The sequence below is a fragment of the Numida meleagris genome, chromosome 2 (assembly GCF_002078875.1).
Source record: "Numida meleagris isolate 19003 breed g44 Domestic line chromosome 2, NumMel1.0, whole genome shotgun sequence".
Classification (NCBI taxonomy): Eukaryota; Metazoa; Chordata; class Aves; order Galliformes; family Numididae; genus Numida; species Numida meleagris.
The window spans coordinates 133,856,139-133,980,979 of NC_034410.1; the positions used below are offsets into that span (position 1 = coordinate 133,856,139).

General features: G+C 42.0%; 1 protein-coding gene and 1 long non-coding RNA gene across 3 annotated transcripts; one reads left to right on the forward strand and one right to left on the reverse strand.

Annotated features, from left to right (window-relative positions):
• RAD21 (RAD21 cohesin complex component) lies at positions 22,341-45,812 on the reverse strand. Of its 2 annotated transcripts, XM_021387172.1 has the most exons (14): positions 45,660-45,812; positions 38,783-38,956; positions 36,873-37,002; positions 35,388-35,487; positions 34,687-34,793; positions 32,776-32,979; positions 32,054-32,179; positions 31,726-31,848; positions 30,231-30,454; positions 29,734-29,899; positions 29,220-29,371; positions 27,858-28,007; positions 26,707-26,790; positions 23,965-24,156 (listed from the first exon to the last, which is right to left on the reverse strand). In XM_021387172.1, the coding sequence occupies exons 2-14, from the start codon at positions 38,924-38,926 to the stop codon at positions 23,965-23,967; spliced, it is 1,902 nt and encodes a 633-aa protein (XP_021242847.1). In that variant the 5' UTR covers positions 38,927-38,956; positions 45,660-45,812. The 2 variants fall into 2 exon arrangements, with proteins under 2 accessions (XP_021242848.1, XP_021242847.1); XM_021387173.1 differs by lacking the exon at positions 45,660-45,812 and having other exon boundaries at positions 22,341-24,156; positions 38,783-38,926.
• LOC110393830 lies at positions 45,937-83,600 on the forward strand. Its single transcript, XR_002435223.1, has 4 exons — positions 45,937-46,078; positions 58,007-58,123; positions 81,064-81,192; positions 81,719-83,600. It is a non-coding gene; the product is annotated as an uncharacterized LOC110393830 (long non-coding RNA).

Here is a 124,841-nt window from a genome sequence, read left to right on the forward strand (position 1 = left end):
TACCTCTGCGTGGGCGTAATATCTCTCACAGGGAGCAGCCAGAGATACGGGGAATGAACAAACAAGAGCCCCTGCAGGTGTTATCATTTACAATTTCAGAGAGAAAGATTGCAGTGCATGGAGAGAGAATGACAGAAAGCGAGGTTTTTGCACCTGGAAAGCCAGGAATGGCAGAGACTATGCCTGATGATGAGGGGTGGACTAACTGGGGTGGAGGGGTGATGCATTTCCTGTAATTATTATGTCTGTGCACTCTAAGTCCCAAATTTGTCTCGGAGAACTCAGCTGTCGGCCCAGGGAGTCTGTCGTTTTGCAGAAGTTGCTTCAGCTTGTTAAGAAGGAGACAGGCTGGGCTCTCCAGGGGCCGCACTGCCGGATTTCTTCCTCTGCAGCTGAGAGGGGGAGCGTGCAGCTGTGCTCTGTGCGTGGCACGGGGAAACAACCAGGCTGCTAACGAGGGCCAGGCTAACAACCCAGAGCCAGGAGACGGGAGAAGAAGAGACAGCAGATTACTCACTGGGGTTTAAAAGAAACTGAGGAAGAGAGGAAAATTTACATGAGGGTTTCTAGGTACGAAGTTGTGGAAAGGATTGGTCGCTAGTGAAAGGTGAACTAGAAATGGCTTAGCTGTCATTGTGAGTAGGGAACAGAGAAATAAACCAGAAACAAATTATAAATTATTTTTAATTCCCTCAGGAAAATGCCATTGCCCTTTCTGACTCAGCTTTTGCTCCTTTAAAACAGGGAGCTGGGCTGACTAGCAGTGCCACAGGTCCTGCATCGATGCAGTTCCCACAGAACATACATCTTCCCATGCCAAACATGCCTGGCCTTTATGGTTTTTCACAGTTACTCTCTGCAGCACTGGCAGGTTTGCAGCTAAATCCTTCTGTAGAGGCAGCCTGAGGCTGCCTGTGGCTCACTGCCCAGCAGCAGATCCTATGGCCAGAACTAACCTTAGCTGTGCCACCTCTGCTCCCAGGCGTACTCACAGCGGGGGCCTGGGATACACTGAGGCTCCAAAAGTGTGGTATGTATTAATTCTAATCTTCCAGAAACTCCATGGGGGATTTTGAAGTTTTTTGTTGCAGTCTTGACTTCTGGTTAATCCACAATGATCTTTTTGCCGTGTTCATAGCATGGAGACCAAAGATGATACTAGTTTGACTCTGCAGGGTAGTTTCTCTTTCTGGCTTTCAAGAAGAAATGTTGTGGAAGTATTTTACTTTGTGAATTGGAACCCATTTTCTTCAGTAAAGAGTTGTACAACTTGAATGTGTTTTGTTAGAAATACATTTTCTTGTCTGTTCTGAAAGCCCATATAATGGATGAATCATAACACAGTCATTCCTTACTCACCCTTCCCATGCCACTCGTGACTGCATAGAGCTCTGATTTTTCCTTTCTTTCATCTTTTTCCCACTTTGAAGGATCTTCTGCAACCTGGTGTGAAGCCTGCAGCTTATGAGGGGAGAAGAGGCTGAGAAGAGGAGCTCTGCATTCAGCTCTTAGTTTGTCACAATCTCCTAGGGTGCCTGAGCTCTGTTCCCATGAATGTCCATTGCCTGTGGACATGTCTTGGCTCCTTGCCTGTGCAGTGGTGGTGTAAATATTTCCCTGAGATCCTGGGCTCTGCAGAGGTTGTGGTCACTAGCACACACAAATCAACTGACTACTGAACTAACACTATGGTAAGAGACTAGTCTTCATTCAACAGTTGTTAAATCTTAGTATTTAGATGATCATCTGAATAGAATCTTTCTTCCAAGTCTTGTGACTGTACTTCTGTCCTACTAAAGGACCTCATTTCTCAGTGTCCACAATGAATTTTCAGTACGGTTTGTTTACTTGAGGTATTCTTTATTAATAAACGTGGATATTGAAGAATGGTGAGAAGTTTCAGCATCATCAGTAGAATACTTAAAAAACTGCAATATTTCCTTTTTGTGTTATGTAGAAAAGAAGGCAGATCTCTTGCTGTCCTAAACAAGAACAATACCACTGATGTCAAGTTTACGCCAGAGAGAAGTTTGCACACTAAATCCAAAATCAGTGACTAGGATGCAAGCAGAGCCCAAGCAGGCCTGCCAAGCTTCTGCGCTGAAGAGAGTAAAACTAAAATGGGGATATGGCATTTGTACAAATCACCACTTAGAGCTGATCAGCAGACTTGTTCCTGTCTGGCTTTTTGTGATACTGGAGAACTTGATTTCAAGTCTGTACTTATCTCTTAATGCTAATGTGAACTAGAACATTGTTATTACGTATGCTTGACCATATCAAAATGTCACATAATTAGCTTCAGTAATGTAGGATATCTGAGGGATGTTTAATTAATTAGATTTTTAATTGGTCTGTATGTGTAATAGGATAGGAAAAGGTAAGAAATGCGGCTGTGTAATTCATCTGAAAAAATCTTGTTTCCTCCCCTCACTCCTTTTTCAACGGTTGAGATTTCTTTTTGTCATTATTTATAACTTATTTAATTATCTGCTTCGGAATAATTTTTAGTGGATACTTGCCAGTTTACAAATATTCACTGCCCACTACCTGATGGTGTCAAAAACACACCATCTGTTCACTTGTGCTTTCCAAAAGCCTCTGAAGTAGCTAGCTGACTCAAGCTGCAGGTGGTAGGATTGCTCAAAATGCATCATCACCAGACTTCCTAATAACAAAACTCTTCTTTCATGTTATGCTTTTTAAAACTACACTCCTGACTTGATTATGGCTTTCTCAGCTACTCTCCTACAGTACACAAACTTACCTCCACCCCAAACAAATCTGGCACCACTATACTGAAGAAGATTAGAGCCTTAATTTTACACTTTCACATTTATGTTTTTTTAAATCACGTTTTTTGCTGTGTTTTGTTTTGCTGTGTTTTGTTTTCCCCTGTAAGGACTTCTCAGCATTTTTACAGTGATTGGGCCAAAATTCTGTGTTCAGTCCCTGGTCACATTTCTCTTGACAATCTACTCACCTGCCTAGCAGTAACCAACACCGGTTTGGTATTTTTTAGTGATATGAGCACTGCTCCTCTTCAGCTGGACCTCTACACCAACATCTCTGCATCAAAGCCAGTTCCCCACAGGCTTTGCATCTTCATTCCCCTGAGCGCTGGGCAGAGCTGACACTTAGCAGATGGAGCATGTAGGTTTGCATAGTGCGCTGGGTACCTTCACGCGTATGGGTAGATTGGGCCCAGGAAAGAAGGTCTAACCTAACAAATTAATGATAACAATAATAGTTACTAAGTTTAAGGAAGTTTATCTAGTTGCTAAGTTTACTATAAATAAAAGCTTGAGACGGTGGAATTTCAGTAGGGTAGCTGGGAACAGAACAAACAGATGAAAAATGTATAGCATACCTGTGAAAACACATACTGTTCACCAGTGCCCTTGGCTTTCTCACTGTCCTCATGTGGCTGGCTGGCTGGTAAACTTGTGCAGAAGTGGGTTTGGGATCAGCACCTCTTTGCAGAATCACGAGTTTCCCAGCCACTCCAGGAGATAACCTGTCACCTCTTCTTGGATGAGCTCCCCAGTGGTGCTGGGCAACTAACTCACCCTTGGTTCATCCTGCTGCCAGATTGGGTTTGGGAGAGCGGATCTGAAAGCTGGGAATCCGCTCAGCCTGCTGCTCATGCAGGAAAATCACAAATTCAATAGCTCCTGTTAAAATATCTCAAAATAAGAAATATCAGTAGGTTAAAAAGATAATAATATAGCAAAACACATCTTTTAAAAGGTAAAATAAGTTAGTGTTTCTGGTGGGGGAGTGGATATCTCTATAGGCTTTTACTTAGACTCTTTGAAACGTACGGTGTTATTTCTGCCGCTGAAGATTAATTTCAGTGCCATTATCAAATGTAATCCTTGAGGAATTAATTGTGTTTCTATCTCATATCAAGGTCCTATTTATATAACCAAGTAATCTGGAACAGATAAGCTCCTTCTTGGGAAACCTCTGCTGCTCAACAACATTTGACTTTGCCTCAGACAGGTTATGGCCCTTTGGGACCTGAGGAGCTCACTAAAACACCATTTGTAATGCAGTGTGACAAATCCCGGAGCCACGGTGATAATCTCCGAGAACTCTGTGCAAACACTCCCTCTGTCTCAGCAAAAGTGATTAATGGGCTCTGCAGAATCAGCATATGGCCCTCTGTATTAATTACTGCAGAGGTCTGCTAAATGCAAACCCCAAAACCTTGTATGGAGCCTTGAATTTGCCTGTGCTAGTGTGGTAAGTTGGACCAGACTGACTTGTCCAAGGTGGGCATGCGGGCACTGACCTTCTACCCAAATGCGGGGTTGCTGCTCTGTTCCTGTGGGGACTTTATGTCCCCAAACCAGAAGGGACAGGCAGGCGAGTGGATGGGAAAACATCAGAGGAGCCTGGTTTTCAGCTGAGGATAGGGACACCGTTCAGTTGGGGACCAGGAGATGAAAGGGGTGTGCTGGTCCAGAAGGGAGCATGGATTGCAATATTCGCTCTGTCTCTGCCATAACTGATGTGATTTAATATGCATAGGGCCTCCATAAATCATTGCAGCTCGACTGCAGTGAGTGAAACTGTGCCAATTTATCTCCAGGGAAGATCTAAGCCTAAATGTTTTACAGAGGAGGAAAGGAGATGGGGAGAGAAGAGTGCATTTATCTTACTAGTACGTTCCCTGGGCCTCATCCAAGGGGAAAACGTCTAGGTTTTGTCTCAGGACCTTTAAATCCTGGCTGTGGGACGTCAGTTAGAAGGCCCATGGAGAAGTCTGAATGAATTTATCATGGATTTATTTTTGATTCGTTAAAATTATGTTGAATTCAGTACAACACACCAGACTTTCTTCATATTTTTCACTTGTCCTGTAGAAGTCCATGGCAGAGAGATCATTGCCTGCCTGAGGAGTTACCCAGTCGTGGCAAAGCCCTGACTGGGCTGCCAGATAGGATGTATTTATGCTCTGCAGGCTTCACTCCCAGTCATCGCACAATAAAAATGATTTCAGCTGGAATAAATCATTTGGCCATTTCAACAGTTCTGCGTGGTCTGGTGACCACAAGAACTTTTCTGCAGTAGGACAGGGATTACTGATGGATTACTGTTGATGGTGCTGCATCAGGTGTGGAGGCACCTGGATTAAAAGGGGTTTGGCCCCCTCTCCCATGTAATGCCATATGCCTTTGAAGATGGACCACAGCAAAGAGGGGCATAATTCTCTACCCTATGTCATGCACAAAGAAATAAAAGTAGAGAGAACTTTCCCATGACAGAAAATAATATTACATCTTGAGCTTATTATAATGTCCTCAAAAATTCCTAAGACCACGTTTGACTGTTGGTCACCATCTAGACTGAAACAGTACATCAAAATGGAGAAACGTAGAGAAAGATGCCCTATGTTTATCTGGTACTTTGCAGAGTAAGCTGCTTAATACTGGATATTTTTTAAGCATTGGGAAGTCCATAGAACAATCTTTCATTTAGTCATTGCACCTCCTTATTAGGCATTAAACTTTCTGAGGGCACAGATCTGAGCGAAAGTTAGAAACTGAAAAGTTCACAAATCAACCATAAAAAACAGTACTAAATGTCCTAGGAGTCATCTGCCAATATTTTCAAGCATCAAAGCATCTTTTAAGAGTTTGGTTCTCAGAACTTCACTGGTGAAGCCTGAACTGAATCTGCACAGATAAAAGCTCACTTGTTTTCCTTGCACTCTGAGAAGCAAATGCATGAAGTGTTTGGAAAATAGCACCGTGCTTAGCTTTACAGCGTACGTTCCCCTGAAACTGCATGGATAAAGGCAGTGCAGCCAGAAAGCTGCATCCATACCGAGGAGGCTGCAGTCTCTCTTCTGAGAAATAGGATAGCTTGAATTTTAAATGGACTTTAAATAAAATGAGCAGTAACTCAAAATAATTATTCAAAACCCTTCTGAATTCTTTTCAGCCACTAAGCTGGCTGTTTAGTGGTTATGGGGGGAAGTCTGAGCAGGGGCACAGGGTCCATAAGCTCTGGAGGGAGGATGCTCGGCGACGTCCAGGCAAGGGGCTTGCTGTGTGCTAGCAGCAGTCTGCTGGACATTTTGTGCTGAGTAATGAACTCAAACTCGTTCATATTGAGTTGTGGATGTGTTCAACGAAAACTGTCTTTGATCTCCAACAACGTTCCCATGATGAAGCAACCTAACTGGAGCAATTCCTGCAGGATGCGTTTTCTTCTGCGCTGGAGGAGCCGGCCAGGCAGGCAGGTTGGGCAGTGCCTGGCCTTCTGCTGGTGGGAACAGCTGCCTGGGGAGTGGGCACAGCTGCGGTCCCGGCAGCGGGCTCTTCTCTGCGTCACGGCCTCTGAGCTCATGGAAGGAGTCTTGGTTCTTTTCTGAGAAGTTGCTGGCTGTCATAGCATTCAGAGACAATAGTTAACCCGTGACTGCTAGCAGCAGCCAAGCACAAAGAGGAACTGCTGAGAACTCTCTAAATTGTATTTCCTTAAAGTGAAGCAGGATGGGATTACCATGTCTCCTTGGTATGGGCCTCAAACCAAGATGACTCCTCACTGGATAAACGATTTCATGCGCTTGTTGGACTGCAGCCTGCAGCTGTATGAAGCTGCTCTTCCTTGAATTTTGTCACTTGCTCTCAACAGAGCTCAAAACAGGGCTAGCTCAAGGCAATTCCTTACATTGCCGACCCTGTATTCCAGTCTGACTACCTGCTGCGTCAGCTTAGCCATGTCATGCTTTGAACCCATTGGCTTATTGATTTAGCCCTAATTGGAACCCTGATGTAATCACTATGTTGTTCCATTCTTAATTAACTCAGCAAAATTGAGGTGGTCTAAACCTTGCTGCCTTATGAGTAAACTCTCTTGCTTATTCTTTTTGAGAAAATCCATTTAAATGAAATCCACCACTAGAGTTTATTCTGTCAGACTGCAGACTGCAGTGGGTCAGAAGCCCAAGGGCACGTGTAATTTAAGACAAGGTATTTCCAGGCCTCTTGGTTCTTCTCTCCGATTAGTATGAATCCCTCACATAATACTTGGAGAGCAAACACGGCACAGAAATGAGCACATAAAACAAAGCAGAACGGGCAGAAAGGACAGTTTTCTCATAATGCTTATTTTTCCAGAAATACACTGTTGAATCAGGTAATCATTTCTAACTTAAACCCTTACAGATTGAAAATGTTCAGGAATATGATGCAGGCAGGGATAAAATGACTGTTCTTACTGGTAGACAGAGTGCCATGTGTCAGCCCGTTCAGTAGAGTGGCTTTCAGTAATGGTTATGGTTCACATGCAGACAGCACCTTACATCAGCTTTGCCTTCTGTCATGTTTGGTAAGGAAATAGCCCACTTAGTGTACAGAAATTTCAACAGAAAGCCTCTGGTGGAGAGAGTAATCATATTTTTGAGGCCATTTTCCATTCCAGGTATCTGATTCAGTTGCTATTACTGAACTTTGCAGTTAGTTCCAATTGCATCTTTTTTGCAGCATGATCATAGTTTTCATATCTTTCCCGGCATGCTTTCTGTTAGCTGTTGTTCATGGACATCTCCAGTACTGGGTACAAAGCCAGGCTGCACAGGGCAAGCCCTCTGCTTCTATTGTCCCTGCATTTTATACGGAGAGCTCCTACCCTTGCCAACTGCATCCTTCTGGCACTCTCAGAAATGTGTTGTTCCCCTTCCATTTCTCTGGCCCTACAGTTATTGTATTTACATCTCTTACTTTTCTTGAATGAACCAGAGCCAAAAAAAAACCACCGCAGGCTGAATACATGAACTAACAGATTAAAGACCCTATCAGCTGGTTCACAAGTTTGACTGTCTGATTCTAATAATGCATTGAAAGAAGGGAGAGAATGACTGTCTTGCTTGCCTAGGAAAAGTAGGGTGTTTGTGAATGAGAAGATGGGTAAGAAACAACTAGAATGTACTAGAATGCTGGTGCAGCTCAGTTTCAGTATTCAGAACTACAGGCAAGAAAATGGCTGCATCTCAGCAACTTGTAAAAGAAACTGGGCAATTGAGTGCAATGAGCTTGAAGCTGCTCTAATGGAATCGTTCCATCAGATGGGTGCAAACAGCTGGAAAGGGAAAACAGCTGGTAGAAATACTGGAGATCCCAGACCCTGGGATAAATTGCTCACAAACGTAATAGAAACTGCAGCAAAATGTCAAATTTGTTCGAGCTTCAAGGAGGAAAGACAGCTGCTGACTGCACTGGTGCAGAGGACAGAGTGGCTGCCAAAAAAAAAGTAGAGGTTACGAGCCATGAAACATTGACAGCATCAGCAAAACAGATCCCCTCCTCTCAGCGGCCCTCGCTGGAATTGTGCCATTTCTGGGATCCCTCCGGACGCGGGGCCGCCGGTGGCTGGGGCTTTATCCGCGCTGGTCCCACACAGCTGTGCGGGAGGGAGCGGCACCGCCAGCATGGCTGCTGCAGCACGGTCCCACTGGTGGCACTGGGTGTGCTGGGGCCTGGGACACAGGGTGGTGGGAAGGACGGTGCCTTTGCTCTCACCGCTGTGTGGTTGGCCAGGAGCTGGTGTGGAACGCTTTTGTTTTCCCGCGTTGGACGTGCTATTGTAATACTGTCAATATTTGAGCTAATTTTTGATGCAAAACAAGTCCATCTGCTCTCTGCTAACGGGAGTATTTCATTCATCGTCACGCTTTTTTCCAGTTTTCAAATGTATGCTGCCAAGAGAGCTCAAAGGTAATCCCGTGCATCTTGTTAGTGGATAGAGCAAACAGAAAGGCCACCGCTCTGCTGGCTCACCCGCTCATCCCCTCGTAAGTCTGTGCTTTCCTGATAAAGTGCTTTACAAACTAATGTTCCTCACCTAAAAGATTAAGCTTTTCAGATGAAGGAAGCAGCTGGGTTGCAGCGTGGTGTGCAGAGCGTGAGTGGTAGCTGCAAAAAAAGCCTGTGTAATATCAAATACAATGGGATCTTTGCAGCACCTTGTAGGATACAGCTGGTTATTTTCAGCCTTATACAGCGGACCTTCCTTCCTCCAGTCGCACACACAGGTACACCAGATACTTAATCCTCTGAGGAGAAGGAGGATGGATCAACTCAGCCATGAGAAATGTGATTCCAGAGAGTCCCTGCAACTTCAATTCAAAGCTCGGATCAATAAAGGTAACCCTGTGCCTTAGAATAAAGACTTGTAAATATGTGCTTGCCACCTGACTCTCTTTGTAATATGGCCAGGGGGTACATCTCAACAAGTGATAATTGGAAAACAAGCACATGTGAGAAATCACCTTCCTTCAGCAAGGAGACAGCCAAAAATAGAACCGAACAGATCGCAGCCCAAGGCGCTCCAGGATCTTTCCACATGAATGAGAGTGAGTGGAAATGAAACGGCAAGAACAGAGCTGATGACAGCCTGCCTGCCTGCGAGATGTGACCTGCAAATGGATTTTACAACATTCCTGACTACTATCACAATTTGAGCTGCATATCCCTGTAACCAGCACACATTATAGAGGGAAAAGGGTGTTGTTTTTTTTTCTGGTTATGACTCGGTAGGTGTGAGGTATCCCCATTACTCTTTGGCTTGATCTGTGATATCTGCTATGCATCTCTCTGTGCCGAGCACTCCTCTCCCAAGTCCAGCAAACAATTTTGGGAATAATGGAAGAACTGAGGTAGCCCTAGCTTGGTGCTGGGAGTAGGACTCAAGGTGTGGGCTGGGGATGGGGGTCTCCAGAAGGCAGCAGAGTACTGGAGAGCAGTAGACCCATCCCTGCCCCATTCGCCCCCAGAGCCTGCTCCCAAATACAGGGAGGGCTGGGCCCTGCACAAGGGTAGCATCAGCCTAGCTTGTTCTTCCCCAGAGACTGCCACATCCCCTACTCCTTTCCTGAGGGAGCTGCTGTCTGTTTCTAACACCTGGGAGCTTTCTTCCAGGAGCATCTCCAGTCACTATACTACACACAAAGCTCAAGTGTCTGTATATCAGGATGGCACACTGCAGCACCAAAAGCATTTTCTCTTTGCTTCAAACAAGTCAAACGGAGATACATCCAGAGGAAGTCAGAGACCCCACTACACTGAAAATGCTGTCACATCTGGGTGGAAGAGCTGCCCAAGGGAGATACCAGTTTGCCTGAGGTTATTTTAAGGAAGGATCAATTATCTCATCTGCCAGGTTGCAGGGGGCCCTGGGCACCTGATCTGGTAGGTGGCAGCCCTGCCCATGGCAGGGGGTTGGAGCTGGATGATCTTTAAACTCCCAACCCAAGACAATCTATGATTCTATGATTCTGTATTCTTGCTCTTTAAGAGCAGCTGCATGCATTTACCACAGGAGCTTTTCTCCCAGGTACTCGGAGAAAAAAAGAGCAGAGCAACCTGACCAAAAGAAATCTGGAGTGCAGGGTTCAAGGACAGGCTTCTGTTATGTGCCCTCCTTAACACGTCAAATGTCTTGAGAGGAGAATAGCCCTGAATCTGTTACCGTGCGTGGAAACAACCAGCAGATAGCAGCTGGAATAGGACAACAAAACAGAAGAGAACCCTTGAGAAAGCAAACACATTGTGATCCGTGCTGAGCTGTGATCCTGGAACTGATCTCTCAGTTCTCTCCCCTTGATCAACAAGCTTTTTACCTTTCTTTAACATAGAAAGAACTCACCTCTTCCATCTACCTTGTTCAATCAGCAAAAAATAAAGAGTTTATCTTCCTCCTCTGGACTGCTGTTTTTGTATCTCCCTCCAGTCACTTTTGGTGTTTGGTAGATTTCTATTTCAGAGGAAGGAGGAATTCCTTGGTGCTCCTCTTCCCATGGCATGGGCCACGTGTCAGATGAGGAGGCCCAGTCTGGGCTCCCCCAACCCTTGCCAGCTAAAGCAAAAGGGCAGCACATGGGTTAACTGACCCAGCTGGCACATGGCCTTGTAATGATGACGTCTGGAAGTTAGCCGTGTTTCCTCAGCATAAGAAATATCCCCTGGTGCTCTTAATCCTGACAAAACAGCTTTTTATTTTCTGATAGTGTCACTTGTTAGTCTTGTTTTAAACCATGATGTTTATGATAATCCTTTGAAGAGGATCATTGGCTGCTATCTTGGATGGGTAACAGCGTTCGATTATTAAACCTTCTCTGGCACAGTGAAGCATAAAGAGAGCATGAAACCCCAAATACGTGGGCAGCCACTACACCGTTTCTGTCCCTCCCAGCACAAGAGAGCAGTGACACACAGCCAGCCCTATGGGATGTGGTCTCCAATGTTCCTGGCTGGGACCACTGAGTGTCCCCCAGGTAGCCCAGAATGGAAGCACTGAGACCCCAGGGGAAGATAACACTCCCTTCAATACGGCTTCCGTTTCAGCCAGTTTTTGTTTCATGTGACAAGCTATCACACTTCTACTGTTGTCCTACAGTCTGAGTTTAATAATGGAAAATTAAAAAGAAATAAAGAATCATAAGATCGTTGAATCATAGAATCATTAAGGTTGGAAAAGACCACTAAGATCATCTTGTTCAACCACCCACCCGTCACCACCATAAAGGAAGACAGCAACAGCTGAGGAGGCTCGGTGACCTGAAATGAGAAACTCCCAACGTGATGGAGTATTACAAAGACAATAGGTAAAAGATGCACAATTAATTTATTACCAAGCTCAGTTATTTTGTATGTAGTCTTGTCGTCCATCACAGGGGTGTTTTATCTTAATGACTGAAGTACATGGCAAGCTGTCATATATGCACATGGAGGAGTAAAACACTTTGTCTTAATTTTTGCAAGAACTTTCTGAGTATCCTAAGAATACAAAAGCCTTTTTCTGTAAGGGCACTTTTGTCCTGTTTCATAATAACCCTGCTGTGACGGTGTGACATCAGCTGGATTCATTGTACTTCATTTATCAGGTTCGCAGTGATACACAGAAGACATCCCTCCAGGGATAGGAAATTCTGATACTCACAGAAATAAAATTTAATAACTACTTTGCTGGTGTAATGGAAAATTTTATTACTTTCAGAGATATATTTCAAGCTGGGAGACAAAGGTTTTAGGCAGATCTTTCGGAGAAAACTGTGTTTTATTGAAAAGTGGATATAAAAGTAGATTAAGTCTCTTCCCATACATTAGAGCAACATTCTTCGGTCTGCTTGAAGAAGACTGGCCAGCTGATGAAAAATCTGAGCTTGTGTAACTGACAGCCAAGTTTATGAGGGCACATCCTAAGGCGAGCCCAGTGAGTGTTTACATTAAAGCATCCTGAACACTGGGAAGCATCTGTAAAACTAGACAAAAGAAAACAAGATGATACAACTAGAAAATCCCTAGTAACAGAAAAAACTCATATGACAAGCATCTGGGCAAACATTTTAAATGCTGTAAAATGATACAGCAGCTCCAACTTCAGTGAATGAACTGGAGCTGATGTCTTGGATTCATAATCACAGTCTTGTCCTCCACTCTTGTGGCAATGCCTATATAGTCACTTAAGATTTGATACCATTGCCTGAAAGATAGCTGATGTCTCAGAGCAAAATGCTATTTAGTGGTGCTAATGCTCTTCTCACTCAAAGTGGACTTGTAAAGGAGAGGGCAGGACATCACCAGTGACCTCCAGCTGTAGTGAGATGTGCTTAGATGGGACTCTCAGCACCAGGAGTGTTTGAGATATCCATTTCAGTACTGCCTACCAATATGAATTCTTCTTCTACTCAGAGGAAATTCTTCACTCCGAGGATGGTGAGGCACTGGCACAGGCTGCCCAGAGAAGCTGTGGGTGCCCCATCCATGGAGATGGTCAAGGCCAGGCTGGATGGGGCCCTGGGCAGCCTGAGCTGGTGGGTGGCAGCCCTGCCCATGGCAGGGGTTTGGAAATAGGTGGTCTTTAAGGTCCATTCCAACACAACCCATTCTATGTTTCTATGTTTCTGCACAATTTCACCAAACTCCAGCATGTGTCAACGGCACTGATCTTGTTTCCACCCTTCAGGTGCATTTCCTGCTGGATGCATTGACAGCACAAATGGCTCCCTGCCCATGTCTCCTAACATAGCTGTCTTGGGGTGAGCTTCTCCTAGGACCAAACGCATTGGGTTCTTCCACACGTCCTGGAGCACAAGACACTGGATAGGTTCTTGTACCAGGGAACATGCCCTGCATGCACCTAGATGAGACAACAACACCCGTGTACACCTTCAACTTGATGGACAGCCCAAGAGGATTCTGAAAAACTGGGACATACTTTGAACATTATTTCCATTGTATCATTGTGTCATTGTGTTCGAGTGGGGAAAATGAAAGAGGGAGCTCCCTTATGCTATTGGAGGTGGATTTGTGATATTTCAGTAAGCTAAGAGTTGCTGTTGATAGCAGATCTCTGCCAGAAATGCCCCCAAACAGGAATTTATGACAGTGGAGTGAGAGCAGTTGAAATAAAGTGTGGAAAAATAGTCTTCTGAGGATTCTGTTGTGGAGAACTGTCCCTGTTCTTTCTGGAGAATAGCTAATGGGATTTAAAATTCTCTGCCTAGAATAGTAGCTTTTATGGGTTGCTTTTATCAGTTGAGGAGGTTGGGTGATTCTCTTTGCTGGCTGTCATTATCTCTGGGGCAGCTGGCTTGGCCTTTCCCAAGGGACTGTGCTCCAGTGCTGATCTTCTAGCTGCCCAGAGCCTCCTAAATCCTTCTGAGTCCTCTTCTTGCTTAGCAGCAGTGCTTCCCCAGTACACCTGGCAGTAAATAAGAAGCACAGCTCCTTCAGTAATCTGGTTGCTTTTAACACCAAAAGCTGCCACCACTTTTTTAGTGTGTGGATGATCTTGGCCTTTGGGACTTCAAATGAGGGCTCCAAAAAAGTTGGTTAACCAAGGTGGACCAAGTAGAAAAGGGGCAGTTCCTTTCAAAGTGTTGCCACAGATCCAAATTATGATGTGGACCCTTCTATCGAGCAGGGTGGAAGAAGCCCTTCTGCTGAGAAGAACTCTCAGATTTGAGGGGAGGGGAAGAAGGGAATAGAAAGAATTTCAAAATCTGTTTGCTATACAACTGAACTTCTCCATGGCAAAGAAAGCATATGGTATGAATGCAGAAACTCATTAGCGCAGACCTTTGGGAGACACCATGATTAAGCAAAACAGAGCCAGATGAACATTTGAAAGAAACAACAAACTGCCAGTGCCGGAGAAAAACAACTGAGTGCCAAGTGACTACAGTTGCAGACTCATGAAGAGAATATTCAGGAATGTGACTTCTGGGAAAAGTTTCTGACTATGAGAGCAGGTACAGAAGGAATAGGTTAGGTGCCTCCACGGCAATGTGGACAGAAATTTTTCTATGGGCAGTTTCCATCTCATAATTTTTAAAATATTTCAAGAATTAAATCTCCTTATCTGGATCACTTTGATTCTTAGTTCTTTTACACTGAGGTCCTCCCAGATTAAAATATCAGTTCAGAAGCGCCATGGAGACAAATTCCCTTCCCCTTCCAGAGGAAATACAGGGTTGTGATGGAAGATAAATACATGTGACCTCATACACAACCTTCAGTCAGCAGGAAATTAACTCCTTTAAATCTTAATTTCTTGGTCTTTTGCCCACCATTACATGGCTTTCATCAAGAACTCATACCTACCAGACTTTATGGTGCTTCTTAAGCGTAAGCCTAAAAAAAATCTAATTTAGCTGACTGGAGTTAAAAATACATAGAAATTGTAGTTTTCAAAGGATTGGTTTAAGTGCTAGCTACTTCTACTGCATTTAACTGGGACCTAGAATCTATTAATAGGAGTACATTTTAAACATGTGGAGACGATGTACTGTACTGATGACTTGTCAAATTATGAGTTAATTAGTTGTGCAATCAAACTTCATATGCGTAACACCTCATTGCTGCACCTTTCAGTAAAATTGGATTTCTCTACCCTATGTTCAGAGTAGAATGACTTTAGACAGCATTAATTAGAAGCTGGAGTTTTCAAATAATACTCTTTGTGACGAGCTGGTCCAATGATCTTAAAACATTATTTTTGCTTTAAATGTCGGTACCAAATTTACCGTAACAGCTTAAGCTACCCCTCTGCATCTAAAGCCAGTCACTGTTCATCGTAGCAGCTGGAAGACAGCCATGGGCGAGCATTCCCTAATCCCATCTGTATGAGTGTGACGTGCAGATGAAACCAGCTAGAATTCTCTTAAAAGTGCATTGTTTTCACATTCCAACTACAAAGCATAAAGGCTTTTTTTCCTCCATCTCGATGAGCCTTGTCCTCGTACTCCAGTCCAAGTCTTAGCCAAGTGACACGGCCCCTAAGCCTTAATTGGTGACAAGAGTGCTCTCTCCACCTTACTCCTCTCCATTCCCTCCAGCAGGTGAAGCAGAGAATAGCTTTGGCTACTTTCTTCAGCTGTAACATACCTGAGCCTACAAGATACAGGGGTGAGATGGCAGGGTATGTGCCTTCATCACTTCAATGGTGCTCTTCACACAAGCCGCACCCAGGTTAGCTATGGCCAAGCTTTCTCATAGGGCAGGCTGGGAAAATCTTCTGCTGGAGAGGAAGAACAATGGTTAATTCATATGACAGGATGAGGGGGAATGGCCTCAAGTTGCACCAGGGGAGTGCTGGAATGGGCTGCCCAGGGAGGTGGTGGAGTCACCGTCCCTGGAGGTGTTCAAGAAACATTTAGATATAGCGTTGAGAGACATGGTTTAGTGGGGTTATTGGTGGTAGTGGATGGTTGGACTGGATGATCTTGTAGGTCTTATCTAACCTAGCTAATTCTATGATTCTATGATTCTATGATACTGCAGGCAACTTGCCCACTGCAGCTCATGTGGGAACCTTTCCACATATTTATGCATCTTGTGGAAAATATTGGTTCCTGCAGAGTGGAAAAACCACAGATGCATGGCTGTCAGGGAGCTCAGCAGCTGGCAGCTACGTACTGAACTTGAGGCTGTAGTATCAGAGTGTACATTTTCCCTTTTGACAGAAGAACACTCAGGCCAAGTTTTATCTGTGTATTCAGAAACGATGTGTGAGCCACAGTCATCACACCACAGGAATCTAACAGCTCTGATGCACTTCTCAAACAGTACTGTCTCCTTCAACCAGACACAGACATTGATACCATGTGCCCATTTTCTTTGCAGATGACAGTCACACATATCGCACTGCCATGTGTCCAAGCATATTGTAACAAATCTCATCTTCCCGTGAGGAAAAACTGATGAGTTAAAAAAAATTACTGTTGTTTAGTTGTTAAATAAAACCAGACATTAATATACAAAAATGGAAGTGCCACGCTTAGGATGCAGGAGCATGTAATCACTAAAATCTATTACAGAGTTGTCTCTACTTCCTGTCCACTATGCATGTTTTGATTATGCACTTGGCCTTGGTGAGGCCACATCCTGAGTGCTGTGTTCAGTTTTGGGCCCCTCACTACAAGAAAGACATTGAGGCCCTGGAGTGTGTCCAGAGAAGGGCAGTGAAGCTGTGAAGGGTCTGGAGCACAAGTCTTATGAGGAGTGGCTGAGGGAACCGGGATTGTTCAGTCTGGAGGAGGCTCAGGGGAGACCTCATTACTCTATAACTGCCAGAAAGGAGGTTGTGGCAGAGTGGGAGTTGGCCTGTTCTCTCAAGTAACAGTGATAGGACAGGAGGGAATGGCCTTAAGTTGTGCCAGGGGAAGTTCAGATTGGATATTAGAAAAACTTTCTTCTCAGAAGCAGTGTTGAAGTGCTGGAACAGGCTGCCCAGAGAGGTGGTGGAATCATCATCCCTGGAGGTGTTTAGGAAATGTGTAGATGTGGCACTGAGGGACATGGCTTAGTGGGCACAGGGTAGTGGGTTGACGGTTGGACTAAATGATCTTAGCTGTCTTTTACAACTTTTTACAACCTTAACAATTCCATGATTCTATGCTTGTAAGGTAACGGTGTGCTTTGCTTTCCAATGCAGAACGATTTTCTCGGGAGTAAGCACAGGGAGCCTTGGCTCCAGAAACCTGGTCCTTCGAGAGAAAAAATCTTGGACATAAAATTGAGCAAGAAACTGAGTTACAGCAGAAAAACTGGATCTCAGGGACCACAGAAATAGAGGGTGGCTTTGAGGAAAGAACACAGAGATGATGCACATTCACAGTTGCACCTGCGAGCCTCCGAACAGGCAGGTGACTTCATCACATCCCCGCCCTCGCTCCTGGAAACAATGTTCAGATGGGTGTCACGGCCGGAGAAGCAGCCAAACTGCAGCCCTGGCTTTCCCCCTGCTGCGTTCCCCTCACAGATGGTGGCCCTTCTGCCTCCTCCTTCCGTGGGATGCAAACTCACAGTCCTCTCACTGTCAGCCCAGCCCGAGGGCCTCAGAAGCCTACAGTTCCACTGCCCGTATGCCCAGCACATCTGGCTGCGTGCGGTGGTGGCTGCATTTCCCTGGGGAAGTCAGTGATCTGCACGTCACACCAAACCAGAACGGCCTTTCACAACATACTGAGTCATGAGAACAAAGCGTGCCATAAATGCAAAGTAATTTAGGTAAGTATACATGCAAACCTATCCAGCCAGATCTAAAGTTCTGAGGTAGGCCCAGCCTTCTTGCCCAGCTCTGCACACTGGGAGCAATCCGCCTCTCCCCTGAGGGAATGGCTCCAGGTGGTCAGATGGAGCACGCTGGCTCCCAGGATGGGCCGCATCAAAAACATCCATCGCAGTTGTGCACCAGAGCTGGAGCTGTTCTCTCAGTTGTGTCTCATCAAAAGAAACTCATTGGTAATCAGTAAAAACTGTCTGACATCTGCTGTGCTCTGCTGATTGTGTCACCGCTGCCAGAGAAACGACAGAATCAGAACAGGGGGGTGAGGGTCGCTCCAGCATAGAGCAGCCAGGAACAGGTTAAGTGTTCCATGCACGTTCCTCCTGTATGCAGCAGGTGCGCTGTTTTGGGGTTTGATTTTAACCTTTTCAACAGCAGAACTACCTCTTCAGCCCTGTGCATAGCTGCTGTGTAATTCCACAGACTCAGCGCAAAGGCGACAGAGATCCCAGCCCCGATCCACGCTGCAGGGAGCAGGCTGCCACAATAAACCAACTGGAACTACTTCTGACAGATGCGAAGATGAAACTAAGCACTGGAAGCACCCGGTGTCTTCCGCACTTATTTCAGTCTCGAGAAATGATTGAGAAAAGCTGCAGCTTGTGTTGCTAAGGAGCCGCCACCACAGCACATCTTTTTGTGCCTTTTCTGGCTCATTGCTGCCTCCCTCAGCTTCATCGGGACTGGCTGCAAGTTTGCATTCACACAATTACAAAGCTCAAGATCGTCCATTTTGCTTACTTTCAGAGTTTCCCATCCGTTCTCTGACCTATCAGGGAAACGTTCCTACGCTGAGCATCAAATTCGGCTTTTGTATCCAAACGCTGATCTGCTTCTCCTATTTTTTCTCACCACACTGACTCTGGTTTCTTATTCCTTAAACATCAGCATTTCTTTTGTTTAGGAGATCGGTCCTGTAGGCAAGGAATATGAGAAGCAGTTTCATTTGTACAACAGATTTTGCTGAACTGTTCTGTCAGAACGCTCAGCAGTGGAATGGTTGAAGGTATCCCCCTCCCCCGGCTGCAGTCATCAATCCGCCGTGCTGTGCAGCGCGCTCTGATGAGCCACGCACGTTGACTCCCATTCTGCCTTACTCTGAATTAATGTGGGGACTATACATGAAACGAATAGGAAGTGCAGACACATTCTCTGGCACAGGTTGGGCTTGAGTTCTGTCGTAAAATATCCAGGTTTCAACTTTTGCCTCAAAAATGCGGAATATTAATAGCGCTCCATGAGTTGATGGTAGACATGCCAATACGCCAGTTGTGGCCAGCGCTGGGACTCCTGAATTCAAACAGCATTACGCTGAATACTTTTCTTAGGCTAATTTAACACACATGTAAAGTTGGCACAGTCATCTAAAAACGCAGCGCTCACCCCTTCCCTCCTCTCCTCTCCCGCCTGGTGCTCCTCGCGTTATGCTGGCACGGGATTTTGTGCGGCTGCCCAGTGAGCAGGATGGAGGAACTGATCCAGCTGAAAAGGGAAAAAAAAAAAAAAAAAAAAAAAAAGCAAAAACCCACACCTCTCTTTTGTTGGGTTTTACCCTCACTCATTTCTACCATCCCCAAATCTAAATAATGAGTACGACTAATTGCCAGCAGTACCTAGGCACTGCAGGACAGGGATCTACTCCAAGAAGGCAGCAGAACAGCTTAATTTAGAGAAGAGTCCTTTACATAAAGAACACCACTAGCTTCCAGCCCCCATCTGCTCCAGATGAATGTTAAGCGTCAGGAGCAAATTCAGTATTTCTCACTGCGTGCATTCTTGATCAATGTCAAACAACGTTTATAAACAGCCATGATTAAAGGTCAACCGCACAGTCCTCAATTACTCAGCATTAGATTCAGGCTGCGTTCTAACGTTCAATATTTTTATTGAAAACAAAAGTTGGGCAAACAAGAAAAGGGGGAGAGCAGGGGAAGAACATGCAGAGAGCCGGCTCACGGCAGCCAAACGACTGCTTGTTTCCTTCCTGGCTGCTGGGAAATAGCTGGGGCCAGATGCAACTGGAGGGCGTGTTCTCCCAGAAAGTTTCTGGCACTTGACTTATAACACAACATTAACATTAGCGTTTGGCTAGTATGAATATCTCCTCCTAGCTGTGTTTCTGGATTTTTTTGGACTCCATGCAACAGAATGTTTTCAAGTAACACGAATGTAAGAAGAGCTCCTGTGAGAATAGCAAGGGAAGCCTTCTGTTTTTCTCCTTCCTGTTCCTATCTCTCCGGTGGCTTCAGCACGCTCTCAGTTTAGCAGCAAACAGAGTATTGTCCTTTTTTCCAAAAGGGCCGGGACAATCTGTTTCCTGGTCTTTTCGCTTTTTGCCATACACACACTGCAGAAGCTCACAGGGTGTAACCTAGACAATTGTTTTCAGGTATAATAAAAGAAAAATGGTTGAAAAGGTTATGGAAGAATGGGAACTGAGCTCATGAGTAGATGCTTGAGGGCTTTCTAAGCAGGAAGTCTGACCAGAACCCCTGCCTCTCCACTCGGCCCAGACATGCTCTCTCACGTACCATCACAGAGAGGCACATCCATGGCTGCTGCATGACAACAGCGAGCAGAGAACGAGCACTTGAATGCTGACCTCCTTTAGCTGCAGGTGCGGAGTAATGTCAGGGCACAAGACCAAAGCTAAAAACGCAGTCAACAGAATGCTTATGAAAGACAAGCTCAGCTCAGCGTCTCGAATACAGCTCTCCAAAAAAGCTCCCAAAGCAAAGTTGCATGTGGCAGCTGCCACTCGATAAGATTTTAAACTGATTTCATTAGCAGCTGAAGTGTGATTTCCAACCATACCCTCAGCCAATACTTTGAGCAAAGCTAGGACTTAGCCTCAATCCTCTGAACTACAAAATCCCCTACATGGATCCTGGCCAGAAGCGGAGAGCTATTGAACACTACAGATACAGGTAACATTCCCTGCCTCGCTTGCCTCCTTCCAGTGGTCTAACGACAACAGCTCTCCTGAGATACAGGCAGAGCAGGCTGTCTTCAAGGCGGTCAGACACACAGGGAGAGAGTTCATTCCACAGCCGAACCCCTTTGCAGGAATGTTTTCCTTAGATTTATGAGCTGCTTTTCCTTTCACCCACCAGACAGAAGTCATTTGGAGAGCAGCGCGTGGATAGTAAGCACTGCTGTAAATACTTCACATTTCAAGAGAGAACAAACCTGCTGCCTGCAAAGAAGATGGAGCAGTACCAGAGGCATTCACTGCACTGTACTGCACCACGGAGGGGAACGAACTGTTACAGCCAAACAAGCTGGAGGCATTCCAGCCTGAATGTTAAAGCAGAAAGGAGCATTTTAAAGTAAGGGTACCAACCAAGCCTAAGTTCCTCATAAGAAGATTGGAGAAGTAGTTGAAGAAGATGCTACTCACTAAATTGCCGGGAAAGTAGCTTTTATTAGGTGAGAAGCCAACTGAATGCTACTGGTTGATTCTTACGGAATTGCTTAAACCACTATTTGAAGAGTAACTGTAACAAAAGGCAGATTACAGCTCTGGGAGTTTTGCTTTGTTTTAAATGCTCCAATATCTTTGCAAAGAGCAGCAATGACAGGAAAATGAAGTAATGCTGCACAACAGCACTTCTGCATCTCACGGCGGCACAGGAAGATCAGGAAGACACTTGGAGATATGAGAAATGCTGCCATCAGAGAGCAAATGCTTTGTCTATCCCCATTCCTTCGTCCTTGCTCGGTAGGTGATCAGGGTGCTATTGTGAAGCCCGCTTTCCAAGAAATCCGCTTCTCAGTATTACAAACAATTACAACAAATCTGCTACCCTGCAAAGCAGAGCTGGCAAAGATTGCTTCAGATGATGTTCAGTGTCACCAGTAGCACACCTTTGTAAAATCAGTTTCTGGAGAGCGAGCATCTCAGCGGCGTAACACAGCACAGCACTGCTGATAAAAATGTCATACATCCATACAAGAGAAACCCCCAGAGAAGTTACCTTTCATTCAGGTCCCATGCTTTAGTATCTCCCCCTTACAGAGCTTTAACCAAATAAATGAGAAAACAGCTCTTGACTTTCCAGTGCAGATAAGCTGTACACATATGCACGTACTCAACCTAGCTCAACACAGGCCAGCCTGCAAAGCTTGCAGCACAAAGAGAAGCAGTTGCTTCCACAGGTGGCTCAAACTCAAAGGCAGTAAAGGCACGTCTGTGTGATGAAGTTATCTTACTGGCCGGTTCTCCAGGCTGGTTCTCCAGCTCCCAGAGACAGCATGTGTCAAACAGAATTCATTACCCTGGTTCTGTGTAAGCTCTGCAGGTAACCTGAGGGACTCCGTAGGAGATCCGCTGCTTCTGCAGGCTTGGATCCGAGTGTCTGGATCTACAAGGACCGCAAATCCTCAGAAGAAGCGCTGACATATTCACAGAGGCAATTCTAGAAGAAAGAGAAGCGCGGAGCTAAAAGAATTTGAGCTGGATATGTTCTGGCACTCGGAAGGGACTGGCATGGAGATGAATCACTTTACAGACAGTCTCCTCTAATTTTCCACACAGACATTCCTAGCACAGAGCGCCTGAACAGAACCGCAGCATGGCCACTGAAGTAAGTTTCCCTTCCTAATGGTAAGAAATCTACTGACACATTCAAGCTTTAAATCTCTCCAGCAGCTCCAGCAGTCCACTTCCACTCCTAATACCAAAATAAGCAATCAGCAAATACTGGCTCCCCACTACGTAAGTGAAAGGTGTCCAGAGAAGATATGGAGCCAACACGTAACAGCTTGTAACACAACTTTTATTAGAAAAGTTATACATAACAGCATCAACTATTTTCAAGAATATTAACCTTGAAAAGCAACAAAACCAGACTAAAAATGTGTAACGAGAAACTAATGACCTGCTCTATAATTAAACATTCAAGTTATCTACAACGTCTCTTTTTACAAAGGGGAAAACCATGGTTTTACAGGCACATCATGTTGAAAATAAAGCTGCAGTAATTTTATACAATTAACTTTTCCAAGGATTATTAAAACACGATCATCATGTAGCCTCAGGTTTTTTTTTTTTTTTTAAAACATTCACATAATTTTACACTTCTGTATACACTGAAATTTCAGTCCCAAAATTACATCACAAAGTGCCCACATTAAAACCAGAACCTTCTGTGTGAATAATTTTGCCCTAAAAAAAGTTAAGACAGGTTTCCATAATCAACATATTCACATAATTTCTGGTACTACTTGGTCTAACGGTAAAGCTTCATTGTTTGGATTTCTTCTGCAAATTTGATAAAACGTTTGGAACACAGGACTGTGCATTATTGGAAAAAAATCAATACTAAAACCATAAATATATCCAAAGAGTCATTAATACGCTACACAATTAAGCAGAACTGTGCCCGTTCACACCGTATATTCAAGCCTGCTGTCCTTTCAGTACAGGTGGCATCTGAATTTAGTACCTCCACAGAGGCAATCTGTTCAGCTTTGTATTCTTATCCTTGTACGCTCGCTTCATAAAAATCAGATAATTTACAATCTAGAAGTTTGTTTTAAAAAGTCTGGAGTTTATATACAGCTCTAACAAACCTAAAGCATTTCGATACCTTGGAAGGTTTAAATGAAATGACTAGAGTTTCTACTTGATGCTCATTAACAGTAATTAGCCATTAACAGTAGTGGACCGTAATGAGGTGACGAGTACAAAGTGATGTTTTGTCTAAAATGCTAACACGTCTTCAGTCCTTTCATGTATGTCACAGTACCACTGCCAGGAAGCGCTTTCCACAGACACCCGTTTCCCCTTAGCATCAAGGGCTACAAAAATCTGACTGCAAAAATGCAGTGACAAAGCAAGCTGACGCATCAGGCACCACCTTTCGTATTGGCAGCTCTAAGAGACCCACAGTATGCACACAGATCTAAGGAAGGGGAAAAAACCACAACTCTGAGAAGCAGACCGAACGTTTTAGACAAGTTTGGCAAAGTTTTCAGTCAGACAATAGGTTGGCCATCCAGGTTTACTCGGATAGGTTTTAAAATATCACTATTGAATTAACTAGTCAAGTTATAGTAAGACATTGTCATCGATACTCAACGTTACATGCACCAATATTGCACACACCTGCTCTGCCTTCTTAGAACAACCTTGATCCGGGTCCTTGAGCTGTCTGGTTTCTGCAGCTGGAACTCAAGCCACCCACCCCAGCAGTTTCACTAAAAATTTAAGTGGGAAATTTAAAATACAAAACCCAGGTAACCCCCCAAAAAACCCAACGAGGACTTTATACAGACAATAAAATCTAAGTTTTCCACAATGGTCTCGAGGGCCCTACAGATGGGGCAATACACGTTTGCACCAGTGAAGCAGACACTAGCCCTGCTGTATCTAACCACTCAAATGATGTGAAATCTGGGACCGGGCGTTGCGATGATGTCACTGTAAGGCTCCTCCTGCGTCAGCTCTATAGCTTGCTGCTTTTTAAGTACCAGGAAACTGTAGAATTTCGCAGCTGCTTGTTTTCTATTTGTATTTCTGCACAGCTCGAGCAAACTGATGGATTCTGCTCCAGTCTTAGCAAGAGCTCTCTGAAAAACACCAACATCGATAAGGCAAATTAGAATAAAAGCACGGAAACACGACTATCAATTGGCAAGATTCTGTTTGTTATCACCCTCAGGATACTGGGATGGACCGGGACGGACTCAACACCGGCCAGGGGCACTACAACATGTATAGAAACAAATTCCACATGGACCTTATCTAAATGAAACCGAGTAAGTTTCCCAGAGATGGGTGAGAAAAACCAACAAAACAATCGGTCTTGAGGCCACATATTCCAGAAACACTGCAGTACAACACCAAGTTTTTGGGTATCAATAGCCAGCCAGCTTTTTGACTACAGAACAAATATTTCTGAAGAGAAATAAAAAATCCTGTTCTATTTCTCAAAATGAAAACAACTCCAAATAGAATCATGAATTCTTGTTTAAAAAAAAAAATTCAGGAGCTAGGGTTCTAAAAAGAGGCATCATTTTCCCAAGGTGAAAGCCCGTTTATTTCTAAAAATCCTGTTTGTCTTAAACCAAGTACCCAAAAGCTGTTTATGTTTTTTCCAAGTCTTGGCCAGAATATAAAAGATTCAGGGAAATCCATTTGTTCGCTGCCTAGAACAACTACTAACGCCTTCAATTTAAAACAGAACCGTCGACTTTGGAATATCTACGAGATGAAAAGATATTAGGCTGGCCAAATGAAGTTACTTTATATTAAACAGATCCTAGCTAAGAGTCTCATTACATATTTAATGTTTCAGCTATCCAGCCTGATCCTTTTTTGGGCACAGGGAAGAGACGATCAAACAAAAAGCTCGATGTGGCCCAAAGCGAATTCTGAAACTCTTTTAAGAAATCCATGATTAAACAGAGGAAAAAAAAAATAAGCAAAGTTATCAACTAAACATCTGTATACTTTAAAAATATTTTTTAATTGACAGCTGCGCTGGTTTTAGCTGGGACAGAATTAATTTTCTTCACAGCAGCTCATCTGGTGCCATGTTTTGAATTTGTGATCAGAACGGAGTTGGTAAAGCACCAATGGTTTAGCTGTTGCTAAGCAGTGCTTGCACAGCATCGAGGCCTTCTCTGTCTCTCATACTTCCCCCAAAGGAAGAAAGCTGAGAAAAGCACAAGATGTTAAAGAGTGGCCAAAGCCAAGACAGCTGACCCCAAATGATGTAGACTATCAACTAATATTCTATACCATATGCTGCTATGCTGAATAGAAGCTAGGGGATAAGAGGGAAGGGAGGGAGTGTGGGACGTGTCTTGAGTTACCATGTTACTCTGCCTGTTGATGGGAAGTGGAGAATGAGTTCCCTATTTTGCTTTGCATGTGCAAGCAACTAGACTTTACCTGTTACACCATCTTTACCTCACACCCTAAATTTTCTTGTTTTTACCTTTCCAATATCGTTTCCTATCCCACTGAGGAGAGAGGAAGTGATGATGTGCTGCCTAGTTTCCTACCAGGGTTAATCCACATAAACAGCTTAAAAAAATCTTAAGCTTGCAGAATTCTTGCAGGCAAACGAAAAAACCTGACTTCATTCACACTTGTCTTCAATGTCATATGCTCATGCTCCTGAAATTTAAAGCTTTTGCTTGATTATGTATTTCTGAGAAAACAAAAATTACTACTAAATCTTACTTGACTGAAAACTCAGTAACTTCTTAAGAAAAAAAAAAAAAACCACAAAAAACCCCCACAACTATGACAGAACTTCAGAGATACAATAGTGACAATGAGCTTTTATCAGCAGATGGAGACTAATTTCACCCCAAGAAAGATGACTTTGGAAAACAAAGCCACCTCAGAGGGATGGGACTGACACTCCAGTGACACCACAGTCTCAAGAGTTGCCAAAATAATTAAGGGAGGAAATGGGTAGGAACCGCAAACCAGACTTAAAAGCAAAAGACAGACGTACATGCAAGTAGACACCAGTTTGCACTCAAATTCAAGTACATACTAGAGGCATTCAATTTTCTTATCAGAAAAAACCCTTTAGTTCTAGCAAGCAAGAATCCATTCTACAAAAGATTATCTGCCTGTGCAGACTGACAACGGCAGTATGAAGCCACATGCTGAAAAGTAATGCTGCACTTCAGAGCCAAGGTCACATTCCCCCAGTTGCTGCAGATTCAGCTTATCAGGCTAGTCTGAGAACTTCTGTGTTCTATCTAGGAGCAAACATCCCGTAAAATAGTTTTGTTCCTGGACCTTGACGATGTTTCCCCATTCTTACAGAGCTCAAAGTCAGGCGGTGCTGAGGTTTCATTGCAAAAACACAAATTCAGTTATTTTAGAAATTGCGTTTCTGGGAACCTTACTTGCATACCAAGTGTGGCTGGAAAACATTTAAGTGAAAAGTTTTGTTTCAAATGTTATTTGAAAAACGTAGCAGTTTTATTACAATTTAGTCAATTACAAGAATGTTTTCCTCCCTATGGCAGAGCTGATATTTTAATTCCGTATCTTCTGACAATAAAGCCTTTACTTAAACTTTTACCTCAGGTCAATACGCCGGTGGCCATGTTCAAAAGCTACTTGAAGAGAAAGTGAATGATAATGTGTACCTGAAGCCCATGAAGCATTTGTTGAGTCCTCTTGTTCCATCTCCGTTCTTCTTGATCCTGATCACCCCCTGTGCCATCTTCTTCCTGCAAGCAGGCAGAACTCACATTTACAACGCAACAGATCTTCTCATGCGCCAAGCTCTAAAGGAGGTATTTATTTCTATGTATCAGTGCAGCTTTTTGTTTTCACGAAGACAGACAAGATCTAACCAGGTATGGACAACCTGACTCCCAGGAACAGCCAGGAGAGTCAGGAAATGGGACAGAGGAAGACACACACATAAGCTGATGTATCTTTGTAAGGCTGCATGTCACTATGACTACACCTCAAAATGTCATGCTGACAACTAGCAATACAAAGAAGTTCAGTTATGATGGCCTAATGAAAAGAAAAAACACTTGTCTAATCTAGGATTGCTAGTATCAAGCATAATATCAACAATTATTTTAATTTGCGAACATTAATAAACACATTCTCATTTCAGTGTGGAAATGGAGTCACTGAAAAAGGAAAACAGGCTGCTAGAAGTTGTAAAAGGGAGCTGATAGGTTAGAGCTGACCATATGCAACGAAGCACTCAGAACAGTGCTTGTTTACGGAAGATGTATTGCATATGGCTTTTAAAATGAAGGTTACATTTCAAACCCATAATTATAAAACTCGCCATGAAAGCAACACATGCAAGTAGTATCTTTGCTTCCAGTCTTAACTCAAGAACTTCAAACTGAGCAGAAAACACCACCTGGACAATTTTTTTTTTTATTTCTCAAAATTAAGTCAAGATGTATTTCTTCATTTTGATTGTACTCCTATAAAGTAACATTACTCTGCAAAGAGCAACAGCTTGCTGCATTACTAAGAAAATCAAAGTCCAAAATTTCTTGCACAAGGCATCAACAGACAGAGAGAGTGGCTTAAATCAAACCATGTGAGAAGAGAAGCACCCTCTTAACTGCCAAGAGAATGCACATGTGATTTGTAAAATGCTCATGGAACAACTACATTTCCAAAGTTTAACTTTTCCCAGCTAAATTCTTCTGCTCCTTCCTGAATACAAAGTCAAACAGTGCCAGGGAACACACAAACCCTTTTCAGGTAGTGTTGGTTTTTTCTATTTTTTTTTCCCCCAAAAAAAGAGCTCTGTTCTTACCTCCTCTTCTTCCTCCTCCTCTTTCTCTTTTTCCTTCTCCTTCTCTTTTTCTGGTAGAAGTTCTAGCTCTGGTATTAGCTGACAGATGTTCTGTGGCTCCTCTGGAGGCATTTCTACTGGTGGCATCTCCAACTGTTGTGACGGTGGATGCTTTAAGAGTACGAAGTACAGGTAAACAGAGAATCACTTTATTGGTGCTTTTAGAACAGAATACTGATGCTGCACAACAGCTTCACAAAATCCAAGCCTCTAACTCTTAGCCATTCACCAGAAGTTTTCAAAAGTGACAAGTAATGTTCGTGTTGGTTTGCTCTCCATACCTGCATTTTTAATTCTTCAGACCCTACTCAAAAGTTATGGTATCATTAAGGAAAAAGCCTTCCCAGCAGAACTACCGATCTCATTTCTTGGATCAGCACACGTAACCAGACACAGTACTACATGAACAAACTCTCTCTGTGACACAAGACACCTTCGGAATATCGAAATGTTTTCCCCTGCAATACAAGCAGCAAGGAATTAAGAATGAGGCACTTTGTAAAGTTTTTAAGCATTTTCTTCTATCTGAGAGCATCAATACAGCAGCTACCTCAAAGGTACGTTCACCTAGAGGCCTCATCTTGTTGGCATAATCCAAGATTTCCCAAAACGCATCATCCACTTCACCACAAACAGCTGATACCAATTTCATGCAGTGCTCTGCTTTTTATAAGACAATGTAATATTTATCTCATTCAACAACGAATAACCTGTAATCCCACGAGAAATGGGACGCAAAGTTCACAAACATGAGAAAGACTGCACAATCTAGAATTGTTCTTTCTCTGTTTTCTTTCCAAGTTAGCATTCAGAAAGATTCTAACTTTCATTTTGCACTTTTCTTCTTCCCCTTGAAAAATATGGTTTCAGTTCATACTGCAGCACAGCTTTTATAGAAGGGGTAGATACGAAACAGTTTCCATGCCTACCCATAACCCAGAGAAGAAACCTCTCCTGAAAGATCAGTTCTTGTTTGAACTTTTAATGGTGGACCACTGGGAATACCCTTCAAAAGGAAGAATTTGTGCAGCTCACGCAGTCTTTTCTAATACGCGCTTGCCACAGCAGAAGGTCTTGATATAATTTATTCCTTGAAGACTTCCTTTGGATGAAACACCATCAGTTCCCACCCTACTTGACTTGAGGGGAAAGCTTACACAAACTTTTCAGAAAAACCCCATACAGACTACTCTCAGAGATTCTGGTACTAGTCCAGAGAATCTTGATAGCAAAGAAAATCAGTACCTCAAATCTGCGTCACATCCTGCTCAAAGCTACTTCCCACTTCTCATTTAAACTACAACAAAAACCAATAATTCTTACAGGTAACACTGGTTCTGGTTCCACTTGCTGCAGTTTGCGTTTAACACCAGTTTGTGGTGGTGGAGGTGGCATAACAGATTCATCCAGGTTGGTCCTGCTGCCTTCCATCATCGATTCTTGTAAACGACTTGGTTCTTCCAGAATTGGTTCATCTATATTCCATAACAAAAACAGTTTTAGTCATGTAACTTTAAACTGTACTGATATACCTAAGTCCAACCTGCTATTCAGAATGAAGCACCGTAACAGACTGCATTGCTTCTGCAATGACCTGGTACAGATACATGTACAAACCAGTACAATACCCATTTAATCCACTGGATCAAACCAAATCTGCCTGCTATTTCTAGGAAAAAAAAAAAAAGCTGTTTTAAGTCAAGGACTGTCTAGAAAGCTAAGTGAGCAATTCAAGACCTTCATTATTTTTCGTGACTTAATATTAAGAACAAAGGAAAGAAACAAGCTCTGAAGGAAAGCAGAGCATCTTTGACCAAACGACCAGTGACAAACAAACCAATGACATCTCGCTGCTGTTGCTGCTGTTGCTGTTGCTGTTCCTCTCTGGGAACCTCTGGGTTTTCGAAGTCTTTAAGGAACTCATCGAGGTTGTCAGCTTCTCCACCTTTCCTCCTCTTTCTTAGGTCTTCTGGAACCAGGGGTGTCAGGCAACGAGTAAAGAGCTAGAGGAGAAAGGTTAAACTACTCACTATTACAGCTCTCAATGACTTCTTATGTCAGATAAAGCAATTACATGTCATCTTTCCTTCCCCCTTTTTTAATCTCCAACACTTAAAATAAGAAAAACTATTTTAGTAACTGATAAATATTTCAAGCATTGGTATTTTGTCATTTTTAATGAGTCTTTCTTAAAAAAAACATAAAACATAAAAACAAGAAGAAAACTGATGAATATTCCTATCATTAGATTGCAACTCAAATGCTGGTGTTTACCAATCCGGCACAATCCTGAAACACAGCCCGTTTAGAAATGAATCCGTATGAAAACATTACCTTCAGTAGCCTGTTATTCCACAAAGGCTGCGCAGGCAGAGAGAAAAGCTTTTCAACCCCTCCAGTTTCTTTCCACATCATCAGTTTCTTCGTAGGGGGTGCCAAGTCCAATGTCGTAACAATATCAGAGTAATCACTTAACTGGGCTCGAATGGTCTTGCTATCCAGCTCTTTCACACTGTCCACAATGAGCTTTCTCTTCCTCTTTGCTTTGGTTTCCTTGACTGTTGAGATTTTTTAAAATTAATGAAGGTGAGCTCATCAAGACATCGCATTGTAGCAGGAATCTTACAGATTCTCTATAGGCCTTACTTGCCCATGTATAATGCAGCCACAAGAATAAGGAAGTGTTAACACTGGAAGCTATGAAAACCTAAAAGCACTATATCAAACGTTAATCACTACAAATATTGCTCCAAAGCCCACAAATTCTTCAGTGTACACATAGTCTAATTGAATCTTTCTTATCATCGCCAATATCCTTAGCTGCATATGCCTCCCTCCCTCACTGTTTGCTATGCTGGTGTTCTCCATTAGCAAATCCCTGAGATGTAAGGTCCCACTGGCCAAAAAGCTGAAGTACTGTAACAAGTTCTTCCCTTAAGCCCTACATGAACTTTGGTAATATTAATATGGGTGGTTATCTTACCTGTACCTCTCATCTTGTTCTAGAAGGCTTTACTGTAAATTGTTTACAGCCTGGCCCTCAGCAGCAGACCCTGAAGCTCTGGCAAATGCTGTCTTTGCTGACCCCAGCTGATCAGCCAGGACCTCTGTTGCTAGCTTGCCACCAGAGGGCAGTGCCAGGGCTTACTAACTGGCCAAGCAGTAAATCAGCCTGGAGTTCTGCCTGAAAATATAGGACAAACTACATTTTTTACAGATCTTAATTTTACTTTACTTTTTTGAAGTAAAGCTTAAGTTAAAGCGGGGATCTGTTTATATTGAGCCAAATACGATATCACTTGAAGTAAGCAAGCGTCTTGCATTAATGAAATTCTGTGTTCTTCTCTACTTACTAGAGCTTCAAATAGATTAATTTGCTGCATTCAGTAATGCATTGAAGCTGCACTAGAAAAAAGATCACTCCTTCTCTAAGCAGCATTCACAGTCTAAACAGTCTCACTCTTGGCCATTGAAAATACCATACTGAGAATGCTGGTGCACTATAAATACCGCATTACAACTGAAGACATAACAAGGTCTTATCCAATTCAATGTATCTTTAACTCAATGCATTCCTCAAAAGCTACAGAATTCTGCATCCATACTGTCTGCTAAAGTTACAACCCAGTGTCCTCCAGGATTATTGAAACAAGTTACCTGTCCAGAAACACTGCAAGGTCAAAAATTAGGGTAAAATGGATTCAGCATCCAGTCCTTGGTTTCTTTCCCAGTTGAGAAGTAGAAAAGTGCTAGACATTCATTTCTACTTCACCATACTAAGGTGGCCTTTGAATGATCCAAAGAAAATATTTCCAAACAGTTTACTCACCAGTTATGTCAATAGGCTCCAGAGCAAAAGCTTCTTCTTCATTGGGAACAAGAGTGGTCTGATCAGTCATGGTTGGTAATGGTTCAACTGGATCTACTGAATCTGGGCTGTCTGGTCCACCCACTGTCAGTAAGAACAAATACAGTGCACTATAATATCAAAACAAAAACTGTGCTACCCTTCCCATCCTCTCCCTCCACACCTTAAAATGGTCTAACACATTTCACACGTATGAAATGTTCAGTTCAACATACTCCTAAGGAATTAGATTCGTAATTAAATTGGTTAAAAACAAATCATTCTAGATCTTGCCTTAGATCATACTCACTTGATACATTATCATCATCATCCATATCATCATGGGGAGGTTGCTCTGGCATCATTACTCCACCTTCCGAGAGTGCGGGTGGATCATCAAAAATACCACCATCGTTATTACTGAGGAGTTTGTCATCTGAAACAGTCGTATGAAAACATCAGTTTTGCCTCCACAAATTCACAAAGTATGAACAAGTTTATAATGAAGTACAGACAAATTTAGAACACAGACAAAGACAGTACAAAAGTTAGAGAAATCTATACTTTCAAGGCTGACAGAAAACTCATCACAAGCAATTTTCCAAGGTACATTTCAGCTCCAATTTTGAACTTACAGATAAACTTTATTACGATACACTTGCCACAGATTTGCACCTTGCAAGGTTTCTTAGTATTTCAAGTAGAAGCACTTAATGTAACTTGTAACATATTAATGAAACCATTTGAAGGAGTCAAAGAGTTGTATATTGTTTTTTCTCTAAAGAATGTTACTTCACAGAATGGAAAAGCTCTGGATGATTTAGTTTTACTTCATTTAAAAACATACAGCAGTTCATCTGGAATGTATTGTCTATGCTGCTACAGCACTCATAAAACAGAATTGTTCTGCTGAAAGCACAACTTAAGAAGACCAATGTAACAGAGCAAACAACCTCCTCATCCCTCCTTCCCAAGAAAACATTAAGGTACAATATAGGATAGAGGAAAACCACATTCATTTCTCAAACATACCCAATATTCCACCATCATTTCCTTCTCCAAAATTATCATCTTTGTATTGGTCTTCATATTCCAGGTGATTAGCTTTCTCATTAAGGTGACTGGTGCTCTGTTCAGGTTCCAGTAGAAGATTGGAAGCACTGGTGCTCACTAGCATGTCATCTTCAAATGCACTACCTTCTCTCATCATCTCACGATCATCCATCCCAAAGTCACCTGCGGGAATATGATTTCACAGCTATAAATGCTGAAGAACCGATATGTGAGGGATCTAGCTAATCAATCAACAAAGGTTCAATTGTAAGATCAAAAGTTTTCATCCTTTTAATCCTGTAACTTTTCATAAAGTGCAAAATATATACTGAAACAAACATTTTCATAGTTACTTTAATTTCAGAGTTAACAGACAAAATAGAAGAAATTGTAGAATCATTTGAGTTGGAAGGGACCCTTAAAGGCCATCTAGTCCAACTCCCCTGCAACAAACAGGGACACCTACAGCTACAGCAGGGTGCTCAGAGCCCTGTCCTGCCTGACCTTGAACATCTCTAGGGACGGGGCATCCACACCATCTCTGGGCAACCTGTTCCAGTGCTTCACTACCCTTATTTTATAAAACTTTTTCCTCAATCCAATCTAAATCTCCCCTCTTTTAGTTTGAAACCATTTCCCCTTGTCCTGTCATAACAGACCCTGCTAAGGAGTTGTACGGGAACTCCCTGAACCACTGATTGAGCATCTGGAGGAAAGACCCAGTCAGCCCTGAGAGCACAGGTGAAGACAATTCACCTGTGTGACCAGAAGGGGTGGAGCCTGGCTCCACCCCTCTTAGTCCTCATTTAAGGACTGACTGCCACTGAGGAAGGATCTCTTTCTGGAGATCCCTCCTTAGTGAAAGCTTTTCCCTATGAACCCAGAATCTTCTGATACAGGTGAGCGATCTACTTCCCTTCCCTTGTAGCACCCTGCTATCACGCTGGTCCTTCCACCTCTTTTATAACACTTTTTCCATTGTGTTGGTCCTTCTGATCACTACAGGAGTCTGCCTCCTTCTTCTGTATAGCCCCCCTCCAACCTTCAGATACAGAAAGGACGCTCTCAGGTCTCCCTGGAGCCTTCTCTTCTCCAGGCTGAACAGCCTCATTTCTCTCAGCCTGTCCTTGGAGGGGAAACGTTTCATCCCTTAAATCATTTTTGTGGCCCTAAATATAACCCTCATCAATACTTCAGCAAAAATACAAGAAAACAAATACAAGAAAAGCCATCTCCTCTTTAAACCTTTTTAAAACTGATTTTAGCTTGATCTTATAATGCAAGACTGCTCAAAAAGTTAGATCCTATGACTTGAGACAGAGCTACATGTACAGAGACCAAACTTATATCAAATCAACAAACAATCAATACTCAAACTATGCTTTCAGTAAGATTTTTAAGTTATGGATATTATTACACTTTGACTATCCAAAGGTAAATACTTTTCAAATATTTTCAGGTTTTGATTCAGATCTTACAACACTATCCTTGAGCAGATACTGAAAGGAGCATCAGCAAACCTGTCACCGCTAACTGCTCCAGCTTTAGAAAACTCCTGATGTTTTTTGGCTGAAAACACGACTAAAATTCAAGTGACAACTGGCTTATTCACATCACATATTAAAATTAATAATGATATAGTATTTCACTAATTAACCTGTCAGAATACTCTTCAGCTTTAGGTAAGCAGCTAGAGGCTTGCTGAGTAATAGAGGGCGGACTTTCTGGAAAAACCTCAATGACATACAAACTACACATATGGAAACACATCATGTGTGATCTAATTTGTTTTTGTACTTACTAGCAGGAATTCCATAGTAATTGCAAGATTACAACTTCACAGTTATCAAAACTAGCTTATGAACAACATAATAATACGCAAGATTTTACCAAAGTCATTATCCTGGAGGATACTGATGTTGCCTACTTCTTCTCTCATTGTAATTTCTTCCACTCTACTCTGGTTCAAACTGAACTGCTGGGCCACATCAATATCACTTAAACAAACAGAAGGCAATTATTAAAATCTCCATTTAAAAAAAAAAACAGATAAGTCCTTAGATAAATGTGAAATTCCTAAACAGTTCACTACACACTTAAATCAATGAAAAAGTTGACAGCAAACACAGAATAGAATGCCCTGCTTGAAGCACTAAGACTATTAAAGGTTAAAACCTTTAATTCAAATTGTGTTAGCCTCTGGAAAACATATCAGCAACCTCTTAGAGCCTTGTTATACTAAGCAACTAATTTTAAGGACAATTTAATAACTAAAAACAGCATCCCCTATTAATATAGTTATCAACAAAAGTTTCTAGTGAATGTACTAAGTTAATACTCAGCAGTGTTAAGGTACTTCTCTTAGAAAAGCATTTTTTTGCGACTGAAATTTAGTGTATATAATCCAAATTGAGTACAAACAGAATGGACCATTTATTAAAGCAAGCCACATCCCCAAAATTCCATTATAGATAATCCACAAAACAGTAGCCTCAATTTCCTAAAGGCTAAGAACACTTCAAGTTGTATACTTGCCATGTTTACAGATAACTCATTAACATTAAGAAGTTATAAGAAAAGCATCAGCTTACTCTAGATCAGGAAGTGGTTGGTCAAAATCGTGAAACTCCTCAGGTAAGGTGATAGCATTGTAAGCAGCCTCTCTGTTTTCCTCAGGCAAATCGACAACCCCTGGAGAGAAAAGCACTCAGACATGAGTTCCCCTTCCTTACAAGCATAGCACTTTTCCCTGTGCTTTCACTGAAGCTGTTCCCTCATAAATGTATTGTCTTTAAACTGTTGAGCTGAAACAATGCTAAATAGCTACAAAGAAGTCTTAGATAATGTTAGTATTGGGATTCAGGATAACAGCAAAACACCCACTTCTCAAGCTGTCATACTGAACTGCGTAACCCTGCAAGAAACAGCAAGCTTTGGGTCACTAAACATTTGTGTAGCGCAATGCTGAGCCATGCAGACAATGCAGGTGTTTTATGTCATCACAATCCTATGCAGCTATATCTGCTAATATACCTGTTAATGCAGGTACCTGTCAGGAAATCACTTTATTGTGATGCTCCAGATGAGACAGACAGTTCTACATTTTGGTTTGTGCTAAGCAGAGACAACGCAATAACTACTCTGCTTCTGGTCATTCAGTCAGTTCAATTAACTTTTGAAATCCCAGCACAGTACTTGGGCCACCCACACAAACCTTCTGCTTCTGTGTTTAATAGCTAGATGATCAAACATCAATGTTGGGCTTATGTTTTTTTAATCCTCTTGAGATACTTTATCTACTATTCAATAGGCATCCTTAGAGCATGACTACCACTTAAGGCATCACACAAAAACAGTGCCAGCAGCAAGTAGTAATTTAATACTAAGCAGAGCCAGTAGTAACATTGCCTTTGTTTTATTCAAAAGCTTAGAGGTCAGGACATCTGCAGGCAAAATGCAGATTCAATTCCTTCTGTAACCAGCAGGAGATCTGAGCTCCATGTTCTGCCTCCTGACCTGCACAACAGAGGCCATTCTGAGGCGCTGATACTTCAGAAATGCTGCCCACTCTGCTTCCCTCCACAATGGATAATCAAAGAATTCACCACCCAGAGAGACCAGGAACAAGCGTGACTCTACAAGTTTACATGTCTTAGTCCTTGGCTAGGAATTAAGAAACTTAGCCCTCTTTTCAGGGCAGTCTGACAGTTGTGCCTGTTAGCTGATTAAAACACGTAAACGATTCTCGAGCAAAAAGGAACAACACAACGCTTAAGCCACAAAGCTAGTAACCAAGTGCCTCAAATTGTTTGAAGTCAGCATGCCATCTCTTGAGATTATTTTACTCAATGAGCCCTAATAGGAAAAGATTTTGTTCAGCATTCAATCAAAAAATTTTTCATCATACCACTCATTCACTTAACCACCTTGAAGCAACACTAAGGAAAATAAGTCATTCTGTAACTACTGCATATAACTTTAGGTAATTGTTTTATTACGAAGAGAAGGTAGAATTCTACACGTCCTTAATAAGCATTATAAAACTTAACTTCAGACAGTGCTTAGACAAAGCATACCTGGACGAAAAGCCATCTTAATCTTAATGAAGGCCTCATTACAGTCTGCAAGAAGGTATTTTGCTTTCCTGTGGTAGATTCTGACAACACCTAATAAGAGATGTCCTGAGGTTCGAAGTGCCATCTTCACCTACAAGAAGATTACACAATTGGATAATTAAATGTAGCCTTATTTTTTTCCTCTGATTACATTTGCCAGCTTTGCATGAGTTGTTCAGTAATGTCAAATATTCTGAATAAAGATAAAGATCAGTAGAAAACTCTAAACAAAGAAAGAATGAAAAGTTTCCAGTTTCAGATGATACTCTGTATATTACTCAAGGATAAGCTGGAAAACCTAAGGAAATTGCTAAGAATCTCACTTAAGGAATTTCCAAACATTGCTCTGTCTAGCTAAAACAAAAAAAGACGACAAGCCAAAATCCAATTCATCGTATCCTTTACTGACACCTTTGCCACTTCAGTTGTGAAAAGTACATCAATGAATAAATCAAGTTTTGGGCAGCCAGAAATTACGATGTGATTAAGCAAGGTTTGTTTAAAGATAGTACCTTGCTACCTCTCCATCATCCGTCCTTCAGTTACAGAGGAAAGCAGAAAAACAGTGCAAGATGAAGGATGTTCGTAAACAAACACTGTCATATTATAGTTTAAATTGCTCTCCTCCTTAACCCCACTGTTTTGCTGTGTAATTGAGTACTTCAGGCACTGAAGGAACCATAGGAAATTCCCAGAGAAGGATTCTTCTTAAATGTTTTAGTCCAAGAGAACACGTGACTTGTGTTGAAGGAAGATTACACCATACAAAGTCTAACCTCAAACTTTACAAATACAAAACTGCATACATTATCTCGTATCACAGCACCTGATTAAAGTCTTATACAAAGCTAAATATATGAAAGAGTGCCTCGCAGTTTCTACTTTCTCTGAAAGAAGCTCTCAGCTGAGTCCATGAACATCATCCTCTCCAAAGCTGGCACTGATGGAAATGACTTTGCACTAGAACAGTAAGCATCTCTGTAATTGTGTTATAGGTATCTTGGCTTAAAAATGGCAGTGCTTCCAAAATCCAGATTAACGTTATTGAGACGCTGTTATATTTGATTCAATCAGAAGAGAAAAATAAACTGTCTTCCTTTTTTACATAGTGGCTTTCTTATTCAAGCAAGTCTTCAGGGACAAAAGTTATAACTAAATCAGTCCACTAGTTCTTGAATGGCTATTTTCATTCTTATGAGCAGCAGAGGAAAAAAAGACACTAAGAACACAAGCTCCTCAAAATTCCCCTTAGTTTCACAATAACTGTACAGGTGTTACACTCTCTCAATTTTGTCCCTACCTAAGTTTGCTTTCCATGCAAGCAAAAAACTAGAAGGTTCAAAAGCAAGGCATCAACACTACCCTGTAATATTGTTATTGAATGGGAACCTATCTTCACAAAACCAGTAACATTACAAGCTATTCCGAGTCTTCATTTCTTTTTGCTGCTGATAAAAAGACTGCTTTGTACTTTAGTCACAAGCACAAACAATATTTCAAGTATTATTTCTGCAGCTTCCAGTGACAATGACTCTGAAAGCACATCAAAGGCCTTTAAAAGTTAACTTTGCTGAGAAGTTTGGGCTTTCTCCTTTGCAAACATCTGCTTCTAAATGATGCACAGCATACCAAGATACAAGTCCTCCATTTATGCAAAATAAAACATTTTGTAACTAAATTGCACGATACTCTAGTATTAGAAAATTGACAAGAAAGTACTCTTTAGAATCATTCAAAAGAGTACTTCACATCCAAAAAGACCTTTTCATGCTTTAGAACAGCAACACTAAGCAACCCAAATATTAACTACCACCTGCACAAACAATTTCTTTTCAGCACAAGATAACATTACAGCAGTGTAAAATAGATACCTTTGGTGAAATGATACTCTCCACGCTGCTCTCCAGATTACATTCAAAAACATGGGCTTTGGTTAGCTTCTTATCCCAGTGGGCCGCTAGCCATATTTTGGCCAGCGGCCCACGCTTGCTCAGGACAAAGTGGGCATAGAACATGGTCCCAGATGTCTAAACCAAAGAGCAAATCTGTAAATAGAAAGGCAAATATATAATATATATATATAAAGAGAGAAAAAGAATTCTTGATGAGTAACATCCTCGCAAACATACTCCTTATGTTAGCTTTTCATTCACTAAGATCAAACAAATTGCATAAAATACTTACGAAGCCAACACTTCCAGGTGTCGGATATGCAATACATACATGTCTTGCAATGAAAATATGAAGCAGGAAGAACAGGGATCACTCAATGCTCCTTCCACAGACTAAAACCATTCACATAATTTTAAAACATTTACCATACTACAAGGAAAAAAAGCCTTGAATATATTAAAGTTTATGATGGTACCAAGCTGTCAGAATCAAAACAAACGGGTACCAGTTTTCTTAGCCACAGTGGTCTTCTACCTCTTCCATTTCTTCCTAGTCCAGCTTTCTCAGTAGCTGCTACTATACTATACATTGGTTTAGCAAAACAGTGCATTTTAAAATACAGTGGTTAACTTTGCACACTGCTCCATGTTTTCCTAAAACAGAAAGTACAACTCTCTATTTCTGAGCAGACTGTTACCCACCTCAGAATCCGCTTACACATTTTTTATTCAAGCAATGAGTAACGTAGTTAGCTTCCTCTAAACTTCCTGAAGATTTCAGTTTCTTCCTCCTCCTCCACCAGAAAGTAAGACTTCCTCTTATCTAGCAGCTACTCGTTACCTACTTAACCAATAACTACCTTCTTACTGCTGATAAAGATGCCAGCATACAAAGCCACGGGGAAGCAGGACACCATGAGGTCTCATGATGTAAAGCTGCTAATACCTGCATGAGGTAAGCATCTACAAGCTAGAGGTAAGTTTGCTTTGAAGAGGTAGAAGATTCTCCACATACAGCACTAACCATACCCGGGGGGGGGGGGGGGGGGGGGGGGGAAGGGAAGAAATGGAAAAATGGGAGAAATGCAGCAAGAGCAGTTGAGGCTTTTGAGCACCAACATCACAGTAAGCAGGGGCAGTTTAATTTGGGCAACACAAGGAGCATCAATTTCTAACCACTAAAAATGCATGCCAACACAATTTACAAACAAACACGGATCACGGTGAAACACCCAGCCTTGGTAAACACGATAGCCAGAGAGAGATTCTCACCAAGACAACCACTACATGATTACAATTAGCTTGCAGGTAAAAGAAACGAGGTTCACAGCAGCTATAGCACAGTTGTTGGTATTTATAGTGTATGCTTCACAAAAAGCACTTGGCTCAGTGGAAGCAAAGCCAACCTCTAGATATCCAGGTAATAAATGAAAAACTGTATGTCTAGGAGTAGATTCCTGAAAGTAAATGTCAACCATTTGGACTCTGAATTTCTGCTGCATTAAATACAGAATGGAAACTCTTCTGTTGTCCATACAATTATCAAACTTATCTGTCTGATAAACAGGCTGGCCACCACTTCTGTCCGTAACCAAGACTGGACATAGTATATGCGATTTAAAGAAAATAAAGGCCACGTTCAGATTGAGCTAACATAGCATATAGCAAAAATGACAATTTCTGATTTTATGACTGACATCTGTCTTCTAACAGCTGCAAATAAACAAACGGCAAAATAACTTATTTTCGTGTGTTGAGACTGTGTGGGTTTAAGAACGGCACTGCGCAAAGTTGGAAATGAGCAAGCTTTTCTAGGAAGCGAAACAAAACTACTTTGGAAGTCTCCTTGGTCAACAAAAGCTTTCTTTTCCTCCTCCTCCTAGTGGTTTTTAGAAAACTTCACGCTGCCCCAAAGGCCACTGGACAATTCAGTCCCTCATACGTTTTCAAAGGTCTCCTAATACTTTTGAATACACGGAGACATAACTTTGTACCACAGCATTTTGGTATCTGGAGTTGCACTGCCCTGAGCAGCAGGCCTGTAAACTACCCATAAACATGAGGAGGAAGAGCAAGGGAAAGCAAACAGACACTTAACAAGGTCTTCCAACAGCTGGGAAATAATGTACACTGACTAACAGAGTTTGGTATAATTATTCACTAATATTTTACAATCATTAAAACATGAAGCATGGGCTTGACAGAACTTCACACATACTATTAACTGTAAGCCTGATAATGTACAAAGATTTCCTGTTAAACATGGAAGAAGTCCTTTTTGGACTAATCAGAAGAAGCAACTTACCACTGCTATCCAGGATTTAAAGCGATAACTCAAGCAGAACATAAATGGCTAAGACTTTGAGAGGAAGCAAGTTGCCCCTGTAAACCGAGAGGTCACTTATATCACAAAGCTGAGGGGTTTTTGTTTTGGCTTTTTGAACAAGGAGCAGACATTGATAACAACTTCTGCCTTTCAAAGAACTGACAGCCCAGGTCAAAGTACTCCCCAGGAGGAGACTTAACACACGGGAACAGGTTTTTAAACCTATGTTCTATTAGTAACTACATCAAAGAACAGAGGCTGAAAACCATTACATCACAAAAGCCAATCTGCTTGTGCTGCTTCTTAGGTTTGACTCCTCTCAGTACGAGAATTATGGCTCGAACCTAAAACTCACTAATCTTGCAGGCAGAAAGAATATATTGCACGTACTTAGAAACTTCTGAAGCGAGTATGAAGTCAATATAACTAACTTCTGTCAGAGGCTGTTTCTTTTCAGCCATTAACGAAGTCTCGCCACAGCAAAATGCATCAAGAGAAACCATGAGCATCAGAGTACAAATCGTTTAAAGCACTTTAAAATGAACTACTGCCAACAAATAATACTTCTGTTCAAAGCAGCACTATCTTCCCATATCACAGTAAGGAGTGTCCGCCGCTTTGAAATTCCAGATGACCTGCTGCATTGTAATACCTAGGTTCTATCAGCTGTACAAAACATGTCTTCACATGTCTTAGCTGCAGCAGTTCAACCGTAGATGTGTAGAGCACCAGCACAATTGCTTAATGCAGACCCCGAGGGCTGCTCTTAGTTTCTTCAAACAGTTTTTCTTTCTTTTCAGACAATTATTTCCCTTATTTTATTGTCTGACCTTTAATTCACAGGGCAGTATATCGATACAGTGGCATAAAAGGAGAAAGATTTTCTGGTGTAATTTAAGGTTGGGATCAAAGTTAAATGAACTAGAAGTTTTTTCGGAGAGGCGTTCATGCAGACGCACAGAACATCTGTCTTTGGGTGCAAAAGCAACTCACAGGAAGCCTCAAAAGAAGAAGGGTACCTGATGGCTCTTAAAAAGATTGTAAGGTAAAATATCAACATCAACTTTTGATAATGACTAGTTATGAACCAGGACCTTAAAACTCATCCTAAGAACTTACAGCACTTCAAGAAAGGCAGAAAAATGAACGAGGTAAAAATAGTATGTACTCACACAAGACCAGCTGGGATCAAATCCCCCCTGTCCTATCATGCTTTTTAAAAAGTTTAAACTTGATTTTAATTCATTTTGAATTGCTTCAATGGGCTATTACTGTCTTCAGGTTCCTCTGCCCAAACCTCGCTTAACAACTGCATCATCTTATTTTTAATATTTTTTCTTTCTGCAGAAGTATTAAAGACTATAATTCTACATACAAAATAACTGAACACATAAAGTGATACTAATACAGCTCAGACAGTTCATTTTCCTATCTGAGCATCTAGCAACTGATCCTCTCAAAAAAGCAGCAGGAAAGCTGGGCAGCTGATACATGTGAAACATCACCTTAACCATCAATTCATACATACGAAGTCTTAAAATTCTTCTGCATGTTGAAACGCTAAGTATATAAACCCTGAAAAGCACTCAGAGTTGAGCACCATCCTTCAACGCACTCAGAAAGAAGTGTAAGAAAATAACAGCTGACAGTTTACTGTCTTAAAATAAAAAGACTACGAAGATGAGAATTTCTCCACTCTAACCCATTAAATCTACTTGTCTGCTACCCTACTAGGCCACGTTTATATATACAAGTTCATAGGTTGAGTCTTGTTCTGTCACCTACTTCTGCTCCTGTCACAAGGCTATTCTTGAACCAAAGAGAACCCCACTGATCAGCAGACACCTTCCATATTACAAAAATCAGCCAGCCAGTAATTATAATTCATTTGTCTTTGTGCTATCATTCTACTTCAATTTATCATCCTCTTTGCTTCTTTTTTCCCTTATGTTTTTTTCCTACACTGCTTCTGCTTCTTCAAGCTACACCAGTCCTGGCCCTGTGCACCTGCAGCAGCCGGAGCTGGCTACACCTCCCAAGTCCAGAAGGGCAGCATATTCCCCACAAAGCCTCACAACGCCAGTGTCTGCTCATTCCCATCCTAACTGGTAAGGACCTTCTTGACACATGCTGTGACAGCTGCCCTCTCCCTCACACCACAGCAGCAAGGCAAAGCCTTCCAGATATCAAGTTCCTCGCTCATTTTTATTTACCTGTTCTCAAATCAATAAAAACATTGTGAATGGAGAGCTTACTAATTCCCAGATATCTCGATCCTGTAGTTGTACATTTGATTCTTTTTTAAGTCATAGTCCCTCAACATGCAGTCCTTACATGGCTACACCTTCCTTGGTGCAGGCACAACCACTAATGCCATCTCACCGGCAAGCTCCATTAGCACACCGAACTACTGATACCACTGAGAAAAAACGATCACAGGACGAGTCTTTACAAACTCCACTAGGAACTGGAATGAATGGAGCTGGGATTGTTCAGTCTGGAGAACAGGAGGCTCAGGGGCAACCTTATCGCTCCCTACAACTCCCTGAAAGGAGGCTGTGGTGAGACGGGAGTTGACCTCTTCTCCCAGGTAACAGCAATTGGATTAGAGGGAGTGGCCTCAGGTTGCGCCAGGGGAGATTCAGGTTGGACATAAGGAAACATTTATTCTCCAAAAGAGTGGTCAAACGCTGGAAAGGGCTGCTCAGGAAGGTGGTGGAGTCACCATCGCTGGTGGTGTTCAAGAAACGTTTAGACGTTGTACTGAGGGACACGATTTGGTGGGAAGTATTGGTGATAGGTGGGCAGTTGGACTGGATGATCTTAGAGATCTTTTCCGATCTTGGTGATTCTATGATTCTAACTCCTTAGGGCTCAATGTCTGTTTTCAGCATTATTTCATCTCCTTTCTTCAATAACCTTTATAGTTCTCTTGTTAACTCACATTTTTCTATATCTTAATACATTTCTTTGTGGCACCTTCAACTTTATTAAAGTTCAATGACAAGTCACTTTAATTTCTTATGTCCACAAAATCAATTATTCAGAAGATGAAATTGAACTAGTCCAACCTGACATACTTTTGATACACACATAACAGCATTTTCAATTTGTCTCCAGGTTTTATTTTTTTCCATCACCTTATATTCCCACTTCCTACACCAGAGGTTGTACTACTACGTCTGCAATTGCTCAAAACACACCTCCCGTATGTAGGAAACGCATTCACTGTTCTCCAGTCACAATATACTACACACCTACATTATCAAACTGCTAGAACCAGTACCCACTACCTCTGTCTAATTCAAACAGCAGATCTTTCAGAATTCTCATCATTTAAGATTACCGAACCTTAAGAACAGTGTTTTCCTCCATTTGCTCCAGCCACAACCTCTATTTTACCAGCAGGTATCCCAACAGGTATCCTGTCCTACCACCTAGATTCAGCACGTCCATTTACCCAGCTAAAAAGAATCTTACTTTCAGATCCCACCTTGATTATCCCAATCCATACAGTACAATTCCAGTTCCAAGTCAAAAGAGTAAAGATCCAATTCCGGAAATCAAGCATTAATACACTCCGTAAGAGGATATATGTTGATAAAGAGAATAGACTTTATCAGTCTTATTTTTTTCCCCCAGCAGATCACCCAATAACCCAACTGTAGAAAAACCTCAGTTCTTAACATTTTGCCTCACAGTGAAACTCATTCATCAACTGAGCAACTACACTCACTTCTGTGGGAAATCCCATGATGTCTGGAGTAGCAGCAACCCCGATGGTCAGACAACAGCAATCTGCATGGTAATTTAAGATTATTGTAGGTATCACAAACTTTTTGCTCCTCCTTTTATTCCCCCTCAGCTTCCTCTGTAGTAAATATTTTAGATCAGTGTGTTTGGCGTTTCCAAGTTCCAGAGTATATCACACATTCATAAATGAACCCTTACAACTCGAGCCTGAACCTAATGCTCTGATGTCTCCCCATTTTTCCAGTAACTAGTTTTACGGAGGATGAGATTAATAAAAGTAGTTAAGTATGCTTTACAGACACATTCACACAATGGGAGCCTGTATGGTAACTTCTAAAAATTTACAGTATTTTCCTCCACGCATCTGAATATAACCAAAAGCCATTTTTACCCTAACGGCGCCACACCAACGAACCCCACCAACCCCAACTTCCTTTGTTACTGACACAAACACAGCACCTTGCTTTATACTCAGCAGAAGCCCTTCACTGAGAATCAGAGAAACCCGCACGAGCCGCGCGGACCCTCCCTCAGTACAGCCACAACACCCCGGCAGCCGGACCCCGAGCCCCGGATCCCCGTGGAAGCGGGGAAGCCCATCGGCTCCGTGCCGGGGCCGCCGCAGTCCACCCCATTCCGCGCCGCCCTGGCCTCACGCCGCGCCCCCCGCGGGTCGGGCCCGTGCCGCCGCCAGGCCGCAGCGGTGGTACGGCTCCCCCCGGCCCCAGCACGGAGCCGCCGTCCTTCGGACAGAGCGCGGCCGCTGCCACTCCTTACCCGTGTCCGGGGCAGGGGGAGGCTAGCGCGGCGGCTGGCCAGGCAGGGCTGGGTACCCGCTACACTCCTCCGAGCCCCGCAGAGCCGCTCACTCAAACAAACAAGATGGCGGCCAGGGCCCTTCCTGCCGCCCAAACCCGCCGTTCAAATCGGCAGGATGTTTACTGTTAAACTGCCCCCCTGCGCCCGGCCGCGCCGCCGCCACCGCGCCTGCGCGGCGCTACAGCTACCATGGCGTGGGCGCCCAGTCGGAACTGTCGAGCTGCGCATGCGCCCGTCCTCGCCGCGCCGTGCAGCCGGGCAGGAAAGGGGCGGGGCAGGGGGATGACGAGAGGTCGGCTGAGGCGAGGGAGCGCGCCTGCGCACTGCCTCGAACTCTGCTGCGGTGCGGAGAATGACGGGAGGCGGAAGTGGGGCGGGTACGGTTGCCGTGGCAGCGGCCGGGTCTAGGAACGGTCGGTTTTGCTCGCAGGTCTGGGTCGGGGTTGGGTGTCTCACCGCGGGTCTCTTGTCTGGGGCTGGCAGGGCCCTTTGGGGGCTGTCCTGGGTTTGACGTGGTTTTCTCATCTCCCACTGCCCAGCAAACAAACACCATAGCCTCGAAAGCAACGCTCTTTAGTTAATCTGTAAAAAATGGCTCTCACTGAAAACACACATCCCTTTTATGATCTTCTTCCTTAAGAAGGTCAGTGCACCAGGTCTTCTCTCCGTGCTTTGTAGCATGCTCCTGGTATCTGGGGCACTGTAGGCGTTACTTCTGTGCTTTGTTGGCAGCTTTGAGAACACCTGCATGCCCCATCACGATTTTTTCTTTGCTTGCGGGAGTTTGATTTCAACAAGATTTGAAATTGTTTTCTTGTTTGAAACTTGCCAATCTATAAAACAGAGAACTGTGGCCATAGCTGAATGTAGACAGGAGACCATGACTGCCAAAAGGAGAGGGGAAATGAGGAGGCTGTTTTGGGGAGCAGGGTTTTCTGGTCTTCATTCTGAGGCATCAGGAACTCTCAAGTTATATGAGTATGTAAAGTAACGTTATGGATGGACAAGAAACAGGTTTCAGCCCGAAGGAAACCAAAATACATAAACTTTATTAAATAACCCTTCTGAAATAATACATATTTTAGGTAATGAGGCATCAGTTTCTTCCTCCCCCAACAACAACAAAAAAAATGGAATACCAAGAGTATCTTCCTACCAAGGATCTAAAAAGCATCACTGCTATTTGTAAATGTATCATGTCAGATAATGTATCTTAGTGGATGATGACATCAGCAAGTAATATGTAAAAATGCATAAGCTCAAGTCTCTCAATCCTCTTTCCTGTCTCAGCTTTGCAGATTATAGCATTCATTTTCTTTAATAATGTCTCATTAGAGTTTGCTAGCTATTGTAGTGTTTCAAGTGTTGTTTTTTGTTTGTTTGTTTTCTGCAGGAAAGCAACTGGTGTACCACCACCCTTTATTTGCTTTTCTGTCTGAGTACAAATTGATTTAGTGATTCAGACACTGAACCAGCAGTTGTGTAGGTTATAGGAGGTTATCATCTACTGGACCACAGTTAAGAAATTCTTATATCACTGTAACAGTGATGATATGCTGAATTGTGTCAATTCGAGCATTTGCTGAAAGACTGGACTAGCTGAAAGAGAGTGCTATAAGAAAACAGCCACTCAGTGGAAAGAAATAAGCCATACCAGTAAAATCATACATTTTTTCTTGTTCAATTTTGTAGCTATAATGAGGCTAAAGCACGAGTGCGTGAATTAGAAATCTAAACTCTTTATAACTCAACCTACATTATTACTGAAAACTCTATAGTATATCCCTGTTTTGGCTTATGCAGTATTTCAAAGTTGCATGCATTTTACTTTCTTTGTCTCAGCAGATACTGAATAGTAGTGTCTTTTGACCAAAACTCCTTTTCTAGCTAGTGTTGGTCAGTGTACGCTGGTTGTCTGTCTAGAAGAAAGCATCAAATTGCATTTGACTAATAACAGAAATTAAGTATGGGAAATAGATATGATTTTTTTTGAAAATTGTCCTTACCATTTCCTTAATAATTGCCCATTTTTTCATAAAATACTGAAGAAACTGTCTCCAATTTTTTTTTTCATCCTCTGAACTGCTTAAGGAAGCAATAATCTCTCTCTAAAACATATTTTTTTGAAAATAAATCTAGAATGTTTGATGTTAAGTTTTGGGTAGTACCTACTGTCTAGTTAAAGCATAAAACTAGTACATATGTCCAGACCTTTCCAGGTGACTCTCTGTGGTCAGATTTTGCAGCTTTCCAAAGTTTAGTTTTCAGTCTTTCCATACTTAGTTATTATTGAGCTTTAAAAATGGATACTTCAAAGAAGAAAGTATATGCAAATCCCAGGGATTTTATAGTCTAAATTCAGCTCAATTTAAATCTGCAGGATTTGAATTATCACATCTGTTTCTTATGGCAGTATGTGACTACTGTGAAGATCAGTCTATAATCTTGTCCTGTAGTTTATTTTTGGATGTGTTATAAAATGGCACCAGCCTAATTTAATATAGCTTATTTTTTCCAAGTTGTTTTAAGTACTTTTCTCCTTTGACTGCCAAGAATGCTGTCTTCCAACAAAATTAAAATCAAGACAGTTTCTTTGCATGGGCCAAAATTAAGGTTAATTGTGCGATATAAAAAAGTTTCATTTTTACTGTAGAGATAAATGCACTTCATGAGTAAGTCAATTATTTAAACTTCCACATAATTTACAGGTATTCTGCTAAAAATGTACCTTATTATAGTACAGTGAACATAGAAGACTAAAATACAGTGTATTGCAACTCTGTATGGCCGCAACTCGAATACTGTGTTCAGTTTTGGGCCCCTCACTGCAAAAAAGATATTGAGGCCCTGGAGCGTGTTCAGAGGAGGGCAACGAAGCTGGTGAGGGGTCTGGAGCACAGGCCTTATGAGGAGTGACTGAGGGAGCTGTGATTGTTCAGTCTGGAGAAGAGGAGGCTCAGGGGGGACCTTATCGCTCTCTATATCTACCTGAAGGGAGGTTGCAGTGAGCTGGGGGTCAGCCTCTTCTCTCTTGTAACTAGTGACAGGATGAGGGGGAATGGCTTCAAGTTGCGCCAGGGGAGATTTAGGCTGGATATTAGGAAATACTACTTTTCTGAAAGAGTGGTCAGGTGCTGGAACGGGCTGCCCAGGGAGGTGGTGGAGTCACCGTCGCTGGAGGTTTTCAAGAAACATTTAGATATAGCGTTGAAAAACATGGTTTAGTGGGGTTGTATTGGTGGTAGGTAGATGGTTGGACTGGATGATCTTGTAGGTCTTTTCCAACCTAGCTAATTCTATGATTCTATGATTCTATGTCCATTGAATTGCATCCACTGTCCTTTTAAAGAACATGAGTTCTCTTCATGACTGCTTCAAATGTTTATGATAGAAGCAAATTATTTTTCAAGAGTAACATTTTGCACTTTAGTTGTCATGAAAATCAATTCTTTGAGAAAAGCAATTTTTCTCAATTTCAAATGTTTGTTTACAGTTTTCTTTTCACGCAGATTGGAAAATGCTGTGAGTGTCCTGACCTCAGACTGTAACTCATCTTCCTGCCCCCCCCCCCTTTTTTTTTTTGTAAAACATGACAAGAAAAGAAGCCTGCTGTTTGATTTGTATGCTGCAGTCAGTACTTCTCTGAATTTTTCTCTGGCTCTGCTCAGGCACATGCATTCCAGATGGTCCTTTAAAAAGCAAGCTTGTGACTGTTATGTGCACTCTTGCTGGCATATAGCAGATCACATTATGCAGTGACATTTAGAAAGAAACTGAGGCAGAGAGCCTGTTTTCATTTCCAGCTTCAGCCAAGTGTATCTATCAGGCAACACAACCATAATTTTCTACTGCAGAACAGCTTAGTTCATATATAAATAGCTTTTACTCCATGGAGGGGACAACTTGTAATTCTTTTTGAATAACTGGGGTAATCATTTTCTCCCTCATAAGTATTGGAATTTGAGATCCAGATCCTCTCTGAAGTCACACACCTCTCTTCCAGTTCTTTACAATCTTAAGTGATTTCACTGAATCATTGCAAATTACTAGCAACGTTTTTGGCTGATAAACTGTTTTTTTGAGCCATCAAATAAGAAAGGACATTCGCAGTCATATGTCTGTAACACAAAGTAGAAGAAAAAATAAAAATTATTATTTGATTAGGACCTATATCTTCTAAAAGTATCAACATTTCAAGACAGATAATACAAAATTTGTCCAGTGTGTTGGAGCTGCTCTGAGGAAGTTTCAGCCACTGCTTGCAGCAAGTCACCTCTGCTGCAGCTGTATAGAAGAGGTGGAGGTACTTGAAGGGGACCTGTAAGTGCACATGGACAGGAGTTTTCAGCTGTAAACCACAGCTCCCTTTTGATGATCCATACGTGTTGTGGTTTCTGAAACTGATATTCAGCTGCTGCCACTGAAAGAGCATCATATTTCCTTCCAAACATTAGAAGACAAACACACTCTAGCTGCCTTATTAGACATCTTCCAGTAAAATAAAGCTTTTACTTAAATTTTGAGAAATTGAAATTGGTGGTAACAAGTTCCTTTCTAACTACTAAATGTGATATTTAGAGATGACACATAAAGGGAAATAGACAGCTTGGTCATCAGGCACAACTAACTTATAAACTGTGACTCTTTAAAAAGAGTTAAAATGAAAAAGACACCATTTTATGAAAGACATCATTTATCACCACTTCAACAGGAAAGTTCAATAGATCTCAAGCATCAAAGTGATCAGGCAGAACCTTTCCTATACCTAGTTCCTTGAATATATAATTCCTTTGAGAGTAAGAACTCTCCACTAAATTCCATTAAGATCGGGCATTTTATTGAAAGCAGTTTTTTATCTGAGCACTCTCTGTAGCTTCATCAGGCTTCTGTAGGCACAGTAGAGCTGCTGTGGTTCTGCCAGTTTGCAGTGGGTGACTCCCTGATTATTACCTGTTTTCAGGATGGACCATTCTAATTTTTGCCTCCTGGCACAGATCCCACATGCTCTGTACATACTGGATGGGAATAGCAGGATGGGAATAATAAAGTTGCATCCCTTCCTCTTCTAATTCTTGTTCACAATTTTGCCAGTACGTCCTGGCAGAAAGGTTTTTCATTTGCAGGGAATTTTTTGTATGCTAAGTCAAAGATGTTTCATACCGCTTTATTTCTTTAGTGGAACACAAAGACATTTAACTGAGGCAAAAAAAAGAAAAAAAAAAAAGTCTACATTTGTGAAATAACAATGGAAATTCCGCTCTTGGTGTTTGCTAATACTGGATATGTGTATTGATGTTAAGATCTGATGCAGCAAATTATGCACTAAATAATCAGTACAAATAATCTTGTCTTTATTGGAGTTTTCAGTGTCTCTTTAATTCTTTTATTACAATTGTTTTTTTTTTCCAGCTCAGGAAATGCAATATAAGAATTTTCTATAGATGCAGCATTCTTGTACTCACCTTTTCACTCAAATACAATTATCAGCTCACTTCTGCTGAAAAGGCTTTAAAAGGTTTCAAAAGGAGAACTCTGAAAGCATCCTCTTTTTGTCTTCCCAACACAATTTTATCCAGTAAACAGAAAGATGCATTTAGCCAATTGTAATTTAATTTTCTGAAAAGGCTCTTTCTTAAAACTGCAGCCTGTCAGATGGAGTTTCTCTTGGCACTGGAGCTTAATATATTTCAATTTTAATCAATAAACATGAGTATTTGTCTCTTGGACCTGAAGGTTTCCACGTTGCTCCTCTGTTCCAGTCCTTCTCCTCTCCTGTCTTTTGCTGCCCTCTTCTAGTGCACTTCTGTCTTTCTCCTCCCAACCTGTAAGCTGTACTTTTTGTTCATTTTTAACTTTAACAGTGATCAGAATGATGAAACTGAGGAACCTGGATGGTAGTGGATGGTCCAGGGAAAAGAGTTCAGGGACAGCCCTACAGGGAAGGGGAAGGCTGAAGACAAGCCTCAGAAATACAAAATAAACATTGATTTTTAAATGTTCTTTCAATCAAATCCATCAACTTAACACATATTCTGAGTGCTGATACTCTATAGCATCTTGGTTGAGAATAGTTTTACATCCTGTAAACTTTGCATAAATTAAAGTATACGTTAGACTCTGTCAGCATTATTATATTGATGTATAGTGCCCTGGAAGTAGCTTATAGCATCGCTGTGCTTTGTAGGTTGTCACAAGTCTTTGAGCTAAAATTGTCAGAGAAGACAAATCAGATCCCTTGGCAAACACATTCCTGTAGGCTCTAAAAATTATGTTTTCTGCATTCCACCATTTGCTCAGGCTGGTAGCCATGGTGCAGGCAGTGACTATAAAACAATCTTTCTGATTATGTACACCAAGATGTGGCAAAACTATGAATAGTTTCCTGGAGTATGGCAAGCCCTAAAACACACGAGTATCTATTAAATAATAGCACCTCTCTTCATGACAAGAATTTTAAGAGTGAGCTCTGTGCCTCACTATAACTTATCAGAAGCAAGGTAGAGTGCTGAGCTTTCAGAGGAAAATAGTCACAAGTTTCAGCAGGTGCAAAGAAGCTCTAATGCTGTACTGCCCTTGAGGCAGGCTCTGCAGATACTGAGACAAGTACCTATTTTCCTTCTGCTTGGTTTACAGCTACACTGCTATTTGTATCTAATATATCTGTACCTAGCAGCATGTTTTGCAAATCTGGGAAAAGTTTTGCACAGAATGACGCTACTCCAGCAGCCATTCCCTGTGGTAATTCTCTGTCTCTGACAATGCAGTGGCAGGGTGTAGCTGCTGTCTTGAAAACCAGAGTCAGTGGCTGTCTGTCCTCCATAGGTATGGTCATCCAGTTGTGGCATCTCACAGGCAGGAGGTGCAAGTTGTACTCAACTCTCAGACTGTAATTCCAGCATGGAAGAATCTTTTGAAGGAGTATGGAAAATTATATCAGGATTATAATAAATTACAAGTAATGTCTGCGAACAAATCCTGCCGCTTTAAACATTTGATTCCATTCTCAAAATTGCACTGCCTTCCAACTTAACTGACTTCTGTAAAATATCCTTCAGGTCTTCATAGAAGCTGTCCCACAATGCATTATTTTTGAAAGGGGAGTTTCAAAGCTCATTGAACATGGATGAAGCATCCCTGCTAGTATGGCATGAGTATAATGAATATTCCTATTGCAAGGTAACCTTCTTGTAGGCAAGGCTGAAGTCTTAGGAAAAAATGTGGAGCAGAGATTCTGAATCGAACTGTGTGACATTAATGGATGTTGGGCAAGATTGCCCAGTAGCATAAATCAGCTTGTCAATAAATCAAGTACTGGAAGGTAGGAGAGATGAGATGAGTATCAGGTCTTCAAATTTTTTATGTTTAGGAACTAAATGCACTCTTCTCCGTGAATGAGCTTTTTCGTTTGCTGTACATTTTCCATTTGTGAGTTCTTATATTTCACAATTCTGTTTGTGTTGCTTTACACTTCAACATGGTCATTTGAATATTTTTTTAGTACAAATATATGGGACTATCTCTTGAAATTTTCTGCTAGATATTTTACAGAGATATATACATATGGCTATGTTTATTTCTCTGCTCAAATAGAACAATCAATTAAACCATTTAAGTGGGATAAATAGTTTATAGAGAATTATGATAGAAGTTAGAACAACATGGTAGATCAAAATAGCTATTAAATAAAGAATGAAGCCAAGAGCTATTTAGCTATGGAAAATCATACATTGCATATAAAGCACAAAGCTATGCTGTCCTATTTCTGGTACTATTAGACATGTCAGCATAGTTTCTCTGTCTTTATAAGCAAGAATGATTCCTTACAGGATACTGTAATTTCATTCTGCTAATAATTAAGATCTGCTTCATATAATACAACCCCCTAAACAATAAATTTCTGTATATGAATGTATCATACTTTATCTGAAGGGTACATTTATAAATACTTCATGTGGAATTAATAGATGATCAATAAATGCTATAAGTAGGTTTCAGTTACACATAAAATAAGATGAGAGTGCCTGGAAGCATGCAAGCATGCTTGAGAGTTTATATACCAAGGACATAAGCAAGCTACAGACGTATTGGCTGTTACAAGCTCTAGTTTGATATACACTGGTGGACTGATGAACCAGAGGAGTCTCCTCTGCTTGTCCTCTGAGGACAAATGAAGTGACCTGGAAAAGATGCAGGATGACTGTGGCAAGCTGGTGGGGAGATGCTCAGGAAATGGATCTCGCTCCATATAGTCACTGTACATTTAGCTTCCATTTATTTTCTCCTTAGTTACCCTCCACTCAACATATGTGAGGTCACATCTTCAAGACATTATAAAGGCTGGGCTCCGCTCCATGTGAGAGAGATGTCAGCCAACTGTAGGGGATTACTCAAACTTCAGTGAGAAGATGGGAACATAAGACGCAAAAGGATAGGTAGGGGGAGCTGCACTTCTCCATCTTAGAGAAGGCTCAGGTGGGGTCTAAGAGCAGTCTTCTGCTATGTAAAGGGAGCTTTAGAAAGGATGGGGTCAACACAGTGAAAGGACAAGGAAAAGCTTTACTATGACTGTGGTTAAGCTCTTGAACAGGTTGACCAAGTGGCTCTGAGTCTGATTTCAAGGCTTGAGAAAGTCAACTTGATGTATGGCAGGATCTGTTGTGAAAGGACAAGGGGAAATGGTTTCAGACTAAAACGGGAGATTTAGATTGGATAGAAGAAAAAAAGATTTTTTAATAAGAATAGTGAAGCACTGGAACGATTTGCCCAGAAAGGTGGTGGATGACCCATCCCTGGAGACATGCAAGGTCAGCCTGGACGAGGCTCTGAGCACCCTGATCTAGCTGTAGGTGTCCCTGTTCGTTGCAGGGCAGCTGGACTAGATGGCCTTTAAAGATCCTTTCCAACTCAGTTGATTCTGTGATTCTATGAAATGACATTGCAACACTGTAACAAACCTTCGTGAAAAATCCTGTGGGTATCGGGCCTTGTGTGCCCCTGTAATTATCCTGATGAGCCTCACCTGTGGCCCACCGGGACCTGGGTCCCATTTCTTCTCAGGCTGGGCCCTGAGTTATGCTGTGGTGAAGCTGTGAGCAGCCCTGTGATGGAGTACTGGTGGGCCTTTCTGAACTAGTCCTGAACCTTATCCAGCACTTTGTGTTCGCCTGATGGTCACACAAAAGAAAGATAAGAAATAAGAGCAACTGACGCAGACCATGAAACTGGGTGTTAGAGTAACAAAAGGAAGACAGAGAGTAGAAGTCATTGTAAAGTATAATATGTTCACAACTAATTATCTGGATATCACTTCTTCAAAAAAAAAGTTAAAGGCATTGTGGAGTAGAAAAGATCACTAAATGTTAGAGATTAACAGAGGAAAAAAAATAATGACATTATCTTTGATAAAAGTGGATAAAAAGAAGAACATTTCCTGAAGGGAGTGGAAGAAGTGTGCCAGAAACCCCCCTCCAGGTTTCAGTTTAAACACAGATGCAATTCACTTAAGTGTTATTCTGTCATTCTGATATAAATTGGAGAAGTGGTAAAATTTAAATATTTCTGAGCCTGGTACGTGACAAGAACACGCTCCAAACAGTCACAGAACCGATCAGAAATGGTACTCTATTAATAGAGTTATTTTGTTTTGTGATGTGACATCATTAAAAAGGTGGTCATGGAAAATTACTTTCAAATGAGTGATCAGAAACTAGTTCAGCTGTAATTAAATGGTAGCATAAATAAAGCATCTTCTAGGGCTTGATGTGATGCAATCTGTGTATTCTGAACATGATAACAGCAAGTGCAATCATCAACTGTGTCAAAGTATTTCCAGTGGAGGCAGTGGCAGCATGTAAATGAAGTCTCATTAATGTCTGGAATGCTGTGGCTAGCATACATCCATATTAGTAAATAAATGCGCTCATGAGCTTAAGTTGCCTTCCTCCTCCCTCCTCCACCACCACTACCCAAAAAGAAGCCTAGGTTTCCTCTCAGAGCACCTACTGGGAAGGCCCATGACTTTTGGTGTGCCCCCAAGCCATGTGTTGTCCAGAGAAATAGGGGCTACCTTGCCAGTGAATGGACCAGAGTTCTGATAGCGTGGATGATCCTGTACTTGTGTCCAAGACCATGTCCTTATGCCCTGGTCCTATACAGTATTTTATTGGTGTAAGTATTATCTCTACAGTTGTCAGTTCCTAGAAACACAGATTTGAACTGCAGTACTGGAAAGTGTGAGTACTCAGAGAATCAGGAGAACAGAACAGATGTTCAGAACAGAAAAATGTTCACGTCGAGAGAATAAAAGAGATTGGTTTATTTAGGTTAAGAAAACAAAAGCAGAGAGGGTTATGATGCTTTTTTTTTGGCCAGAGAGGTAAATGCCAAAGAAGGTGAAGATTCAATACAGCCAACTGGCAGTTGCGACTCAAGGATAAACATACACAAACTGTTCATAGAATAACTGAGGCTAGAATTTGAAATTTCCAAACACTGGAGAACCGTGAGTGTAGGATAGGAAATGCAAGAGTCAAAAGAATTCCCTGTTTTTAATATAAAGCTCAGTTTGTGAAGGGGATAACTTAACATGATTGGCAGATCGTGTTAAGTTATCACTCTCGTACTGTGGTAGTGGTGATTATTATTTGTTCCTAGATTACACTGCAATGTGTCTACTTCCATACTACATGCTTAGTCACAGCTCCCAATAAGCTGTGGGAACCCAGTCAGCAAAGGAGCAAAGCAATCGAACAGATCAAAGGAAAGGAGGGCTTGGATCTGAGTGTGTTAGGCAAGGCATACTGTAAAGGAAGTGATAGAAGGGGAATATATAAGCCATTAGGCTACCAGAGACCTGAGATGCCAGGAAACAGTGAAGTATTTAATGCCTCCAGCCGCAATCCAGAAAGATCAATGGAAAAGGTTGTATTTGCATCTTTGGGACTTGAACTTTCCAGGGGAGTTTCTCTTGCTTAAATTGTGCAAAAGTCATATGTTTAGTCCAACTTAGTTGACTCAACCTTTTAGACTTAGGGAAAGTAAAAAATTGTGTGAGACTGAGGAGATGGGATTGTACTCTGCTCCTACTTTTTAATAGGCTGCAAGGTGCGGTCACTACTGAAAGACTACAATGGAACCGTCAATATGATTAGAAAGCAATGTGTGTAATATTCATAGAATAGGAAAACAGGAAAAATCTAATGCAAGACTGACAGCACACAGGGGCTGACTCAGGTCAAGGGCTTAGTAAGGTACATTACAAACTTGTTACTTACATGGATGAAGTTCCCACATTTTAACAAAATTTTCTCCAATGATACAAACCCTTTATGTCATTGTACAAGACCAATATGACTGTGTAATAAAAATGAGGGAAATATTTCTTCTCTGTACAGATTATTTCCAAATTGTTTATGCCATAATTTTTTTACTGTTGGGCTTTCGGCATCTTGTTTTGACATCTGTTACCAGTCAATGCTTTATTCTGTCATACGATAAGACATTTTGATATACAGTATACATTGCGATTTCTATTAGACAAAGCAGCAACGTGAAAGGAGTAGGAGAAATTCGGGCTCAATAATAAAGGATGCAGTAAAAAATATTGGCACTGCTGCACTGGCTTTCCTTCTTTGTAGGTCTGCAAACTGATCTGTTGCATTGCTGAACATTTTTCAAGCTTGCCTTCTACTGAGGTGATGCAAAAGATAGAGGAATTCTTGGCTCTGGTAATATTGTAGATTTTTTAGTCTCAGCTTTAGTTTCCTGGAAGAGCTTTTATGGGCACAGCAATACATATATCACGAAAGTTACAAGTAGCATTTCAAATCTCAATACTGCAAGCCAAAGTTTCCTCTTACACTTAGGAAAGAAAAAAGAATCATGTCTTATTTTTATTTCTCCCCATAACTAAAGTACCTTTCCTGTTGGCACCAAAAATATTTTTATGCACCTGAGGTTCAGATAAGGTAGGATTAATCAGATCTAAATGCTTACATGTGTATATGTATGTGCAGATAAACATATCTATCTCAATTTTGGGGAGATCTTATTACCAAATGTCAGTTCAGTGAAAAGACTCACATGTGAGATAGTGATAATTATGTTTAGTGAGCAGGAAGCCACACAAGAACCAGACCTACTGAAATCTCATTTCCTATCAATTTCTGTCCGCGTAACTACGTATTCCCTCCACCTTCACCTGCAAGAGCACTGGCCTGCTCTGCAGCCCCTCTGTGGTGTGTTTTCTCAAACAACTCCCCCCTCATGTCCCTTATGCCCCTTTTTTTTTTTTTTTTTGTCCTCAGCTTCCTACTATGTGCAAGGCAAGGAAAAGGCTGCACTAATGCTGGTCCTGCAGAGCGGGGATGCCAACTGGCTGAGCCCCTCTGCTGTGGGGCTGCGTGGCAGGACAAATGGAACAGGTACTTGGGCATGCAATATTTAGTTCTTCCTTTTTGTACTTGCTTCTTTTCTGAAAGCTTTTTGGAACTTCACGTTGCTGAGGCTTCTGTCCCCTTTCTTTTTAAACTAGCCATCTGGTTCAAAAGTTATTAGGAAAGAACTGACAGACACCTTAATTTAATAAGCCTCATTTCCTTTCAAATTCCAGCTAACAGCTTGTTCTGCTGTAGGGAGCATTTCACAGAGAAAGCCAAAGACAGATCAGTAGGACCATGCTTGTACTGTGCCAGGCTCCTAATTCTGCTCCAAGCCATTGGAAACTAAAGCTCCTAAATCATGCAAATTGTTTAACATGGAATGAATAACTATATTTACTATACTGTGGCTCCATCTACTTCAAGAAATAGATGAATTGCCTTTGATTAAAATTTGGAAGCAATATTAGTGTATAATTATCTACATATCTATATGTTCTAATTTTACTCTAGCAAATCTTGCTTATCTCTATCTCTGATATCTAACAATCTTAACATCAGGGGCTGTTTTTCAGTTGGGAACTGTATGTATTAGAGTGAACATTTAACAGCCTAACTGGGGCACAACAATCCCAGTTTTTTTCTTGCCTTTGTAGTGTTTTGAGGATGAAAGCCATATATGTACACACACCCCCTCATATCCTATTCTGAGGGTTTTATGTATCCTCAAAATAAGGTTTTGCATAAATCTTGTACAATCTTCCAGCACAGCAGAGAAGCTCACCTAGTCAGCACATTATTTTATGCTTTTTATAAAAATGAAGTTTTTCTTCTATAGAAAACAAGCAGTACTATTTGTCAATAATATTCCTTCCAAGATAAAATTCATGTAACTGAAGCCCAGTTACGTTCTGATTCAAAATCTAAATATTCCTGGAACTGTTATAACTACTTATAGGTAGAAATCCCTTAGTTCTGGATTTTCTAGTAAACTTGTTGTATATAAAACCTTTACCTCCAGCAATTAAATACCACACGCTGTCGTAACGTTGGTTCCTTCAAAGTGAGGTAGTTGAAAGTAAGGTAGATATGAAGTGACCTTCATATCATTATCGTAGCACTGAAAAAATTAGAGTGTAGGAAAGCATGTGACAATCACCGGTGATTAGAAAATGTCCACAGTGACCCAGAGGAAAGCCCAGCAGTCAGTTAATATGTGTTTATATGAAGTCAATTTATATATGGAAGTATAGAAATCTGTGTTCTCTCTACAGGAAGAAATGTAGATTTTAGTCTGATTTGTTTGCGTGAATTACACAGCTTCATAGTCATAATTTTTCTTTATGCCTATGTTTTCCTTAGATTTTAGTAGAATCTTGTTTTTATCCTAGAGAAGAAAGGGAACAGATGAACAGGAGGTGCCCGGTGGTCCCACCTCCTGCACGTCATGGACAGTTTGGCAAGGGAGGCAGGCTCTGGGGGGTTTGTACAGAGTGGAGCTGGGGCACTGGGCTAATCTGACCTCGGCTCTTTGCACAGTGGAGGCCAAATAAATTCAGCAGCAGTGTTGATCGTTCTGTGCTGCAGTCCAATAGGACTGAGATACCAATGGTTGAACTAGCAATAGAACATACTGCTAAATAGAAATAAGCAATCTGCTGCACTTCAGAGCAGAACTTGGACTGGTTCTAGAACTTGGACTAGGGGAGGCTGACGAAAGAAAGTTGTTTCTTCTCTCAGGTCAATCTGCTTACTCCAGAGAATAGCATTACAGGTGAGCAGATCTTGTGGAAGGGATAGAAATGCCCTAACTATTTGGGGGTTTGCTCCTTTGGGTACTCAGTTTGGATGCTTTGGTACTTTCCAGGACAAGCTTTGGGCCAGAAACACTTCAGCAGCTTTTGTTTGACACATAGGCTCCATGCATATCTCCCTGCACCATGCTACTACAAGCAGAAATCCTGGGTAGAGAGGTGCAAAGACATCTGAGTGGCAGAAAGCAAAGCTAAAATGTCTCTGCACTGAAATTAACAAATAGGAGAGCAGTTGGCTTCCATACTTGATGCTGACCTGATGGTTTTAAGCTGCCACTTAAAAATAAGCAGAAGTGTACTCATTAAGGACAAATTCTCTCCTTGGACATATGTAGATGACTTAGCAAAAAATCTGTGCTAACAGCTGAAACCCTCTTGCACTATGATTTTTTAAAACAGTTTATCACACCCATAAAGTCAACATCTGCTTTGCTCTTCCATGAATGCTCTCCAGGAGCTATTTCAGACAATTGCGGTTTTGCCTTGAGAGATTGCTATCAGGTACTGTTTCCCTTGCAGCAAAGTGTGATATTATAGCACGTGGAAATCTACAATTCAGTGTGCTTTCAGCTGTGTGAACTGCTTGGCCAAGCTGCCTGAAATGGAAAAGTGTCACTTCAAGCTCCTGCTGTAGGTGTCTGAGCAGTCTTTGTCACATCCTTCTGTGCACCCCGAGGTATGACTGACTTACTGCTAGGATGTGTCTGTCTTTCTTCACACCCTGAACAAAGTCCCTCAGGCCAGTGAGTGCTCCCTTGGATACCTGGGAGATGTACCTGGTCAAGGATGGAGTGAACCTGGGCTTTGCAGTTTCAAGTAGCCCAGTGCAACAACGTGCAACAGTACCTGATGGCCTTAAGTTGCTCCAGGGGAGGTTCAGGTTGGATATTAGGAAAAATTTCTTCTCAGAAAGTGTGGTGAGGTGTTGGAACAGGCTGTCCAGGAAAGTGGTGGAGTTACCATCCCAGGAGGTGTTCAAGAAAAGGGTAAATGTGGCACTGAGTGACGTGGTTTAGTGGGCACGGTGGGGATGGGTTCACAGTTGGACTAGATGGTCTTTGTGGTATTTCCAGCCTTTATGATTCTGTGTTAGTGGTAGGTCTTACTTCACTGTGCTGCAGTCATGTGGAAGATGAGCAAGCTGTCTTCATATTGCGTGGGCTGACAGGGCACATCTACACAGCAGCTCATTTTATTTGTGCTAAACACTCTTCTGAAGATGAGCATCTTCACCCTTTGAAGATACTTGTTTCCCTCTACTGACCCAGAGGTTCCCTGGACAACTGGTTTGAACTAGACAGCCAGAATTAGATAACAAATGGAAAGGTAAACGCATCCTCAAAGAGCAGATAAAGGTCTCTCTGGAATGCTTACTGAGACATTACCACTGGTAGCTCTGGCTGCAGCCACGCATTTTAGGAAGGGATCTGCATGACATGGCAGTCCAAATGTAGCTGAGGAAGACTGTCCTATACAGAAAAGAAAGCACGAATGTACTGTCCCTTCAGCTGTTTTGTTTTGTTCAGGTAGAGCATCTCCAGAAAAGACAAGTAAGCACAGAAAAGAACTTTTGTTTTTTTGGTACTCTTTTACAACCATTCACTAGCATATTTTTAAAAGTATACCAGCATGAAAAAGTGTATTTTTACTGTTTGTTTCCTGTGGCATATTAATTTTTATGTATCTTGTTGTTTGATTTCCCCTTATCCTCCTAAAACAATGTAACACACCTTTTAAAGTCAACATCAAAACTAAACTAATATCTGTCTCTGGCTCAGACAATTCCTAATGCTGTTTGTACTGACATAGTGTGTCACTTCATGGAAAAATCTTGTCCCCATGTAATATTATATTGCTGAGATACTTTCCCACATATGGCAGATAACAGTGCTGAGAAGACATGAGACAGAAGGGATCTAATGGAAGGAAATGCAGCAAAGTCTTCCTGCAGAAAATTACAGGCTTTTAAATGTGACGCTGAGAATTTTTTAAATGTGTTTATATCCTGTTTGTGTTTCCTCACGATGCACAAAGAAAGCTTGAAACATGCTATTTTTCTCAAAGCCAATAACAATTTCAAAAAGGAAGTGTCTTTTAAAGAGCAAATGTCATGTCTGCTATGGACAACAGAGCAGCTGTGAGAAACACATACCCAGCTCAGAAACCCTCTGCCAACTGTTTGTGCTTCCAGCTCTCTCTTAACCACAACCATTCAAGTATATGTTGTTCAGAGGGAGAGAGAGGCCCTGACGGTTATGTATATAAAATAGGCTATTATTTTGCAGCACAAAGAAGAATGAAGAGAAATAATATTTTTCACTAAGCATCTCCTTGTTTTTCAGAGGACTTGGCTCCAGGAAAGACCATTAGTTAAGTTCATATCCAAGGATACACCTGTATATCCTCTTAGAAACCAGGGAAAACCAAAGTCTGCGGATGAAGGAAGACACAGAGGCATTTTTAAGGGACAAATAGAGGTGATGGTGGGACAGAAGGAGGCAGTGACACGTAATCCCCTTCTGGGACTTGCTAAGGACTGTAGACGTGCAATGGTCACACCTGCCAGCTCACCCATGTGTCCTGGGGCTTGTTAATGAGCCCTTTGCTAGAGATGTAGCTCTCATTCTGTCAGGAGCTGGAGAGCTTCAGCCCATTTTCTTCAGTAGTGTGGCTCTCAGTCATCAGTCACATCACTCTAAGAATAAAATTACATCCAAATTAACCCTTCCGTCACGTCCTATATCTTTTCAAAACCTTCACTGAGGAGGTTTTTGTTTCCTGGATCTTGGACAGCTAAAATATCAGAGGATTATTATTGCTTGGAGTTCACTTTATTGTTGAGATTGCCGTGTCATCTTCTGATCCAAGAAGCAGCAAACATCACAAAAAGCTGAAAACGCAGTCTTTTCTGCTCAGTGGGGCACCTATCCAAAATGACTTGGCCTCTGGAGATAAGCAATATGTAACGGATACACTGATTTATTTTCTTCTGTACTAAAATTAAGGACTGGCTATTCAAAAACAGAGGTTGGAGGCTTGATTCTTCATCATATCAGTTTTGTTCTAGAATAACTGATATAGTGGAGTAAAGAAGCAGGCCTGGTATATACCTGCCTTGTGCCAGGACTGTTTTAGCCATTTCTGGTGAAAGAAGTTCTAAAGAATCCCTGCAGAGTTGAAATAAAACAGTAATTATTTAATGTTGAAGGTTATGATAATGTTAGAGATTAATGTCAGAGCTTAGGCTTTAAATTCTTGCATGCTAGGATGACAAGGGTGTTTTTAGAATTTCTTTTCTCATTGGCACTCTGAACAGCATCCCATTGAAACTGTTTTTATCCACACCGTGTCTTCCCATCCTGATCTGTCCTGCTGCTGAGCACACAGCAAACCTCACTCATCGCTTGTCATGCCTGGACACCTGTGGTGCACACATTGCACACCTCTAGATCATAGAATCATGGAATCATAGAATCCTTAGAGTTGGAAGGGACCTCTGAAGGTCATCTAGTCCAGCTCCCCTGCAATGACAGGGACACCACAGCAGGATCAGTTTGCCAGGGCCTGATCCAGCCTCGCCTTGAAAGTCTCCAGGGACAGGGCATCAACCACATCTCTAGGCAACCTGTTTCAGTGCCTCACCACCCTCACTGTAAAATATGTTTTCCTTACATGTAAGCCAAATCTACCCTCTTTGAGCTTGAAGCCATTTCCCCTTGTTCTATCACCACAGACCCTGCTTAAGAGTCTGTCCCCTTCTTTCCTGTAGCTCCCCTTTAGATACTGAAAGGCCGCTATCAGGTCTCCCCGGAGCCTTCTCTTCTCCAGGCTGAACAGCCCCAGCTCTCTCAGCCTGTCCTTAGAGGAGAGGTGTTCCATTCCATGGATCATTTTTGTGGCCCTTCTCTGGGCGCATTCCAACAGGTCTATGCCCCTCCTGTACTGAGGACTCCACATCTGGACACAAGATCTGAAGATCTTTCTTCTCTGCAGAAATAAGTCTTCCCCTCCTAGGAGATCTCCAAAAGCTGCCTGAACGTGGTCCTGGGCACCCTGCTCTGGGGCCTTGCCTGAGCAGATGGACCTGGATGTCCCTGCCAACCTCCAGCATTCTGTGATTCCATGAATAAAGGGCCTTGGTTGTAGCTCTGTGATGCCAGTACCGAAGTGTATCCATCTCCTGTGATGAATGTCAGATTCATGAACTTTAGGATCTCAAACTTGGCTACTGCATAGGTTTTCTGCGAGTGGTATTGTGTGTCAGCTAGGGGTGGGGTGCAGAAAAGTCACACCAGTAGTCCACTGAACTGTCACTCCATGCACAGCTCTGATGGAGAAGGTTTTGTGTCATGTCACTTCAGCTATGCTGGAAGAAAGCAATTTTTTGTCATTTGCTGTCCTCCTACTAGAGGCCTCTGTTACCATAACTAAGCTGACACAAGCATTTCAGTGGCGATGGGCAACAGAACAATGTACTGCAGGACAAGTGATTCTAAATTTATCCAGTAATTAACAGCATCAGTATCATTAGACACCAACACCCGTACATTATCTGCAATCCTGTTCTTTTGTCCAGTTCTGCGCTGCTCTGCCAGTCCTTCCTCCTGTCCCCAGGGCTGTTAGGGCTGGTGCAGTGCCTCTGCCTCCCAGATGACCTGTACAGGTGGGGTGGAGTTGAAGGGATCCTCTACCTCTTCATCTCCCTCTTCCTTCTTTCCTCTTCCCTCTTCCCTCTTCCCTCTCCCAATAAGACTTCAGGATCCTAAGGCAGAGAATTATATTTGTACACCTCACAAAAATGATGCGGTTAAAAATGAGCGTATCCTAACAGATTATTTAAAGGTATGTAGTTAGACATAAATAGAATTCCAGCAATTTTAAAATAAATGAAATGTAAATCCCTAAATTCCATTTGTTATATCTGGATGTATTTCTTCACATTTATAAAAAGATCATGAACACAGTTTTGTCATTTAACTGCTAGTTAAATGTGCCAGAATAAGAAAGTTGAAGAATTAAATTCCGTTATGATTAACAGAACAAATATAATTAAAATTTTAAAAGTGCAAGGTGCCATGCACCTTCAGGTGTCCTAGCAATATTTTGAGTAAGATGACTTTTCAACTCTTTGTTTCTTAGCTGCTGAGGGACCACCCCCACACACCGCTTATGTGTCCAAATGTGCTGTCTTTGCCATGCAAGAATTAATTGAAAAGGACTTGTAATTGTATCAGAACTGAGTTTCTGCCAAACAACCAACCGTTATTAATGATTTCCAGTCATTAAAGTCTAACATGGATATGTCCTGGATTTCTGGTGCCTGGGATGTTTTCCAGCTCAAATTACTGGTTTCTGAGTGATGGGGAAAACTGAAGGTTTGTGAGTTGCTGTATGCATGCATGTTCTTTTCTATACACTTCTGATGTATCTATGATGCTGCATCTTTTCATCTTTCTCAGTGATACATGCTTTTGATTTTCAAGTATCTTTGCCCAAAACCCATCAGTCAGATTTTATCGTCCTCTTGTACTCCCTTTAACTCTTCTCAGAGTGAAGATTTCAAAAGCAATTTAGAAATTCTGTCAACATCTACATGAGAGCCGGGAGTAGGAAAGTTATATCTTTCTGTATTTCTCCTTAGGACAGAGTAGTGTAAAGGAGACAAACGTTTCCTGGGGAGGGATTCTTTCTGACCAGAAATTTGAGTAAATTTCTTGTCTCTTACAAGATACAAGTGGATCTGAGTTGTAAGAAAGCCGCATTATTTATCATCAGATCTATTGGTGTATAGATTTGAATAGACTCTCTAAATGCTTCTTCAACCCACCTTCCTAATGAGGGTAGGCTGTCTCTGCATGTAAACCATAAAGGGTGTATAATCTTTGAAAAATGTTGAAAGCATCTTCCTACTGTGACATTTTTATGTAGAAAGCTGACTACTGTGTGGCTGAGTTTGTGTTGGAAAAATTGTCATTTTCAAAGAAGATTCAGACTTTTACTTTCAGTAATTTGAACGGTGAACTCTTTTTGAAATTGTTTCTTGTTTCACATCTTTACTGAGACTGACCAGCAAATGGTTCTGTAAAACAAGTTATTGCCCTATTAAATGAAATTCATTATGCTAAGGCATACAACAGTGGGTGGCCTTTTTCAACATTTTTTTATCCTCATTATCATTTATTATTTGGTATTTTTCTCCAAAAGGAAGAGAGAACAATATGTTCAGAAAGCTCTTTTTACACTTTTTCATCTTGTTTATCTGTAGGAATGTTGCGTGTAATACACATGTCCAGGCATGTCCAGAGGAGGGTTGTGAAGATGATCAGAGGGCTGGAGCGCCTCTCCTATGAAGGAAGGCTGAGGGAGCTGGGTTCCTTTAGCTTGGAGAAGAGAAAGCTCCTGGAAGACATCACTGCGGCCTTCCAGGACTTGAAGGGAGCTTACAAGCAGGAGGAGGACTGACTTTTTACACAGTCTGATAGTGATAGGACAAGGGGGAATGGTTTTAAGCTAAAAAAGGGGAAATTTAGGTTAGATGTTAGGAAGAAATTCTTTACTCAGAGGGCAGTGAAGCAGCGGCACAGCTGCCCAGAGAAGCTGTCAATGCCCCATCCCTGGAGGCCTTCAAGGCTGGGTTGGATGGGGCCCTGGGCAGCCTGAGCTGGTGGGTGGCAGCCCTGCCCATGGCTGGGGGTTGGAAATAGGTGAACTTTTAAGTCCTCTCCAACCTAAGCCATTCTATGATTCTATGATACAAGGGTGTACGGGAACCATTAGATCATGGCCTGAGTTGGTGATTGAGACACTGGTGAAGAAGAGTAGCCAGACCTGGGAGCACAGGTGCAAACAATTCATCTGTGTGACCGGAAGATGTAGACCCTGGGTCCTCCCCTCCCTAATCTTATTTAAGGGCTGGCAGCCAAAGGGGAAGAATCTCTACTCAGAGACTGCTTCCTTTGGGAGTTTTCCCTGCAAGCCCTTATCATTGGGAAAGGGTTAGCTATTCCTTTTTTATTACTGAATTGTGATCAATAGTTTTCTTGGGTGATCTGAACACTGGTCGATGGCAGCTGTATCCTCTGTCTTATACAATACAAAGGGCATATTTTTCTTGGTTGTAGGGAGAGTGCTCTAGCTGGCCTCCTTTACCATGATTATTTAATGATTAGAAAACTACAAAAAAAAACCTGTGTTTTCTTCACAAGCTGATACCTTCCTAAACTAATCATCTAGCACAAGTTTGCCTCCTGGACTGTTCCAGAAATTTCTCATTTAGTAACTGAGAGCACTCAAAAGCATCCAGTCCTGATAACTTCAGTCTGAAGGCTGATGTGGCTTCGGTAGTCATTGCAGTCTCTTCCTTAGAAGAAAGTCTGAAAATAGGGGTTCCCACAGGGTTTTGTTCTGTAATTTACAGAGACTATAAATATATTAGTCAACTCTAATGATTCTCCAGAATATATTCACTTTAATACTAATGGCTAGATTGCCCCGTAACTAAGAGAGATTTTATGATATTTTTGTCTAGTTCTATTGCACTTTTAGTGGTTGGAAAGACTCCATTTAAGTTAATCTCATGTCTTTCCTTCAGGAAGCAAGGTCAAGTCTAGCATCAGTTAAATATATGGCTACATCTATCAAGGCTTTCGGATCTTGCAGTTCCAGGGGACGATTTCAACACATGCAGTCCTTTGCTAATATTAAATAGCAAAATTGCCTTAAAGATCAATAAAACTGTTGTGATTTTTGTGCATTCTCTGTTTGTCTCTCGGTTGAATCTAACCTCTCCTTGCATTTTGTACCTTGAAGATTAAGACTTCTTTGGTGTTCTCTCTCTGTACTCACTCTTCAACACAATCCTCCTGCTCCTGGAACAGCTGTTTCTCTGCTGCTCCATCTCAGTTCTTTGGCTTCTTTCACTCAGCCTGTAAATAGGGCTGTATGTTCCAAATAGACTTTCCAACACCCATTCTCTAGCATTTATCAGACTTTATTAGTTAGTGTTAGTATCTGTGAGTCCACTTTTGCAATGATCATTCCTAGCCAAACAGGTTTCTTCCTATTCAGATGCTCCTTAAAGCTGCTTTCAGGACCACTGGCACTTCACATCTCCACCTTATCCTTCAGTGAGCCTGCATTCCTGCTTTCTACATTTACCTCAAGCCTTGTTCTCTTCAGCACCTTCTCTGGCAGATCCTCCCACTCCCTCTACACTGTCTGTTGGCACCCTTCAGATTTGCACCCTCAGTCCTCCTCCTTTCATCTTTGTAGCATCTATTTTGGCTAACTCATCCTTCCCATCAGTTTCTGTTACTTACAACTTTTTCCTCCTATTGTGAATTTTTGGCTTCTTCAGTGCTGCCCTGCCATCCCAAACTCTCTTCAGAGGGGACTTTCTTAGCTGTCTCAAGTGCACTCTTTTCTCCTGTTCTCATTTATTCAAAATTGTAACATCCTCTTTGTCTTGCAGCTCTAACACCGGTTTCGATTCCTCTTTCTCCCCTTGTCTCCATCTACAGACTTATTAAATCAGATAATTTTATTCTATATGACATTAGCTAGTTTATCCATGGCAGTTTGTCTTCATTGCTTCAATAATTGTCCGTTTTTGTTCTCATTTCCAAGCATCCTTTTGCTATTTTCTAAAACAAATTAGCTATGCTTATGTTCACTCTTTTCTAACCACGTCTCCCTCTAATCCAAATCATTTCACCTGCTTTCTCAGTCTTACTACATAATCCTTTTGAATGTCTTGGATAATCTGTCCTTTCCCGAATCTCCCTGAATTTACCTACAACCTCCCTTTTTTTTTTCCCCTCCCAAGCTCCTCATTTCATTGTCATTTCTTTCCAGGCTTCTTGCAGTCTGGGGAGGAGGTAATTTTCTTCATCTTGGCTTTTCATACTATTTCTGGCACTGTAAAACTAATTAATGACACCTAACACCAGCATGTGTGCGAGAGAGACTACAGCAGTGGGGCGAGGCTTCTGAAATGAACTTATGTCCCTCTGATTCAACATTGATTTGTCACTCTTCAGAAGTTTCATATCAGTGTTCATAATCTGTGACTGGCATCCTTTTGTCTCAGCAGCCCAGTGAGGTAGAGAGCAAAAAGGCAACAGGGAAAAAACTTTTCTGCATTTCCTAGGAGTAGATTGAGTTAGATGAAGGAATAGTCTCATTCTGTTATGAAAAAGCAAGCACTCCCCTGCAGGAACCAGCTGGGAACACTAAAATAGTGCAATGGGAACATGTAGACAGCATTTTAGCCCTGAAATAAGCCGTGTGGCAAGTGTTGTCTTTGTCTTTTTATGTACTGTTTTATAGGACTGTCCTTCATTTTGTCTTACAGCAGTAATGTTTGTGGCACTTCAACAAAAATGGCTTTTGCAGTTATTAAAATGCTGAGGTGTTTACTCTCAAATTCTTTGTTGCAGCATTTTGTTTCTCTTGGGCACCAACCTTTACAGAGATGCATCAACAAAATTCCATGGTACTTCTTTAATTCTGTCACTTTCTAATTCTAATTGCTCAAGTTGGTGCAATATCCTCCTGCAGACAAAGCCTCTGCTGCGTTTTTGAAGACAGAGATGTAGCACCTTTGGTAGGCATCTGCTGACAGCCTCAGTGTTGAGGTTATTGCCCCAGAACATGCACGGTGCAGACCTCCTGATATCGTTTTACCTCTCTCTGAATGGCAAATACGGCCACCAGAGGACAACACAGCAGTCATTGGATTTGTTGCTGCATTTGCCAAACAGATTCATTTGTAGCGATAAGTTTTGTGATATGGACACAAGTATATTTTAAACTAGATGAAGTGAGTCCAGCAGTTTCAGCATGTTGTAGTACATAAAGTAATCAGCAGATGGTAATTTTCATTAATAACTCTGTTCTGGAATTTAATTGGGCAACTTCACTGGAAGAGCAGTTAAATGCAATCTCTAGTTTTATGCTTTCTCCATCCTTGTTTACATTAACTTTCTCCTAACTTCAGATGTTTCTAAGATCTTACTTGATAAGTATATGGGACTGTATTTTACACAGGAAGATGGTGTACTATAAGTGGGTTGCTCATATATTTTCATAATTTGCTATATAAAATCATAGTGAATGAAAAATAGAACTCAGTAGCACAATATTAGCAGAAGGCCTCCCACCCCCGCAAGAAATGAAATACTTCTCTCACCTTGTTGGGAAAATATCTTCTATTTTGCTGGATTTACCCTGAAACCTGAAGTCTGTTTCCAGTTCTGTGGCTGGTACAACCCAACAGGATTACAGCCCAGCAAAAATCCATGACAGTAAAAAAACAAAACAAAACAAAACAAAACAGCAATTGAAATTTACTGGAGAGCAGACAATGGAAGTTGTTAACGTCCAAGTGTGAAAAGTTCACCCAAATTTTAAATTTATCAAATGCACAAATGTTAATTACAGTTTTAAACGCCTGAAGCCTGCAGGTTTTAAGGGCACAAAGGAAGCTGTAGTAACCTGTTAGACACTTGTCCTTTGCTTGGACTTTTCTTTGGCACCCAGATAAGTGAGCGCTAATACAAAAGCTGACAGCAGAAGTGCATTTCTGATGCAAAGCACCAGGGCTGGGATGAACAGTCGGGCCTTTACGAGAAGAATGGGGCTTCTTTGTTGTGGAAATGAAGCTGTGATAATGTTCCCTGACTATAAACTGGCCGTCTGGAATGGCAAAAACCAGAGAAGCTTTTTCAAATTCTTTATCAACGTCAGCAGATTTTTTTCCTTCCTGTTGGGGTTTTAGGGAAGAAAAATGAAAATTTATGTGAACAGTTTGATACTGTATATAGCTCTTAGCAACGAGGCTGGAGAGTAGAAAGGCAAATATTTTACTGTCCATTCACGAGCAGATGAACACTGTTAATGAGAGAAAACTCTGTGGACTGAAGTGTTCTGTTTCCAGAAATTAAATATTTTAAAATGAAGCAGTCTCTGCAAAAAGTGATCTGTGAGCAAGTATTTCATAATCATGTATGACTACACACTTAATCTGTTTTACTCACAGAATGAAAGGGGCAGAGCAACCTGTAGCACTGTCTGTCTGAGGATCTTGGTAAGCTGATGTACCATTATGATTAATATCATAGAATGGTTTGAGTTGAAAGGGACCGTTAAAGGCCATCTGGTCCAACTCCCCTGCACTTAACAGGGACACCTACAGCTCGATCAGGGTGCTCAGAGCCCTGTCCAGGCTGACCTTGAATGTCTCCAGATACGGGGCATCCACCATCTCTCTGGGCAGGCTGTGTCAGTGCCTCACCATTGTTACTGCAAAATCTTTTCCTTATATCCAGCCTAATCTCCCCTCCTTTAGTTTGAAATCATATCCCCATGTCCTGTCTCAACAGGCTGTCCTAAGGAGCCTGTCCCCTTCTTTCTTACAGCACTCCTTTAGATACTGAAAGGGAATCTCTATTTTATAGAAACCGAAAGGAGTGTGTCTATGATGTCTGTATTTCCATGAGTACCTAGATGTCCCGTCTGACCTCCATGAGACCATGGTTTATTTCATGAATGTGAGAGGCCTGCCCTGGCTGTTTATTCATAGGTGGAGGGCTGTACTTGATGCACCAGCAGTTTGTAGGAAAGGATTCAGAAGTCTGTTCCCACACTCTGTATATATACATATATATGCATGTGTATGCATGTACATAAAATTCTGTGGTCTGGGTCAGCATACAGCAGCTACCACCTTCTTGGCTATGGTTTAAGTTGTACAACCCAGTGTTAATGCCAGCATGTGCTGATGGCCTTGGCCACACACAGCAGGGTCTTGGTGTTTGGGGTTTATCAGTTCTCTTGGATTCAGCAGGACCACTAGACTCAAGAGCTTATTACTTTTAGGAGTTTTGGCTTTTTCTCTTGATGTTTCCTGGTAACTTCTGTATTTGTGCATGGGGATAAGCCTATGCTTAGGGCTAGCTCAAGTACCAGAAGCATCTCCAGGAGGTTGGTACAGCCCCTGGTGCCTGGTGACTGTCTGTGTGAATATCCTCTTTAATGAGATACCATTTAAAACTAGCACAGACGCCTCTGTTCTGCACTGCTACTTTCACTGCAAACATAGGAGTCAGACAGAGCATCTGCCCTGGGAACACAAAACTGTAGCCAGTGAAGGCAAATGGTGGAATGGATACAGAGAGAGAGACAAAAATGCATAACCCTGAAGATCATGGTGCACTGAATCAAACCTCTTGATTTTCTTAACATTCTGATTATTGCAGTTTTTTTGTTCTTTAAAAAATAAAAGGGATCCACAAGATGGTTAAATAATCAAGAAGTCAATGACAGATCTGGGCAAAAAGCCCAGAAATGCCTCATGACCAGTTGTCTGCCTCAACCATTAAAAGATCTTTATTCTTTTTCATGCATTTTTGCTGAAATAATGACAGTTCTTAAACTCAGCATAACACAGCCTTCATAGCTAAAAAGTTCTGACTTAATTCAGCTGAGGCAAGGCTCAGTCCCTCCATGGAATATCCGGATGGGGCTTTTCTGCTTCATGTTGATATATTCTTTTTCACAGAAGCCAACATCCCTCTACCCCATGAAGTACAAAAGGGTAAGCTACAGATTTCTAAGCACAAACTATACAGCCAGTCTTACAAGGTCTATGATGGTACTATACAGCCATGTTCGAAGATATGATCAAACCACTTAATGATCAGTAGGATGAAGGAAATTGGACTAACTTGCTCTTACCTGATATTGCCTATAGGTCTCCCTGCATTTTTTCTCTGGAGATGGCTGAGAACTGATTAGAAATGTATTTTAGTAGGAATTCTACACAAGCTTTGTAGGTACTATAGGCCAAAAGTACAAAAATACCCAGAAGAGACTGAAAAACAACTATTCCATTCTCTAGCAATACACAACTCCTCCATGAATCCACTGTCTGGGGGCCAAAGCAGCAGGGACTGCATAGGAACTAAAATGAATAGTGTAGAAAAAAACCCTGTTTTCCCGTCTCTGCTTGTGATTGATCATATTTCTCACTTGTATCCATATTTGTAGCAGTTTTGACCTAGTCATCAAGCAAGGGAGGTGTGTCATGGAATCATAGAATGGCTTGGGCTGAAAGGGACGTCAAAGATCATCTAGTTCCATCTCCTCTGCTGCAGACAGGGTTGCCAACCACTAAATCAGCCACTAGATCAGGTTGCCTTGGGCTCCATCCACCCTAGCCTTGAACATCTCCAGGGATGAGGCAAAAATGTAACACAATTTCCTCTTGCTGATCTTTCAGTCCCTCAGCATTCCGATTGTTTAACAAAACCTACTAAATGCTTTCTCATCTTCTGCCACTGGAAGTTTCACGCTCTCAGTGGGATACAGTTGGATGCTTAAGACAGATGCTGTATGGTGTGTTGATTGATGGGACTTACTGCAACCCCAACAGCTTTCTGTGACTCAAACCAGAAAAATACCAAGGCCAAGAACCACACAAGTTTTAGGAAGCACACGTAATGGTAATGGGTTGCTGAACCACCATGATTGGACACTGCTGGGACTGCTTTCAGCAGGAGGAGGAAGGCTGAGGATGGCCCCATCGCCATCCACCAGGGTCCAGGGCTCAAGTGCATTATTTCTGTTTAATCCATCACATGCATTATGCAGAAGTAAGATGAGACTGGAGGGACAGCACTCTGGAAATGTGTGTCTCCAGGGCCATATTCTGATGTGGTATAAAAGCTGTCCAAGGCGAGCTGTAAATGAGCAAGGCTGAGTGCTGGAAGCAAACTGGCTGCAGTAGCACTGTGTTTTGCATCAGCAGTCTTGAGTAAAATTAATCCATGTGGAGCTCTGCTATAGCATGTCTGTAAGGATTCTCCTACCCATATTTTTTTATTTAAAAGTAGTTCAGGTGCCTGCCTGTCCCTGCAGCAAGCGGTGCTTTTGTATGCTCTGAAAACACACAAGGTCTGTGCAAGCTGTTTCAGTTAATGTAAGGGAGGGACTGTATTTAGACCTCACCTGCTGCTAACTTGAGCTGTGACATCCCCAGTAATTCTGTAGTTACTTGAATCTGTAATTTCAATTTTGTCCATGCACAATCTCCTACTAGCAGTAATCATTACCAAGTGATGTCTTGTCTTCAAGGAAAGCTCAGCCCTAGCCAGCAGATGCAGAGAGGAAAAAATGGTAAGATTACAACAAACCACTAATGCTAAATCCAATCATTTCAATAAGCATCTTGCTCATTTAAGCTAATTGATGAACTTATGTTAGTACTAGTGAGCTAGGCAGGGGCCAGGTGGAGTGAATAGCTACTGTCCAGGCACAGAAGAGAGATTTGAGTAGAGTGGAAGCAGCTGATGTTAGAGCTGCTGTGCTCACCCTGCCATGCAGATTTCGGCCATTCAGACACCTTGGGAACCTGCCTGGCTCAGGATTTATATAATCATGCGTGTGGTCATGTAAACAGAGTGGAGCAAGGGAAGTGGGAGGGTATAACTTAACGCAGCAGGGTGAAATAGTTGCTCCAACTAGGACAATGTGCTAAAATTAATCACGCAATCTATCAGACAATTTAGGGGGTTTTCTATGTAGCACAAGTGTGATTACTGAGCAGTATGTCTTACTGTTGTTTGTTGTCTCCTAAAGATACATATTTCCCTATCACTTTGGAAAAACTCTTAATTTGATTGAAACATGAGGCAGAAAAGTTCTGCTACGGCGGTCTGAGGTGTTAGTGCTCTGGCAGTGTATTCCAGCCAGCTGCAAACCACTACGGACCCTGCAGGAGTACCTACCAGGAACAGGCACGTGGCTGCCCTGCTGCCGTGTCTGTGTCTCAGTTTCTTTGTGCTGCGAAGGTGGGTTACTTCTAACTACTGCCAAAGCCCAGTGCACCTGGGGTGCTGTGTCCAATTCTGGGCTCCCCAGCATAGGAGAGATGTGGAGGTACTGGAGAGAGCCCAGCAAAGGGAGGGTGCGAAGGATGGAGCCAGGCTCTGTTCAGGAGTGCCCAGTGCCAGTTCAAAAGGCAATGGGTACAAGCTGGAGCACAAGAGGTTCCCCCTGAACACCAGGAGCACTTCTAAGTTGTGTGGGCACCTGAGCAGTGGCACAGAGTGCCCAGAGACTGTGGAGTCTCCTCCTTGGAGATCTCCAAAAGCCGCCTGGACTTGGCCCTGGGCCTCCTGCTCTGGGTGTCCCTGCTGGAGCAGGAGTTGTACCAGATGGACCCAGAGGTCCCTGCCAACATCAGCCATACTGTAACTCTGTGATGCTCATCTTTATATTGCTCCCTAAGTATACCAGCACTGCTGAATGAGATGGAGTTTCAGTGTGATCGAAGTGTGACTGGTATTATGTTGCCAACATACAGATAAATTATGCAGCTTTAGCAAAGTACTACTTACCATCAGTTGATCCACAATAACATTTTGTGCTTATGCTCTCTTAACCTGGGAAAGAAAAGTGAGAAAACCTGTCCCTTGATCATGAGGCAATGGTATGTGTGTTCAGCCATCTCACAGAACTTCACCCTCAGTCTGTGTTACACCATGCAGGTTTTTGTCATTGCAGCGAGCTGCTTGGAGAAACTCAGAGGAGTAATAGGGCTGACTTCAGGAAATTCTGCATTGGCCTTGTGTGGACTACCCAGCCGTGGTGCAGGCTGGCCAAAAACCAGCAGGACAGAAAGAGTGTACTTTCACACTGAGACTGCAGAGAATCCAAGGTGCAGCTTTGCTTAGGAGCTAAGGCCGACTCCTCAGCGCATCCCCAGTTTAACTTTTTATTTTCCCTGGTCGAAGGGTAATGTCTGCAGTGAAAATCCACTCAAAGCCATAACTCTTTTGCTGACAGCAGGGAGGGGAGCACTGGAGCATGCTCAGTGCAGACCGGATGCCCAGTGATATTTTCGGCAAATGTTCATTAAGTTCTGCCAAGCACTGTTTGTACAAATTGCACATATATTTTATAGGTAATATAAAATAGACATATATATATATGTATATACATAGTCTTGTCATGTGTCCAAAGTACATTTTGTCATGGACACAGCACAAGGTTTGCTAAGTTCTATTTTCTTACTCCTATATGTAAATATAAAGAGTATGCTAAAAAAAAAAGCAGCACATAAAAAATTAGTTCAAGCTCCTGCAAAATTAGTGCCTCTTTTCCCCTATAATTCTGAGAAACAGTTGAACTGGCTGTACCAAAGCCTGAAAACCAGATCTAAAGCATAACCAGCTAGAGTGAAGAAGGCAAATAAAGTCTAAACAGTTGTGTTTGGCAAAATGTAAACTTCTGAAAGCAAGGACTTCATGGGAAGACATCAGACGGCCGGAATTACCAGGATCACCTATCACGGTCTACTTCTCCATTTAATAAAGTTAAAAAGGAAATTAATGTTGACTATAATCAAATCACATTATGGTTTTATTTTGCATTTATAGGAAACATCTGGGAATGCTGGAACGTATTCAGACTTTATGATTCTTAACTCTTTTACCTCATCCCTGAAGTGTTTGAGACTCTCACAGTAGTCAGCAACATTCATCTTTACAACAGAAAGAGGAGAAATTCCCACAGAGGAAAAGAACAAATAAGCAGATAAATACCAGCCAAGCTTTGTGTAGGAGTAGGATACTGAATCCTTTCCTACACCTAAATCAACCTGGAAATTTAGGGTGTGCAATGTCCAGTGCAGGAAATGTCCAGCATTTTCTGTGACTATGATCTTTTCATACCTTTGGGTGGTAGGCAAAATGTGGTAGCTATTGCTGATAGGAAACATTAAAGAAAATAGAGAATGATGGGAGAAGGATGTGCTTAGGGACGAAACTTTCACAGAGATTGAAGAATTAATTTGAAAAGTACTTAGGATTTATAGGGAAGGCTGGAGGAGATTGTCACAAAAAAAGGTATCTTTTACAATTAAATTCTCACTCTAAATTGTCTTCATATAAAATGGCTATTCTAATTTAAACGTTTGTAAGTAGAGACACAATCTGCTGGATCTGTATGCTTTTGCCTCTCTCCGCGTCTTTATATTTGGAAGGCATATACCATTAACTCTTACACTGCAGGGCACATGAAATGAACATACTGGGGGCAATCCAGCAAGATGCCGGGTACTGTGGCTCTGTTCAATACTGCACTGCAACAACTGCCTCAAGACATACCCAGCGGTCCAGTGAGACGTGTTCAGTTACAGAGCGTGCTGAAGAGATTTGCTGGGCTTGGTTCAGAGGGCAGCACTTTACAAGATAAAGTCTGGATTAATTCATTCACTTGCATTTGATGGTATATTTCAGCTTGGGTATCGCTCACTTTTTGATCCTAATTATTTTTTGCTTCCTTTTCAAATTATTTAGATAGCCAATAAATACATATCCAGTAGTTTCCAGTGAAGGGTTATGTTGGCTGACCTGTAACTCAAAAGAAGGCTATATCACTTGAAAACTGTATGAGAAGTGCCTGTTCTTCTGATGAGCTCAATGGCAATTATCTTTATGTTCCCACTCAAATTTATCTATCTGCCCTTTAAGAGTCATGTTGCAATTTAGGCTGATGGTTGTCTTCTGCTAATAAAAACCTTCTCTGTATTTAGCAGGAGGTGCGCTCTCAGAGTCATGGGCTTGCCAGAACTCTCCTGCATTTAAACACAGAAATGTGGAGACAGAGAAATGAAAACGAACTGTCAGCAGCTTTTGAATCCAGAGCACCGAATGTTGCCATGAGCCCAGAATAATAAACCGCGTTTCAAGGCACAGGCCCTGAAGATGAAGTATGCATTCCTGAAATGGTTCTGATAGCAGTGCTGTGGATAAGCTGTGCAAGCTTCTCGATCCGATTTGGTAGCAGAACACATGGCATTGTTTGAAAATTACAGGCATGTTTTAGAAAGGGTGTAGGGAAAAGAGATGTTTATATTAGAGCTGGCAGTTTCACTTGTCTTTTGGGGAGAAGAGGTTGCCTTCTTTTCAGAATTGTCTACAGAATAGTATAAGAAAGGGCCTTTTCTCATTCTGATTATTCTTCAATAATTTAATTTCATACATTTTTTCAGTCCTTAATGTTGCCTTCAAATGTCTCTGCCCGTTTCATCAGAACACCTGTCACTTCTTGGATTTAATGCTTTGTAAATCGCTTTAAAAATACACAAATGACACTAGTACCATGCAGCATTTTAACTTTCCTTCCTAGATTCTAACAGCTAAAGAATCTGAGGATGATTCATAAATACAGAAATGTGTAGGTAATAAAAATCAGTGCATATAAAATGTATGTAACTATAAAATTTAACTTCTAGCTATAAAAACTAATATCTACAGGCAGAGGAGAAGTTCAGTTATTAACCCTCTTACTGTATTCGGGGCTTTTAAGGAGGTTTGTGGAATGAACAAATTTTACACCCATTTTGGTAAATGTGCCAAGGAAGGACCATATGGTGTTCTGCAGGCATAAAATCTATTATAAACTCTGTATCCACTTCTCAGCTACTTTCTCAGAGCAGACAATGAGGACCCGCAGGCAATTCGTCACTTGGGATTCATGCATGCTCCGTACTCCTGGGCTCTTCTTGGAGATCTCCATGCTTTTGGAGAGGTGTGTGAAAACTGCACCTTGTGATCCAGTACTCATGTTGCCTGTTGTCCCTGACAACGTGCCTTCTGCATCTTCTGGGAAAACAGAGTCCTGAGGCAGGGCAGTTTTTAATGCATGGAGCAGGACATGATGCTGGACTTCCTGTGCTTAGAGAATGCTGTGCGTGGGTTTGGAGGATGCTTGTCCCAAGCTGCCCTCGATCACTCAGTGAACACTGTTACTGCTCCAGATTTGGGGAAAGATGGGAAGCAGAGGGTGTTATGCTTCAAATAATATTATGGGCAAAAGGGAAACACATTTGAATCCAACAATTTGTTGTTAGTGTGATTAAAATCTGTCTTAGTTTCATCTGGGATGGAATTGTTTTTGTCAGAGTGTCTGCTATGATGCTACGTTTTGATTCTAGGAGAAAAACAAAGTTGATAATGCACCTGTGTTTATAGCTGCTGCTAAGCAGTGTTGTACAGAGCCAAAGCCATTCTCAGTGAAGGGCCCAAGTTGCTGTGAGGAGACAGAACTAGGACAGCTGACTTAAACTGGCCAAAGGGCATATTCCATAACACATGACATCAAACAGAAGGACTTCTGAAGGGAGTGGGAGTTCATCTCGCTCTCTTTCACTGCTTGGGGGCCAGCTGGAATCGGGTAGGGGGTGGTGAGCAATTGCTTGTGCATCACTTGTTATATACATTCATAAATATGTATATAGTCACAATTACTCTTTTCTTTTTCTCTGTCTTAGTAAGTAGTTGAATCTCAACCCATGAATTCTACTCTCCCCCATCCCACTGGGAAGGGAGGAGTGAGCGAACGACTGTGTTGCTGAGCCACCTGCCATGCTAAGCCACAACAAAATCCTACCGCTCAGATGCAAGAATCAGATCTACCTACTCATTGCAGAAAAAGAAATAAAACAAGGAAATGAATACTGCCATGCAAAAAAGGTCTCAGTATTGTTAACAATACAGTTAAGCATTTTGCAAACACCTTTCTGAATTTCTACCCCTTTTCCCGTTGTTATCCTCAGCCTTCCCCTTGGGCTTTGGGCTGGTGCGGAGCAGGTACAGCCACACCAGTCTCCTGCTGGGAGGAACACGGCTCCCACTGTTCCTTCTCCCTCATGCTTAGAATCTGCGTAGGGGTCATTTCTGTGTGTTTGCTAACACACATCTACACCTCGCTCTTTTTAAACCTAATTTAACTCCGTGAGTCCACAATGCATCCAAATTTACTCAGAAAGTAGTGCACTTTGTGTATGTTTGATACTTGTTCTTCGTTTCTCTTGTTGCTCCTAACGCTGTTTTTGTCCAGATGCAGCATTTATCTACCTGGCAGTGGGTGAACTGGTTATAGCTGGTGGCTCTCCAGCGCCAGCCTGCCCTCCATCCCTTCTCATCCCCTGCCTCTCTTCACTTCACTGCACCCCGTTCACCACTTCTCAGGAGCTCCGTTGTCATACCAGCCCCATAGTTCTCTGTACTACATCCTTACAGTAGTCACAAATATCTCATTCTCCATGGAGTAACTGCTTGTTACAACTGCCTCTATAAAACTATGGTGATGCCATACAAGATATGTAAAAATAAAATGAATTATCCACAGCCACCATGTCAGAATAGAACAAAGCAAAACATAGAAAACCAAATAAAAGCAAAACTCCAGGCAGGTCAAGGCAGCCTGACAAACTGTTCCTGAGCCCTGCAGACTGCAGGCACTGTGACCCAGTGCTCTAGTGGCATTACTCTGTTGCTGGTACAAGGGACCCTACTCTGAGGCTCTTGCTCATTACTTTGCATCGCCCAGAGCTGTGTGCTGGCTGGTTTGCCCTGTCTTCCTCCCTGTCTGCATGTGGTGGCTGGAAGAAACAGACAAGCCAAAAAAGCGGTGCTCTGCAACCCTTCTGCATTTTCCGTGTAAATGACTGTGAGTTTTATTTCAGCCTGGCAATGGCAGCGCTGATGGGAGAAGCTAACAAGCAATTTACTTCAATGAGGACATACTTGAGGCCCAATTTGTTTCTGACTGATGACAGCAGTAGTCTACCATTGGCTTCAAAGAAAGCTCGATGAGCATTACTCAGTGGCAGTAATGCTGCATCTCCTATAGCCTGCAATTGAAGTAGTAGAAATACTGCAATCTCTGTAATTGCTTCACTGTGTAACAAAGCTTTTGTCTTTGTAAAAGACTTTGTCTTACTATGAGCTAGAAGGCATATGAGAGTATCTTCTGTAATAAAAATAGCTTTTGATTCTTACTTCACAGGAAAATCAGCATCAAGAAGAGAACAGGGAAAATGTGCTTATTTACATAGGAGAAACATAAAAAGCTGTTTTCAATACCTTTTATAACTCAGACGGCTGAAAATTGAGAATGACAGTCTGTTTAGAAATGCAAATTTCATAATAATAAAACTGGTGATGATTGGATAGCAAAATTAATAGGATGAAGAAAACCCAGTATTTTAATCCATATGGTTGAACTCCAGCGTCTTCAGTGAGGATCCTCTCGATGCAAGATCCATTCTTTATTAAGAATTTTAATATAGCAAAGGCTGACAGACTTCTGAATTGTCACTAGGCACTTTCAAACGGTGCACTCATCGAGGTCTCCGTCTCTACTGGATGGGCTTAAAGATGCGTAGATGTCAGCACTGCAGACTGGTCTGATGGCGCCGTGGTCACTTACATTCATCATTACAGCATTTGGGTGAGAAGTATTGACCCTTTGATATGCAAATATGATATTTTCTGTGGATAGGAAAAAATTTAATATTTAGATTGGACATTTTAAAAACTGCTCTGTGCATACTATGCTAAATAATGTACAGTTTACATATCTTTCATATCTCTACATCCTAAAGGCCCTATTAGCATTAATAAAGAATACTATGTAAAAATTTTCCATCACAAAATAAAAAACAAGTTCTAAACACGTGGGGAGGCTGATCATCACTTTTGTACACGCTGTAAACAGCTGCATTTGTGATCAGTAATTTTTGCTACCATCGACTTTAAAGGGGCTCATGCATTTCTTGAAAGCAATCTAATTGGCCTGCAAAATGAATATGAATTCGTCTTTTGTTTTCCTTGCTGGTCTGCTTGAGAGATAATGCCATGTTTTTCAGGATGATCAGTCTTACACAGGCAGTATCGAAGTAATCTCAAAGTAATTAACAAACGCTTGAGCTATCAGAATTTAATAACTAGATAATTGTAGACTCTCTGCCTTGCAGGGGCTGTGGCTGCCGATACGCGCAGGGTGACCTTCCTGCTTCTGAACACTGTTAAGTCCTAATGGCAGGAGACCTCTGCATCCTGAGGGAAGGATTTAAACCACCGAATCTCTGCTGGCTGGCAGAAGAGAATTTACCAGCCCTTGGAGGAAAGCTAGGTGAAATCCACACAACCTCTGGAGCAGCCTGTGGCAGCAGAGGATCCCTCCTCCCATGGAAGCGGTGTTCACACCGCTCGGGTGCCGCAGTGCTGTGCCGGCAGTCCCACCACAGCCCCCAGCAGAGGCACCTGGCGAGGCGGCCTCCAGCCCAGCTCAACAACATGAGCTAAACGAGCCCAAGTGCTTTCTGCAAGCACAGCTGTGCCCAGCTCGGGGCCGTCCCTGGCATCGCTAGGTGCGATTTTTCCATGCTTGTAGCCAGCATAGCTATGCTTGTAAAACTTTGTAGTAGAGACCTGGCTGGAATCCTTCAGATCCTCGCTCTCAGCCTTGGCAAAGCAAGCCTTCCAACTGCTGGAGCCAAGGCAGCTACGTTCTTCCCATTTAATAGTCCAAACCTTGTTCTTTCAGTGATCAAAAAAGTTGTTCCTGCAGGAATGGCTTATCTCTCTGTTCACTGCTTCATACCCTGCCTGAAACACTACCAATATCCATCCTGTGCTTTTGGAAAGGCAAATCAAATTCTGTGCACGCGCTTCTGGCACACTGAAAGCTTTTGGTTGCCTGTGTCCAAAGGGCTTACTTGTACATGTGTACAGTGCTGGGTTTGCTGCAGAAAATACCACATTTCCAAACCCTCTGCAAGGAACCAGTGCTGAAGTTCTGCCTCCCTGGTCTTGTATTGATGTTTCTTTAGCCGATGGCATGTTAGAATGCAAGTTTTATTTACCCAGGGTAATGTTTAATTTTGTCCATGTGCTGAGGTGATAAAGTACTTAAATACATTAGGTGATATTTTCCTAATGCCATTTGGTGTGTTTATGATGTGTTGTTATTTTTCAGAGATAAAAAGTGGCTGAAAGAGCATCAGAGCGTGGAAGAGATATGCATGAGTGTTGGGCTGCCACCAGAGAAAAAAAGAGAGACAGATATGAAAGAGAACGGATGTTGTGGTTAGTACTTTATTTTCATCCTTCGCATGAGCATTTCTGGAAGAGTTCTGGTGTGATATGGTGGGGTTAAGATAAGCAGTAGCTGCCAAATTGCATGAAAAAGTTGGGTAGAGATGAATGACTGCAATTTTCCCCAGTCACCTCACGGCGGTGCTTCTCTTATCGGTCTCTCATTCATTTGGACAGAATGTCTTACCACACGATAGGATGTGAAACTTGGCCATCAGGGGAGGTTCACAGATCATTCACTGGCACTTTCAGCACTTAGAGAAGTTGATTGTAATCTCAGAAAGATTCTCAAATATTTTTGAGTGCTGGTTTCAAAAGCAACATATAAATGCTGTGAGTTGGTGCTGTCTGCTGAAATCCTCTGAAGCTACACAGCAGTGTTTCTGCTAGAAGTAGGCACTGGGCAAAGAAACCTGACTTACACAAGTGCAAGATTTTGGACCTGAAAACAATCAAAGTCCAGAATGAAAGCGGGCCAAAGAAAGAGTGGGGCTCACATCACCTCAGTTCTATTTTAAAGAACAGTTGCTGGATCATACCATGCATGGATAGTGACGATGGATGTTCTCCCAATGATACTTTACAATGTTTTCAGTGGTAAATTTGCTCGGCTTTGTAAAATCCTGATATAAGGGAAAAAGTAATATACATTAAGTTTATTGAAGCTCATTAATATGATGAAATATATTGGGAGGATTGATTTATTCACAATATTAAACATCTACTTACATGAAACTGCTTTCTGGCTGGGAACATGAGAACACGCGTTGGTTGCTTGCTGATTTTGTTAATAAATACACAAAACCTTTTAGCAAAGCTGCATCAGTGTCTCTGTTTTTGTGCTGTTTCTCACAGTTTAGCAGACAGCAACATGCGCTTAACAAACACAGAGAGCTTTATTAGGCTTAGAGACATGTGCAAGAGACAGCTTCAGAAAAACTCTCAAGACATGCTAATCATCTGCAAGAAGAAAATATATTATTGGCCCAGTAACCAAGGAACAGACAAAGCCTTCAGGAGATATGCAGGCCTTAAAACAGTCTGTAGTATAATTCCACATAAAAGGCACCAAAGCAAACTCCAAGGGAGTTGCTGCATCTTTCTGTCACAGCTCAGCACCAGACTTGGTCGCTAAATGATGCAGCTGCAGCTCTTTGATACCTCATTCTCATTTTGGCTTTGCTTACCTGAATCCAGATGATCTCTGCTCATCCATCTCTCAGTGGATGCTACAAGCATCATGGCTGTGCTCAGGCTCGCATCCCACAGGAAGGACTGCTTCCTGCTCTGGTCTTGGCCAGCACAGACCACTAACTCCAATGCCCGGCGCCTGTACCATCCCACCATCCATTCTGCTGCTGTGAAATTCAGCATGAGAAAACTTTCACCCAGGTCTAGGTGCTAACCACACCTAGGTTAGAAAATCATGGTGTTGTCAATTTTAGTTGGAGTTTTGACTAAATATGGAAGGATTAAGGATACAAGTGATTATTCCAGCATATCTGAGGGGCCATATCCTCTGGGAAGGTGAACAAACAGCATCACAGCGGTGGTGGGCTGCCTGGCATGAGGTGGGTTCTTGTGCAAATAGCATCCTCCTCACACCAAACAATGTCTGCCCTTGGTCTAATATTGAGTTACACTATTCTTACCTAAAATAAATTAAAGGTGTCTTAAAGCTTCACTATCGCTTTTATTTTCAAGTTTGGGTATGGCAACAGCTTGAGTAAGAACGAAACTAAATATTCATGTTCCTCAGTCAAAGAATATACGAGGTTCTTTCAGTACTCTTTGAAGAAGGTTTTGAATTACATACAAGTCTAAGTTTATCCATAAGAGCAGGCAGACGACAAATCTTCATATTAAAAATTACTGATTATACATACTTTGTAAAAATAAGTAGCAGTTGTCCTTGATGTGTATCTAGCTCTGGCCCCATTTAGCTTGGCAATCTGTGAGCAGAGCAATGTTCAGTTCAATGTTGGAGCACTCCCTCCAGGTGAGGACTCTCCAGCAGAGCACATTAGCTCTCCTCCATTAGCAAGGCGGAGCCCTTTGGCACCAGAGCTGCCCAGGACAGGGTTTACTTGCCTGCACTGATGCTGAAGGGCTGTGTCTCTGGGCTTCTTCCATTAACCACACACATATGGAAATACAAAATATAATTCCAGCTCCATCTGTCAGTCTGCTAGACATGTTTTCATACTGTTACCTATGATGCATAGAGTCAATAATTTTTTTTTTTGCCCTGTGTTTAAAAAAAAATAATCCTGACACAAACCCACATTTACATGATATCCTACGTACAATGCCATCTTTCAGCTATGCCAGTTTTGCATTCTTCCCTTTCCATTTACCTTTAAAAGTAGAAGAGCTGAATGACTCTCTGGTTCAATGGAATCTTTATTGTTAGAATATGAGCAAGAAGAGAGCATCTTGAGATACAGCAACTTCAAAATGCTGCAAATCGACAGGCTTATGTTATTTGAAGAAAGTAAAGCACTTTGTTGTCAGCCTGCTGTATAAAGGACTGTTTGGCACAGTGAAGAAGAACTAGTAAGAATTCGGCAACAATTTTGAAACTAAGAACCCATGTGTGTTGTTAACCAGAGAGCAGCAGAAAGTGTTTTGTAGCTCTCATCTCACAGTTGTCTGTTTTACACCGTTCTGCAAATCCACATGGATTCAGCAGAAAATTGCTTTGAAATTAAGGCAACGGCAAAGAAAAGTTGCAAACAAGAAAGTGTTGGCAACACCTTGAGACTCTCAGTTATTAAAGCAGATTTCAGCAAGAGCCCTGGAATCATCTAGCTGTTCGTCTAGACTTTCTAAGACAGGTCATTCTAGGGCACATCAGGACTGGGCTCTGCCCTGTGCTCTTCACCAGCCATGTAGCTCTGCTGCAACCCTTCATCTTGCAGTGAAGTTGTGCTGCTTCCATATCTTTGAATCAACTTTCATGTATATTCCATTCCTATTCACCTTCATCAAACAAGCAAAAAACTGTACCATGATGGCATTGCATCATTACATATAGAAATGTGGTTATATCAAAAGGGAAAAAATCTTCTTGAGAGCATTTTGCTCATGTAAGCTGAAACCTGTTGAATTTCTTCCTGGCCAAAGTCCCTTTCTTTGTGGCTTTTGTTCCTGGCGGGTGCTGCTGAAGCTGGGTCCTCCAGCTGCAGCCTGTGGTGGCCCTTTTGTAACAGCTTGGTTCTTTCCTCTCTTTCCATGGACAAAATTCCAAAACTATGCCTTTTTTCCTTCTTGCTGACATAATGCTGCTTCCTCCCAAGAATAATAGAAGCAGACTGGCAGCACAATGGCTGGCCTTTAGTCGAAATATTTTGTAAATACCAGATGAGTATTTTAGGATTAATGACCTATTTGCATTTGTCAGTCAGAGACTTTGTCTGATTCTCTGTCTTCTCACTTTGTTTTGCTTCTGTGTTAATTGGTGTCAATGTTCCCGTGTTAATCGATGCCAATGCTCCTTACACAGAGTGCTGTCGATTTGGTGTCAATGTTCCTTGTACCATTAATCTCATAACAGATTTAATGTTTTGCTTGTAGCATTTCATGAACTCTGAATATGTATAAGCCATTCAAACATTGTTTTCTTCTTTTAAGAAGATTTTTCTTTTAACTATGCTGATCAATCAACAATGAGAAGATCAGAAAAATTATTATTTTCTTCAGTCTAAGCAGCAAGTTCATTGCTGACTACTGGGCAAACAAAATGGCCTCATGGCTTCAGGAGGAGAAAGACATGAATGCAGAACTTCATTGAAAGGTTTAATTGAATTGTTGCTCATTCAATAACGGCATGCAGCTATACACTGCAACCAGAATAGCATTTGTGGAAGGCAGGAGGTCTGTTCAGAGAATCATTTGAGATTCCCTATGTTTAAAATCAAAAGGATGAGGATCTTGCTAAATACTGAAGAGATTTGATCACAAACAAGTACAAATGAAGACAAGGGCAATGAGCAGAGATAGACAGCTTAGGAAAAAATACTGAGAGGAATGATAAACCATTTAGGAAACGTCTCCTAACAGAATGACAGTCTTGTTCATCATTGCTACTCAGGCAAAAACAACTTGTGCAACAAGGTTGTTAAGAGGTGAACAGACTAACTGGAAAATAAGATCATGGAAAACTGAGCATAGTTTGAAAGAACAGCAGGAGTGGGGGGTGCTTAACAACTAACAAGAGAAACCAAAGAATTCCTTTCTGCACAAAGAACTATTGAAGTTCTGTGCTCTGAATGGGTGCTGGGAACTAAGAATAGGCAAACATTTTCCTAAACATATATTTTGCTCTTTCGTGCTGATTCTGACTTGCCAAGAAGTGTAAATGTGGTATTTCTTTCTCCTTCTAAGAGGAACAGAAAAGGACTACCCATATGCGCTTACCTTTCAATCAAGAGACAGAAACATAACTAATCTAATGCCTTCTGGGAGGACATCTCAGTATACATACAGGTGCAGATTTCCAAACGTATACAAACACTATCTTGTGTATATTGACGTGGAATCTTCTAATAAATGCAGATGTGGCAGTCCAGAGGACTGTGCATGCCAGTTCTTGGATGTCACAGCTGCCTGAAGTTAAATAATTGTGCACTGAAATAAATACATTAGTGTCTGCATATATTTGGAGTACTGCACCTGAATACAACACAAGGCAGCCAAATACATCCACTAAGTATGAAAGGTTGCTTGATGAAAACAGATGTCCCAGTGTTTGGCTCCAGACGTCTGGGTACATCATGCACTGGGGTTGTGCATGCAATTTTTAGTGTGAGCTTTATCACTATAGAGATGTTAGGTGTTGGCGCTCTTGGTATGAGTGGGAGGATGCCCACTCAGGGTACTGCCAGACCAGTTGCCATATTTGTGTTTGATAGGAGACCTTCAGCTTGGGTGCAGTTCCATAAAAAGCAATGGACCCAGAGGTTTGTGCTGGCTGAGGATCTTGCCCATGCAATTCTCTCTGGGAATGTTTGTGAGTAGAGGAATTACTTCCAACACATTATTTGTAAAAAGTCTGAAGTGAAGTGACGTATTTAATTTCCATGGGGGGAGAGAGAGGGAGAATAATCTTTTATCTAGATTCAAAAAATGCAGAAAGCACTACAAGAATAGTAGTGATGAGCTTTTATTCAATGAATTAGCACTCACAGAGGACATGAGAGACCAGCAGAATATGAACACCAGCCTCTGCATCCCAGCTGAACTCCTTGAGAGAAATGGGAGAGCAGGGCCAGACCAGCTGGGGGCAAATATCTCCACCTCTATTTTTTATCTCTCACCACTGCCTATGCAGGAGGGGTGCATGGCACCCGGTGATAGAGGAGGGCAGTTTGAGGTGGAGCGTGGGGCTGGAAAACATCCACGTTTCACAAAAGCATTTGAAATTGATTCTTTCCTCATTCTCTTCCATTGGGCTTACTCCAGCCTCTATAAAAAGTTACTGGAGTAGGGGCTGGAATTTCAGTGTGCTGTTTTTGATGAAAATGTTTGGCACTGAGGTATTTTTATTTTTCAGCAAGGAACAAACAAGATTATTTTGCCTATTAACCCTATTCCTCTCATCACTATCAATTTTAACCTGTAATTCTCGTATGTAAATTTTCATAGTGCAAAGCTACAAGTCAAAACATACCATAAATGATAATGTCAGGCATCATTTTGCCAAGCCCAAATCATTACATCACTGAGGTGTGAAAGTTACTCGGGAAGTCCCTAGCCCAGTCTCCTGCCTTGATATGAGGTCACCACCTAATACTAATACTAGCAAGATTGCTCTGATCTTCATCTACTTACACTTGAAGACCTCCAAGGAAGGAGATACCACAGCTTCTTGAGTAATGTGTTCCAGTGCTCCTTGGATGAAAAGACTTCCCCTTAAGACCACTCAAAATCTCCCCTACTCCAGTTTATGACAATTGCCTTTTGCATTCCCGTGAGGTTTCTCTGCAAAGCCTGGCTCTGCCTTTTCAGTCACCTTCTCTCAAGCTACTGCTGGGCTCCCTGAGTTTTCTTCTCCCTATTGTCTGCTTCTTCATCCTGATGGGATCTAGAATTATACACATTTTTCAAAGCCATTCTTTCAAATTTCAGAATGCATACAAGCTTTAAAAACAGGTCTCTTTTCTCTTCTCTTAGCCATTAGCAGATAATTATTTAATGTTTGAAACCCAGTGAAACACAATATCCAACCCTGCAGCTAAAAAGTTTCTCAAAATACTCCCTACAATAAAGACTCGCAGTGAGTCAGTATCACCAGATCTCACGTCAGCACAAAATCAGAGGACTTGAGGGAGATGTTGAGGTTTTCCTACTTATGCATGCAGAAAACTGTGCTAAATAGGCTTGGTCTGTGCTAAACCAAGATGACACGGTAACGAATTTGCATTGAACAGAATGATATAAGGGATAGATGGTATCGGACAGATCTATTGCAATCTGCTGATTTGAAGAAAATAACTCCAAACTTTGTTCAGTTTATGGAAAGAATTTACATCAATGTTTATAGCAGCTGCCTGCTGAGAATGGGGTTTAGGGAGCCACAGAATAAGAAGAGAGAGTAGTACATCTTAGAGAGCTGCATGGGAAAGAGAAAAGGCAGAAATGGAAATTAGTATGAGAAAACTAACAAACCACGAAGAAATATAATAGAGACTCAACAGAGATACCCATGGCATTTAAATCAGGCATTCATTTATTTGTATTATTTCTCACATTATATGAGCATTACTACGGTTTGTACAATTATGACTTGGATATTTTATTTCACTATATGTCATAATGCTGTAAAATGATTTTAAAGTAAAGTATTTCCAAAACTTTTCATGATTTTTTCAGTGTATTAAGTTGAGTTATATATTGCACGAGGCAGAAGAAAATAGTCTTTGTTCCAAAGCAATTGCAAACTAATGATGTGAAGATATAGATTCCTTAACCTCATACATGGAATTAAGAAATTTGCTTCTACAGAAGCCTGAGATAAAGCTGTGAAAATGACTATTGTTTTGCTGTGTGTTTTGACAAAATGTGCAATTTTGCAAATGCAAGCATTTTGCTCTGACCAGCAGCAGGGAAACCCACAGGGTGAGGAGAACCATTTGACACATAGAGATTGTGAAGTATGTTTGCCTATAAAATTTTAATTAAAATTGCTGCTCTTACCTTACTGCTGCTCAAAGCTATAAGGCTAACAATTTAGCTCTCTTGCATCCCAAACAGTATGGATATTAGAGATTAGCAGAACTGTCTGGTAGAAGCCTTGTTTATGATCTTACATAAGGATCCATGTAAATGATCCCATTTTTTAATACAGTTGTCATAGTCCTCAGAAATATAGTGATTATGAAGCCACTAAGGCTTGCAGTTACCCATATCTTATGTACAGTTTAGGGCTCTAAATTAGAGTGATAATATGAGCACAGGCCCTGGTTAGCTCTGCAGCAGGTTTTGTGCTGGCAGATGCCTGATCAGACTGTACAGGTCTTATGGGGTTTCGAGGGGAAAGGAATCCACTGCAGGACAGGTGTCAGAGGTTGCTCCTCTGATGCTCTATGCTTTATGCTCTGTCCCTGGACACATTCGAAGTCAGCCCGGGCTGGGCTCTGAGGAACCTGATCTAGCTGTAGGTGTCCCTGATCATTGCAGGGGAGTTGGACTAGTTGGAGTAGCTGATCTTTAATGGTCTCTTCCAACTCAAATGATTCCATGATTCTATGATTCTACCCTGTGGAGCTCATGGGGCAATCCAGAGAAAGCCTTGGCCGAGGTGGACAGGAGTAGGATGGCTGAGGGAGTGAGTACATAACTCAAGGGTGGAGTGAGTGCACAGTTGCTTAGTGGAGAGGAGTCTGCTCCCCAGCCTTTGGGAAGTGAGACTGCAGTCTTTATGTTGCTATTGCATACGTTTTTGCAGATAGATAGAGTGGGAGCCAAAGAGGAAAGTGGCCTTGTCAGAGGTTACAGAGCACATCAGCAATGGGAGATGGGAAGAGACTTGCTCCTGAGTGGGAGTCTATTGATTTTTATCTGCTGAGCACACTTGGCTGCTGACAGAGTCCTAGGGCTCAAATGAGATACAAGAATGAATAATTCACAGCAGACCTCGAAGATGAGAAATTTTTGGCTATGCATCGTACTTCCTCCCTTGTTTCTTTTCTCAATTATGTTAATGGAAGAGGGTGAAAAATGATATAGAGATTAAAAAAACTAATGGGATTTTGTCTTCAGCAGCATCTTCCAGATTGTATTGGGATTATGTTCTTAAAAATGAATTTCTGCACCTCATGAGCAATGAAGTATGTCTCTGCAAGGGAACAGAGTCCAAAGGGATGACAGGAACCATTCCGACCCCAGCTGTCAGCCATTCTGATGCCTTCCTGGGTGCAGTACTGGAAACCCCCAGAAGACCTGCTGTCCATGCTGGTTTGTAGTATCCTCTGAGCACCGCTCTGCCCTGATGGGGTGTGCCTCACTGGGAGCTCTAGCAGCTCCTCATGTCAGAAAGCAGAAGAAGTAAGTCATAATCTTCTTTCTCATTCCATGGCACAGAGGGTCATTCACTTCTGGTGATGGGAATGTAATTAGTACTTAATTATGTAATGGTCCTAGCCTTCTTTAACTAACTCAGATTATTTAGAGTATTCAAAGTGTTCTGAAAATGTATATCACAGTGGGTCCAAGCCCTCACCTTTTGCTAGGAACTAAGTATAATCTAGTAAGAAATACAAATATCATTAATTCTTGATACCTGCTTCTTGTATACACTGCATTAATTCACCTTTTTTTTACTCCATTATGTATATTTGGTGATGGACATCAATGTCCTATGGGAATCTATATATATTCTATGATTCTATGCAGAGTAAATGCTCTGATGTATTGGCTAGCTACTGAAAATCCTGTCTTGTATTTCCTTTTTAAGTTTGTGCCTGTGTGAAGTATCTGTCTGTCCTTTTATGTCTAAAGAGAAAGATATAAATGGTGATTTTTAGGCTTCTGCAGCACTGTGGTTTGGAATGAGAACGTTGTGCAACAGAGTGAGATTACTGACTTGAGGTGTGCAGAACTATTACCGATGTGCTATTGATGATATATTCCTCTATATGTATATATTTGAAGGACTGTATATCTCATGGCACTGAACTACTTCTGTAGGCAGTAGGCAGCATTCCCAGAAGAAGTGCTCCTGAAAGCAGGAGGTTGAGGCAGGTCTGCTCAGACCTGGAGGGGTGCTGTGCTGGCCCTGTTACCCTGTCTGTCACTGAGCTCCTTTTTTGGGTCTTGGATGCCAGCATAAAGCTGTTTTGCCAATTCTTAGTTCAAAAAGACTTTCAGATGTAGAGATAAGAGTGATCACTGCAGTGGTGCCAAAAGAACTCATTGACTGGATGAGTGTCATACCCTGTCTCAAAGTCTTTGACAGTAATGCATAGAGGTGACTCAGTGAGTACACAGAATTACTTTGTGTAGTCTTAGTATTTAGAATGAATAATCATCCCAAATTTTGGAAGTTCTGCTTCATTCTGTCAGAGGAGTACATTTATGTGAAAAATGTACCTGAATCTCATTTTAAATCAGGAAGAGTTTGGAATTCAATCATCACTTTAGCTGTTATCTATATTTCACTGTATGTCTGGCATTGTGGTACAGTTTTTAAACGCTTTTCTTAGATTTCTGCCTCTAAAAAGTACAACTTTTTAAAAGGCACAGTGTCTTCCCTATTGTAAAGGACCAGAATGAAGAAGCAGATAGAAGCTGTTGATGCAATCAGCGATGCTGAGCTGTGCACCATCACAGGTCTGGGCAACCTTAGTATTGACCTCTGTGGACAATACAGTTATAACTGCATGGGCGTTCTTGCCTTGAGTCTAAGAATCATTGGAAGGGAGGAAGGAGAGGAAATGAGTCAAACTCCAAGAGCATCACAAGAGATTGTGTTGGTGCTCCCTTCTTCTGCATGGGCAGGATCTGACTCACAGATCTCGCAGAGCAATTACACCCTAATGAGCACCACGCATTTAGGAGCTTGTCCGGACACATGGAATCTGCAAAATGGGACTGTGCTGGGCAGTGGTGGGGCTGAGGGAAGGGCAGAAGGGAAATTTCATCTGTTTGAGTTAGAGAACCTTTGGGGTCAGCTTGGATCACAAATGAGGAAGATCAAAGTGGCTCAGAGCTTATGGTCCACCAGAAAGTTTGCTCATCTAGATACCCTCACGGTAGGCCACAGCTCTGGATCAACTTTGTGAGACCAAAGTTGACTGTAATAAAGAAGACTTTGCATCCTTCTGACTGAGCAATCTTACCAAGACCCATAGTGTCACGGCAGACAACCTGCCCTGTCACTTGACAGTCATGGCTGTTGACAGACTTGGGACCAGAGGGCTGTAGTATTACTTTCACTTCAGAAGAGCTATAAAATTAACTCACAATTTATAGCGATGGTAAAATACTTCTGTCTTTTTTATGTTAGTTATTAACCAAGAATATTTTTCACTAGAGATTTATTTTGCTAAAAAGCTCTGAAATTATTTGCATCAGTGAACTACAATATAGGTAAAGCTCCATATAAATTATTTGATAGGGAATTCAAAAATAACAAGACAGCAAAGTTTAGATAAATTACTCACCCTTTGACTGGATTTGAGACCCTGCAGGTGACTTGGTTGATTTTCCAGGAAATGTGAATTTTAAAACCAGGCCAACAAGAAACAGAAGACACCCTCAATCTAAACCAAAAGCCATGCCTGAAAGTGGAACGCACAAAGTTTCAGCATATACTCAGCTATGACTGACTGAGGTTTTTGTTATTCCACACTGCCCAGGGGTCTCTTTTAATTAATATCAAACACTGCAGTACCAAAAGAAATACATTAAAAAGGAAATATTACTTTTTCCCCAGCTGTTATTGCTAGATGTGCCGTATTTTTGACTAGTGGTTATTAATAGAACTCTACACTGTAATTCTGGTGCCGCTCAATTACATATCTTAAAAGTCAAGAACAGCCTGGAAATGCGAACTCAGGACTGAGCTGTGAGATTATTATTTAATCTCTTCCACAGTGTGACCTTAGGAGACTCCCTCAATTTCCCTTCCCTCTGTTAAGTTAATAACCACTTGCTTCCCATAGCCAGTGTGAGATTTAATTAGTAACTCAGATTTATCTTAGATCTACAGTTCCTCTTTTTCATGCTGTAGACTCAAGTTCCCAACTCCTACAGTATGATGCCCAGGAATTGATGAATAGAATAGAATAGAATAGAATAGAATAGAATAGAATAGAATAGAATAGAATAGAATAGAATAGAATAGAATAGAATAGAATAGAATAGANTAGAATAGAATAGAATAGAATAGAATAGAATAGAATAGAATAGAATAGAATAGAATAGAATAGAATAGAATAGAATAGAATAGAATAGAATAGAATATCCTGAGTTGGAAGGGACCCATGAGGATCATCAAGTCCCACTCCTGTCTCGCACACAGGACCACCCAAAAATCAAATAACAAAACATTGTCCAGACACTTCCTGAACTCTGGCAGCGTGGGGCCATCACCACTGCCCTGGGGAGGCTGTTCCAATGCCCGACCACTCTCTGGTGAAGAACCTTTTCCTGATATCCATTATTGCAAAATATCATTGAAAGTTATAAGCATACTTCATGTGTCATATAATGAGGTGTAAAGCAGTGAAAAGAAGGGAGAAAGGTGAAGGTGTCTTTCTCAAATATAGGCAGGTGATCATCCAATTCATGAAATGTGTGCACAGAACCTGTGTTTGCCAGTGCCCTGTGCACCCACAGTCATCTGAAAATGTGCCTCTGAAAGAAGTGCTGCCCTAGGACAGCAACTACAATCTTCTCAAAAGATGGAAAGCGAGAATCAGTTGCTGTGATCTGTTATCTAGTCTCGAGGACAGAACTACAGAGGAGACTGGAGTTATGGCCAGATTCCAAGCACTTTGTTGCTTTGTGCCATTTCCTGAATAGCAGGCAATTAAAATGCGGCAACTTGTGCTGTTCCACTGCAGTGTAGCCATTAAGCTTCAGTTTGCACATTAGGGTCCTATTTGGCAAGCAGAATATTTGAGCTTGTTGTGCAAAAAGACACCACAGGATCATAGATGTCCAGAAATGCCCAGTGAGACACTTAGGAAAATCTGAGTGTGATAAACTTATGACATCTGCTGAGTTGATGAAGGTTTCAAATACAGTAAGCCAGTTTTATACTAGAAGCACAATATCACTATTAGACTGTTAATATAAAAATAAAGCATTCATGGTGTGGCTACCAGCAAAGCTGCCCCCCCCCCCCCCCCAAAATGAAAGAAAATTACAAGCAGAGTTTTGCTGTAAAATCTAATTTTGCAGACAGATTTTTTGCTAGCTCACCAGGGTGAGTTGGGAACCGCAGTTCTCAGTGCCCTTGACTGAAAACAACTTCTATAAGCTGAGATGTGTGGACTCAGTGAACATGGCATCAGTGCTTTGCTAACCGGGTCTCTATCTCCAGATTTAGGCTGGAAAGATTGACGCAAAAAACAGAGACTCTTAACCTGGATAATCTGCAATCTAAGTGCAAGCACTGTAGAACTGTGAGAGAGATGCAGCACCTAGAAACAGCAGGTCCCAAAAGTTTGCTTGTGTGAGAGAATATTAAAGCCAAGGAAAAATCCTAGCTGAAAAGAAGGAATGAAGAAACATGCCACAAAAACTTTCTCTTACTGTCCCAGAATTCGGATGAATGAGATCACAGATGTGATTTGATCTAAAGAAGGTAAAGGGAAGTTCGAAAAGTTCTGAGAAGAGGTGGCACGAACAGGAGAAACCCAGCCTAACAGTACATGGAAACAGGCACTAACAGTTCTAACAAATGCTCAAGACAGTGGGAGATGCTGTGGCAGGGACACGTGCAAGCACTCTTCAGCCAGATCCTGTATCTCCTTTGCTGTCAAAAGCAGTTTGGAGTTGTTTATTCTCTTCTTAGCCAAACAGCATCCTGGGATCTCCTAACAGAACGGAGTGCCATCATCTCTGCTCTCTTCTTGACGGCATCCACTCCCATTTTTTGCTCAGATGCACTCTGAACCTTGCAGCTTCCTGTCTTCACCTCAGGAATTTTCCTGAAGAGTTAGGTAACAAATGGAAGAATGCAGGGAGGAGAGCTTTAGGTGGTGGAGTTGATGTAGTAGGGTATTTTGAGGCAGTGATCGTAAGACTAAGAGGCTCCAAGCTCTCCCATCTCCTGCAGAAGGCAACAGGTCAATGAGTTCTACATGAAAAAAAGGTCCAAGCCTGCCTCTGGAGCTTGCTCCATCTTAGGAGAACCTCAAAATCCTCATGTTTTTTGTGTCATCGAATGGTTTGGGTTGGAAGGGACCTTTAAGATCATCTAGTTCCAACCCCCTGCTATAGGGAGGGATACCTCCCTCTAGACCAGGTTGCTCAAAGCCCCATCCAGCCTGGCCTTGAATGCTTCCAGGGAGAGGGCATTCATAACCTCACTGGGCAGTCTGTTCCAGTGTCTCACCACCCTCACAGTAAAGAATTTATTCCTTATATCCAGTCTAAATCTACCCTCTTCCAGTTTAAAACCATTACCCCTCATCCTGTCTCTGTGTCCATGAGAAAGAAATAAGTCAAGACTGTAATGTCCAAATTCTGAGGTCCTTTATCTTGCAACGAGTGCAGAAGGAAATCATAGAATCATGAAGGCTGGAAAAGACCACTAAGATCATCTAGTCCAACCATCAGCCCATCGTGTGCAGGACTGGGATCTTTGTCTGACTTTGAACTTTCAAACCTTCACAGACCTGAGAGCAATCTGAAAGAGGCTGGCTGCTCTTTAGGTTTATGAGTTTCTTTATTAGATGGAAATGGGAGCTTTCCAGATAATCTGATCTATAATATATTGTACTGAAATGACCATGTGAAAAGCATTAATTTTTACACAGTGCTCATTATTTTTAATTCTTTATCTGTTTCTTCCTGAAACTCCTCTGCCAAATGTATAAAACTCTTATAGATAATGGTTTATTTTCAGGCTGTACCAATATCTGCAACAAACAGAGAAATACAAGAATACAATTATGGACGTTATAACTGCAGGAAGAACAACTCATACATAATAAAAAATCTTCCACTTAAATGAAAGAAACTATTTTAAGTTATTACAGGCATTTAAAAGCAGAAATCACTTCAGATCTCAACACTTCTTAAAAGCTTGTAGTACTTTTTAAAAATAGCTACTGCATGCAAGGAGGTGTTCAGGATCACCAAGATGAAGGTGCAGGACTCTATTCATTCTTATATTAACCTCAGTGGAAAAAAAGTACATGACATGCAGGCTTTGGAAAGCCAAGCTTCAGATCTGTCATTGATGTCTGCTCAAGGGGCTGGTGCTCTGCTCAGCACATGAGATTACATGGCACATGGCAGCAGCTGTCCCCATCCCAGTACTATACAACCAGAAAATGCCCATGGTGATACTTAATCAGCTATTAAATTCAATTTAATTTTTATAGCACTGTGTATTTGTGAGCTGTCTGTGCCCAGGGATGGGAAAGATACTGTGAGCATTGTGCAGGGCTGTACCAGGACAAGGGGAAATGATTTCAAACCAAAAAAGGAGAGATTTAGTTTTCTACAACAAGGGAAGTGAAGCACTGGAACTGGTTGATCAGGGATGGGTGGATACTCCATCCCTGGAGACATTCAAGGTCAGGCTGGACGGGGCTCCGAGCATCCTGCTCTAGCTGTAGGTTTCCCTGTTCACTGCAGGGGATTAGACTAGATAACATTGTGTTGGACTAGATGACCTTTAAGGGTGCCCTCAAAATCAAACAGTTCCATGATTCTATGATTTTAAATATGATTCTGTGCTATGGACAAGGTGGCACTGGTGTGGATGATGACCTCTAATTTCAGAGGAAGGCGATGCTGCCTAAGCCAAGGAGCAACGATGGAGGGGTCAAGAAGACTGTTGCAGCTCCTGGGCTGGGCAGAGTGTGCTGCCACCTGCTCAGCGCACAGCAGCTGTGCCCTCTATAGTTGGGTGCGCAGCATCCTGTCACATTTCTATCTCTAAATTAATTCAATTAAATGGGTGTAATGTTGTACAAATTGATGTATAGCTCTATTTCTGTTTCTGTTCTCAGTCCAAGCAAAACATATTGTTACATTTCAGGAGAGGATTTGACTTTAAGAACCTCTAGAAGGCATATTTGCGAAGATTTCCAGCTATTACACCCTTTCTGTGGAACTATTCAAAACCTGCACTTTAGGATGGCTTTTTGTGTCATCTGGTTTAAGAGCGGTTGATGTGTGAGCACATGTGGGAATCCAACGCCAGTGCTGGCACAGGAGAGCGGTGATGTTTGGGGCCATGAGGAAGGTGACAACTGCGACAAATAGCTCTCATGCTGAAGACATCTCCACAGGGAAATCTCCTAAAACTCAGGAGCCTACTTGATGAACGAATACATTTTGGAGAGTTCAGTTTTGATCTGCCTCCTCAACAAGGCAAGGCAAATTTTGTCATATCCCTGCCATAAATTTCCATTATCTCATATTAGAAAAAAATACAATGCTCAACTCAACTAGAAGGACATGAATTTTGACTTCACACTATTGGAGCACCTCTCATATAAGGAAAGGTTGAGGGAACTGTGCTTACTTTGATTGGAGAAGAGAAGGTTCCAAGGAGACCTCATTGTGACCTTCCAGTACTTTAAGGGAGCTTATAGACAGGAGGGGGACTGACTTTTTGCACTAATAGTGATAGGACAAGAGGAAATGACTTTAATCTAAAAGTGGGGAGATTCAGGTTAGATGTCAGGAGGAAATTCTTCACTTAGAGGGCAGTGAGGCACTGGCACAGGCTGCCCAGAGAAGCTGTGGTGCCCCGTTCCTGGAGGCGTTCAAGGCCAGGTTGGATGGGGCCCTGGGCAGCCTGAGCTGGTGGGTAGAAGCCCTGCCCATGGCAGGGAGTTGGAATCACATGATTTGTAAGAACTCTTCCACCCCAAACCATTCTATGATTCTATGATCTGTCTTCAAAAAAATGTTTGTGAAGATGTTCCTAGGTTCGAGGACAGAGCTCAAATCAGCATTCCGTACTACACTGAGCTTTACTAAATTTTCTTGTGGTCTTACTGTGACTCTCTGCAAGAATGACTGCTACATAAGAAGCATCATGTTTTAAGAAATTTTGAGAAATCTATGTTTCTGAAGTCCTCAAGACAAACTCAGGAGTGTTCATACGGTCTCATTCCTGGTCTCATGACTCCCTAGTGCCTGAGTTGCTTAGTCCTGTCATTACGGATTCTCCAAGGACTCAGCAGGCAGCCTCCATCTGGAAAATTTCCCTAAATTGTTTGCAAATTTGTAGCTGAACTGCCAAAGGTTTTGGACTTCAAAAGGGATCATTCATACAGCATGCTTAGAACACATTGCTAAGCCCAGGAGAGATTAGAAACTCTGCATGTCATCAAGCTTACACAAAAATCCTCCAAAAATACTGAGATGTTTGCCACAGCTCTCATATTTCAGGAGTTTGAATACAAATCCATCCTGTCATTAGAAACAGTGACGTAAATCTGTTTACCTCCCAGCTAAGAAAATGTCTTCTCACTCCCCAGCTGCCCCAGCTTCAAGAGCCTGGTGAAAGCCTCGTTTTACTGAGTTACGATTGTAAATGCTGTGTAATGGGAAATTATGCTTAGCTGAAAAGCAGTAGAAGTGGAAAGAGAAGGTTAAAATAATCTCAACTATACTTGCATCTACCTACTCTAATTCATCTAATGTATGTCTGTCAAAACTGTCTTTCTCAGCTGTCAGTCTAAACATATCGCTCATCTCCATGGATATTAACTTCCTCTGCACATTCTGTTACATTTCACTTTCTTCCTTTCACCAGTGCAGCACAGCTTTTCCCTGTCCTCTACCTCCATATCTGCAGATGATATTCTTTGTCAGTAATGACATGCTGCTCTTGCTCTGCAATTCCCTAACTGCCATCACTCCTTTTTGTCCATTTTGATGGAAAAAGACCTCAGAACTCCAGGTCACAAAGTTGTTGTTTGTGCCTTACTCAGTGTTGTATAATGCCAAACAAAAACCAAAACCAAAACCAAAAACTACAAAAAAACCCCACAACAAAAACATTATAAATGTCAGAGGAAACATTTTTATTTCTATGCTCAGAGATACGTCTGCATCTAAACAGAACAAAAATAGAACAAATCTTCTTCACCTCAAAAGCTCCTCACAAGTATCTGATTTTTTTTCAATAGACATAAGCCATTTGAGGAAGAAACAGTATGATACTGACCAGAGAGTGCTATTGAGGGGGGAGAGAATGAATACGTAATGTAGAAATGAAATAGAGATACCTAAATAAGTCTTTGCTCCACCCAAAGAATGTTCTTTGCTCTACATGCACTGACTGTTGCTTTGGGGGAAGCAAGACAACCTATTTGAAGCTGAACAGTGAAACCAGAATACTGCTCCTCACAGAGCACCCATAAACTAGCTTGGAATAAAATACCTTACAACCGTATCATTCTATAACAATACGTGTGAAAGGTTTTTGTGGAAATCATTTAAATCCAAATTGCAAACGTGCCTGGAAATCATACTGATTTTCCTAGAAGAACGAGTGCTAGACACAAATATGACTGAAACCCTGCCTTCTTCTCTTTGTAATTAGAAACTTAACAAGATCACACTTTGCTGGGGGAATTGCTGGTTACGGCTGGAAGGATTATGCAGCTCTGTTTTATTTGCTGGATCCAATGGGAACACAATAACTTCAGTGTTTTCGCTCCCTGTTCCCTGCAATTTATGGCATCTCTGGCAATCCAACCTCTGCTGGGTTAAGTGGTTCAGCTGAGTTAATAAACACTGTCTTCACTTCATGCAAACAGTGCAGTGAAATTTACTTCCCCAAAACACATCAGGTGTGATCAACACCCATCTGCTGTTTCTAATGGCCTTACCCAAACAAATAAAACAAGTCTGAGAAAAATGATGTTTTCCGTGCTAGACTTGTTGCCATGTACAGAAGACCTCAGCAATGGGTGGCAGCCAAGGCTCAGGGCACATCGCAGCGGGGCTCTTGTCTCCATGGGGCTGAAGGATAAAAAAGCCATGACAAGCTGCTCCTTTGATGAGACACATCTTTGTAGTCTTGGCTAGGGGATCTTAAAACTCTCTTCCCCTCCAAAACTCCCAACCAAACATCATGCCTAGGTGTGGCCACTAGAGCTGTAAAGACACCTGTAAGAGGAATTCAAGAATGAAGGTTTTATGGGTGCACTGTTGGGCCATTCACTGCCCTTTTTTCCCCTTGTTACTTCTGCAGGTGTCCTAACCACTGGGCTGTGTGATCCCACTGAGCTTTGCTTTCAAGGTACCAGATATCTCAGTTGCATGACAAGAGCCCTGGTGCCCCATTCGCTTTCTCCCTAAGGTCCCAGATGGAGCTGTTGGACCTGCACAGTCCTGGTACTCTGAAGTCATGTTGGTGATGCCTTCTCATATCATCATGACAAGAAGGAGAGGGACATCAAACAAAGAAGGATGGTGTCTTTCCTCTGCCTCCCTCCCCATCTGAGCTATAGGAGCTGTGGGGTATCAGCCCAGCCATACCCACATCCAGGAACCTCCTGAAGGATGTCAGATTTAGTTAAATTGAGCAAAAAACCTTCCCTGGTCAGCAGGACAGCTCTGAAAAAACTGGAAATGTATCTTCAAGTTCTCACCTCTGAATGGTGATGTATTTAGCTCTGGGGCTGAAGCCTCATTCGTTCATTTGCTTTATTTTGTGCTGATTGCTGCCAAGAGGAGGAGGAAGGGTTGGAGAGCAACTCGTCTCCTTAGCAATGAGGAACAAGGTGTGCATCCAGTGAATCTTGTTGATTGCACTCTACTGGACGGCTTCAGCATGCTTCGCTTCTAATTAACCAGCATACATTTGCTTGGTATTAGTGACTTGTCAGCATTTTGGAAGCTGGTGCTAGGAATTTTAAATAACAACAGCATTTATTTTCTGCTTGGACACATTGTGGTTGGGCTGATGAAGTGAGGAGTTACAGTTGGTTTTTCTAAGTTTGGGAGTGAAGGGTGAGAGAACAATTTTCTTTTTAAATGTATGTAGTTGCAAGAATAATTTCATCTAGCATTAGGAGACAGAAGAGATCTAAGCAGCCTTCTCATAAGTCAATATTAAGAAATGAGTTTTCTATCTTGCCGACCTTTGCAGGGTCAGTTCATGGCCTCAGTTGCCGACCAAACTCCCCGTGCCTTCACACACAGAGCTGTGACATGGAAGGGAGGAATCTCAGCTGCCATCTGGGGCAGCACTTCAGTCGCTGCTGAAGTTCATTTCTATTCAAGGCCAAATTTACACCCATCTTCCCAGCAGGCAATAAAGGACTCTTAAATCTCACAGAGAGGGGCTTTAACCAGGAGGCAGATGAATTCAAATTAGAAGCAAGGCACCTCTCGTCCCCTGAAACATAAATAATAACAGCGATGGGGAGCAGCTGTCACTGCAAGGCGGGAGGAAGAGACAGGTTTTTCCCACGTGAATCTTCCAGCTCATGATGGAGCACCTTCTGGAAGTTAACGTGCTGGGCTCAGAGCAAGGCACCATGAATCTGAGGGAGGCTGGAAAATCCAGTACTATGAGTCACCCAGCCTCAACACTTCCTATCCATAGCTGATCAACATTCGGAATTGTGAGAGAGGGAGGGAGACTCCCCTGCCAGAATTAGAGAGAACCAGATCTGTGTAAATACAGGGCTAGGGAGGGGGGAAAAGAGTCGTAATACCTTCAAATCTAGGTTGCATGTTAAACTTCTTTATTAGCTTTTACGCAGCTCTCACAAAATATATTGACGCTTCCACAAGACATGTATTTAAGTAGTTTCTCATTTCGGAATGGATATCAATGCATGGGATTTCTTTCTTTCTTTTTTTTTTTTTGTAAGTGACAAATAATTGCAATTAAACTGTTGACCAAGCAAGTGCAAAGGAAAAATACAGCTGCTCAGTACTTGTTTAAAGCCCTGTTAGGACACCAGGTTACTTGAAAATAACGATTGCTGTCTCACCCAAACAATGAAATGCAAGCACCACTCGCTCTTGTTTATTTGTGCTGTGGCAGCACCTAGAGGCTCCTGGCAGAGATGTCGCTGTGTTACAGCACTGAGCATTGTCTGCAACACACGCACATAAATATAACTTAATGGCCACTGCCACCAGAACCTACATTTTTAAACACTTGTATGCCATGAGCTGGTCTGTCTCAGGACTCCCCTGAAGAGAAATTTTTCTGAAACTACTATTAATCTATTTTGTTGGTAATAAATGGTTATTAAATAGTTATTGTTTTTTGAGATTAATGACTGGTAAGTGATAAGAAGCTGAAACAATTACAGAATTCAAATAATCAGCAGCCAGTGTGTGGCTTGAATGGGTGAATGATTAATAGTTTATAATGAAATCAACTGTGGACAGGTATTTTGTGCCTGACAGCAAGCACAGAAAGCTTGCCAGCTGCTTTGGTTTGGACTTTTAAGGGATAGAATGTGATCGATTCCCTACCAGAGGCAGTGTGCCCAAACCCAAGCACCTCCATTCAGCCGTGGCTCAAACATCCTGATCAGTTCTTTCCTGAGTGAAGACAAAGCACTTTCAGTGTCTGGGCTTGGCTTAGCTTTGTCCATCTTCCTCCTGGTAACCTCTACAGGAAGAAACTTGCCGCATGTTGGCTATTAAGTGTGGCAGATTCGGAAGAGAAATCTAAGCTGTGAAGGAGCAAGCTCCATTTTTCTAACTGTAAGTTCAGCACCGAAGGATACAGCTTTGTCAAGGTTAACTTAGCCTTGCTTGGTGATTTGGATGGATTGGGATGTAAATCTTCAGGAGTTCGCAAAGCACCGAGCACAAACACCGCAGCAGTAAAACAGTCGATATGAGCAGTGCCGGTATTTGTAGCCCTGTCTCCTGCCCTCACGTCTGCAGTGTGATCACTGATATGGGGAGGGCATCATGCAGATCACAGCTCTGTTAACTAATGATGAGGCCAATCTCTAATTTAAACGATGGCAGAGCTAGTGCTGCTCACGAGAAGTACACAGTATTCATGCGGTGCGTATGTGACATAGGGATTTATAGCATTTTCCCTCCAGCTGCTATTAGTAAGAAAATAAAGGGAAGACTGCCTAAATACAAAAGAGAAATTTAATCTCCAGCTAACCATAGTGATATATGATGGGGAGAAATACAATCCATCTGTGCTTTCTCTGACAATGCTTTCCACCATTTGTTTTAGAGAAAGACATAAAGTTCTCATAATGCATCTGGATGGTTATGAAATACTCCAGCTACTGGGAGGGAGGATGAAGGCATTTCTTGCTGACTTCTGTCAGCAGTGCTTCCTGAGACATGAAGATGATCTGTGATCGTTATCCTGCCCAGGACAGCTGCAGAGTGCCTGTTGAGTCAGGGACTAAAGAACTGCACTGGGTAATTGAAGGAGTGACTCTGGATTTTCCTAAAATGGGAAAAAGAAAGACCCAATTTTTTGAGAATGCAACATCATTTACTCAACATGTTGAAATTTTGGATTTAACTTGGGATAGATACAGGAGATTTCCCCTTGGGTGGCTCTGGATGGGCTGGCTCTTGCTTTGAGGATAGACGCTCTCCCTCGTTTGCTTTTTACACCAGAGGGTAAAATGCTGTGGCCTTCTCCTGTGCACCCACAGTGATACTGCTCTTACACATCTCACTTCCATGTAAAGATGAACTGCGGAGCAGCCTTTGCATGGCTGTGACACCCTATTCACCCGGTGCAGGGCCGTGCTGCCCATCTGCCCTGTCTGGTCTGGGTTCAAGCCCGAAGGGTCTGCAAAGGGAATTTCTCAAGGGAAATGCCAGTGGCATCCCTTGCAGTTTCTAGCTGAAGGGTTGGACACATGCTGGGGCTGTGTCCCTGTCCCATCAGGGCACCTCACAGTGAGCATCCTTTGGCCTGAGTTTGGCCTGCCCCATTACAAATACTTCTAACACTGAAGTGGGAGGGAGGGGGCAGCTACGCCTCTCTGAGCTTTGCTCCAGGAGAGGTTATTTTCAGTGAGCACTCAGAGTTTTCCCTGTACGTGGTCCCAGAGTGCGGGCAGTTTCCCATCTTGTCACCCTTAAACACCCATGGAGCAGATGAACCCTCCCGGAATTGTTCAAAAAGCTGTACCTCTCATAAGAGAACTCATCAGCAAACTTAAGGATTCTCTTAATAACCTTAAAAAGAACAGTAACGATGAGAAGTAGACTTGGCTTAACACTGTCGTGTTTAATTGCAATTTTTGCCTCCTGAAGAATCTCAGGGCTGCCCCCTTGCAGGTTTAACCTCAGTCAGTCCTGTAATATTTCCACATAATATTTGCACATAATTACTGTTCTAAACAAAGTATATGAACAAACTAGATTGTTTTAATTATTATTCTAACAAAGACCTATCACCTACACTTGCTATTTCAAATCAGAAAAGGAAATCAGAGGTAAGCACAAAAAATCTTCAAGAGATGATCAAAGAAAATCCTTTGTGTTTCTCTTCTGGTGTTAATTAACACTGCTTAGTGAGGTCTGGTTTGCACTGACAATTTCATTTTGGGGGACACCGGGGCTTGCATACGATTAAAGGCTAATTTTAGACATACTTGGATTAAGGCACATACAGCCACTGCATAATTCAGAGGGCTAGATCTTCTAAGTACTAGGAACATCCACCCCGCTATATAACACGGGGAATGATGCTGGCCTTGTTGTGATGGGAACCTCCTTTCCCACTTGGGTGAGGGAAGGCAGGCAGGGCTGGAAAGGTGAGCCAGGGAAGGAGGAGTGCCATGCAGCCTGCAGAGCCCTGAGGAGGGAACTCCGGCCTTTTTTCCACCTGTCAGCTCTCTTCCTGCATCTCATTTCTTAGGCAGCATCGGACTGACAGAGGTCCCGATCCAGACTCACGGAGTGAGATTTGCTAGATGCAGGTGAGACTGGCAGAGCTGATCTTCAAAGGAATGGCACAAAGGTCTTCGAAGTCCCTCTGCAGATAAGAAATTACCCAGGGAGAAAAAAGCAAAATCTAAGCAAAGTTAAAATCCCACAAAAGTAGCATTGCACTGGGGAGTCAAGGCCCTTTCCTAAACCGAGGCTGGCTTATGGGGAAGGGACTGAGGGATGGAGCAGTTCCGAGGAGCTGAGATCAGGTGGAAGACGCTGCTCCCTCTGCTTTGCTGACAGTGAGGCAGCCCTGCCAGAACAAATACCATGTATTTCATTTGGTGTCTTCGCTCCTTCTTTACTGTTTTCATTCAGTGAGCAGACAGCTGAAATACTGCCAATGAAGGAAAACGGATTTTATGATGAATAGTTCTACACCATGAAAAACGAGATTAGGGGAACGCCTAAACTAATTTCAGGTTATTGCATTACAATCTTCATCTCGGCCTAATTCTCAGTAGCTTTATTCCAGGTTTATGGACAGAAATTTAAAGCCGGTACATTTTATCATCTGTATCTTTCAGTTCCCCCCCCCCCTTTTTTTTTTTTTACTGAAGCTTCGCAGTGTTCTCTTTAATTTCCAGGAGAATGAATTTCACCTTTTATAACATTCAAAGACAATTATGCTGTCTTTGTGATGAATGATGTCACCCTGATCCCAGCAATAAAAGAGAATGTACTAATGCCAATAAATATATTAACTGTATCAATCATTCTCCTGAGTTTTTTGTTTTTTTATTTTGTTGCTCGGAAGGAATAGCATGCAACCTTGAGCTTTTAATTGGTTAACACGTCCATAAACACCATAATGGCTCTTTAAATCTTTTTTTTTGTCATGAGAGTGGGGAAAACATCATGAATAAATAATCGAATCCCACAGCAGCGCTCGGTGCTGATCTATGGGTCATTTGGGAGGTGAACTTGATCTAAAGATTTATTCAAACTTTACAAGACAGCTGGGCTGCTTGTGCTGGAAATGGCTGTACAGTACCATATATTTTCTCATGCCCTTCCAATTAGAAAAGTATTCTTTGCTGAAATGCGATACTGCAGTTGGACAGCGGTGTGAAAACACGGACCGAATTCCACCGCACTCTGGATGTGGCTGTGCTTGGGCATGGCAATAAAACTGGAACAATTAACAAAGTGTAATTTAAATCGGAAGATGGGATCAGAGGCCCCCCGGCACACTGGGGGTGTCACACTGGGAGCACACCCCTGGATTTCAGTCACATTTCCCTCGCCTATAGCACTTGACAAGCAGCAAGTCCCTGCAATAGCTGCGTTTTGAAGCTGAGCAGCTTCGCCGAATTGAATGTTAATTTGATATTTAATAACATCACGTGTAAGCAGCATCACTGACTCGAGCACAGCTCTGAGCTCCGGCACAGCCCCACTGTCCCCAGCCAACACAACAGTTCAATACAGACAGCCAGCAAAAAAAAAAAAAAAAAAAAAAAAAAAAAAAAAAAAAAAAAAAAAAAAAAAAAAAAGAACTTTTTCTTCCCGCTTTGAGCATTGATTTTTACAAAATGGCTGGAAAATGAGAGCAGAGCACCTCTCGAGCCAAGCGGCACCGCGCCGCTCCTGCCATCCGCGGGCCGCTGCTGCCACCTCGCGTCGCCCGGCGCGGGCACAAAGGCACGCGGGGACCTTCCAACGGGGCGGCCCCGGCCCCGGGGCGCTGCTGGCGGACCAGTAAGGAAACAAGGTAATGTTCTGTGCGGGTGTCCCCTCTGCGAATCCCTCTTCGTTCTCTGCTGGCTGCAGAAACGAGCGTGCATTTGGCAGTCTGTGCTTTGTGAGCAGGAGTTAGCTGCTGAGCAGCGGGTGGTGGTGGGTGTGTGACTAAGGAGTGCCGGCTGGCAGGAGGGAGTGGGGTCTTCCTCAGCGGCGCACTGCCCCGGCAGCCCTGTGGGAGCTGTTTTATTTCTCAGTGCGTTTTTGTTAACCTGAGCTATGCCTCAGGTGCCAAATCCCACCGAGCTAAGAATCTTAGCGGATAATCATAGAACGGCTTGTGTTGGCAGGGACCTTACAGATCATCTGCTTCCAACTCCTTGCCTTGCACAGGGCTGTCCCCCACCAGCTCTGCCTGCCCAGGGCCCCATCCAACATCCAACCTGGCCTTGAACACCTCCAGGGATGGGGCATCCACAGCTGCTCTGGGCAGCTGTGCCAGTGCCTCACCACCCTCTGAGTAAAGAATTTCTTCCGAACATCTAATATAAATTTCCCCCTTTTTTATTTTAAAGCCATTCCTTCTTGTCCTATCACTATCAACCCATGTAAACAGTCATTCCCCCTCCTCTTTATACACTCCCTTCAAGTACTGAAAGGCAGCAACGAGGTCTCCCTGAAGCCTTCTCTTCTGCAAGCTAAACAAGCCCAGCTTCCTCAGCCTTTCTCCATAGGAGAAGTGCTCCAGCCCTGCAGTCAACTTTGTGGCCCTCCTCTGGACCCACTCCACAGCCCCACTCCAACAGCCCCGCAGCCTTGTTGTGCGGGGGGCCCAAGGCCTGGACTACACATTGGACCTTACAAGGGCAGAGTAGAGGGGGACAGTCACCTCCTTCATCCTGCTGGCCAGAACTTCGCCCACCTGCTTACACTATGGAGCTGTGCTTGAGGAGGGAGGCCTTGTGTTCTGCCTTCTGGCTGTGCTCCCAGGAGGTTGAGTGGTTTCCAGGTGCCCCCTCATCCTGTGTCCTCCCTCCACCAGGCCCTGGAGAGTGTCCAGAGAAGGGCCATGAAACTTTGTAGGGTCTGGAGCACAAGTCTTATAGGGAGCAGCTGAGGGAATTAGGATTGTTCAGTCTGGAGAAGAGGAGGCTCAGGGGAGACTTTATCATTCTTTGCAGCTGCCTGAACGGAGGTTGTGTCGAGCTGGATGTTGGTCTTTTCTCCCAGGTAACAGCAACAGGATGAGAGGAAATGGCCATAAGTTGTGACAGGAAAGGTTCAGGCTGGATATTAGGAAAAATTTCTTCTCAGAAAGAGTGGTGAGGTGTTGGAACAGGCTGCCCAGGGAAGTGGTGGAGTCACTGTCCCTGGAGGTGTTCAAGAAACATGTAGATGTGGCACTGAAGGACAGTTTAGTGGGCATTGCGGGCATGGGCTGACAGATGGTCTAGATGATCTTAGTGGTCTTTTCCAACCTTAATGTTTCTATGATTCTATGATCTCGAGATCTCCAGAACAGGCAGAAATCCTGAGCATTCCCTGCTTGGGGCATCAGTCAGTCTTTCACACATGTGTCTCTGTGTGCCTGAAGACTCCTTACTGTACAATCTCACCATGCAACAGAAGGGTGACTGGATATCTCTGCCTTATTCACCAGCAGTGTGCTGCTTGGTTGCTGCCATTTAGCTTGTGGGCTGGAAGTTTCTATGGAGCAGGGCTCTTGGTCTCCTGCAGGGCTGCAAAGTGCCATGCAAATGCTGACTGTGATGACAAAGTCTAAAATTGCAGAGGATAATTGGCATGTGCAATAGGGTTAACCAGCTTAAATATAGCTGAAAAAATACTGAATAATCTTTTAGTGGTAAGATAGTCCTCATTTGTCAAAAGCTATCTCATCTCCTTTAAGTGTGGGAAAACAATGATAAATAACTGAAACCCATGCTGAGTTTTTAATGACAATGAGTGTTTCTGTGGCAAGTGGCCCATACAGTCTCTCCTTAGACAAGATAACAGAGTCCTATGCAGCAGCAGTTATCTACTGGCAAAACCTAATGAATGCACACAAAATAAACAGTCTGCTTGCCTAATCACCATCCTTTGAAGCAAGCTCACTATTGCTATAGATAACCACTTCATAACTGTCCTTTGCAAGTTCAGACTCAGCACCTACAAGCTGTAGATTTTACAGTCTGCAAAGGAGTTTGTGCTAGTTTTTACAATAATGGTGATAAAGGAAAAAAAACCTTTTTTTCTTTCCTGGGGAGCAAAACAACACCCACAATATTGGAAAACAGCAGGAAATCGGAGAGCTGTGAACAGGGTACAGAGCGTTCTTGCCTGTGATTCCTGTTGCGGGAGAATAAGCTGTAAGGGAACACAAAGAAGAATGGAAACTACTGCAAAGCTCAGAAGAAGAAGAGGATATAGTTCATTATTCCTGTCTTTCCTAACAGAAAACTGCTTCTGCAAATGTAGAAAGGAAATTGATAGGAACGCATGAAGACAAAATATTCACTGGACCCACATGCTTGTATGGTATTCAGGAATGTGTGAGAAGCTTTGGGCTTTGAGGTAAAGCCTGATTTAAAAAAAGAAAAAAGAAAAAAGGAGAAGTGGGATAACATTTGTTTTCTGAAGAGAAATATGGCTCTGGATAGGTTTTGTGTGAAATCTCTCTTGTTTTTTTTTCTGTGAGCAGAAGAAGGTGAGTCACATATATTGATATCAGACGATATGTACGTGGGAGGGAAGCTGGATATCACCTCACACTCTCTGCTTAAATAAGAAATATTATTCACCTGCAGCAGTTATAGTTTTCCCAGTCAGAGGGTGCAGGTGAATTAACTGAGCGTGGGCACCCTCCATGCACAGCGCTTAAATAAATAGGAGAAGGGAGAGCTGACCACCGAAAACCTGCTGATGTGGTTTGCCAGCACCATCAGCCATCACCCCTGTGGCATGGGGCACTGCCCCCCAACCCACATTGCTGTCACTTTGGCACAAGTCCTTGTGGACCTCCTGGAGACAATGGCCATGGGAGCAGTGAGTTTGTGTCCATTCTGGGTAATGAGCAAAGTCAGTAATGAGTGTAGGGACATGTGTGGGGCAGGTTGGATCTCTATTTGGAACCTGTAAAGTAAGACACTTCCCTGTGGATGTGAAGATGGATTTGGGTGTTTATCTCAAAGGACTGGCTCATTAACCATTAAAAACAGCTTGCCTCTAGAAGTACAAGTTGGGGCCCACATGAGGCTGACTGGATCCTATGTGTGTCCTGTATTGCCATCCTGCTGTGTGAGCATCTGAGGTCTCTGGTCCTGTGTTTCCTCAGTTTTTCTTTCCTCCAGTTTTCAGAATCTGAAGCTATAGAACATAGCCCACATCATGATTCATTACAATTGCTTTCTCTGGGCATTATTTCTGTGGCTGTTTTATGGCTGGAGTTTGACCTCCATTTAGAGACCTGTTTTTCAGCATCAGTGTTGTAGAGGAAGGCTGCCTTCGGCCTCCTTCACTTATCTGTGTCAATTTCAGTTCATGTCCCTCTGTGGGGTATCAGTGAACATCCCCTCATCCCCTCAGTTTCTCATCTCTCCAGTTTATCCATGTAGGCATCAAGTCTCCAGACAATTACAGACAAAAATCTGTTAATGTTCTGTGGACATCTCTGGGATGGTAACATCTGCACTGTGACTGAACTGGATGAGAATATTATATCAAATATAACATCCATGATACTTTCTGCTTCTCGACACACTTTCTTCAGCTAGTGTTCTGCATCTGGTTCATTTTGCAGAAACTGCAGCAGTACTTGACTGAAAAAGGCACCTATAAGGAACACTCCCTGGATGATGATGGAAAAGAAGGGTATGAAGAGCCCCCAGCCCCTCCAGCTTATGCCTTTATTCTGGTACTAGGCTCACTCCTGGGAGTACAGCCTGAATTTTCTGAGGCACTGCAGAGGTCATACCCACGTGTCTTCAGGTTGCACACCAGTGTTTTTAATTCGGTGAATGGTGGAAGTACCATGCACCAGCCATTAGACATGACCCTTGGAAAGCAGCAGCACTCTCTCTTCCACGCCATTACTTTTTATTGCATTCACTGTTATATCTCTGCAAAACAGGGAGACAAAATGCCTGCAGAGCTATTTCCATTTTTCGAAAGAACAAGTCTGCTGCACCTCATGTGTGTGACATGAAGAACATCAGTCATTTAGAGCCAAGCTGCAGCTGAAAAGGTCACAGTCGCAGTGTCAGGTAAATGAAATGTTTAATTCAAGTAGAACATCAGTTACATTTGCAGTGGTGCTCAAAGTCACTCATGTTTCCCTTTCTTTTCTCTTCCCTAAAGCCCAGCAGAGAGTGGTGCAGCGTCAGCTGAATGCACCGTCACATTACACAGCCCCTCCAGAAGGTACTTTGATTACTTTGGTTTTATTTTAAAGGCTGTTAAACCAAACGCAACTGTCTGCAGGATGCTGTCTCTGCTCTGGGAAAAAGGAGTCTGCATTCGTGTTGTGTGTAGGGAGAGATAATGTTCGGTGGGTTTTTTCTTTTCTGTCTTTTTTTTTTTTTTTTCAGAGAATGTGAGTTTTCCAAAAATATTTTTTAAACAGAACCATTCAAAATGAGTGGCCAAGACGATGAAGAGGATGTATGAGACAGCCACAGCCCAGTGGCTCCATGGGTTGTTTATGGAGAGTATACTAGTCCACAGGCATGGAGAATTCTGTCCCCTGTGCTGCAGGGTGAAACTCAGTGCTATGACCCAGGGCCACAGCCTGCATTCAACCTTTTAGTATCCTGTCAGTGTCTAAAGGAGAGCCATAAGAAGGAAGGAGACAGATTCTTCAACAGGGTCTGCTGTGATAGGACAAGAGGAAATATTTTCAAACTAAAAGAGGGGAGATCTAGACTGGATATAAGGAAAAACTTAGTAAGGTAATGAGGCACTGGAACAGGTTGCCCAGAGAGCTGGTGGATGCTCCATCCCTGGAGACTTTCAAGGCCAAGCTGGACAAAGCTCTGAGCACCCTGCTCTAGCTATGGGTGTCCCTGTTCATTGCAGGGGAGTTGGACGAGATGGCCTTTAAGGGTCCCTTCCAACTGAAACTATTCTATGATTCTATGACTCTATGATTCCACTCTACTTAAAACTACCATGGATGGGTACCAATCCTTAGAGAATGGATAAAATGAAAATATCCCCATTAGAGATCAGATGTGAATAGGATGGCAAGGAAGGGGATGCTGCCTGGGTGTGCAGGACAGCGGTGACCTGCAGAGCACCCAGCCCTTTCTGGCTCACTTGCAACCGCTGGGCTTTGCTCTCCTGGGTGACTGCAGAGGGCATGTCTCAGTTGCCCTCAGCTCCCCCATTTTCTCAAGTTAGTTCTGCAGCTCAGCATAAACTTATGTGATCTTGTCACTGGCTAGTGAGCTGTGCTGTTTTCTTTGACACTCTGAGGCTGTGTGTTTCCTAGTAAAAAAAAAGAAAAAGACCGAGGAAAGAAGAACTGTGGCAGGGATTTGAAGGTTTAGTGATCCGCACACAAAAGCACTCTTCTCCCAGGCATGCTTGCCAAGTTCCCAGTTTCAGCCTCTGATGCCTTTTACTATTAAATTACAGCCACTGGAGCGGATCCTAAATTGGTGCCCCCAAAGACAACAGCAGTTGCTTCACTGAATGGCAGGAGTCCTAATAGCAGCCGCAGCAATCACAGGAACAGCAAGATCTCTCTGCTGTCTCTTTGTGGATGTCATCTTGATTTAGGCTCCAAATGTCACTGCTGTGAAGGTTTCCTCCTTTGGTGTTTCTCCCTGCTAATGTACCCATAAAATCAGCTCCTTTCCTTTCCCTGCATACTTCATCTATTTCACAGCTCTCCCCTTATAGTTCTATTTTGTGTGTGCAGTATTTATGTGTGGCTGTTGCATAGGACGTGTGTTGGCTCAGGTAGAAAGAGAGCTCTGCTGCAACTGTGAATGTTCAGTGTGTGTTCTGCATGGGACCGTTCAGAGCAGAGAATGTGCAGAAATTGAGGGCTTGAATGATGAAGCCCTGGTGTAGCAGTGCTCGAGAAGCCAGGAAGATCTTGCAATTAAAGAGCATGGGGAAATCATTGGAGCAGAGGAGGGCAGACTTCAGCTGAGTACTTCTGGTGACCTGAAAGGCATTTCCATATGAAATATGGCCAGTGGTCACAGACTCCTGTACTCACGCAGGACATATCCTGGTCAGCTGTGTCATATCAGTGAAAACACTTGTGAAGTGCTGTTTGGATGCTGTTTCTCCTTTTCCTGGGCACTGTAAGAATCATTGAATAATGGAATAGCTTGGGTTGGAAGAGACCTTAAAGCCCATCCAGTTGCAGCCCCCTGCCTTGAGCAGGTTGCAGGCTGCCCAGGGCCCCATCCAACCTGGCCCTGAATATCTCCAGGGATGAGGCATCCACAGCTTCTCTGGGCAACATCTCTTTCAGTACATACTGGTGGGACACAGTGCCCAGCACTGCTGCCCTGCAGTGGAACAGACGCTGCTATGTCTCACCTTCAGAGTTAGGAAAGCATCACTTCCTCTACCAGCTTCCCGCATATCCTTACTTGCAGCTGATCATCTCAAGGAATGGTCTCTAGGGCTTTTATCCATAAATACAAAGCACGATAACTGTGATTGAGCATTTGTTGCTTTTGATGTGACACACTCGGAAATGTTCATCATCCTGCTGATCCCATACAACATAAAATGAAGTGGCTCCAAATTGCAGCTATAAATACAGCTGCAAGAAATGCCCTAGAGTGAAGGCCATGTTAAATGTTAATGTGGCACGTGCATTTGACAGAAGGTTTTTTGACTGCCATTCAGCCTCTCTGAGCTGTTGTCCCACAGAATTGGTACAGGTCCCTCTTGTGCTGTAGAAAATTGCTGGCAATCCTGACCATACGAGCAACCTCACAGCCTTCAGTCCGTGTAAGGTGCATTATGAGCAACAGCAACAAACAAAGCAGGAAGAAGTCTATATGTGGAGGCTATGTGCAAGCAGTCTGTCCCCATGTCTTCCATCAGGAAAGTCTCTGACTCAGTAGAAGGCCAGAACTTTGTAATAGTGAAAAAGGTACAAGTGCTGAACCTAGAGCTTGGGAGTCAGGCTCTGGGGATCTAGTTTATAGACTTAGGGAAGATGAGTGCAGTAGCAGAATTTTTACATATCAGATAATCAAATCAAAAACAGTCATTTTGGTAATAGCCTGGAGGTGATGGCATTGTATTAACTATCGTACGAAATTCCTGTCTTTTGGGATTGGATACAATTTCCTTCCTTAGAGCAGGAACTTCACTATGTACCTAGGTAAAACCTAGAGCAGGAACTTCACTATGTACCTAGGTAAAACCTATCTTCAGGGTGACTAGTAGTGACACTGTTTGGGAGCCTTCAGCAGAACATAATCCTGAAAAAAGTTTTGAATTTGCTTAAAACTGAAAGGCTTCTCTGAAAGTAATGCCTCCTATTTTATTTTGTTGGGACATGATGTAAGAGGAGGATGTTGCTGGTATGGCAGTAGAGCATGAACCTTTCAGCCAATATTCCACTACATTTTGTTGCTGTGTGACAGATGGCAGCAGAGGGGCAGTCTGACAGTATGGGGTCTGACATGGAAGTGCAGATGAAGCAAAAGTGTGTCAATGAATTCGTAATTGAATACTTAATTTCCTCACAAAATTATTTACTTATATTCATGGCTTCACCAAGAAGTAACAGAAAATAGATTTTGACCATCTTCTTGCTGCAGATTAGATCCATAGCAGATTGTGGCAGAGTGTTTGCTGTAGGGCAACAGCATGCTCTTGTTGTCAGGACACGGAGCTGATGTTAAGCCACCAGGTTGGACTAGTACTGACATTACCACTGCAGGGCTCTGAGGCAGGTTACTCACCCCCACCAGTCTGGACCCTGGCCTGTCCATTAATGACTCTATAAAAACTTAAGCCAGAAAAGAAGTTTGACCAAAACTGCAACTCTAACCCAGTTAGGTCGCTATCGGTTGTTACTGCTCCAATTGGGAGGGTCAGGCTCTGTAAGTAAGAGCCAGCTGATGGATCACTTCTTCAATTGGAAAATGCAGTTGTGTTAAATTTGGGGAGTACAGTTTGATTGCATTTTTCAAAAGGGAAGAAGTCCAGCTGGCCTGTTCTGACAGTGTCAAAATGCTTGTTATTTTCCAATTTTATTCAATAAATGAAAGACTGTGCACTGTAGGCAACATTTTTCTTTCTTATGCATGACATTATCATAGTGAAAGGATTTTGTTATTTTGAATCAGTCTGTCTATCTGGACTTGCACTGAAAGGCAAGTTTTACCATGCCTGCTTTAACTTTTTGTTTAGAATTAAGGATAATGACTGGAAAGTTACAATTTCCTAGAGAAGAACAACACAAATGCTTTTTTTTCAGTCTAGGTCTACTATTGATGGTGATTGGAGAAAAAAAATTGAGAGAAAACAGAAAAGATTTGGAAAAACTACGTAATATTCTCAAAAGAACAATATTTATGACATATTTCTATTAGTATGAAAGCTCATCCTGCTCTGTCAGAGGTTAGGTTGATAATTTACTGGAAAGTTGCTGACTAGTAATGAATAAATTTGTTTATCTAGTATATACAGATGTTTTCATCCTCATTTCCTATTTTAAGGTATATATAAAATTTCAGAGCAACCTACATAACTGAACTTATCCTCTTACCCTCATATCTGAGCACTAACCACACAAATCAAACCTAAAGGTGAATTCCCTACTGGAATTCAGATTTGGTACTCTGCTCATCAGGATTTCTGTGTGGAGAGTTTGGTTTTGTTCCACACTGGCTTTAGCATCCAAAAGTTAAACAATGAAGACCAACCTAGTTATTGTCAGTGGAGACAAACAGGCTCAAAGAGTCTACCAAACAGAGACATTTAGTGCTGACTTCTGTCAGGAAGATTAAGTAAATACCAATCTATAGTAAAAACAGCATCTAAAATGTTCTGTTTTCTTGAGGAGAAGATAGGATGCTTCAAAAGTAATGCCTCAAAATGGCAACAAAATGTAATGCTATATTGTTGGTAAGGTTCAACCTCTACTGCCATACCACCACCAACAGCCTCTGACGTCGTGGGCCAACGTGATGAAATAGAAGGCGCTGGATATGAGGATATGAGGACTATTGGAGCAGTCCTCATATCTCCTTTCTTGGAGAACTCTTGCAGTGATATTTGCTTTCCTCAAACCTGATATGACTTACATCCATTGCTTGTTTGATTTTGACCTCTTTTCTGCCTAACATTTTTGACAAATGAAAGAAAATCTTTGGAGAATGAGGTTTTTCCCGTAAAATGGTATAAGCCATTTTTACACCTAGACCTCTTTCCAAACCTAATGTAGAGCCTAACATAGCACCTCTGTTTCCCTTACCCCGCAAAAAAAGGACCCACCCAAATTTACCATGAACTCCACCACTCTCAGTGCTCTCTGCCTTCTCTCTCTGAAGGAGGACTATTCCTCCCCTGCCCAGAATGCATAAAGAACTCATTGCTTCTGCATCTCCACTCAGCAAGCTCCTCCTGCAAAGACATGACAGGTCAATGTCCTTGTGCTGTTAATCCATTGAACTAACAACTGAAACCTGGGAGGCTTTTTATCTAATTATAAGCAAGCAAGTTATTAATGATTACAGTTACTCAGGCACGACTTTGCATTCCTCCCTTCCACCCCAGCCCTCTTTGGATAATGTCATCATCTGAAAAGAAAAATTCTGATCTTGAAATGTTCTTGTACACACAGACTTCAGCAGAAAGCTAACAGAAAATCTAATGCATGGTGACTCTCTCTTACAAAGAAGTTGAATTGTTTTTAGAACAACTTGGTATCTGATAAACAAACCTCACCTGAAATAAGAGCAGAGCCTTGCTTTGTTATTCTCCAACATGCTGTCACAGACAAAGGGAAAATGAAATTTGAATCCTCAAAGGTGAAAAAGCACACCAGGGTCTAAGGGGTTTTACTTGAATTTCTCATCTGAAGAAATATAACTGCTGTTCACTGCTCTGCTCTAGACACCTTTGTACAGTGACCAGATCAACCCTGTCTAAGTGCTGGGTCATTCACAATGTGATGTGACCTGAGCGATGCTTTCCTAACCTCTGAGCATGGTACACTGACCAGAAGGATGCACCATCAAGGGCCTGATGTTCTGCTAATCTCTTCAGGCATTTCATGATTTTTCAAAGGTCACAAAGCCTGAACAGCTTCACAGTCATTTTACCTATCGTTTAAGCACATGGTCTTATTTCATGGTGAATTAAGTTTTAGCTTTTTCTAGCAAAAGGGAAGCAGAAATCGTATGTGATCTTCCAGCAGCTATTCCAGCATGTAATAGCTGAAATGTGCTAGAAAGAAGAGGTCTTGGTCAATGCGAGGAGTTTTCAGAGACCTTACCTAAGTTACTAGGTTAGTCCATGGGCTCCTCAGGTGATCAAGAGAAAGGGCATCCTGAGAGCAATTCAGAGCAGGAGCCTAAAATGGACCAAATTTTAGTTATCCGTTCATCTTACACTCACACTGGCAGCCTACTTCTTGAGTTGAAATCACTTAAAATTGATAGCCTAGCTCTAACTTGAAAATCTCCCCATCAACATTTACTTCTTAAGGGTGAGTCTCTGCAGTTTTTTCTCACCATTGTCCATAACTCTGGGCAGATTAGAGGACTTGTGCTGCAAATAATTCCTGATATTTTTGAGATACTATGAAGATACTATGTAAAGCAACCCAAGGACGCAGAAACTGCTACCAACCAGCTTTCTCCTCTTACTTTCTCCTCGTTGTTCAAGACTGAGGGTGTAATTGAGCAGCACAGTTTCTTATTGCTTACTTCTTGTTGGTTCTGCAAAGATTTTCACAAAGTTACCCACTTCACGCAGGAAATGGTGGTCCTGGTGTTTCGTTTGTATGACAGAAATCAAAATCAATAGCAAGCTCAAAGCTTTTATGTTGGATTTTGTCAGTTGCACATCCAAGTCTGGCAGAACCAAACCAAACAGAACTGTGGTGAAGCACCTGCCTTTTTGGCCATACATATACTGATGTGTCACGTAAGAAAATCTGCTAAGTATCTTCAGCAAAAGGTTGTTTTAAATAAGATATTTTAATGAAATGCCATAGAAAGTGGTAGAAGTAATTCTTAATGCATGGATCTCTTTTGTTCTATTATGCATTGATGAGGGAATTTGCATGATCATTAGGGGATGACTGAAGTTTGGAATCTTTTTAATGAATATTACATTCTCATCTATTAATGGGAGGAATGACAGTAAATTTTTCTTGTAGCAAATTTCTGCCATCTGTGTAACTTTTCCCTAGAGCATTACTAGGAACTTAGTCAAAGAAGGCACCTAAATAGTGCAAAGGATGAAATTTCAGCAGAGTACAAAATGAAACCTAACCAGCTTTCGATGCATTTGACGTAACTAGTATCTTCTCTTTTCCACTTTCCTTTTTCGTATCTTTATTCTTTTCCTTTCTCTCTCTCTCTCTTTTTTTTTTTTAAATTGCCCTACACTCCATGAAGTTCAACAGTTCAACTGACCTATGCTTCGTGTTCCTGTCTTTGTGAAATGTCATCAAACATGTAATCTTCTTCAGTTATATTCACTGAAGTATACTTGACAGAAAAGTTGGCATGGATAAGTAGATAAAATAAACCCAGTCAATTCTGCAATAGTTTTCTACTTGTCAGGCTCTACAACTTTCCAGTCTTTTTTATAGTTTAATTAAAGGAGGGCCAGATGGACTATTCACCTCGTTTTCAAGAGCATGATTATAGTTTCAACAAGAATTTCACACATATGAGAGAAATACCAGTCTGTTTCTTAATTGAAATCCATATTTTAGAAAGATAACTGGTTTTGATTGAGAAAGAACTGAGCACCGAGTACTTAATCATAGCAAGTACCAAATAGAACTGTTTAAAAAATGTTTCCCTCCCCTTTAATTACTTTGAATTCTGAAATCAGTGTAATCTCTTCTCAGAATGCTTCTGAAAGCAACTCCCAACACAGGAGTTGTGATTTGCTTGAATTCACCATAATTAAATCTCCTTAATTTAAGTCTCTTTTGTTATACTAGTCTCTCCCTTATTGAAAATCTGTACACATTATGAGACCTTCTGTAAAAAGAAGCATAATGAAAGAAGTAATCTTCAGGGTAACAGGGCAACACAGTGGTAAGCAGAATCATAAAGGCATTGAACAGTATATTTGAGCTGAAAATTGTTAGTCTTCGGCTGAAAATTGAGAAACTTTTGGATAACCAGTATTAGATGTTTCTTGTTAGAAAGCATTACAGTTTTCACAGAGAAAACTTTTTTTCCCCCAAATTCATTTCTTTAGAAAACAAATGGAATTACTCTATTTTCAATTATTTTAACTGTCAGTTTAATTAATTCTCCAACTTATTTTCAAGCTTCTCTCTTCAGCCATTTGATATTATTGTTACAGAGCTGCCTGCAATTTCTTTAGAAAGTTTATTATCTGCTATCTTTCTTTTGTAGATGTTTTTAACCATTCTTCAATATTCTTTGGCTTTCAAACATTAAATAGGATCATATCCTTCAGTTTCCTCTCTCTAGGTTGCAAACCGTTCCAACAGTTTCCCTCTGAAATCTTTTTAACTTCTGAATTTCTTTATGGACTGCTTTCTGAGAGGGTTTTTTCAGATTCACTGTCCCTGTCAAGCACCCTTCAACTCCACTCTTTCTTTGAGTACAGGAATGCCTCTGACTACTTACCTCCAGTGGCTTACTACCCCCTTACACATTGGAAGCAACTTTCCTCCTCAGGTCTGATGACAAAACTTCATCAATCCTGTCTGCCTATTAAAATGGCTGAAATTCCAGATTCTCAAAGGACTGTAGCTAAGCAGGTGAATGGTGCCTCAGCAACCCATGCCAATGGAGAGCTTGGTTGACTGCATGTGTTTAGCTCTGCTGGAGAAAAAGGTGACCTCAGTGACCTCTGCAACCACAGCCAAGCTAAGACTGGGAACTCCACTGTTTTTGGAGACTTACCAAGGTTTACAATAGAGCTAAAAAATATAAATTAATCTAAAGCTGAGAAGCAGATAGTGTTAAGAATGGTATAACAATTCAATAAATACGCTGTATTTCTTTGCCAATCTGAGCCATGACCCAGTAGAGGTTAAGTACTGAGTTGTACTGCCAGAATGGTTGCTAATCAGAGGAATTATCTATCTTGCCACTTCCAGGAATCCCAGACATGGCTGCTCCTTGTTTCCATAGTAGCACATTTAATAGAAATGACTGAAGATAACAAAATATTTGATCTATGCTGAAGTGAAGTACCTGAATCCATATGCAGCCCATCAAAATCATGAACTAATTTTCAGACGTGCTAATCATCTCCCAGTTCCTATGGGAAATGGGAGACTATGGTTTGGAATGCGAATAGAATTTTCCAATTTTATTTGTCTTGCTCCGTTAAGCCTTTATTCATTAAGAGTACTTAGGTAGTTATCTGTTAATTATTTTGCTAGCGCTAGTCTGCTAAAGGTGGTCTGGAAAACTGTATTCCTATACATTGACTCATAAATTTCATTTTTTCCCCACTTTTTTAAAGACTATTTAATATAGCTACGATGCTGATATTTTATCTAATCTTGGGTTTAACAGAAATGGTCAGTATGCTCTCTTTGCATGAGCAGATGACACCTGTATATTGTCATTCTCATTCCCTAGTTCTGTAACTGGTTTTCTTTAGGCACTTAAGCTTAACAGCAGTGCTTTCCGCGTGGAAAGATTAACTATCCATGAAGATTATCCCCATAATCTGGTGCTGCAGAGGGAGTCCTTACCTCCCTCTGAGGAGCATATGATGCTTGCAGGCTTTAATCAGTGATTAAAGTTAACGCAGATTCAAAAACCCTTTGTATTCAGTACAGCCATTCAGATCAAGATTGAGACACCTAAATTAAGGTGTCTAAATATAAGAGCTTGATCCAGGTGCCTAAATATAGGTGCCTAGTGCTTTTTGAGATGTCTTGTGATCCTGTGGAAATGCTCATTTGGCCTTCAGCTGCAAATCTAAGAAAGTAAGTTTCTGTTGTAGGTCCTATACTGTATCTTCCACCAGTGTACTGTATTTGTCAGATATCGTAAGTCACCTCAAATGACACGGGACACCTATGACTGTGAATTGAATAGAACCATAATTGTTACTATGTAGAGGAAAATCTAGTCCTTACAGTCAGTAGAGAGATTCAGCCCTCACCATGTTGTCAGCCGGATCACCCTTAGCTCCAATGAGAATACTATAATTGCACTCTAGGCATCAACTTCACAAATGGAATTTTACTTGCAGATACCTAGTTCTAGGCATCTTTTTCTTGAAATGAGACTGACCCATGGAGTCTTTGCTGTAACAAAGAATGACTTCAGAAATGGAAGGCATTACATGTAAAAAACAGGTAGAAACCTCTTTGTTTAAGACTTTGTCAGGAACTCAAATACTCAAGTATTTGCATCAAATGATGCAAATACTTGTCCCTCCCCAGCTGTTTAAATGGTTGCCATGTCTACAGCACAGGTGATCACGAAAGGGCAATTTTCTCTTTCTTACCTTCGAGCCTTTCCTTTGGAAGTTCCCACACTCATATTAGTGAGCAGCTGTAGTACAGAAATGATCATATTTTTTTCCGGAGCTATCCTGTTCTTTTATTAACGCAATTGGCTTAAGCATTCATCACTGCATTAAAAATAATATGAACTTGATTGTGCCCTTCTGCTTCAGTAAGGAATATCTTCCATATGCTTGACAGAAAAGGACAATATTTAATGGTACAGTATTTGATATGTTTCCAAAATTCACCTTTGAGCTTCTTACACTATTAAAAACAACTCTCTGCTGCTGCTCAATACAATTTGCATGAGGTGCTTAGAAGAAAATAACCTTGTATTGTCTTCTGACGCTGCCTTCCATTCTGATACATCTCAAGGTGAGAGCAAATAGGGATATAAGCCTCTCTTATAGCCATGTTTCTGAATGACATTACACTCAGAGATGTTCGTTATATTCTCCACTGCACAAAATACACAGAATTTTATTGGCAGCATCTCTTTGACAGATGTCACAACTGTCCTTGTTTAAACCAGCATTAAAACCTTAAACACAACATGAGAAAAACAGCTGTTACCTCATTTTGTATTTAATGAAATACTAAAGTGAAGAAAATATCACACAGAAACTAAAAATGAAGCCTGAATTGACTAAAATACAAATTCTGCATTACAGATGTGTAGTGTGGGATAATGAGTTCCAGAGAGTAATCCAAATAGGTATAAAATTGAATAGTTTACAAAATCAGCTAAGGATGTTCTAACAGTTAGGGTAAAGAACCTACTTTTTTCCTAACAGCTCGCTGAGTTTAACTTGTTTAATGACTACTTTTAACACTGCTCTTTAGAAGAACAGATAACTGTTTAGAAGCAGCTTTCCAAGCCAGCGCCATACCAGTAACATGGAATGTCACTAAATAACTCCTTCCTGAGAACGACAGTCCCTGAAATTGAAGAGACTCTTATTTCTAAGAGCAGAAAATGGTACCCTCTCCAACCTGTCATCTTTATGTTCGTCAAGATAATTATCTCAAATGGTTCTGCACTCTAGAACAAGAATCCCAAATGTTCACAAGTATATGTGGTCATCCAAGCATTATTCTTTGCCTCTCAGATTCTTTCTTTCTGCATTAATTTCTCCCATGACATCCTAAATGAGAATTTCTGTAGCGGTGTGTTGGGTCCTTCAGAAGACTGATCATAGCTTTCTGAGACATCATCCTGCAATCGAGGCCTCCCACACAGCTAATTGCACCAGCAGCAAGACTGAGAGCAAGTAGAGAGAAGTTTTCGAAATTTCTTTAGAGCTGATGCTGTGAAACTTGCTTCTAAGAAAGATAACAGCCTTCTACAAATCAGCAGGTCGGTGACCTGAATGGAAATGGCTTTAGATATCACAGACCCAGTTCTTGCCTTATCTGATCTGATGGAGAATACTCTAAAGGCAGTGGAGCTGTGCAGTCTGACAGGAGCCATGCGTGGTCATGAAGCTGGGTCCCGTTATTCATTTGTGTCATTGATACTGCTGTTAATAACATTGAATTCCAACAGTGAACATCGTAAGCATAGACATAAGCTTATGTAGCATACATTATAAGCTTACAGCACATTCAGTATTGACATGCTTAGCTGTTATTAACACGAACACATCAAGTGAATGGACCTGTCTAGTCATTCAGTAAAAACGCTCCAGAGAATTTATGTTGTTGCTTCACAGAATGTGAAAAATGTCTGAAGTCTGAGCTTTGCAGGATGGGAAAAATGTTGCCTACCCAAATCCAATTACTGTCACTACAAAATCTCCTGTTTTAAAACTGTCCTTTTTAATTTTTATGTCTTGGGATAGTAATACCTATTTTTTTCCTGTGTGTTATCTGTACATGTAATCATTAGAATTAAAAGCCTACAGTAAGCATAATCTTGCTTGTGGTTTGCCACTTTTTATTTTCATTTGTTATTTATTTCACAGGTCGTTCTCACTGATTTCAGATGAGCTTAGATGACTGTGAATTTTTTACTGTCATTGGTAAGCTATACACATTTTCAGGTGCTTCTGTACTTTTACAAGCTTGTCCTCAGTGACTCTAAGCATTCTGGCCTCTGCCATCCCAGTAGGATGAAAGGGAACAGCCTCAAGTTGCACCAGGGGAGGTTCAGATTTAATATTAGGAAAAAATTCCTCCCCAAAAGAGTGGTTGGGCACTGGAATGGGCTGCCCAGGGAGGTGGTGGAGTCACCGTCCCCAGGAGGTGTTCAAGAACCATGGAGATGTTGTACTAAGGGACATGGTTTAGTAGGCAATATAGGTAGTAGGTGGGTGGTTGGACCTGATGATCTTAGAGATCTTTTCCAACCTTAATGATTGTGTTATTCTGTGATTCTGTGAGGTATTCCCTACATCTGTACTAAAGAATAATTGAGAAAACAAAATCAGTCTGGCTGTCACCAAGAAATATTTCTTCTGGTACTGCATTAAAGACTCATACATAAACACTTTGAAGACAATAGGAGTCAGAGAGTCACTGCTTCCATCAGTAAGCCCTTAGCA

Bases quoted from the DNA above. Each gene is read 5' to 3' on its own strand.
- RAD21 (XM_021387173.1), bottom strand. From the start codon at position 38,926: ATGTTCTATGCCCACTTTGTCCTGAGCAAGCGTGGGCCGCTGGCCAAA. The intron at 32,980-34,686 runs GTAAAATCTTGC...ATATTCCCGCAG, and splicing joins CCTCCAGGATAATGACTTTG to GTGACTTTGGGATGGATGAT. The intron at 26,791-27,857 runs GTAAGAACAGAG...GCCTGCTTGCAG, and splicing joins AGGAGGAGGAAGAAGAGGAG to GAAGAAGATGGCACAGGGGG.